Raw genomic sequence first — 127,660 nt, 5'->3', positions numbered from 1 at the left:
TGCAGAGACTTGAGTTCTATGCTATGTACTTGCAACAGCCTGGGACAAGTCACTTGGCTTCTCTACCTTGCAAAAAGCTAGGCTTGATCTCACAGTGACCTAGCTACACTGCACTAACTCCCTGTGTGAGCACTCACATTAAGTGCAAGGAAGCTTACTCCACTGTGAAAGCACTTGTAGTTGCATCTCCTAGAACAGCGGTTCCCAAACTCTTGACAGATTGCACACCACCAATTTAAAATGATACAACCTTAAGTACCACCAGCAAATGTTTCAGTTCAACTTTTCAGTACCACCAGCAAATTTTTGTCATATAAAGTAATTATGATAAATCCGTTACCGCATGCCACTGACAAACTGTCTGCATACCACTGGTGGTACCCATACCACAGATTGGAAACTGCTGTCCTAGAATAAATGCTGGGAAAAATACAGGGGGTAGGGTGAGAGAAAGGAACCTCCTTTGTCTCATCTTCAGTAGCTGCATCCTTGGGGCTTTTGTCCAGGAAGCAGAGTCTTGGCATCTAGAGTCCCCTCACCCAGTTTACAGCTGACTTTCCAGTCTGCACTGGATAAAATGGATGGCAAACACTGCACTCTACTGGGAGCAAGAGGCCTGGGCTCCCACCTTTCCAGAGCAACATCCAACTTGATGAGCCATGTACTCTTCAGCTTGCTTTCTTCCTCCTGGCCCTGCATATCTCCCTCTCTTGGCTACCCAGGAGGCCAGCTATCGGGGCCAAAATATGGGAGAGTTCTCCCGCTCCTCCTCCCCACAAGAGAGGGAGAACTCTCCTATGCTTTGGCCCCATCTAACACCTGCTAGTTGTGGTGTTTTGTCCAGCTGCTAGCTGTGGTTTTGTGACTTGTCTGCATGCACTGAGTCACACACACATGCTTGCCATGTAGCAGGGTGTCCTTCCAGGGGTGGCCACAAAGCCCCTAGAGCAGGGGTGGGCAAAATGTGGCCCAGGGTCTGGATGCGGCCTGCCAGGCCATTCTATCTGGCCCTTGGGTCCCCTAAAAATTTAGAAAATTAATATTAATCTGCCCTGGGCTGCCTATCATGCGGCCCTCAATGGCTTGCCAAAACTCAGTAAGTGGCCCTCTGCCCAAAATAATTGCCTGCCCCTGCCCTAGAGCCTTTTCTGCCCTTGCCTACTCTGCTGTCATTGGATAGTCACCCCTTCTCTCACCTGCCACACCTTGCTGTAATTACTTTTATGAGGTTTCCCAGTCTGCTCTCACTAGTGACCGCTAGGCACATGTGGTCACTGTCTTAGGGGATAACTGCATGGCTCTAGTGTCCACCCCTGCACCACACCTTGGGCCTCACAGGTGTTATCACTCCTTGGTGTTCACCTGATCTCACCCAGTCTCTCTCTCTGGGCTCCTAGACCCTCTCTGATCCCACACACCCAGCCCCTCTCTGGACTGCAGACCTCCCACCAGGTCCCCAGGAACCTCCTCCATCCCTTAATTCCTTCCCAAAACTCCAGACTGCTGACCGTACTCTCCCTGCAGGGCATACATGCACTCCAGCTATGCTGAGCCGATGTTCCCTCAGCAGCCTCTGAGATCTTACTGCCAGCTCATCTCAGGGCTGGGGTTTATAGCCTTCCTAGGCCCAGCCTTCTCCTAATCAAGTGAGGCTTCCATTAGCCGTCCTCACCGCTGGCAGGCTGCTTGTCATCTTAAAGTGGCAGGTTCCCCAAGTGCCCTGCCACTGTCCGCACTTCATGGGCAATAGAATCACAAACTGTGTGCAAATGTCCAAACTGCCACTTATGTGGCTGGGTAAGTGCCATTTATGCCCACAAAGAATAATAGCATCCTTCCATCTGTGTGCACAAAGTATGTCCATCACAAACGTTCAAAATACCAAGGGTTCTCTTGAACGTAGCAACCCAGCAGGCTATCAAGGCAAAGGTATACCGGTCTTGGTAGCCAGCAGCACAGAAAGGTGGTTCTTAAGGTCCTGGTATGGGACATAGCTCAGCCCAGAATTTCTGGCTTCCCACCAGGAGCTCTTTGCCAGGCTTTATGTCAGGAGTCCAAGTGGGTAAAATGTCCCAGTGTAGAAATAGCCTGGGCTGTTGGTGTGGTTAAAGTACTGCTTGTGTGTACTGGCAATTTCTCAGGCTCTGGCTTCATCAAGGCAGGGACTGTCTCTGAGAGGATGTTTACACCCATGCAGACAGACACAGGCTAGCTCATGGACTGCCAACAGCAAGGGGCTGTGGCATAGAGCTCACCGCAAGCTGCAGAACCTGCCTCAGAAGCTAGCTGAATCCACAGCTCACACTGGCTGTACTGCTGTCACCATGTAAGCTATCTTATAGCTAGCTTGGGTCTGTCTGCATGACTGCAGTGAAGACATAGCCTGAGTGTGTGTAACGTTGTACCTGGAACAATATTGAATAGATTTCAGTCAAAGCCTTCAGATACCGGTGTAATAGACTGTCACTAGTGTAATAGTGTAACATCGGTGGGGAGGAGGGTCTGCAGCAGGGTCTGCAGCCCAGGGAGAGAGGGACACCTGGAAATGAGGAATTAAAGCAGCGCTATCTTTTGCACATACTGAAAGATATCTTCCCAGAACAGGCTACCAAGGGACATCACAATGTGTTTCGTTTTTCTGTGTTTTCTCCACTCCCTTGCACAAGGATTATGACAGGGGCTTTTCAGCTCTATACCAGAATAGTATGACTACTGCTATTAATGTTAATATTATTCAGAATAATAATTCCTATAACACATAACAGAATTTAATGAAAACTATGCATTTCTCTACACAGGTCTTTGTTCATTCAGTTTCATTTTTATTTCATTTTTTTAGAAGCATCATAGAGAGGCACATTTCTTTATTTAATGAAAAATCAAAGCTTGCAAAGTTTGAGTTATTTCTGACACATAATTGGTAAAGCTACAAACATTATTAATACAATATACTTCTAGAGAGATCTGATTTGGGCTACACAGCTCAGACAAGAAAGCAATAAAACAGTGAGGTACAATTCACACTTGATTGCTCACACTAAAGTCAGCTTTGTCTTAAGGTCTCTTCCTTCCCTTTTTTCTCCCCAGGTGGTGAGAAAGAGCAAATTCTCAGCCTGTCTAATTGGGCGCACACATGCATACTCACAGGCACACACACAATCATAACTTCTTTCACCCACACACTCACGCATGGCAAATCACCTTTTTATTTCAAACACACACTCATTTCTTTCACACACAGTCCCTAACCCTCTCACATACACAAAATCTCCATCTTTTTCAAGTACGTACGAGTGCACATACCCACGCTCATTTTTTTGCCCGCACACACATACACACAGTTTCTCTCTCTCTCTCCCCCACAGCCCCCTCAACACACATAAACACACACAGTGCTCAGTTCCAGATCTGGCTCAGACACCAGCACATAAAGCATCTGAGCCAAGTGAACACATTTGGCTCTTAAAAGTCTTGCTTGAAAGGCCAAGTGTGGAACCAGGCCCTTTAGCTGGGAATTCACATGTGAGAAATGGACTCGTTCAGAATCTGTCTCTTGGTCCCATGACTATAACATGCATGATCCCAGCCCCTCGAGGGAGGTCCATTTGTATGTACCTAAGTCCTAAGTCTAAGGTGACTCTTAATTCCAGGGGCATGGCTCAGAAGAATGTTAGAGCACTGCAAAGCAGAACCAAATCCCATGTCTTTTCAAGGTACAAGTCAATTCATGTTCAATCTGCACTTCTAAATACTTTTCCCAGTACAAAATTTTCAAGGAATCCAGCATTATATAAGAGAAGCACATGGTACAGCCATATTCCCATTACACCACAGCCTGGCCCCACCTATTCCCTTAGGCTTATTTTCCAAATATAAGAGCTCTGGAAGGTCTCTCAAAGCAAAGGGTTTGATTCTCCCTATGTCACCCTACTTTTACAGTTAGGATATCTGCTACTTTCAGTGGATTCACTCGTGACTTACACCACAGTAAGGCAGAGGAGAGTTAGGACCAAAAAACAAGGGGCTTTCATCTACAAGGTGCTAAGCACCCTGAACTGCCATTTAGGCTGGTCAGTGCTGAAAGTGCTCAGCTCCCCATGGAACTACCTAGCACAGGGGTGGGCAATTATTTCAGGCGGAGGGCCGCTTACTGAGTTTTGGCAAGCCATTGAGGGCCGCATGACAGGCAGCCAAGGGCAGATAAATATTAATTTTCTAGATTTTTTAGGGGCCCTGCAGGCTGGATAGAATGGCCTGGTGGGCTGCGTTCGGCCCACGGGTCGCATTTTGTCCACCCATGACTTAGCACCTTAGCAACCTATAGGTTGGGATTATCCAGTGAAATAAAACTAGAGAGGATGTGATCCAAGATCCACTGACATGCATGGAAAAAAAACCCTGTTGACTTCCACAGGCTTTGGTGAAGTTCATGGGTTTTTTTGAAGCATCATACTGGCTCACAGTTTCTAATGCTAAATCAGGCTTTCTATCTCACACAGTTCTTCCTTACATCTCCTGTAGCTCTAAGATGATAACAATGGGAAAAGCAACAGCAAATGAATAGTTTCAAGTGACTGCTTGTGGTCAGTAGGTCTTCCTGGCTACTTACCAGCACCTGGGCTGCTGGGAAAAATTCTAAATTCATGTGCATGAGTGTGAACCCAGACCATCCTACCCATGTCAGGAAAGGGGACTCCAGTTTTGCATGGGTGTAAGTGTGGAATATAGTTCAGCCCCTTGTGCTTAAACTTGGGAATGTTTCAGTTAAAACTAAATTGTAATTAAAAAAATAAGACTATTATACGTATATGCATCTGAAAGACAATGACATTGATGTGCTGGACATCAGTCTGTGACGAACATCCTTTAAAAAGCCTTTCTTGGCTGTCCTATGTTGCCTGTTTCCCCACACACAGGCCCCTGATATTCCTTTGTAAAGCAAAGGCACAATCTACATATCTTTAAATACACTCATTAAATAAATTACAAACACCTCTTACCACTAGCGCAAAATATACAGGTCATTTCATCCACTCCCTTTTTCATTTGTTTTGTTTTAAACAAAATCTAACAGCAAAAGCCTCATAATTTCTTGTTTATATATCTATTGTTCTCATAATTTCCCGCATGCCAACCCACCCTCCTCCCCCACACCCAAACATTTCTTTTCCTCGTATTTACATATTCAATTCCCTGGGAAAGACACTGATCAGTTAACACAAACAAAAGGGAAAGAGACCAGATCTTTGGTTTGTGTGAACTAGCATCGAGCCCTTTGATGCCAATGGAATGATGCTAATTTATGCCAGTTGAGGACTGGCCCCAGATCTATATTCCACACTAACTAAATCAATCAATCAAACAAACCAGTGTGCATGGGGTTAAACCTGGGGCAGTTACCAGCCTGAGGGCCTGATACAGCACTGCACTAGTCTGATCCTATCAGTGGAGGTGCACAAGGCAAAAAGCAGTGAGGCAAAGAGCAGTGCCGTTTTGCTTCAGGCTCTTTGTATATTGGAGGGCTTGAATCTGGAGAGCTGGGGAAAGAACTGAGCCTAGGCAGAGCTGGACACAGGCATGGGCAAACTGGGAGGCTGCCTGGGGCCCGGACAGAAAGGGGGCCCAAAAATGGTCATTTTTTTCTGTTGTCTGATTATTATCTCTGGCGAAAGGGGACCCAATACTAAAAGTTTGCCTGGGGCTGCCAGAAGTCTAGGTATGGTACTGAGCCTCAGGCTAGGTCCTTCAATGTGCTGAGCACAACAGACCTGGCAGAAGGATTTCAGCCTTACTCAGGATGTCCCACAAACCCTGCTCAAGCCAGTAGAAAGCAAAAGCGGCCTCTGTACAAATGGAAGACGAGCACCAGTGCCTGGTTATAAATTGAATACAGCCTGAGTGTAAGCAAATGCAAGCCCAGCTGCATTCAGTGGCTGCCCCACTTGCTTATACTATAACTCACTTGGCCCTAGGTAAGAGATGCTGCATTGCATCAGAGCCATGTCCCAAGAGACACCCTCCCCACCTCAAGCAGGATCTGAACACAACTTGATAGCATAGCAGCCTGGGCCAGGCCAGGGAGTCTGCCTCAGTCTGGAGATGGCACTCCCTTTTCAGCACCTGTGGGAGTATTAAGAGGGGGAGTGGGAGGAAGCTGGAGCATGTGAGTAGACCAGAAGCTTACCCAGCCCTATGCTGATGGCAAAGGGGGTTGTTAGCCTATCTAGTGAGAATGGTCCTGTCTGAGCAGAGACCTCACGCTACTGAGCACCAAAGTTAGCTTGGGAGAAGGCTTGGACAGAAAGTCAGGGAGAATGCACTCTAGTCACAGGCTCCTGGGTTCATCTTGCCTGACTCCCCCCTCCCATTGCTATGCAGAAGGCTGAAAGTGGGACCCAGCTTCCCTGGGTGGGCTGGGGGTTGTTTAGTCCTAAGCTGCTGTTGTGACAGCCTGGGTGTTGTTCTCCCTAAACTATGTCTAGCCCATAGGCACCAGGATTATCTGTGGAACGGGTGACTGCCACTGCAAAGCTGCCACTAGGACCTCTTGAAGGATCTTCTCTACATCTTTGCTCACCTTCTCGTTGGTCTTTTCTGAAGCGTCCATCTTCTGCTGGGTGGGAGAAATGCTGACCCATGCTTTCTGGTCCTCATGCTGTGAGATGTCTCATCTTTGGTTTGGTTTATGCACTCCAGTGCCAGGGGCTACAAATCACTCTGCTGTTGGGAGGAAGATTTCTGACAAAAGAGCTCATTGCTCCCAGGGACTGGGCCAAAGGGAGCTCCAGATCATGTGTGTACAGATGCATACATGCATGTTCCAGGCAAGGAGGCAAGCCTCCTTCCTCACAGCACTGGAGCGTGAGAACATCAGAAGACTACAAGCCACAGGAAGGAAACAAGAAGAGATACACATTCTTAGGTTATCTAGCTGCAGAGCTAACACTAATAGGAGTCCAGAGATCAGGCGTTGGGTTCTCATTTCAACCAGTCTAATGCAGCTATGTCCTCAAAATCTTAGCGTATGTTTTTACAAGCCTATAACATCTGGAGCCAATCTAAAGAGTGTGGTATAGTTATGTGGATTCCTTGGAATCCTCATGTATGTGCCTATGCACATGTGTGTATGCAGGATGCCATGAGGGAAGGTATGGGCAGCATACACACATATACACGCACAGACACAAATGATCAATCCTGTGAAGCCAGGCTCTGGGCATTCTGTGGAAAGCCCAGTGAAGGAAAAGAGCCCATTGTTCCTCATCTGGAGGACACATGTGGATTGGGGGCTTAGATGGGCATCTGCACTTCATCGTACACATCCTGGCCCTCTATCTCATCGAAGGTCACCACAGCATCATCTGCATCCAGCTGGAAGGGAATGGAGAGATGGTGAGGGTTGTTCTGGGATGACAGGGGCAGCTGAGGGAACTAGGCTGCTTGGGGCTATTTTTTGCCCCTCTCTGCAGGGCTGCTGTCTTCCTCAGGTAGGGCAGTGAGACACCCCCTCCAGATGTTGGCTAGTTTGAGTAGAAGATCAAGTGTTGTCCTAAAAGGAGGGTTGGGAATAGGCTGTTCCATCTCTGAGGTGGCCCCCCTTCTGCCACCTTTCCCCCATACCTTGCCATGGTGTAGGGTCATAGATGCATAGAGAAGTAGGGCAGGAAGGGACCTCTGGAGGTCATCTAGTCCCACCCCTACCAGAAGCAGGATCATCCCTATCCAAACCATCCCATACAAATCCATTGATTAACCTATTACTAAAACTACACAGTCAGCCCTGACACAACCACAAGGAATAATACCCTAACCTGCCACAGGTAAAGGTAGGGGGATGACCATGGCCAAAGTCCTGCTACTGCAAGGGTTGGTAAAATATACTTACACACTTGAGTTCAATATCCTGGAAGATCCTGGGGAGCAGGAAGCGACGCAGAGGCACAGTCAGGATGAGGACAAAGGGCAAGGCCAGGGAGCCCTTGCTGGACTTCACTGCCCACAGGACAGCCAGGCATATGATCTGGCTGAAGGTGAACAAGTGCATCCGCCAAGTCCTTACCTGTAAGACATAAGGAGGGAGAGATTCAGGGCCACCCTGATGGTGTCTGCCTATCCTGCTGCCCCATGACAGCCTCCTGTGGGTATATGCTTCATGGTGCAGAGCTGCAGCCAGCCTGGTGCCCCAGACCAAACAAGCCTTGAGAGTGCATATACCCAGTGCCCCCCTCTCCCCTGCTTTTGCTGCAGATCCTTGAGTTCTGCCATAGAGAGGAGCAGGAGGTCTGTCAGCTACTCCCCAAGCCTGAGTTCTGTGCAGGAGCTGGGCTGCTCTGCGGCATCTCTAGCCTGGGCCTAGAGAAAGGCTAGAGAGAGGGCCTGTGAGGGACAGATCCAGGCAGTGGCACTCCATGCCATAACTACCCTCCTGGCAGTACCCTTACCAGGCCCCAAGAAGGCAAGGATGGCCTTTTCTCTTTCAGGGGATGTGATAGGGAGAAGCCTTGTCACTGCTCTGTGTTGGGTCCCAGCTGCCTCAGGCCTGGATCTGCCTGAGCACTGCTCCCACAATATTAGACTTTGGTGTGAGCATGGCAGGACAGGTCAGCCACACCATGGAAAAGCAAAGAGGCTGGCAGATGTCTGCCCATCACACTCAGGACCTCTCCACCCATCAGGCCCTTTGGAGAGTGTGTTGGGCTCTATGGCCCCTACTAGTCCAGGACTGAGAGTCACAATCCCTGAGGAGCATGTGCTCAGTCTGCCATGGTACAGAGAGGCTAATAGGGGCCACCTAGCCCTGAGACCCTTCCGGGAGATTTCCCCATAACCACATAGAAGGCACCTCTGTGTTACATCCAGTGGTGAGCTCTGTGTTGGAGAGGGCAGGGTTTTGGGGTGTCCTCCCCTCTTCTTGCACACACAGCACCTGAAAGTGCCTATCTAGGTTCAGTCAAGGGAAACTCAGCCAGGGCAAGGAGGGGGCAGTGCCCTCACCCTTTTGGCATAGGGCTCATCTGGGTGGTACTTGGGTGGCTTCAGAAATAGCAGAATGCGGTCGAAGAGCTGGATCCCATACAGGGAGGTCACCCCCATGTAGAGGAATATCCCGAAGAGCACAGCCAGTGGGATCAGTTTCAGGATGGGCTCCATGAAGATGGAGACACCTGCAGGGCAATAACAAGAGGCAACCATGTGAAAACAGAGTGGCCTTGACCCAGCATCCTGGCTGGAGGGCTGGGTTGGGCAAGAAGGACAGCAGCTCGGAGGCCAGAGCCTACAGATCCCCAGCATTACACTGCAGACTGCGGAGTTTTCAACAGTCCCATTTCTCCTGGTGAAAGGTCCCAGCTGACTTCTGCTTAGCCACAAAGCAGGCAGCCCTCCTACACACTTTCCCTGTCCTCTCCTGCTTAGAAAGCTGTCTCCATAGCCAGCCCATCCATGGCTGCTTGCTAAGAGAAAGGCCATCAGTGAATGTAACTCTGGGAACACAAAGCCTGGTTTTGCACAAAGGCCTATTTGAAATCAGTTGAGCAGGCACTACTACTGAACACACTGCTTTCACAGGCTGGATTTGGATTAGTGACCCCCGCACCCCTCCCCATAACTTCCCTGCCCCTTGAGGAGAAGTTCACCCTAAGGAAGGGGTAGGCAATTATTTTGTCTGGAGGGCCACTTAGGGAGTTTTAGTGAGCTGTTGCAGGCCAAGTCAGTACACCCCCTTCCCCTCCCTCCACTTTCACAGTTCACCAAAAATCCCTAAGAGGCCCTCACACATGGCCAGGTGGCTGGAATGGGGCTGCAGGCAGGCAGGCAGGGAGCTGCATCCAGGGGCAGGATCAGCAGGTGGAGCCAGGACCAGGGCTGGGATCTGGACTACAGAGTGAGGACAGCACGGGCCAGGGCATAGGCATGATCTGCTCCCTGCATGCCCCTGCAACTGCCACCAGTTCTGCAGGCAGAGGCATGCAGGGAGTGGATCACAGCTTTGTCCCAGGGCCCAGGCCTGCACTGTCACTGTTCAGAGATCCCGGGGGCTCCATGGAGACTGGCCAGGACCCATGTGGGCAGGGTATGCAGCCAGGCAGATAGGATGGGGATGCAGGCAGGGATGGACAGGTGGCTGGGACCAAGATCATGGCGCAGTGACAGTTCAGGACTGGGGCTAGGGCCAGAGCCTGGGGCAGAGCCATGATCTGCTCCTCACATACCGCTGCCCACAGAATTGGTGCCTGTTGTAGGGCAGTGTGGGCAGTGGATCGTGGCTCTGCCCCAGGCCCCAGCCTTGCATTGACACCACCCCATGACCCTGATCCCAGCCCTTTGTGCCCATCCCACTCCCAGACATAGATCCCCTCCCGCCCGCATCTCTATCTCAGCTGCCTGGCCAGGCACCCTGCCCACACAGTCTCACCCCTGGTGGTGGGTGTGGGGCAGACAGACCAGGGTGACCAGGTAGCAGGGCTGAGTCCAGCACCGGCAGCCAAAAGGAGCTGGTACAGGAGCTGCTGAGAAATGGAGTCCAGCCTCTGTGCCGTCCTACCACCACTGCATGCTTAAGGGCAGCAGGGCTGGCTGCACGTGCTGCAGCCCATGCTGACCCCCATGGCTGGGCCAGGCAGCCCAGACAAAATACCTTGGTGGGCTGGATCTGGACCATGGGTTGGATTTTGCCTACCCCTGCCCTAAAGCCTTTCTTAGGATGTGGCTTCTGGGACTGTACCATCATGAGATCATGGGTAGGACTCACCTACAAGAATGGCTGCCAGGAGCCCAGTGATCCTCTGCTCCTTGACCTCCTGGACTTGGACCTTCTCCCCTGGATAAGTGCTCTTGGTCATCACAGTCAGGGCATTGGCATGAGTGATGGTCCTCACTGTAGTGGCAGAGAGCCAGGGCATGCCAAAGAGTGGTACTATGCCTCCCATGCCAACAATCAGGAGCAGGTCCAGGTGGAAGCCCGAACCCTTCACCAGCTTCCTCTCGGGCTTGCTCACAATCAACCTGGGGGAGGCAGGCAAGGATGAAACAGCTTCATGTAGTGTCCAGGAAATTACTTGTATCCCTCCTTCCACCCAGCCAGTTGCCCTGTTCTGATGGCTTCAGAGCAGGGCAATGTCAATAGAAGGCAGCCCTTCCATGACTCAGCCCTGCAGTGTCCACAGCCCCATGAACTTGACAGCTCCACACATTCCTACCCCTCCATCTCTTCCCCCCTTCCTTATTTTTATCCCCTCCTGCATTCCTTTCCATCTGCTTTAGCCTGCCCCCCAGCTGGGCTTCTGTTACCCTTTTTCTCAGCTCTCTCCTACAATTGTCAGACCCCTCTCTCCCTTCTTCTACACCCCACCCCAAGCCAACACTCCTCTCTTTCTCACGTTGTGATTTGTGTCTCCAGGAAAATCAGGATGAAGACCAGGAGAGCAGGGACAAAAGCAGCAAACATCATCCAGATTGGGAAATCACGTTGTGGTCCCAGTGGATGAATAATCCAGCCCTGATCACTGGAATTGGAGCTCTGTAAATTTTTAGGAACACTCAGTTTCTGGAAGAGAGAAGAGACTGAGAGTGAATGGTCCAATCAGCTGGGACTTGATTTGTGCATTGGCAGAGGGCAAGGACTGGGCATATGAAAAAGGGGCTAAACACAGAAAGGGTGTGCCAGGGGAGTGAAGAGAGGCCAGCAGCTTGGGGTACCAAGAGCTAGGATCCTTTGTCCTTCTATAGGGATATGAAGATGTTCATTCATGATCCTCCTCCCATAAACCACGCCCAAGAAAGTTGCCAAGCTGTTATACACAAAAATGTGGTGCAGTGCAGTGAAGCAACTCACCTATGGTCCATCCAACTGCATGGAAAGTTGGATGCAGACCTGGGAATAGAATAGTCCCTGCTCTCCACACTGGGCAATCCTGCCTTCCCAGGCACAGGGCAGAACCCAGGACTCCAGCTGCCAGTCTCCTCTAATCATTAGAATAGGACCAGGAATTGGTGCTCTGCATGTTTGGACCTTGCCAGTCCTAGTTCTTACCACTAGACCAGGCTCTTCACAGGACCAGAACCCAGGAGTCCTGATGCCCATTCTCTCCTCTGCTCATTAGATTGCACACCGTCTAAGGTCAGTGACATTTGAAAAGTTTGGGATGTAGAGGTGAAAAGAGCGCCGACCCTCACACAGGAGCAGAGCACTGCAGCCCTGTCCACAAGCATGCACTTGTACATCAATCCCAAGCTCCTTTGCTCTGCTCACTTACCTGCGTGTACGTGCCCTCAATGAAGAAGTCTATCAACACCATGGTGAAAATGGCAATGGGCACCCCGAAGTCTCCAATCACACGCCGGATCTACAGAGATACAACAGCATGTCATTCAAACAGCATACTCGTCATCATCACCAATGGAGAGGTGGAAATTGCATATGGAAGCCTTTTGCCTCTAGGGGGTGCCATATCCAAATAGTCTGAGGATGGGACATGGAAGGATGAAGCCATTCCCCCTTGGGCAACAAGGTTCTGGTATAGGGCATCAGTAACCTTCCAAGAGTGCCTGCTTCTCTAGTGGCTGCTGGGCAATCCTGGGGGAGATGGTGCCAGTGCAGATCTCAGTCCCCTTCTCAGCAGGCAGGAGCCTGTATTTGTAAGCCAACATCCGATGGGCTTCCATGTTTGCTTCAGAAATGGTGAGAGCTGAATGGGACCTGGGCAAGGACTCAGGGGAGATGGGTTCAAACTGGAACCCTAGAGCTCACCATGGAAATCACACCAGAGGCTGAAGGAAGGTGGCCTCCTCACTGCCAGCCAAGGGTGCCTGCCTGGGATGCCCTCAGGAGGGCCCTGGCATGACAGCAAGAAGCACAGCCTCACCCTGTTTGCCCAGTGGCATCACTGCAGCAGGGAGTGACAGGAAGATTTCAGTGCTTTGAGTATCACAGTTGGCCCCAGAGGGCTGTACCCACCTGCAGGGCCCCATGGGTGGTGGGCTCACCTTGCCTGGCAAGAAGCTGCTATTTTTGAATTTGCGCAGGAAGTAGGCAATGAAGAAGGTGCCAGCCATGAGGACCAGGGAGAGCAGAGCTGTGTTGGGCTGTAGGATGCGTTTGGAGTTTATAGAACTGGTCTTGTTGTAACTCTCTCTCAAAGGGTGTTCCCTGAAAATCTGGGGAGAGAGCAGATATCAGACAGGCAGGACAGAGAGGGGCTGTGATTTAACCCAGCTAGCTGACCCTCTTCCCTGCTCAGCAAGGCTGAGAGGAAAGGCAAAGGGTTAAATACAGTTGTTTGGAGTGACAGTGCCCCCCATGGCTGGGCTAAGTCCATCCCAGAGTGTACTCCTCAGGGGAACAGACATAGGCAGATGTTGCTTAGGAACTTCCCCATACAAGCAATAGTCCTGGTGGCAGGTGCTGCCCCACAGCTTATGCCCCCCACCCCCAACCCCTCCATAGTTGGCTGCCTCAAGATTTTGCCCCACCTCTCTGAAAATCCCTCTCTGCTGGTGCCGCCTATGAGATACTGTTCCTTTGCGAGGGAATGCTACCCTCCCTCCCTTGGGAACATCCCAGGGAAGGGGACCCCCAGGCCCCAGCATCTGTGGAGCATCTAGGACAGGGAGGGGGCTGAGAAGGGGCAGGAGTGGGCTGATTTCAGAGGCAGGTGGAGAGGACTGGCCCAGTCCTGGGGAGTCAGACTGGCTTGAGCAATGAGGGGAACTGAAATCCAAAAGGAAGGGAGAGGAAGCAAGGGGAAAGAGTCCCGGCTCTCATTGTCCCCATGAGAAGGAGATGGGAGGAAAGGGGAGGCCATCAACACCTGGAGCAGGGAGCACAGGTGGCAATGGGGCTGTGAACAGAGAGGGGGCACGGATGGGCCTTCCGGTTGCCAAACCCTCCCACTGTTCCTCCACTTTGTGGGATGTCCATCACACAGACCAGGATAGGCAAAAGAGCCAAGAGACAAGCACAGGCTGGGCCCTGCTAGGTTTATTGCTGCCACTGGGACCCCATGATATCCCCCCAGTAAAGATTTGAGAGCAAGCTGAGCTCTCTGGCCAGGCCTGTCACCCTGCTCTGGCCAGGCCTGTCACCCTGCTCACCCTGCCCTTCTCTGGGTTTCATGCTTGTATCAGTGGCCTCTCCTGGACACCGCCTGTATTTACCCAGCAACCAAAGGCTGGATTTGATTTGAGAGAGGACACTGGATTGACTGGGTGGGATTTTCCAAACATGCCTGGAGGAGTCAGGCCCCAAATCATGCTGCAAACTTCCCTGGGCCACCTGAAAATCCCAATTCTGACATACACCTGGAGTTGCTAGGAGATGAGGTGACTGGCTCCATTGCTTGGGCCAGTTACTGGGCACCCTAAGTGCCTGGAGAATGGGGCACAGAGGGTGGCCTGCCTTGTCCTACTGTGGAGCTTCCGAGCTGTGGAATACACACATGTGATTTCTTTGCTTCTTGGCCTTTTGGCTAAGATCAAGTGGTGGCATCCGAATCCCAAGGCTTCCGGGCTTGGGTCTGCATATAAGATGCCTGCCAATGGATTTGGGAGCATTGTAAATCCCAGGGTGAGAGACTGGGATGGAAGATGCTCACCAGTTGTAGCATCATACATGGTGTTTAGAATAATTGAATTCTGTCTGCTTAATCGATATGGGGTTTTGAACCATTGAGCTCTGCTCAACTGATATGATTTGGAACTGATTTGGCTGATTTGACCTGGAATGCAAAATATATTAAGAAAAAGAAAGTGTCTTTGCATCTTGGGCCCACACGTCCCTGCATGTCTCTTACTGTAGTGCTGGTCTGGCAGGAGCCAGCCTGCTGGGGTGTGGGTGGGTCATGGGAACGTGGGGGGAATGTCAGCGACTGGCAGCTTGGGAGGAAGTGAAAGGAGTGTTATTTTTAGGATCAATATCCTCCTTGTGCCTTTTGAAACAAAGGAGCAGTTGACTGCTATGTGTGCGTCCATCTGTGTGTGTATGTGTGCGTGCGTTCATGTAAGTGCGTATGTGCATGTGTGCGCATGCATGCATATGTGCATATGTGTTGTGTGGGCCCATGTGTTTCGTGTGTATGTAGCTGTGCCCCTCTGAGTATCTGGAACTTGTGGGTGACTTGCATATTTCTCTGTGTGCATGTGTGTATGTGCCTCTGTGTGTGTGAACTTGCTTAGGTTATTTGCATATTTCTGTGTGCAGGCATATGTATACATGTATGTATGTATGCTTGCTTGAGTGTCTTGCATATTTCTGTGTGTGTATGTGCCTCTGTGTGTGTATGCTTGCTTGAGTGTCTTGCATATTTCTGTGTGTGTATGTGCCTCTGTGTGTGTATGGTTGCTTGTGTGACTTGTATATTTCTCTGTATGTGAGTGCATGTGTATGAGTGTTGATGGGGTGACTTGGGTGTTCCTTTGTGTGGGTGTGATTTTTCTTTGTGTCTATATATGCAAATCTGAAAAGACCTTCCTTTCTGGGACTCAGACTCCAGTAGTATACATCCCCAGGAGTGACAACCACCAGAAACTCGCCCTTTTTCTTTTCATGTTTCCCACCATCACCCCATTTGCCTGAACAGGCCAGAATCTTAGCCCCATCAGCAACTCAGAATCAGCAAAATGCCTGAAAATGTGCTGCACAGGGATTGGGAGGGTCCTGGATATTCAAGCATTGGGTGTTCACTGGGTCCCCATTAGCACCTGGGCAAGGACTGGGATCTCCCACAACATAAACTGGAGACTGAGGCTAGGATTTATACATATCCACTGGAAACAGCCACCCTGGATAAAGACAAGACACAGAATGGAGAATGCCTGAGGAGGGAAAGTGTTGTATGGAATTGGCTCCATCTCCATCTCTCCCCAGTTCTTCTCTTTCTCTGTCTCTCCTTTCTGTTTCTATGGAAACTGTGTTTTTGTGATCTCACTTCCTGTGACTAAACTATTTTTCTTATTTTTTTTACAGGTCAGTAAAATGTCAGGGAGCTGCTGGATTGCACATAGAGCTTGCTGAGCCCGCAGTGTGGAAGTGGTCCAAATTCGAAGACCACTTAATGTGTGGGGGGTCATGAATTAATTGTAATCAGGTAACATAGGTTTAAATATGACGTATATGTCTATACAGTGTTGTAAAGCATGCCTGTTATACCACTTATACATTTGAAGAAAATGCATTATTTTCTTAGTTTAGATAAATACACACGGCACATACTAATGCCAGCCAACTGCATGCAGCCTCCAAATTTCACCCTACCATACATCTTTATGTCACACTTATAGGCAATGTAGACACAATATGCCATCTGCATGCCCATTATTCATATGTGTTTTGCACACACATGCACACAGTCTACAAACATGCTACATATACACATCCACACAGTCATATTCAGGACTGTTATAGATCATGATATACACATGCAATCCTTTCATTTTCACACAAACAAGTGCACCCAAACTCAATACACATCATGAGTAACCATGCCCAGCAACATAACCGTGCACACACAGCTACATTGTCTTTACACAATCATGTGCTCACACATGTAGGTATCTCCATCCAGAATCAAACACATGCAACTGTACACACTCCCTCTATCTCCTATATGCAAAGTTACACACTCAACCACATGCATGTGCAAAACACATAAACACCTGACATCACATATCACTGCTGCACAAGCCCATTCCTACCCATATGGACACTCCCACACCTGAACTAAATACGCATGTCCTGTTGCAAGTGTAATCCCAACTTCATACACAGGCACATGCGTGTGCAATGCATGCAACCATACCCTCAGCCCCCTACCCTGCACACACACATACACTATTGCAAGCATATTTTCTTATGATCTCCCGCATGCATTTGCACTCCACACACACCAACACAAATAGCTAAGAGGAAGAACTGTGCCTAGCTCTGGAAGAGGAGCTGGAAGGAAAAGACAGCCGCACTCTGCAGACCAGCCTGCCATCAGACCAGAGAAAGACACTGTGGACAAACAGACAACGGGACTCAATGCCTCAGTGACGTATGTAGCACCACCCTGGAAGATCATGCAACTAGTGCGAGGCCTGTCACCTTGGCAACCTTGGGCTAGCTTGCCATGGCAATTACATCTCATTGAACTGAACTGAAGAGCAGTCTTCATGCTCGGCCCCCATCCTGGTTACCTTGACAAGCTTGGAGAAGGTCTCAAAGATGAAGATGAAGGAGATGAGGAAGGAGAAGATCTCCTGGGTGTAACGTGAGATGTAGCGCACCAGGATGCTGCCCTCACAAGCTACCATCACCACCACCAGGATGATAAGCCAGAAGCCGATCCAAACGCGGCCTACGGTGTACGGCAGACTTTGTGTCTTACAGAACTGTGGGTGAGAGAGGGAGGTGAGCCTCTCGTGATCCATCCCTGCCCCACACACAGCTCCCTCAGCTGTCACTTGTGGAGCTGGAGTGTGAGCAAATGATGGGACCCAGACCCAGCAAACACTCCTTAGTAAGCCCCAATACATCTTTTCCCCCTGCATCCAGTCTGGTACCCTGCAATTCCTCCTGGAAAAGAGCCCTGGTTTGTCTTCCTTCCCAACGGGAGGGGATGCTGTGACCCAGCGCAGGTAGGCTCCTGCCTGGCACCATGGCAAAGGGCAGAGCTTTGCTGTCTCACATACATGGGCTCGTGGCTCAGGTGGCTGGATGAAAGGTGTCAAGGGGTGCTGTGTCAGCACAGGCCTAACAGAGGGAGAGGACAGTGGCTCCTGTTGGTGGGGATATCTCTCTGCCCTGGGAGGATGAGATAATGCCCAGGCAGGAAGACCTGGTGCAAAGCTGGGAGATGGAAACCACAGAGCTCCCACTCCCTGAGTCCTGGTTTCCTGTAGAGTCTCTGCCCCCAAGAATACACCATGAAAATAGCATTTTTTCTGGCAGTGAGACCTCCTGGTGGGAAAAGCGAGGCTTTCCTTACCCTCCTGTGGAAAGGGTCAAGCTGCCATTTGTGTTGGGTTGAAGCTTATGCAATGGTAGAGGCAGAGTCACCTACCTGATAAAAAGCTTCTTCAAAGACCAGCAGAGGACCTGAGAAGCCAACCACCAACAGGGGCTGGGCACCAAGGAGGCAGAAAATAAAGCTCTGCACAGCTGTGGAGATCAGGACTCCTGGGACATTTATTTCAGAATTTGTTTTCTCATCTGGAAACAAAAGCACTGGTCAGCAGGAAGGGGCAGGGCCCCTATGAGCCTGGTGTCATGTTGACCCACCATAGAGTACCCTTTGGAGGGGCCTGGCACCGCCTTATGGTGCCCACCTCACCCAGATCCTGGAGAAGCCCACTGGGACCCAGAGTTTCCCAGGGGATAGGGTCCTCAGATATTCAGACTCACTGGGGTGTCTGTACAGAAGGGGAAAGAGAAGAAAGGTGCCTGTGGGCAGCCTACAGTCAAACTTACCCAGCAGGCCCCCAAAGGTGATAGCAGGCGAGAGTGCAGCAAAGTAAATGAAAATAACAGCAGCCAAACACTGTGGGTTGAGGGCATCTGTGATATCGCTGAGGTATTTGGGGTAGCGGCGCTTGATGTCATTCACCAGGCCCCCAAACGGCCGGCCAGTCCGAATCAGGAGATTTTTGTCATCAGTGAGGCCCTTGGCTTTGAGGTCTATATCTGCAGGGAGACAAGAGCATCAGTGGCCAGGCTGGAGTGGGCAGGGGTAGGTGGTAATGTTAGGAGGGTTCTGCCTTAAAAGTATTTATGGGTCAGTCACCCACAAAGATGAGTATTAGATAGGATGACCTTCTCCAGAGCAGGGAATCCCCCTCTGGCCAGGGCTGAGGGGGGATTTCAGTCCTTGTCTCCATTCCAAATAGCTCCTGGACTGAAGGGAGGGATCCAGAGGGATTACCAAGGGATCCAGAGTGGACAGATGGGCAGAAGTCCCAGAAGTAGCTGCAGGGTTCACAGTAAGCGCTATTACAGTCATTTGCCATGAGGTGGCAGGGGAGCTGGTAATAACCTATTTGCCTTTAGCAAATGGATAACATAGGGCAATAATGGACACTCCAATGCCTGAGTGGTGTAACTTCCACCTGTGTAGTTTAACCCCTTGACTTCTCCTGGGGTAATTCTACACTGGAGTCAAGTAAGTTACAGGGCTGCATACTGTGTGTCTATTCTTTTACCTGTACCCATATTAAGGCTGCTTATACCACAGTAAATGTCTCTCAAGTCCAAGTTCCTTGGCTAGCAGCGGGGCTCAAGTTCCCATATTCACTCATGGTAAGGCTCCCCCACCAAGCCTCCAGACTGGACCCGGAGGAGCCAACCCTGTCTCGGGGAGGCAAGAGAATGCAGTGCTCATGCCTGCTCAGCCTTGGGCTTCTTACTCTGCTCCTCTATTGGCCTTGCTCCCATAGCACTACACTGGGGGGAATGAGGTAAAGGTCCCCCTCAGCCTCAGCACCCACCTACAGCCCTACCAAGGGAGTCCTGCCATGACCTGGCAGGGACAGAGCAGGAAGGTTTCAGCCCCTAGAGCGCCCTCCACTGTCCTACTCCAGCAAGGAGGGAGCAAGGCCTTGGGAGTTAACCTCACAAAGATTTCTCCAGAGCCCACATGTACCCCCCAGCTGTGCCGTACCCACGTCCTTTTCAATCTCCAGCTCTGGCTTCTTCTCCACTGGCAGGTACCTCTTCTTCAGCAGTTCCCTCTGCAGAGGCACCAGATCCTTAAGAAGTTGCTCGTTCTGGATCTCAGAGGGTGGCAGGACAATGCTGCACTGCAGGAACTCCTCCACTCCCTTTATCAGGTCCTGGCGCTCCTGTGCCAGGTAGGCGTCCCGATGAAACACCTGATGGGGGAGGGCACAGGTCAGGAGGGCACTGAGACAGTGGATGGGGGCACTGACACACAAGATGTCACATCATGAGTGCTGGATAGTCTGCCAGGACCTGCACCTACCTGGGTCATTACACCCGCCCCCTTCCTAGGGCCCTGATCCAAAACTTAGTGAAGCTGATAGAAAAAACCCCACTGACTCCACTAAGCTTTGGGTCAGACCCTTAGAATCTGGCTGGAAGAGACAGGAGACAGGGCTTTCCCCCTTTCCCCAGCTCTGCAGGGTTCTCCCTCCCCTCAGTCCACTTCACTCTGCAGCTTCTCCAATAGCAGGGAAGCTGCCATCCTTCACATGTGTGTGAAACTGTGGGCTCCAGAGCCATGCCATACTGGAGAGATGGATGGTGGGTGTAGGGCAGTGATATCCCATTCTTTGTGGAGATGAGGTTGCTTATCTGGGGCTAGCAGGGGAAGGAACTTACTGCCAGGGGTACTCTGGCCTCACATACCATTTCAGACATCATGGTGGAGATAGCCCGCCCAATTTCATGGTAGCTGGTATGTGGGGATTCAGGCCCCAGAACCATGAAGAGGAACCTCACAGGGAGAGGCACTTCCAAGGCTGAGTCCAGCTCCACAGCTTCCTTGAGGCGTACAAAGGCCAAGGTGGGGTGGTCTAGGAAGGTGGCACATCCTGGAGAGAGGATGGGATGGGAGGGGGCATCACTGGCAGGGCTCAGCATGGAGACAGAGGAAGAAGTGGCTGGCAGGCAGGACAGATGCCAAGAAGTGGCACAAGGCTGAGGAGAGCAGGGGAGGGAGCGAAATGGATAGGGAAAAGCAGCGTGACAAGGAACAAGGGAAGAGAGAGAGAGACAGAGCGAAGTGAACAAGTTGGCCACTCAGGTCTACCAAGCCAGACATTCAAGCAAAACAGTGTTTTTGCTGGGCACAAGCAGAGCTGCCCAGATGCACAAGACAGTGAAAGCCAGAGCATGAATCTCACTCCCTGCTCCACCCACTCCAGGGCACCACATGCCATCTGCTGAAAATGGCACTCCTCTTCTCCAGCTCTGCCTGGCTTTGGCAGGCCCAGGTACAGAGCTCCAAGCCATTCTGTTCCAGAGCAGCCTTCTCTCAGGTGGCCTCCACTGTCATCTCAACCACCTCCATGGCAGGGAGGATGAAAGGTAAGAGGCAGCCAGTGCTGTGCTGGACCCTGCCCCCAAGGGACTCTCACTCACCCACAAGAACTAATGTGGCCTCAGCATCCTCTGGGATCCCCTCCTGGAGCTGCGTCCTGTGATTGTCTCCACTGGCAGATGTGCTGGGCTTTTCCTGTGTGGGAGCAATTTCAGGGGCTCAGAGAGTTTTCGGATCACTTTGATCCACCTCCCAGCTCTGTCCCTGATGCCTTCAGCAATCATTGAGGACATTGGCAACAGCAGGATGTGTTGACTACAGCCCTTCATCCTGTGAAAGCTTTCCCTCCCTGCCCCATAGAAAGATGGTTCTCCTGAATGAGGGTCCCACCCTGAGAAGACAAGCTAGAAAGGCAGAACCCCTCTCAGTCTTACCCTGTCCAGGAACAGAGCAAGAATGGAGATTGGGAGGACTTTGGGATAGGAGCCACCTTCTTGTTCTGCATTTGTACAGGCTGTACTTCACACCCTGGAGCTCATGGGGGGCTATCACAGTACAAATATAACAAATCAAAGGTAGCTTTGTGTGGGCAGAATGGCACCCAGCCTGCTCCCCTCATCATGGAGAGCCATTGGCGCAGCCTCCTAGGATACAGGCATGTCACTGACAGCAGTTCTCTCAATAGGGCTGCTCTTCTCAGCAGTTCCTGTTATGCAGACCCTATCCTTGCCATGCCCCTGGCAATCATGCCCAGCTGAGCTAACACCAGGGCTGAGAGTGATCCTTTGAGATAGCCTTACTCCAGAAAGTGCAGTCAGTGCCTGCAGAAGTGGACATTGTAGGATCCTGAAGATTTCAGGCTAGAGGTGCACAATAGCCTTGGTTCTTCAGGGTGGTGTATGTGTGTGTGTATGTGTGTGTATTTATACCCTCACAAGCAACTCTCCCTGTATTCCCCTACCCTGTCGGAGTCAAGCCAGTGCTTGTGACTTTCTTGCCTGTTCTGGGATGGTGAATGTCTCCATCTCAATCTGCTCTTGTTTTTGCATTAGGGGTTGAGATGGCTCAATGTCCTTTGAGCCAGGTCGCTGCAGTCGGCCTGGGGATAGGGTCCTTAGAGATTCAGACTCACTGGGGTGTCTGCACAGAAGGGGAAAGAAAAAAGGCATTACTGCCCTGGCAGATGAGGATATTTATTCCCCTCCTATGCCATAATCAATCAATCAATCAATCAATCAATCAATCAATCAGATAATAGTAGTAATGGTGATGATGTGTTTTGTTGCCAAAAAATCCCCAGCACTTTGTAAATATCTTTCAAGGTCTGGCCCCAAAGGATTTGCTTCCCCTCAGCAATGCAGCCACCTCAGGGATGGGACATGGTGGTGACACTGCAATGCAGCAAAGAAAGCAGCAGAAGTCCATGGGAGCCAGGGTATAAAGTGGTTAAGCAAGGCCCAACCCTCCATCTCACACCCTGCATTGCTGTTGGCATCAATGCAAATGGGAATGTGGATGTTTCACCCTGCACATTGCATGGGGGTCAGTGCCCCTCAACTCCCCAGCTTCACAGCTGACAGAATGGACTGATCGAGATTAGAACAGGCTGAATGCCAGAGTTCAATGTCCCCCTATCCTAAGTCATGCTCTTCCCAGCCCCACTGCCAAGAGGTCCAGGCTGAAGCACAGATCCCAATGTCCTCTCTAGAGAACTCTGGGCAGCAGTAGCCCCAGTACCTGCGCTTGAGAAGCAGGGCTCTCAGGACCTCCTCCCTGTCCTGGAGCTTCAGCCGACCTTCATAGATCATTTGGTCTATCAGCTTGTTGGTAATGCCTGCCAGGCTCCTCTCATCCAGGTCAAGGAGGATGGTACCTGGGCAAGATGGGGAGAGGTTCCTGGGACTGGTCTATGACTGCCTCTCATGACACCCACACCCTCCAGCACCCTGAGATACCCCTCTCTTGCTTCATTCCTTTCCTCTGACTCTGCTCCTATGTCCCTCTGCTTTGTGGGCAAGCGTCCACACTGCCATGCCCTGGGACTGTGGTGCTGTTGCCATTTTGCCCTGGTAGCACTATGCCTTGATCATGCTGGGACAGGGAGCCGGAGCACTGAGCTCTCTGTATCTCTCCTCCTGGGGCTCTGTTTTCTTCTTTCACCCCATGTTCTTCCTTTTTCCATCCCACTCCTCTCACTCTCTCTCATAGGTCTCAGACACACCAAGCCATTGCATCCCTTGGTCTTTGTACCTGCAAGACATTAAACCATGCTGGTTCTACTACAGGGAAACCCTGGACTGATGAGGGTAGGAAGTTTCTGGATTATTCCAGTCATCCATGATGGGAGACTGCATTTGCCTTGGATACAGGTGGTACTGGCTCCTGCTGGAGATGGGTCTTGCTAATGGTCTGACTGGATGCAGTATTACTTTCAAAGAGCCAAATTCCCTGCTGGCATAAGTGGCAAAAGGACAGACCACTGCTTGTTGACTCCAGTTGTAACTATTGCTTGGATGGAGCCATAGATTTGGCTTGTGCTCCTTCAGCCATGCCGGCTACACACTATCTCTCCTGGCCTGGTTTCTGATACCCTATTCCTCTCCTGACGGATGGCTCCCTCACCATCCCTGGACTCCCCTTCCTTCCCAGCCCTGTTGCATCTCACCTTTCTTGAAGGCCCTGTGCACCTCCAGCAGGCTGTGGAAGGTCAAGAATGAGAGATGCGGCCTCCCCCATTGTCCTTCCTCCTTAAAGTCCTCCTCCAGCTTGATCCAATGGCCAGCCTCCATCCAGCACAGCTCCTTGTTTCTGTCCATGACCAGTTCTTGCAACTCCACATATGCCTGGGAGAAGAGAGGATGGGATACAGCCATTAGGAAACAGGACTAGGTTACCTGGGGTGGGCTGCCAAAGCAGTGGCAATAGTTTCTAGTGTAGTGGTGCCTGCCTGAGATTTTGGAGACCCTAAAACAACCATTCTGAGAGGGGGGGAGGTGCTGCTTTCTGCCTCCCAGTAAGGAGCTGAGTCTTTGCCAAATTGAGAAGCCACTCAAAGGAGACCATGCATGTGTTCAACAAGTGAACACATGTTCTGGGAGCTCTTCAGGCAGGGCTCAGGTGTCCCATTCCCCTTGCAGGGGTGTAGGTTGTAGCCGTGAACTCAGTCCCCTTTTGGGGGGCTTTACCGAGACCTACACATGTTACCACTCCCCATGGCCTGCCCTGCCCTTCAGAAAGGAGGCTGGAAAGGAATGAAGTGAAAGAGGGGTAGCTCAGGGTACTGGAGGGTGTGGTTGTCATGGAAGGCAGTCACAGAATAGCCCCAGGGACCTCTCCCCATCGTACCTAGATACCAATGTGTCCCACACCCCCCTTCCCTGCCTAGATACCAATGTGTCCCACACCCCCCTTCCCTGCCTCAGCTAAAATGAGCAACACACATGGCTGCCAGCACTGTTGAGCACTGCAGCCTGGTGCAGATCTGGGATCCCCCCTGCATCTGCTCCCTCTCCTCCCCATGTGGCAGCAGGAGCAAAATCAAACCCAGCAGGGGAAGAAACTTTTCAGGGGCCCAGGAAGGAATCAAGCACTGAATTCCCAGAGATCCCACTGGGCTGTGAGTGCCCAACTAGAAATCTCCCTAAAATCTTCAGGTTGAGCAACTGGATCCAGGGGATGCAACTACTGGAGAGATCTGTCCCTCTTCCTGCCCAGGAGATCCAAGAGCTCTCAAGCAGCAGCAAGGCCTCAACATACCAGCATGGGCAGGGGAAGCTACCCCCACATGCCAATAGACAGCAAGTCATGCAGTGTGGGGCCCATTCCCTACCTATGTGCTAGGAAGCACACAGAGCTCCCTGCTCACCTAAGCTGAGCCACCCAAGCCCCCTGAGTTTATGTACCAAGGTGATTGATATCCCTGCACCCCTAAAAACAGGCCCTTCCCACTGAATCCACAGCAAACCAATGTGCAGGGCTGACACCCCCAGGAACATGACTAACAGGGAGTCATGTTAATCCAGCGTGAGAGAGATTTGCTTACTCAGCAGGCAGCTTGGACATGCCCCAACTTCCTCTCAAACCAGAAATGAGGGAGAAGATTCCATCACTTGATCTGATCCTTTCTGGGATAGAAATGATGAGACAGCAATAGCCTGCCATCCAGATTGGTTTAGACAAGCGACACATGGAAATTCAGTCATGGGTGTGAAAGGGCAAATGGGTGAGGCTGTGGTGGAGATTCTGAATGAGATGGCAAAATTAAGGGGATAAAAGCCAAGACCAGTATATGCATGTGTTGCTCAGGCCTTGCTGCCAATGTCACAGGTATTTGAGGCCTAGACTAGATTCATTCAGCTGTTAGACCTGGCAGCAAAGGTGCAAGAGGGCCCTATTTAGAATAACCTTCCCAGCTCCCGGGAATTTTTTTTCAGCTCATCCAGCTGGCTGCATGCTGGCACTGGGCACTGGTGACTGGGGGTGTCCTCCCAGCATGCCGGAAAATTTGTCCTTTATTTAGGCAGCTAACTGGGAGCTGAGCATGTTGGAAGTCCAGCACCTTTGGACAGTGGTGGCTGGAGCAAGGGACAGCCAATCTTCTATTTAGATTTAGCTCATTTTCAGGGTTTGAATTACAGAGGAGCTTGGAGGGCCTAAGCCCCCACATAAGAGATGGGACCCCCCCCCAGGCCAGTCAACATCCCTTCTCCCCCTCCGCCCCCCCGCAAAAGCCCAAAGCCCATGTGTCACAGCACACAGCCCCCATCCCATCCCATGCCTCTCTAAGCAGCCCAGGCGGTGGTGGCAGCAGCTCCTTCTGGCTGCCACTGCTACTGACCCCAGCCACTTGGTACTGGTGGGGACCTGTGTGCACAGCCCTGACCCCAGCCAATTTTTTTTTTGCAGACCCCCAAGAGTTGAAGTGTAATTTGAACCCTGCCCATCTTACAAAGTGTGTGGGGGCGGGGGGGGGGGCGATGGAGGAGGAGAGAGCACTCTTTAGCCATAGAAACTGCCTTTGGGAGCCCTGCTAAGGGCCTATCCACAGTGAGGTCTGGTGGCAAGCCAGTCCCAAAGAGTTAATTAGGCCTCAAGGGAATAAGGATTTAGATTTAAAATCAATTGCCACTGAAGAGGAACCCACTTCATTCAAAAGCTTGTCTAAGTCTATTCCAACCATGCAGTTGGTCCAATAAAAGATGTCACCCACAACAATCCTTGCCACTGGATGCTGCTTCAGTGATGCATCCCACCTTGGGTAAGGCAGAGCTAACACTCCTTGGGTGAAGCAAAGGTGAAGATCAGGTGCTTATTTCCATTTGAGTGTCAGAAGCAGATCTGACCAGACCAGGAGGACAGCTCTGAGCTGGGGGAGGGGTTCCCCACCGTTGTGCACCATCTCCCCTTTCTGCCCCTCTCCCTCGGGTCTGGCACAAACTCTCTCAACCAGATCATGAACTAATATAAATCAAGGGAACCCCACAGGTGTCTATGGGGCTGCCCCCACATCCACTGAATGGGAATCAGATCCTGTCTTTAGCCGTTTGCAGTTAGTATGTGACTCTGTTGTGGGGTCAGGCTCAGAGAGGATCACACAAAAGTGCTGGTCTATTCCCTGCATCTGAGCATCAGCATTGCTGCATTTGTTCCTCTGAGTCCCTAAGACCCTGTTGATATCTCTTCTCCTTAATGGAAGAATTTGAAGTAGTGGTTTCAATAGTGGTTTCACTGGATGAGAAGGGGATGCTTTAAGAGGCTGCTGGGTATGGACTGACCCTATGATTCCCTCTGGCTTTCAGGCTCCCCAGCTGACTGATCCAGCCTGGACTGCCCTTAGTTATGGCCTGAAGCCTGCTGTCCTGGCAGGAGAGCTGAGCACACTCAATACTAGCCAGGACCCTTCTAGAGCTTGGAGATGGATCAGAACCACTGGGCTTTGCCAAATTGGCCCAGAGATTAAAGAAAAAACTGAAGAGAGAAGGGAGTGAACTCTGTGGAAAACTGAAGAAAGAAGGGAGTGAATTGCACCCCAACTCCCCCCTCCTTCAAGTGGTAATATTAGACAAGCCTAGACTTGAACCCACTGCAGACTGAGCATAGAGCCCCATCACCTGCACCCATGGGTGGATCTAGGATTTTGTAAAGGGAGGTACAAATGATATGCTGCATCATCACATATAGCATGACACATTTTTCTCCAGTTAAAGAAAAACTACAGGCTTTAATAATAAGCTTTGGGCCTATTGCTATATGTTCGGTTTAGGATCAAAGCAAAAACAAATATAACTTTATGGAAAAGTTCACTGATTTGCTAGCTTATATATTAAGTTTAAAAAGCACAACACACTAGGCAAAAATTTTCAAAATAGACTCATAGAATCACAGAAAATTAGGGTTGGAAAAGACCTCAGAAAGTCATTTAGTCCAACCCTGAAAATAGTCAAAAGATATTGTTTCATTAATACTGCAGTCATTATAGTTAAATATAAATGTTTTATTCAATTTGATAAAACAAAATCTAGCCTCCTTGAAAATCTTAACAATGTCTCCAGTACTTCACTGTCAGTCATTTCTACACCTGAATTAAGGTTTTTAGCTTAAATTAAAAACAGTTTGTAGAGCTGTGAAATGGAACAGAGACATTACTAGGAATGGCTAACAGACAGGCAAATAGAAGAAAGAAAGGATACTTTGTAGAAGAAAGGATACTTTGAATAGTAGAACATTGGGTGCCTATACACATGCTCTAAAGCATTATAATTAGAACAATTAATTAAGTCTGCTCCATGTTCTAATTAGAACGCTCTAGCATCATCGCAGCATTACATACATAAGCCCCCCAAAAATGGCTGTTGTTGAATTAATTTTATGTCCTGTGGCCATTTTTAACTGTGCAGGGACTTAATACACATGATACTATGGCATTTTAGTTACAACAGTTCTCTGGAAACCACTCTAATTAAAATGCCTGCCCCCCAGCATGTGTCCAGGCACCTATTAAGTCCATTAACAAGGAAGGGGGGTCATTAACACCTATGGAATGGAGAGAGATTAACAGGAACCAGGTAGATCATAATGAGCCTTGAAATCAATTGACTCCTTCAGTGCTGCCTGACTAGAAATGCTGTTGCCCTTACCAGGCAGTTGGCTTTAAAGTTTGGGTACAGCAGGAATCAAAGGGAGGTGCAACTGCACAACTGCCCCCCCCCCCCCCCGGATCTGCCCCTGCCTACACCCACTGAGCAAACAGACCAGCTCAGGCAGCCAGCCAGTTGGGGACACAGTCCATGGTACTGGTTAGAGGGAGCTATGCCCTCTTCTAGTTGGTTATCTGCAGCTCCAGGCACACCAGGGCAGTTCAGACCAGTCTGAAAGTGCCTCGATAACTGGAATGGAGCCACCTCAGCTGTACAAGACAAGGGACTCATATGGTCAATGACAGGCTGAGTGACAGCTGGAAAAGCAGCTTGACCACAACAGCTCTGGGTGTGTTTATAAATCAAACGAGCCCTTCTGCCAAGAACACCTTGATGCGTCAGTTGTCCCCAAGCAGAGATCACCGTCCTTCTCATAGCCACCCCACCATTCCCCATGACTCCTTAAAATATAGCCCAGGAGTCAGAGCTAGAGAGAAGGAATGCCATTCCCTTGGTGCCAGCATAAGAGAAGGGCATAAACCCCAGCCTGAGGGGTTGGAGGGGGCCATGGCCCAGCATTTTAAGCAGTATCTCTCCACCAGCCCCCAGCATGGCTGGGCACTTACCTCATGGGTCTTCCAGCTGGAGGTGGTCAGGCGGGTGCCCTTGTTGCTCTCTGATGGTTTGTGGTTCCCATCTAATGAGGAGGAACCTGTGTATAAACAAGTTGCCCGCCAGTCAAGCCCCGGACCTCTTGTCAGCACTGGTGAAGCTTCAGGGGCCCAGCCATGCCCAGCCCATCTCCACTCCGTGGGGCTGGCACAATACCAGAGCCATGGGGGGCAGGTTATATCCCCTGCCTTCTGCTTCTCCTGTGAAGGCCTGATGCGCTCTAGGCCTCTGGGTTACAGCCTGGTCTATACTGAGGTTCTGGGAGGAAAGAGGTAAAGACAGCTCCTTCCAGCATGGAGCAGAGGGTCTCAGGGGCTCAGTGGCTTTGGAGAAGGGGCAGCACTTTCCAGAACAGAGAGGATTCCCTGGATGGAAAAGGATGTTTTAATGGCCACCACTGGAGCCCTCTGTCTTTTCTGTGTCTCTCCCCATAGACTATGCAAGCTCTCTCATCTGGCTCCTCCTGACCCCACAGTCCCTACCCCCCAACCCCACTCTGCATAGAAGCTGGCACCAACTGCTCTCTGCCAGAAGGGATGACTGGTGTCCCCAGCACTGGAGCAGACTTGCATCATTTCTCAAGTGTTCCTGACTTTGGAGATGGTCTCCAGGTACTGTAGGGAGGGGCTTTTACCCATCTGCACCTTCAGAGGCACTGGCAGCTCCCAGTGACAGGCTGGAGTTGTGCCCCACTATGCTGGCCTCAGTGCTTCCTCCTGCTGAGTGTGTGGGATGGTGCTGCCACTTTTTCACTGGGGTTGGGCCAGTCAAACATTAGATCTAGTCAGAAGACTAGTAGGTCTCTTTGTCATAGCAGCCAGCCACCAGGAACCCTTTGGTGCTGACCCACCTATGATGGATGTCCAGGAAAAGCTCCCCCAACACACATATGAAGGGGCTAGACCCAGGATTTGGCAAAGGGGATGTGGGAGCATCCATCCACACTACAAGTGTGGCTGCACACCCATTCCCAGCCTGCTCCCAACCCACCACACCATGGGAACCTCTGGGGACTTTTCAAAGTTTCCAAAGTATGTAAGAATACCCCCAACCCTCCCTCCATGTTCAAAGACATGTGCCCTCCCCTCCCCTCTCCTCCTCCCCTGCCTGCCACTGCTGCATTCCCCACTCTCCCAGGGCCAGGGGAAGCTTCAATGCCACTCCTGCCTGCTCCAGCCAGTCTGTGTAGGGATTGAATTCAGCTGGGAACAGCAGGGCAGCAGCAGTGGTGGGTGGGGGTGTTGGTTCCCCAACACTGCCCGGTCCCCAGGGAGCAGGCATGGGGAGGGGAAACCCCCACCCATTCCTGCTGATGTTCCCAGCTGAGCCCAGCCCCTGTGCAGCCTAGCTGGAGTGGACAGGAGCAGCTTTAAAGCTTCTTCTGCCTCTGGAACAGCAGGGAAAGCAGGCAGCAGGTAAGGGAGGAAGGGAGGGGAGGAGACATGCCTTTGAGCATGGAGGGGAGGGATGGGGGATCCTTACATGCTTTCAGACATTAAAAAAGCCCCCAGAGGTTCCCACATCCCATGGTCCAGATTGAAAGGGCGGGTGGGTGCAGCCATGTCACTGCACCCCCTCTGGATCCACCCCTACATACACATGTCCCCTGCTCCCCAGTGCTCTAACTTGCTGCTTGGGAGATGCGACCAGTATAACTACAACCTGCACAGACAGGGGGATGGGAATGGTCCAGCAGGATATAACTTATCCCCTCCAGCTAGCTCACTTCCATATGTCCCATGCAATAGGACACTCTACTACTCCCTTTGGCAGACAGTCTCAGGACCCTAGGAGCGCCTTGTCAACCAGAGCCTCCCAAGCCCACGTTTCCCTCAGCTCAGTTCCATTCCTGTAAGATCCTCCTGATGCTGCTCCTCCCTCCATACCTCTCTGCCATCCCTGACTGTATGGCAACCATTCTCACCTGCCCCTTAGGCACAGTCTGGTCACAGCTGACGTGAGGGCAAGGACTTGCAGACAAACTAGTCGATCCCACCTACCTGACAGCTCAGAGCACCCAGTGACAGCTCAGAGCACCCAGTGCCGATGTCCAGGTGGCGAGCAAGGACAGGTTTCTAGCACTTCCATTCTATAAACCCCCGCCCACCTCTTGCTCAGCTGGGACGCCCGGCCGTCCCGCCCCCAAATTCCTGCCCCAAGTGGCTCTTGTGTTCATAGTAAATTGAAAAGCACTTTGATTTGCTGACAGTAAACACAGGCCCCTCCTGGCCATGGGACCAGCCCTCAGGCATGGATTGAAGTGGTTCATTCTCAGAGGGAGCTGACCATTTTGGGGAGATGTATAGGACTGGGACCTGCTGACAGAGGTATGGGTCCCATAGTTACCCCCCATGCTTCCACTCTGGTCAAGAGCCATGTTCCCTTTCAACATCCCTTCCCCCAGCAACCAGTAGGGGATGCTGCAGAGCCAGGCCCCTGCGCTGCACACACCACAGCTGAGCCCTGTTGTTTTCAGTGAAAAAAAACCTGAGTTCAGGTCTTGGCTTGGACCCCCATGTGGAGTAAATCCCATGCACTAGTCCAGCCCTGCAGGACAGCTGCTGAGGCATGCTGGATGGAGGTACACCCTACCCATGCTCAACCTTTATATCCGCCTCTCCCACTGATAGATGCTGTTCTCATAGGGGCAGGGATGTGGATGATGCTCTAAACTGGAAGGAAGCTCATAACTCCCGGGTCCCCCCACACATGCCACGGTGGGTTCACACTGGTGCACATCATCTCCAGCCCAGGGGCAGAAGGGTGAAGAGTGAGAGCTAACGACTATATGAGGACCCAGGAAAACCCCTTGCTTGTATAGTGCCATGTAGGGGTAGCTTTGCTGCTGTACCAACAGGGATACCGGCAGTGCCCCAGCTGCTTTTTGTGGTGCCCGCAGTGTGTGTGGCATTCCAAAGCCCTGGCACAGCAATGCTGTGGCTCTCAGGATGAATGTCCCACAGTCACCAGCTTAGAGTGCACACACCTTCCCTGAGAGAGAGACACACATTGCCCGGACTCTCACGTCACCATGCACTCACCCAGAATGGGCCAGAACACACACACACACACACACACACACACACACACACCCGGCACAGAGGCACACCCTCACCCAGCTCACACTGTTACACTCCTCCAGGCTTCCAAATTCAGGGCAGACCCAGGCAGGTCCCCACACACGGAGCCAATCAGTGCACAGCGACCCACAATCAATCTTACGCATTGTTGCTCTTAACAATGCTCACATAAACCGAGAAACCAGTCACCCCTAGAGCCGCCTTCTGCCAGCTGCTGACAGTAACAGGTCAGCCCCAAGTGGCTTCTGTCTTCACTCCAAACAAACCCTTTATTTAGCATCAATAACTGGGCAGTTATGCTGAAATGAGCAGCAATATCCTGCGGGGTCATTGCCTTGCCAACATCAATACACAGGTCATGACGTCAGTCTCTAGAGGCATATGAATGCTTTGCAAGACCAGCTCCAAGGGAGGAGGGGGAAGGGGGGTGCTGGGAAGCTTGGAAAACCCTGCCCCAAGGAACAGTGCCCATGGGTGGGGAGAGTGCCAGGCTGAGCATATTGGTACCACATGTGCCCCTTCCAAGACCAAAATGCCTGCTGATTGTCAATGGCAAGTTGGGCCATTGAGTCTTCTCTTCCCTTCCAAGCTCTTCACTTCTTTGGAAAGACAGGGGAAGGATTAGGGAGTCCACAGGTGAAACTGGTTGAAGATGCCTTTGTCCTGAGAGATGCACCCATGGCACAAAGCCTGGCATCAACCCTGGACTTTCCCAGCATTTGTGGGAAACTCTAACCTGGGCTTATGCTCTGGCCTGTCTCAGTGTGAGGAGAGTTGTGGGGAAAGGGGGCAGCAACTAAGTTCAGATCTGGATCTAGATCTACTTCCCGATGTCCCCCACATCCTCTCTGCACAGCAAGGACAGTAGGTCAAACCCCAGGTCATTGTGACAGGCTCTGGCCCATAGTTAGATCTACATTGATCTCACCCCTCACCCCACCAGGCCTTTCCAGAGCAGCTCCCACCCGTCTCCTGCCCTGTTGGGTCACTCACTCTGCCCATTGCCATCACGTCTCTGATATTCTCCTGCCTTGCCCAGGGGCCCCAACTCCATTCTCCTCCTCTTATTCAGGTCATAAGCTGTTTTGTGACCGGACAAGTACTGGCTGAAAGACACACACCATGGGAAGATGTAGTTAGCACCCATCATGTCAGTAAAGCAGCTCAGGGTCAGGCCAGTGGGGGCTGAGAGCTCTGGTTGGGGGTGGGGGGGGTGAGGGGGGGAATGGCAATGTGATCATAATATGCCTGTTCCTTGTTCCCAGAGCAAGGCCCAGGGTGGGAATGCCCAGGGTGGCAACTCTGCAGATGCACGGTTGGTGAGGTAGAGGGACATCTTCCCTGGCTTTGGCTCTTCCACAGAGAACCCTCCGCTACCAGGCTTAGCAAGGGGGCCAAGGGCTGAATGGTCTGCAGAGACTGAGCTCTGGGGGCCACCTCAGTGGTGCTGCCCAGAGGCTACCCAGAGGAGCTGGTCTTTAGTCCAGGCCTGTGTGAGTGACAAGGCTTGCTGACCTGAGTGACAGGGGTCAGATCAGGACTTGCATCCTTAGGTTCACAATTTGGTCCCTTGCCCCGACCGCTAATAGCAAGTGAAGAGAAGCAGCTTTTCCCCAGGCAACTGGGACTCACCGGAAGGGATTCCACACCCTCCTCTTGCCAGGGCGTGAGGTGCTGTCCTGCAAACCCACTTGGCCTCTGTCTCCTACATAAAACAGGCTGCAGCATTTATCTGAGACCACCCCACACAGTGAACACAGCCCCCAGACAGGATCCTACCCATACTCTAAGGCAGGTCAAGTCCATGTTTCTGGACTGATGGCAGACCCTCTCCCAGGCCCTGCTGGCACTGCTACCCTGCCCCCACCCTGAGCTGCACCCACATCTAATCAACCTCATGGCATCACAACTCCCACCCAAACTGCTCTGCACTGGTGAATAACAAGAAGCTCTGGTGCTGACTTCCTTGTGGACAAGCAGGTGCCCGCTGTGGAATTCAACCACTGTTTGCATTTCAGCTGGTTCCAAATGGTGCTAGTGCAGGAAAAAGCAGGAGATGAATGCATGCACACACATACATCTTCTCCCACAGGGCCCCACTTAGTGGAATAGGGCATAACACAGCAGCCATCCAGTGAGCAGGCCCAGGGTGGATCTGCTACCTGAGTTCAGGTGAAATGGGATGGGGCGGGGGCTTGCAGGGTTTGCTTTTTTTAATCCAACCATGTGTGTGAGTCCTAAGCATTAGCACTGCTTTGCCCTTCCCCTACAATATCCCCAAAGCCCTGCCCACACCCACATTCTCCCCAAGCCCAGACGTGACACATATACCGTGCTTTTACCACCCCCACACTACTACCACTACACACACACACACACACACACACACACACACACACTCCCCTCAGGCCCAAACATACACATAAACAGCCTTCTCCATATCCAGGCTGCTACATACCCAGACACATACATACATGTACTCCACATATGCCTGTCTCACACACCCAGAAAAAATAGGTACCAGCCCACACCCATTTGTGCAACACATTGGCACACATACATACTCAAGGGAACTTCCACAGCCCTGGTGTGGGGCCACATGAATCAGGGCTGGGGCAGGGTGAAGATGGTGCTCCTCACTGCATGATTTAGGCACGTCCCTAGCTCAGTGATTGACTTCAGGAGGGTTTGTCCTGATTTTGGGGCTTCCAGATTCAAGGGGCTTCCTCTGGGGTTCAGAATCCAGGACAATGGTGAAGGGGGAGGACTTGGCTCTCTCCTTGGGAAAGGGCCAGGCTGCAGAGAGTCTGTGCTTTGTAGCTACTGCTAAAGTGCTCTAGCTGCTTGTGCTCTTAGCTCTACAGATCCTTGTTCCAATCCCCACTGTATTGGCCAGACTGTCCCCCTTGTGCACTGCTGTGCCTAGTCCCTGCTTTCTCCCTTTCCCGACATCTTCAGAATGGCAGGCTTTTTACAGTGTCAGACATCTGAATGCACCTTAAAATGTAGCCCAGGGGTCAGAGCACCAAACTAGCTGCCAAAATAGGCCTCTGCTGTAAGTTGGTCTCTGACAATGGCTTGCTTGGTAAACTTGGTCACACCATTCCACTGTTCTCCCTCTGTCCATAAAGAACTACTTTACTTTCTTGCTTCTCTCAGGAGAGTGCTGAGAGTTGATCATGCTTGATGCTGGAAGTCACATCTTTTCTCCTTGGTTCTCCTTCTCTTCCCTCTCTTTGTGTTGCTTGCTCAGACTTCCTAACTGTATGTACAGCACCTAGTGTAGGGATACCCTGAATGAAGCCTTTTGATGACACTGGCATGGAAATGAAAAGAGCAATGGAGAAGGGCTTTGAAGGTGGAACATATGGCCCTCAGTATAGGATGCTCAAAATGGGTGCTGCATAAGCCACCAGAAGATGGCAATGTTGAAACCAGACAAATACACTACCTTTAACATTATGACTCAGGGGTGTCAACAATGCTGCCTGCAAAGAAAGCCATGCCCCTAGAGGAGTTAGGAATTTGGGGTCAGGAGGCATGAGGATCACCACTAAAATGCAGGGTCTAGAGCCCTGCTGGGGATGTGGGTAGGCAACAGGGGGCAGGCAACAGCTACATTGGCCCCTGCAGCTCCTTCACACTGCTCACCCTGCCACCACTCACCCCCCAATATAATTTGTATTGGTTTCATGCATGGCATGGACATAAATTCCATTGGGCTCCAGAGCAGACAGTTGTTCAGCTTGTCCAGGGTTGCTGCATGTGCCTCACCAGTACATGGCAGGGTGCAGGGATTACCTTGCTTGCCTTGAGCAAACAGCTAGCTGCCCCAGGATAAGCTGTGAACAAATGATGCTCACACTGGTGCAACTTGTAGTTTTACCAGAATAATTCTACATCAGCTCAGAGTCGGTAAAACTGGTACAGGGCTGTATATCATCTTTGTTATCCTGGTGTAAAGGCTGATTACACCAGAATAAACATGTCATGTGCCCAGACCTTTTGCTGATACTTGGCTTTGGCTATATGTGTAAATGTGGGGAAGCTGGCACTGAGCACTGCTGCTGCCTGGCACCATGGCTGCTTCTGGGACACTCCCCCATCACAGCCTGGCACCCAAGGGATGATCCCAAGAAAGTAGCTGGAGAGCTAGAGATAATGGAAGCTCGGGACTGCCCAGTTATCATTGGGTGAGCACCACTGAGTTTAAAGCCACAAAGCATTAGACCTCGTTTATCACTGTTGCTTTCAGAGTTATTTAGCTTCTGAGATTATAGCACATTAAAAAGCACATAAACACTGCTCAAATGAGTAAACAGGACTGCATGAATTGCACCCCTGTGCCAAAGGAACTTCACAGATATTTATAGGCCAAAGAAACTGTTGAGAGATGAGTCAAGTTATTTGAACAAAGCCTAGGGCATTGATTCCTTGGAACTGGCTTGGATGCACCAGCTGAAACAATATTATCCATTAAAAAGGAATCCATGTGCCTCAGGCTTCTTTCTCTTTAGCTTGTCACAGCACATATACCTTAGTGGTGGAGTTTTAATCATTCAAATGCTCTGCCCTTCTTACTTCACCTTAGGACCTTGACTTGTTTTAGAGGTGTTAAGGGATTAAATTATGTGAGGTTCCAAAGGATCTTTATCCTTGCCAAGAGAATGCAGCCACCTTTGAGGGAGAGGGGGGAACTGAGCAGCTGCTTAATTCTGCACAACAGTTTAGGACAGGAAGTGACAAAAACCCCTGAGTTCAACGGAAATAACAATATGAAATGTAGACAAGGGATTGTAACCACCCAATGAACACAGGGCTACAAGCCTCCTGCTCTTCACATTACTGCTTATGGTTTGTATGTGAGAAGAAAGCACCTTGGGCTACTGGACAGGGTGCTGAATTGGGATTCTGGGGGCATTCGTGATCACAAAGGGACAGGAGTCTCTGCCCTAGCAGCTTACTGGACTATTCTCTCAGAAGTGAATCAGACCCCATCTACTGAAGAATCATCTCCTCCTGCAGGCTCCATCCACAGCATCACCCAGCCTGACCCTGCACAGAGCTCACTGCTGCTCAGAAATCCAGAAAGGCTCATCATTCCAGGCACATACAAGATCCACATTCCCCCAGTCCTATACTTGAGTATCCCTAAGGGGCCAACTGCCTTGTGTGCCACTGAAGCAGTGGAGTGCCACTTCTACTTTACCTCATAGATTGACTTGTCCGAGGTCACCCAATAAACTCATGGCTGTTCTGGTGACTGAACTCAGCCTCCTAAATCCCAGTGCAGTGCCCTGTCCTCTAGCCCATGGCATCCCTCTCTCCCCCACTCACACCACCCTCATCTACCATGACATTCTTCTGGCATGATCCGTCATTGATCACTGAATTTCTTGCTCCTCTGTGAATGCCCCCATTGCAGTGGGTTATTTCTGCCACCCTATCCCATCACATCCAGCCGCGCATTTCCTGTGCAGACGCATACATGGGGTATTATCTCCAGCTCATCTGGAAGAACCTTGCACAGGCAGAGCTAAACTATTGCTGTAGGTGTAGCCCTTTATTCTGCATTATTTACATGTATCCTGTCTGGATATCCTGTGCACAGAGGCACCTTGTTGCACATCCAGAACATGGGTATACCAGTGTTTACCATAGCACCTGGGCGGAGTCCCAGGAGCCCAGGGTTTTCCTGCCCTAGAAGCTCCCTCCAGCCTGGCATCCAGGCTCCAGCAGTGGACAGGAAGTCATGATAACCCTTCCTAATGTGCCTGATGAATGGTAGATCATAGAGGACCCAGACAGCGTGCCCTGCCCTCTCCATGCCCTACTACAAGCCTCAGTACTCAATACTTCTAGCACTACTACAAGCCTAGAAGCTCCTATCCTACTCCCCTCCCTCCCGCCCCCCCCCCCCCGTGCCCAAACACCCCCCTGTTAACCCTTAATGAGCCTGATGCATAGGGCTACTCACTGTCTTGCTCGCCCAGTGCAACATCTGATAGCTTCTGCTCAGGATCTTCATAGTTCTCCAGGTCCAGATTCTCCCTCATAGCAGCTTCATAGTCCTCCTAAGGAGAGACAGGAGAGCATCTTTCAGAGTTACACCTCCCTGCTGTGCAGTGTGGCTTGGGCAGATCATCCCAGTGCACTAGCCCTACAGCAGAGCTTGGAGTCTGGTCTTCCCAACTCTTCTGGGTATACAGATGTTCCCATGAGCCAGCCCTTGGAGAGGGAGCCAGCAGGCTCTGAATGCTGCTTTTGGTAGGGACACCAGCATAGGGTAGGGAAGGTATCTGTATAGTGATTCCCCTGGTGGGACTGCTACAGAGGGTAAGTTGAGCCACCAGGTTAAATCTCTGTGGGCAACTGCAGCACACTGTGAAGTAGGGTGTCTACAGAGTGAGTTCCTATGGGTGGCTGTAGCACACTATGAAGTGGGGCACCCCTATGGTAGGTCACTATGGGCAGTTGTAGCACACTATGAAGTGGGATGTCTGTACAGCGTTTCCTCTAATGATGTGTGACTGTAGCACCCTATAAAGTGGAAGATAGCCAATGTGGTCCCCATCTTTAAGAAAGGGAGGAGGGAGGACTTGGGCAACTATAGGCCCGTCAGTCTTACCTCAATCCTGGGGAAACTCTTTGAGAAGGTCATCAAGGAGCACATCTGTGATGGGCTGGCATCAGGGATGATGCTCAAGGGCAACCAGCACGGTTTTATTAGGGGCAGGTCATGTCAGACCAACCTGATTGCCTTTTACGATCAGGTCACAAAAGCACTGGATGCAGGTGTCACCATGGATGTAGTCTTTCTGGACTTCAGCAAGGCCTTTGACACTGTTGACCACTCCATTCTCATTAAAAAACTAGGCAACTGTGGCATTGATGCCTACACAGTCAGATGGCTTGCTAATTGGCTGAAGGGTCATGCTCAGAGGGTGGTGGTGGACGGGTCATATTCGACCTGGGGGAAGTGGGCAGCGGAGTCCCCCAGGTCTCGGTCCTCGGGCCCGCACTGTTCAATTTCTTTATCAGCGATTTGGAGGACGGGGTGAAAAGCAACCTGTTCAAATTTGCTGATGATACCAAAATTTGGGGTGAGGTGGGCATGCTAGTAGGGAGGGAAAGACTGCAGAAAGACCTGGATTGGTTGCAAAGGTGGGCTAACAAAAACAGGATGCGTTTCAATACTGACAAGTGCAGGGTGCTGCACTTGGGCAGTAGTAACCAGCAACACACTTATAAGATGGGAAACTCCCTTGAGAGCACGGAGGCAGAAAGGGATCTTGGAGTCATCATTGACTCCAAGATGAACATGGGCCGATAACGCGAGGTCACGGTCGGCAAGGCTAATCAGACCCTATCGTGCATCCACAGGTGCATCTCAAGTAGGGCCAAGGAGGTGATCCTCCCCCTCTACGTGACACTGGTCAGGCCACAGCTGGAGTACTGTGTCCAGTTCTGGACACCCCACTTCAAGAGGGATGTGGACAACATTGAGAGGGTCCAGAGGAGGGCCACCCACATGATCCAGGGACAGCAGGGCAGACCCCACAACAAGAAGCTACGGGACCTGAACCTGTTCAGCCTTCACAAGAGAAGACTGAGGGGGGACCTGGTGACCGTCTATAAACTCACTAGGGGGGACCAGAAGGGTTTGGGGGAGACCTTGTTTCCCCTAGCACCCCCCTGGGATAACAAGGAATAACGGCCACAAGTTGTTGGAGAGTAGGTTTAGATTAGACATCTGTAAGAACTACTTCACAGTTAGGGCGGCTAGGATCTGGAACCAACTTCCAAGGGAAGTGGTGCTGGCTCCTACCCTGGGGGTCTTTAAGAAGCGGCTCGATGCCTACCTGGCTGGGGTCACTCGAGCCCAGTTTCCCTCCTGCCCAGGCAGGGGGTCGGACTTGAAGATCTACAAGGTCCCTTCCTACCCGACTTCTATGATTCTATAATTCTATGAAAGTGTCCTGTCTCCACAGTAGCACTCTATGGAAGTGGAATCTGTACAGTATTCCCCAGTGACAGGTGATTGTCACAGTGTAAAGCATGGTGTCTGCACAGTGATCCTTGAAGGAGAGCCAGGCAGTAACATCCTGGCTGAATCGAGCAGGAACCAGGCTGGGCTGGTCGCCCCTACCTTATCTGGAGTGTCCATGGTTGGTTGGCTCTTGGTCACTCTTTCTGTGACTCTCACTCTCCAGCTGTCAGCCCGCAGGCAACATAACCCAATCGGCCAAAAGCTCTGGAAAGGCAAAGAGAGGAGAACCATGTTAGGCAGCCAAGAGCAGGCTAGGAATGACCTGGCCCACACCAGGATCCCTGTGCCCATCCAAGAGCAGGGTGCTGGCATGGTGCAAACCTGCCCCCACCCTGAGAGACAGCAGCACCCTGCCTTCCATTGCCAAAATACGGCAGAGCCCTGCTTCCACCCTAAGACCTAGCAGTGCCCAGACCTCACCCCAAGACACAGCTGCCCCCGGATCTACATGCCCCTGCACAGGACCCCAAGGTATGTGCAAGGTAGTGGAGTCCAAGCCTTGCCTGTAGGCTCAGGGCTGGTTTGTAGAGGGCATGTGCTTGCATCATTCAGCTCCTGGCCTAGTGGCAAGCTCCTGGTTAACTTTGGGCAAGCTCCCATCACCTGGTACTACCCAACGCTTCACAGCCAGCACTTTGGGACAAGGGGCCTGCCTCTGCCTACTGGGGACATGGGGATTTCATTGCTTCTTTCTCTACCTTGTTGAGTTGGGCTGGGAGCTCTGAAGTGGGAACAGTCTCCCATCCCATGTATGTCCAGGTCTTGCCATAGTGAATGGATCTTAGCCAAAGCCTTACACACTATTCTAGCACTCCTCATTCATCAGGGCTGGCAGTGGGTGCTTCAGGAACTGCTCCAGCTCCCTGGTGACATCTGTCCCTTGCTGCCAGCTCCCACCCACATGCAGATGGTGTTTCAGATTGTGAGAGAAGACTTGAGGGTTTTCTGGTATTTCCATCCAAGCTTCCTAGGCCACTGGAAATGATGCCTTTTGAATGCAGCCAGGAATGCATTTCAGGGGGTGTCACAAGTTCCCCCTCCTCACATGTGCACACTCTTGGATATTCTTGCTGAACACAGGCTCCATGTAGGAGCTGGAGGGCACCATATTCTCACCAGTGCTGGAGAGTTCCCTATGCAAAGAACAATGTCTCAGGTACTAACAGAGATGCTGAGGCACTTCAGTGATTCACTGGGGATCCCACAGTAGGTCCTAAGCATGCTTGGGAAACCCATCTTGGGGCTAGGGACAGGCCAAAGGGCACCGAGGTAGCTAGGTTGAACCTGCTTTAAACTGGTCTCTGAAATGCACTATATTTACAGTCAGACTGGGGCTGGCTCTGCACAGAGGCACTGATGAAAGGAGTAGTCTACAGTGGGACATTCCCTAGAGGAGACACTGCAGCATAGCTATTCTGGATTAGTTCCCTAAGCGGACACATTCATTCTGGAATAGGAGTGCCTCCATGAGAGGGTTACCTAGGAGAGATGTTTACTTCAAGTTTGCACTTTCCCTGATTGGGGAATATCTGTCCCAAGCAGACAAGCCTCCAACTTGAGGTGGAGTCTGAGCCCAGCTTACTGGCCAACTGCTGGTGGATGTGCTGGTGTCAGTTTAAACCTGGCTTATTCTAGTTTAGCCTAACTCAATTAGTGACAGGCTTAAACTAAGTCAAAATAAGCCTTCTGCTCCCCAAAATGGGTTTGCATAACTGTAACAGGGAACCAGAGACTCCCATTACTTTACAGGAGTAGCAGCAGCAGAGATCCCCAGGTGGGGGGTAAGATTCCCATTAGGGCCTGGCTGCAGGGACTAGGCAGCCAAGGAACCACACACTAGAGGGTTAATCTGGCCCTGGTTGTAAGCTGCCCAGAAGCTAGCCATCAGGCTCTATTTGGAAACCCCTATGGGTGGCTGGGGAGCAATATAAGCCCAGGGCCTGAGCCAGAGCAGGGAGTCTGGGAGAAGAGCTCCTGAGCAGGATGGCCACAAGACCGGGACTGCCTGGAATTTGAGCTGCCCTGGGGACTGCAAGTAAGACACTCACAGTTTGCAGGGAGTAGGACCCAGTATGGGGTCAATTTAGTTACAGACAGTGGGCTTACATTTTTGTTTAAACTTCAGGTTGGTGAACTGGATGTGGTTACAGGGGGAGATGAGGAGGCCACAGAGGGGTGCTGAGGGGTGCACCTAGACCTGAGCTAGAATGGGGTACCTGAGGGGTGCATCAAGGTTTAAAGCCACAGGGGTTCCTGAGCAACACAGCATGTTTTAAGCCTTGCCAAGGGGATGGGCTTAAGACACTGACTGGTGGAAGCTGGAGAGAGAGCCAGGAAAAGTGAGAGCTGTGGTCTGATGCTGTGAGGTTGAGGGCCAGAGCCCAAGAGGGGAGAAACCAGGGCCAGGGGTCCAAAGCCCATGAAAGGGTGACACAGGGCTGGAGCCAAGAAGCCAGGTCCAGCACAGTGGGGAGGGGAGGAGGCCAGGAGGGCCAAGACCCCCAAAGGGCGAAGGGGCCTAAGGAAGCCTGACATGAGACAATAACTGGTAACATCTGTGAGTAGGGTTTCCAGCTCTTTTTTAATTTATTCTGGGAAGTTTCCAGAATGCCAACGTGCCCACGACACACAACACAAACATGCCCACACACCTGTGTATATCTGTTACAGATTACAGTGCATAGACTTTACATCAGGAAGGCAAATACACATTACAGTCTCCTGGAGACTTATCTAATTCCTGGAGGGTTGGCAACTCTATCTGTGAGGCATGGTCATGGCTGTAAGGGCAGAAGGAGCCCATAAATAGTCCTTAAAGCAATGGGTGCCCTGGGGCACAGATGGGCCAGGGGAGCCCCCTTAATGCTTGAGGGGCAGGACTGGGACCAGTGGGGTCTGAGAGGGAGCTGATGGCTGGAGGATGGATGAGGGCTCACTCTGGGACCCTAGGGCAGTCTTCCTTTTTTCAAATCAACTAAGTACATCAAGGTATGGCAGGTAAGAGAAGAGGGAGGGTGCCCAGGGACTCTGAGTAGAGCAGGAGCCACATAGCTACCAGGGGGTGTTATGGCTGTCCCTGTGGGGCTTGAACCTGCTACAATTACTTAATTTAAATAGTTTTTTTAAGTGATTTACTTAAATCTGAGGCAACATTGATGAGTTGGTGAGATGTTAGGGTCCAGCCCATGCCAGCAAGGCAATCTGGGTACCTTGAATAGTGTTTGTATTCAAATACAGATCCTTCATTCCCTCCTGGATCTTTACATAAGAGAAAAGCCAGGGCAGGGGGTCCAAACTTCTCTTGAAGTTCTGGGGCCCATCAATTCAAACCCAAAACTAGCAGCAAGCCTTAAGACTTGTCTCTTTGGTGGGTTGGCCTGGAACCCTAGATCCAGGGTATGCACAGCTCCCTCAAACTACAAGACTTCACAGCCCAAATCCACCTCTGATTTTGCATCTGGGCACACAGTGATTCCAGCTCAGGTGGTTTACAAAGTCTTAGCCAGCTGGTGGGTTCCCAGGCAGCAGTATTCAGTGCTGGCCTGTTTCTAAGCATTGTCTGGGGTGTCTGTTACCCTGAAAAAGCAAAATGACTTTGGAGCTGAGTGTTGGTTTCCTGCAAAATAACAGCTAAGCTAAAGGTAGTGTACTAGGTTTCCTGTCTAAATGCAGCTGCATCTGGCTTGAGGAACAAGCATTAGGGTTGCACATACTATGCAACACCCTGCTGGTGACCAGGGATTGCACTTCAGACCTTCAGCACCAAACCCACAGCCCTTCATATCCACAGCTAAAATGAAAGCTGCCTGAGGGCAGTTTGTGATAGTAACTGAAGTTGGTCACTAGAGGGCAACACCCACATGCAAACCCTTACCCTCCACTTGCCCACAGTCCCTAGAGTGGGTCTAGGACAGGAACAGATCTCAGGAGTCCTGGATCTCCTCTCCATCCTCAAGACTCCTGCCTTCCTTGTGAGATGAGTCCAGGCCATCTGCAAGGCTATCAGGGCTTGGTCCTGGAGCCCTTGCACCTGGAATGGCTTAAGGAACTGGGCTGTCAGGTTGAATTGATGCTGTGTGTTACTAGCTTATGAGACTCCTGGCTTGCTCCTACCTCTCTAAGCCACCAAGCAGTATAGGGGGCATGATGTGGTGGTGATCCTATCCTGAGGCCTTGCTTGGCTTCCAGTCCTGAGTTTTCAGTGCCTTCCTGGCACTGTGAGGCAGCCAGCCACAGAGCTCAGGGCCTCCTTGAGCCCCTGCACAGCTGTGTCTGGTCTTGGAAGCCCTGATTGTGAGGTTAAAAGATGGCTCTGGGTCCACATTTGGTCTTCCATGTGCTGGTTTTGTCTACCAGCCACTAGGAAGGAATTGTTTAGGGTGGGGGTAAGGGTGTAGGAGATGGAGGTCCCTGTCACAGGGTGATGCAGACAACTGGCAAACTCACTGCTGTCTCACAGGGGATGGGGAATATCCAGGGCAGAGACACTGGTGGAAATGCAGTGTAGACCTGTCCATTCTGTGGGAGTGTGGGAGGGGAGCAGTGGGGTAAAGGGGGTTTCTGGGTCTTGACCTGATAACACTGGCTGCACCAGGAGAGATACAGTGTGTTCCCTGGCAGCTGCCCAGCTCATAGGAGCTCATGCTGTGATATGGAGTCTGCCCTTGGCAGACCCTGCAGGAGCACCATGCCCAGAAAGCAAATGTCATATGGCTCAAGTATTCAGGCTGGGAACTTCAGGAGGCTGCAAGGAGTGATGCTCAGTTGGTGGCATTTTGCCAGTTATGCCAGCCTGAGCCTATTTGGTGCAAGGGGGTGCTGAGTCCTGGGAGGAGAGACATGGACACTGGACTCAGGAGTCATTATCGCTCTGCTTCTGGCTCTCTCACCCCATATCCCCTTTGTTGGGTACAAGATTCTTCTTTCCTTTCCCACACCCTTTTATGTGGCAGGGCCATGCCTTGTAGAACAGCTGTCACGCTCCATCCCACAGCCAGCTGCATTTCCATGGTGAGCAGAGCAAGCCCCATTCACAAAGTGCTGTGAAGTAGAAGGCATCCAATAGAAGGGAACCATTATGCACAGCTGAGATCCAGTCCTTCCTGCACAGTTACCTGGGGTTAGCTGCTCAGCAGGGAGAGGTGGGGCTGGTATTGCATCAGCTGTGTTCTGCTCCCAGCTGATAATACAGGTCCTGATCCCTCTGAGCTATCAACCCCCACTTGCAACTCCCTGCTGGGGGAAAGCATGCACCCTCGATTACTGCATATGCCTCTGTTAGCCCTGTGGGGGCCCAGCTTGGGAACCCCAAAAGACAAGCAGTGCAAGAGATCGTAGTTGGGTCTAGCTGAGCAGAGACAGACACCCAGGGGCTCTGCAAGGAAAGAGCAGAGGGTGCAATAGGACAGAGAAGAGCAAGGGAGAGGGGAGTTTGGGATGGGAGCTGCCTCTGTCCCTCAGGAACATTGAGGTTCTGGGATTGAGTGACAAGTGGCTGTCAATCATCTCCTCTCCAAATCCCTGCTCTCCCCCTCCCCTCACTGTGCTCCTTCAAGGAACTCAAGATGTCACTGTGGACAGACAATATAGAGTCCATATCTTGCTGCCACAATAGAGCAGTGAGACAGTGTACAGGATCTCTGCCCCTTTCTGCCACACTATAGAGCAGTGACCCACAGTATAGAATTGCATACCTCATGTCGCAGTATAGAGCAGTGACCCACAACATGGAGTCTATACTCCCCTATTCCACACTATAGCAGTGAGCCACTATAAAACATCTATACTCCCCTATGCTGCCTTATATAGCAGTGAGCCACACTATAGTACCTATACACCCCTATGCCACAGTATTTAGCAATGCGAGCAACATTACAGAATCCATACCCCTTTCTGCCATAATATATAACACAGTGTCCTCCAGACCAGAGTCTATGCCCCCTCGGTGCCATGACATGCTGTAGTATACAGTTTATCAGCCTCTGCCATTCTGGCAGCCCTCAAGCAATAGTAGTTGAACAATAAATGAGATACATCAAGACTGACCCTTTCCCTCCTCCCCAGGCCTGCACAGGGTTGAATAGGCTCCCATATAACCAGATGTCCATTCCTTGTACAAGAAGCATTTCAGCACTTGCCCCAGATCTGAGTATCAAAGCCAGAGCCATATGCTGATGCTCCCATGTGAGCCAGCTCTACTCATCTCGGAGCTAAGGCTGGAGGTCAGGAGCTCGCCACTTTGCCTGCTACCTAGCTTCTACCTTTAAAGGGAGACAGAGGTGTTGGGTTCCCCCTTTCTGCTGCCATAGGCTCCAGGCCCCATCCTGGAGCCTGCCACTCCAGAGAGAAACCAGCATGCCCATCAACCAGCAGTGATCCTGGCATATGTCCATCCAGCCTACCAGCAGGACAACTTAGTCTGCTCCTTTGGCTCACATCTCCTCTATTCTTCCATGAGAGCAATGGGGCTCCCAATAGCCCCATTCACACATGCTCCTGGGATCAGTCTACCATACTCTGCACATACTACAGAACAGATGCTGGCTCTGGTTACCCAGGCATAGCTCCCACATCTCCAGGGATGTAGAGAGCCAGTCCACCCAAATGCTGGTGCCCAAGTGATACACTAAGAGAGCACAAGATGCAAAAGAGAAGCCTGTGTGCATCTGAATGCCAGCTCTGTTGGAAGCCAGCTGGGGTCAGGGTGGGCTCTAGGCTGCCTCATCCCTGGTATGGTGGGCACCTCCTTAGTGGCACTCAATGCCAGATAGCACCACTGTGCCTCAAACCCATCAACCTTCCAGGACACTTGGATATAATGTGTTCATGTCCCTCCTTCCCCCAACCCTCAAGTGAATGCACCCCTCTTGCCCCCCTCCCATCTCCCCTTTCGATCACCTTCCCCAAACAGCAGCCCCTGACAGATGGCAGAAGTAGCAGACTGACCTGGTACCAGGGGAGGTTCTGAGAAGGCTTCGGGGCCTCCTGGCTGGCTACCCTGCCTGGAGCCTCTGCTCAGCTGTGCTGGCCTGCTGCTGCACTGAGGGTAGGCAGACCTGGGAGCTACTCAGGGCAGCTTCAAAGCCCTGAGTCACGGTCACCTCCCTAATCTCCTTGCCCCACCAGCTCTGTGCTCCTCTCCTGCCCCATCTAGATTCACCCCAGCCAAAGCCCAGTAAACAGGGATATCTGGGGAGACCATCTTGCAGAAGGCAAGCTCTCCCTCCCTGCCATGGTCTCTCCTTTGCACCTTCCCTAACCTTCTGCCCTTGGCTCCTGCAGGCTCCTGTGCCAGCTGCTTCACCAGTTTTTGCCAATTAGACTTGATGCCCCTTTTTTTTCTCTCAAGAGTGACTGTCCCAGCTTACGACATCTTGTTTATAAATCACTGGGGATTCCCTTTGGGGAAAGCCCTGAGGGCTGGGAACCCTCTCTGAATTTTGTTCATTTAAAAAAAAGCCTGTGGTTCTAACAAGGGTTTGCCTCTGGTTGGTGGCATGCAATGCTTTTCACAGAATCCTAGAACAGCAGGGTTGGAAGGGACCCCTGGAAGTCATCTAGCGCAAGCCCCTGCCTGAGGCAGGATCATCCCTATCCAACCCATCCCATACAAATCCTTGCCTAACCTATTACTAAAACTGCAGTCTACTTTGTCACGCAACTACGAGGCTTTTGGAGCAAGATGGAAGTTCCCACTGAATCTCACTATAGGGAGGTCTGTGTTTCCAAGACAGATCTGTCCATCTGTCCCTTGGGAATCAGTGAGAAACAAGTGTTCATCCTTGGGACCTATTGGGTTCAGATTGAGCCTTACCCAAAGCCAACAACAGTAAAAGGCAACACCGCCATTGGCTTCGCTGGCCTGCAGATCAGGTTCCAGGTGCCACCTGCTGGGTGCATAAGAAGTAGGTGTGTCTGACCTGGACAAACCTGCTATGCTACCACAAGTTCTAGGCACATCAAGGTAGACCAGGCTTGAGGTGCATCCTCCTGGCAGGCAGGTTCTATTGCAACATGTCACTGCAGCCTGGGCTCTGCCCACTGCCCATTTCTCCCTGAAGCCATATGTCCAGAATCCGAGCGCTCATTTCTCCTAGCTATGTTTTCTTTACAGCCCACGTGAGTGTGAGATTCTGTGAGTAACTGATGTGCAATAGGCCAAGCTGCCAGCTATTCCACCAGGCAGTCACGTGTGCTTCATTACCAAATCTGTGGCACACTGAAATGTAGGGGCAGAGCGACGTGCACTGAATGTCAAATGGAAACAAGGCAAGGGATGTACTGCTGATTGCAAAGTTTATTTGCATATTCAGTTCAGCAAAAGCCCATGCAGCTGATCTTCCAACTTGCAGAGTCAGGGTCCCGCACCACAGACTGTAGGTCCCTCTTGCTGCAAAGAGCCTTAGAGAATTCTGAATGGCAGGTGCATTGTGTTGGAAAGCACGCAGGCTGCTCAGCAGCACAGCAGGTGTGTGCTGCCTGGGTCTGCCCAAGCGCTCATTAAGACAGCAGATGTGTGTCACCTGGTCGTGACCAGAATGCTCAACAGTTCAGCAAATGTGCCCTACCTGACTTATCCAGCATGCTCAGCAGGTGCATGGAAGCTGGACCACCCCAAATGCTCTGCAGTATGGAGGTGTGGAGTACCAGAGCTTAGCAAGGATGAAAAGAAGCACTGCAGGGCTGTTTATTGGGCCAAAAGATCATGGGCTTTAGCCCATCACAAAGTACTATAAGCCTCCCTTAATAAGGGAGGCCACTAGGGACACATCAACTAATTCCAGTGGACAAATAAAGAGAAAACAGGAAGGGGAGTGAGGTCATAGATTACTAACAAGAGATGCAGAAGGGAACACAGAGAGGTGCCCACTGCCCCTCGAGTGAGTTGAGGGAGCCTGTGGACGCTGGCCAGTGAAACTCCACCTGGAGACAAGAGCAGTGACAGGAAAAGAGCCACACACTCACCTGGGTTCCCCCTGGCCAGAGCCTCCTTCCTGGTCTTGTATGTAGCCAACTTGTCCCGGCCAGAAATAGGTAGACTAGGAGGCCTTGGGGCTCTGTGGGGCCACAGACAGGGAGTGCATAACAAAAAAGGTGCCGGGAGAAGTGCAGCCAGAACCTCACCAGGAGGTTCTGGAGGAGGTAGAAGAGGGGCTGCAACCTGGCACACTCAAGGTAGACATGCACCAGGGTCTCCCTCTGTTGGCAAAAAGAGCAGTTGTCAATGGTGTCTGGCATCAACCAGCTAACCAGAGAAGTGGCACTGTATGGGCACCTCACCAAACACCAGGGGAACCCGTCGCCCTGTTTTGACCAGTTTGCGTTCTGCATCAGGAGCGCCCTGTGGAAGACCAGGAACTTCCTGTTGTACAGGACGTAGAGGTGGTAGGCTGTGTGAAAATGGCTCTGAGCAAACTCCAGACCTACTACTAGAAATTGGTATTGGAGGATGGAGAGGATGCAGCCAAAGCCACCTGGCACAGAGGCATGTGGCACAGGACCTTCCAACTTCCCCTGAGTGGAGAAGGGGGCGGTGACAGTGAGGAAGAGGAAGAGACAAGTGGAACTGAGGCCAGCGACAGCAACAGCAGCAGCAGCAGCGGGTCCTCCAGCAGGAGCTGGAGCAACAGTGACATGGACAGCAGGTGAGCTGAGTATGTGACCCCACAAGCAGGCTGGGGATGAAAGGAAAGGGCTGCTTCATCTGAGAGACCAGAAGTTGCTTTTGTGTGTAGCGCACAATGTGGATATTGTAACAGGTTCGGGTGGCCAGCGGGCCTTTATATAGGCTTGTGGGTGTGTTTTTTGTAGCCGGTTAAGGTTTTCTTTGTGGAGCGATACTCAAAGTGTACATATATATAACACCTTATATATATATATAGACATGTATATTTTACCAAAAAAAAAAGAGATGTCAGTGGTGTCCATAAAGCACGCCAGATACACATGCATGGTGATGGCTCCATGGAGGAGCTGCCAGCTTTGGTCCCCAGTGACTTGTGGGATCAAGGTGGAATACAGACTTATCCAGTGGGGACCCACACCCTCACTCTTGCTTAGGTTGTCCTGCCATTTGTTAGTGTGGTGGGACACAAGGATGGGATAATGGATTGTGCAGAGCATGAGCATGTAGAGTTGGTGGTGGTGGGCTGTTCGGAGGCAGACCGGGTTGGTATCCCCCAGCCTGCTGAGATGATGGGGTAAGGAGCACTATGGGACCTGCTGAGGCAGAGGCACCACAACTAGCTCTGGAGGGCTGGGGGATACCAGTAGGTGGGGACAGTTCTCATGCAGGACCTGTTTGATATAGGTGAGGGCAGTGAGCGGCAGGGAAGCCTTTACCTCCTGGAGTAAGCGGCAGGGATTACACAGCATGGGCAGCTCCATGCACTGGGGCAGTACAGAGGGATCCACCCACCCCTGCCTGGCATAGTCCAGGAGGTCCCGATATGAGAGGTGCTGGCCAGGACCATCCTCTGATGCATCCAGGGCACCTCCATCACTGGCCGCACCAGCTGCAGGTTTTTTAGCAGGGGCTCAGTGAGCAGGTCAGTGCCCTGGGTGACCATCTCTGGGGACTTGTGCTAAAAAGCACAAGTGGGTGTTTTACCTGGCCCTATCCAGAAGGCTCCCGGACTGCCTGTGAACAGAAGGTGCTTGTCATGGCTGCTCCTGGGCATGGGATGTCTGTCATGGCTTTTTCCTTCTCTCCCCTCATGCACTGTAAGTGTGAGCCTTGTCCCTAAAGGTGATGGAGTTACAGCTACTTATACCATATCAGGCTTGGGACCCAGATATGGTATAAGTAGGGCCCAGATAGTCAAGGCACATGCCTAGGCAGTCACAGGTCCCTAGTGAAGTTAACCCACATACTGGGACCCCTCCAGGACCCTGTTACACAGGGAGACCAAGGTGTGTTCCTAGCTGCAGCACTGGTTTACTAGGAGGCCTCAGTCTGACTCTTCTTAGTAGGATCCTGGCCAGGAAAGCAGGCTTGTGTCTCCATTTCCTGCATTGCAAAGGGAGAGAAACTGGGGAGACTTGGTGCTGGGAGCCCTGGGAAGCCACCTGCTTTCCTGCCTGAGCAGTAGGCTGCTGATGAGTCCTGCCACACAGACAGCTCCAGGGCTGGTCTCCTAGGCTTTGTGTCACAGAGCCAGGAACATCCTTTTCCAGGCTCTCTAACTCAGTCATGGGGACCCTGGAGGCTCTGAACACCCAGGTGGAGCCAGACCTCTGGGGATCCTGGGCTCCCCGCTCTGGGGCCAAGACTCTCAGGAGACGGGCAGCTGGTGGTTCCATTTTATTCTGGAAAAATGGGCACTGGTGGAGAGGAAGGACTTGGCATTCCTCCCTACAAGAACCACCAGCTTTTCTGGCTCCTGTCCCAAGCTGGATTGAAAAGGGCTTTTTTAACAGACTGGATTTCCCAGGGAAGAAAAATTCCAAGTTTAAAGTAGCTCTGGACCATTGCCCATGGCTGGTATGCAGTCCATGCCTGGACCTGAGGGCCCAGATGGCAGTAAAGGGCAGGGCCAACCTAGGGGGGTGCAGGGCCCAGGGCAAATCAGCCTGTTTGGGGCCCCCATAACACCGCGTGGGGCTGATGGGACCCCCGCAAAGGCAGGGCATGGACTGGGGTCTCCCCTGCACCCAGGGGGTGTCTCCATGCTGGCAGCCCTAGGCAAACTTTCAGTATCGGGCCCACCTTTGCCAGAGATAATGATCATAATAATCAGACAATGGGGGAAAAAATTACCATTTTCGGGCACCCAGGCAGCTGCCCGGTTCACCCATGCCTGTGTCCAGGTCTGCAGCCCTGGTAAGGGGGACAAGGAGAGCATGACTTGGTATAGCATCCTCCTCCTACAGACAACTGGCTGACTGGACAAGTGTCTCAACTGTTGGCTTGGGAGCCAAGACTCCTGTTGTCCCACTCCCAGCTCAGCCTTGGGGAAATTGCTTCTCTGCTGTCTTAATTTCTCCACCTGCAGGGGTGGGGGATATAACTTCCCTGCCTTTGGAAAGCCCAAGGAGGTGTGGGAGTGAAAGCAGAGTAGGACATAAGCATCAGTGTCTCATAGGCATATCCAACCTCATTCTAACAACCCCCAATTCAACAACCCAACAGCTGGGATTGATCATTTTATTATGATGATGCTGCAAATTATAGCAAACAGCTTCTTTTGGTGAATGTTTCTCCTGGTCCCCTGGGGGCTCATTGGACTGTCCTGCATGTTCCACAGACTGTCCAGACCACACTAGGGTGGGAAAGGGGCGGCAGGGAAAAGATATTTCAGCCCCAGGGGATTGGCAGCAGTTGAAAGAAAATCAAACCTTTGTGGTTAAGTGCCATTATTTTGCCTAGATTGGTTTTATTTTAAGCTTATGTGGATGGCCTGTGTTTGCAAGGCATGTACCACATGATATAAAGCACCGGCCTGCTCCCCGCTGGAGCCTTGTGCCAAGACCCAGAAGCTGTGATCCTCTTGTTCTATCTTTTGCAGACAGCAGTATGAGCCAGGACTGATAAGGAGCCTTCTCTGCAGCTTGGAAGGGGCCAGGGAGGCCTTGTGGGCTTTGTAAAGGCGGGAGGGGGAGGGTTGTGCATGCACTCATGCGTGCGTGCACGTGTGTCTGACGAGTGCAGGGGTGAATTGGGCGACTTGTGTGAATAGGGCATGCCATACATATATGGCTTGTGTTTATGAGACTGTGATGTGGAGTGTGTCTAGCAGTGAATCTGTGAGTGAGTATGTGCAATGGCACACACATGTCCGTGTGTTGCTTGCTGAGGGAGAGTGCACTCAGAGGAGAGATTTTTTGAGGAGCAGGCATGCAGGGTGCACACATGAGTCGGTGTGGGTGTTGCAGCATGGTGTGTGTGTGAGTGAGCAGGATCAAGTGGGAATGCTTGTGGCTGGGCTGCAGAGTGATGGACTGGGAGCTAGAGCTGGGGGCAGTTTGCAGCCTCTCTGGAGCTCTGTAAGTGAGGGAGGGTTCCACAGCCTGAGCTCCCAGCACTCGCCTCCCTCCCGCACACGCCTGGTCCTCTCTGCACACAGATACTTTCAAAAGAAAACATGCACCCAGATAGAGGAGGTGGAGGAGCCACACACCCACCTGCCCCTTCCTGTGCTGCTCCCCTCCCCACCCTGCTTATTGCCTTTCTTCCCTCCAGCCCTTCAATCCCGGCTTCTTGAATTTACAGACAAATGGCCTAAAAAATACCTAGAAATACTGAACCCAAATGTAAAAATACCAAGACCCTCTCCACATCCCTCCGCAAGTTTAGTTAGCAGGGCAGCAGCCATTAAAACCCAAAAACTGTGTTTGCTTGAATGAGTTTCCTTCACATGGACAGCATCTGTGTTTCAGTTTCTTCAGCCACGCTGTCTGCAGCAGGCCGCACACCCAACATCTCATGTGATATGTCACATAACACAAGGCATGGACCTCAAAGAGGCTGGAGATCAGGGTCCCGGGGGGCTTATGAGGCAAAAAAAATTCGGAGACAATGTTGAAAACTCTCCAAAATTCTTGGCACAGGTGCTTGGACCAAGGAAAAGCCATAGACATACCGAAGTGGCTAGGTTAAGAAAAACCACCTGAAGGAGCCCCAAAATACTGAGTTTGGGGAAAAATACAGAGAAGTGGAACACTTCTTCCTTCTGTCCCCATTGCTTCTCCATCCCAGTCCCCCTTCCCACTCTGCCCCCAACCTGCCTTCCCCTGACTCTCATTTCCAATTGCCTGTCAGCCCCCTGTCAGTCCATTTGATTCCCATTTCTCCCGCTTTTACCATTGTGAGCCACTGACATCAGAAACAAGGAGGCAACAAGCCAGACCCTGTTCTGAGCTACATGGAGGTGAACCCAGAGTAATACCTTGAATCCAAGAGAGCCACTGCACATTCACACAGACCTGACAACAGTGCCATGGCAAGGAATTTTGGCACCTGGGGCAAAGCCTGCAGTGGCAGCCCGCCCTTGCCCTGTGCACAGATCTGGGGGGCACATGCCCCCCTTATGCTTGCTCACGAGTGCACACAGCAGCAGGAGCCACGCTCCCCCCATCCCCATGCACCCCCAGACAAGCCATTCACGGCTCTGTCCCACTCCCCAACCCAGCTGGGCAGCACCTATTGGTGCTCTTTGCTTTGATGCCTGGGCAGTCACCCCACTCACCCCCCCCCCCTTTGTTAGGGCACTGTTTGGCAATACCGATGGCAAAGGAACTGGCTGCCAGCCCATGCCCACTGCCGGAGCCCCTTGAACGTGGGTCACATGGCACATTAGGGTCTAGCCATCTTTTGGGTCCTGTGCTGCCAGAGCCAAGACTTTGAGTGTGGTTGTGTCTGTGCTAGAGGGCAGGGGGGCCAAAGGAGGGAGATTTGAGTTAGTGGCCCACAAACTGAGGAGCTGGGGTGGGGGGAAAGGAGTGGAGGACAGGAGGACAGACACCTAGTGAGAGGGAGAGGAAAAGCACCTTTACTGAGCAGGACAGAGGGAGTACCAAGCCTGGCTGCTGCAGAGGAAGGGTACAATATTATGAACACAGTTATCTAGGGCCCCGCCAGACCACATGATTTCTTCCCATGATGGTATATAGAGTGAGAAAAGCTCTAAGCCCACAAAGGGTTAAGCAAAGGCAAACCCCAGATGCAAGGGGGGGGGGGTTTGGGAAAGGGGAGTTATGCTCTGTGCCTAATAGGAGTGTGATTGAGCTCACTGCTGCCTCTGGTGCCTCCAAGCATGGTGCTTTCTCCTCACTGTGTAGCTCTTCCTGATGGCAGCAGCAACCGTATGAGAGAGAAAACCACCCGGGAGAGCTTTGTCCACCCTCCAAGGTTCCTTATAGTTCAATGCAGTCTCCCCTCCCCAGTGGCAGCCTCCCCCCACTCCCATAGGAGGAACTGGCTGGGGGTCACCTCACTCTGCTCAGGACACTCTGGACAGCACAAAAAGATTAGGGCTCCCCACCCCTGGTCAGAACTGCCTGTGCCATAGGGCTCTCAGCCTGGTCTCCAGTGATGAGTGGGGGCATCTGCAGGGAAAGCTCCATGTGGGCAAGGCCTTGGAGAGGGGGGCCAAGGGCAGCAGGATGGGCCTGCAGCTACTGGGTCCCTGTCTGATACAAACACCATGCACTGAGGCAACCAATCCTGGTTCCTTACTAGGTTAACCTGGCTCTATTACAGGGTGCAACAGTGCTGCCAGATCTCACCATTTGATCATGAGCCTTTGTTTTGGGGGTCTTAAAGCCCCTAGCTCTTGAAGTAATGGGATAATGTGAGCATCTCTGGTGTTGTTTGAAGAGCTTCTGATGAAGTGAGCTTCAGCTCATGAAAACTTGTACTATATATAAAATCTATTTTGGTTAGTGTATAAGGTACAAAGCAACCCTGCCATCTGTTTGAAAAGAAAATAGTCCATTTCCAGAGCCTGTGGCTGCAGAGAGGAGCCTGGAAATAAGACTCCTAAAGTCTTTACTGCCAAGAGGCCTTTTTTTTGGTCTTAATTGAAAATTATCTCCTGATTTCCAAATGCTCAGGGCCAGGAGGGCTGGTGGTCAAGATCAGTGCCTTGCAGCCACATCACCACTTCACTGCAGTGGAGACTCCAGTAGGCAGGAAACAAAGACAGCCAAGAGACAGATGGACAGACAGAGGGGCCAGGAAAGAGGAGTCCTTCCTCCCTGCTCAGCAGATGGCTGAGATGGGTGCACAGACACACTGATGGCCCCTTTGAGCCAAGCTGCCTGCTCCACTGCTGGCATTGGAGGCTTCATTGGAAAATCTAGGAAAAGAGGAAACATAGAAACCAGCTATCAGTATGTGAGGGCCAGAGCCACTGAGGCAGAGGGAGCAAGGGAATGTGATATGGGCATAGAGGAAAAGAGGTAGCAGAGGCTTGATGAGATGGAAGAGGGACAGGCAAAATGGGATGGGCTTAACCACTCCCTCAGCCGGAGGGAAGGTATGGGCTCCCAGGGCAATGCTGTGGTCAAGGGGCTGATGTGGTCCTAGCTGGGCAGTCTTAAGCCAGGAGTCTCCCTCATTGCTATCTTTAGCTCAGTGCAGCCCCTATGTCGTCCTGCATCCCAGCTTGGTGGCATCTGCTCAGGAAGGACATTGATGAGCTGAGGAGAGGCTCATAGAAGAGCTATGGGAATGAATGAAGGGCGGGAAAGTCTTCCCATTGATGAGGAGCTCTAGGGACCTGGAATGGCTTATTGTGGGGAGGCAAAGGAGTGACTGGATGACAGCCTAGATGGAGGGACAGCACTTTGCTGAAGGGCGCCTCTGTCTAGCAGTGGGAGGGAGAACAAGGTCCAGGACCAGGAGTGGAGGCTGGATGTGTTCAGCTCAGCAGCAAGGTGTGAATTTGGGGCCGCAAGGGCAGCTAACTGCTGGAACAATGTGCCGTGGCAGTGGGGGATTCTGCATTGTGGGTGACTCGGAAGTCAAGGTGGGGTGTTCGGCTGAGAGCTCTGCTCTTGTTTGAACAGGGCTCAGTTCAGGGGGTCCCTCAGCCTGTGTCACATGGAGGGTCAGAGGGCTGTTGTCTGTGCCCTTGGTCACTCAGGGCAAGTGTGTGCCAGGGGCCTGATCCCGTGGGCTTTCCACAGGGGCGTTGAGAGTCCTAAGCTTTTGGCAGGTCCAGGGCCTGGCTTGGGATTGAAAGGAGCCGGTGAGAGAGGGTGCAGGCTGTCTTGGGAAAATGCAGCCAGGAAGGAGGTCTGTGCTGCCTGAGGGGAAAGAGCTCTGACAAGTCAGTGTTGACTTCTGTTCCTTCAAAAATCATTCCCACCCCCCCACACACACCTAGGCGATGGAGACATTTTGTAGCACCAGTGAGATGTTCCCTAACCCATTCACACCTCTCATCCAAGGAGGCTAAGGCATTTGAATGGACTGTGTCTCAACCACACTCAGTCACATTTCAGCTTGGCAGAGGGGGAAACTGAGGCACAACTTGACTGAGGCCACAGGGCAAGTCAGTGGCAGGGCTGGGAACACAACACAGAAGCCCTGTGTGTCAGGCTCCTGCTTTAACTACTAGACAACACTCTCCTCCTGAAGGCAGGTGTGGAGCCCAGGAGTCCTGTCACCTGCCCTGATCAGCAAGCCACATTCCCCACGTTCTCCCAGGCCCCTTGTGCAGGCAGGCAGCCGGTGTACAAAGCAGCTGCCAAGTCCTCCGCCCTGTGGCCTGAAGAGCCAATCTGATCTCCAAGCTACGTCAGGGGCTTGGGGCCAGACCAAGCTTGACCAATAAAGCCCTTTCTGGTCTTTTGAAAAAGAGTCCTGCTTGCAGGATACTGGCTGGCCTAGCCACCAAGCTGCAGGGGGTGGGCAGAGCAGGTGCGGGTCTGGCTGCCTGCTCCTGTAGATATACACAGCCAGGCCTGCATGATTAGCATATCTACTGGGGAGAGCCCAGGGCCCCCCTCATTATCATCAAGCTCCAAACTCACCACACCCGTCCCAGGCGCACAGCTGCCATGGGCCTTGGCAGCTCGTACAAAGAACTGGGAGCCCTCCTGAGTATTTCTAGTGAGGTTTACTAGCCATTAACCCCTGGTGGGCCATGCTGTCCACTCATTCAGGGCCCTGCAATTAAGGCTTTGGTTCAGGAGAGCATTCATGGGCATGGAAATCCTACATGAGGGATGTATAGTCTAGGTCCAGCCTTGCTGCAGACTCCCTGTGTGACCTTGGGCAAGTTACTTAGCATCTCTGTGCCTGCAGTTCCTAGTGGTCCTCCAGATGGTACAGATCTGCCCATGGGGTGCCCTGATGTCCCTCTCACCTTTCTGAGGCGCATGGAGACCATGGGTTTGCTCAAACCATGCCCATAAAACAGCAGCATTAATGTTCTTCTGGATTACTGCAATATTTAATTGCTTTCTAAACAGTTATTGTTCTCACAAGGCTCCTGATGAGGCCCAGAGTGACTGAGCCCAAAATTACCTGCTGGTTTGGGTGCCCAGTTGGAGGCACCTTGGGCTGGGATTTTCCAGATGGTTCATGATCACACAGCACTGTGTAGGACCAAATCCCAGCACCCACAGGCTTCTGTTACAGCAGTAAGCACCCAGTACTTCTGCTAATCAGACCCACAGGGTTCACATTGGGCACCAGGAAAATGAGGCATGCACAATTCATGCTTGCTTCTGAGAAGTCTGGTTTAGGTGACTTTTTTTTGGGTAAAAGTATATGTCTTTACACACACACACACACACACACACACACACACACACACACACACCTTATGGTCACTGATCATTGCTTCCTTAACCCACAAAGAAAAACTTGCCCAGGATCACATGGGAATTCTGGCAGAGCCTTGCATAGGATCCAATTTTTCCTCTCCACCGCCTCCACAGACACCCTCCTGTCTCCTCCTGTGAGACCCTGCCTCATCCAGTCCACACCTTTCAGCTTCTTCAGGTGAGGCAGGGTTCCTCAACACAACACCCATCCTACACAGTCTTGATTTTTTTTCTTCAGAGCTGGTCTGTCCCAGGTTCTTAATCATACAGGGGTCCAGGGGAAAAAATAGCATATCGCCATGTAATTAAAGACTGCAACATAATGCATATGCACAGGGGGGCTGCATTAAGGTTGCACAAGCAGCCTTACTGCTGGGATTTCCTCATGTTGGAATGCTAGTGTGTGTGTGCATGTGTCTGTATGCACACACACAGGCAGGCACAGGCACATCATTTCCAAAGTTTTGAAAAAACAAGCTCATAAAACAGCAGCTCCATCCTATGGCATCGTACTGAGACCCATCTGGGTCACCAGCAGAGCTGGAATCTTTAGCTCTATGGCACAAACTTGTGCCACATAAGCTAAGAGGGTAACTGTTAGCAGTAGTGCATAAGAACATAAAAACTGCTGTTAACTGGGTTAGGCCATAGGTCCATCTTGCCTGGCCCCCTGCTCACAGTGGCAGAGAGCAGATACTGAAGGGGAGAGCGGGTTTTCATCCTCCATGTGGACCAAGGGGATGGGACCTTTTACTTGTACGTCTCAGATAATCACTGACAGCAGAGGTGTGGCAAGACTCAGGAATTTTGGCTGCTATTGCAGGCTCTGGATGGGAGTAGTCTCCAGTGGCCATGGACTCTTCTGCCCATCCCCCTCCAGCTTGATCTTTTCTGCCCCATTCCCTCCAATCTGCCCCCATCCTAGTCCGGTTTTTACCTCCTCTCTGGCTCCTTGTCCCCCACTCTAAGGCAATCCCAGTCCCCAGGCCTCAGGCTTCCCATGTGAGGCCCAGTCTCCCTGCCTGGTCAGTTCCAGTTCTTCCCTGTACCTTGGCTCCTCCTTAGATTTCTCTCCATCTTAACTCCACATCTCCTTGCTCACTCCTTTCCCACTCTCCCCTACAAGCTCCTCACCTGATCTCACTCCCCCCACCTCCAACAACCACATCACAATTTTCCACATCCCTATCCCTGGCCCCCTACCCCAGGCTCTTTATCCAGACCCTCCCAGTCCCTCCACCACATCATCATCAGTGTCCCCTCCACCCCACCTGCACCCTTGTCACTAGTCCTCCCACTCCCAGTCTGGCTCTTGTGCACTCCGCCTTCACCAAAGCAGTTTCTCTCTCCCTGCTGCCTGGCCTCTACCTAGGGGCAAAGAGAGAATAGAAGAAATAGGCTCTCCATTCATGGTTCTACTGTGACTGTCTAGTCCCAGCCCACAGCAGCCCTGCAACTGCAGGGAATTACCTGTTTGATGATCACTGACAGGGACATGCTGGGTGAGGATGTATCGCCTAGGGATTTTAGCAGCAAAGCTCTAGTAAGTCTCTATTGAGCATGTGCCAACTCTGCTATTTCACAGGTTTACAGCTTAGCCACGTTGATACAGATGTTCAGGAGGAAGGTAAAAGGCCCTTGACAAAAGGCATCTCTTCCAACAAAGCCCATGTCCCTTGCCTGAACTATGGGATGGCTACAGTATTTCAGGGAACAGGGACAAAACACAGCTTTGTCAGGACATGCCAACAAACCCCCAAACTTGATGCTTAGGGACCAAGCATCAGCTCAGCCCTCCAGCAGGCTCATGAAAGAAGGCAGAGGAGATTGTCAAGAAAAGGGGCTTCACAAGGGAAAGGCCTTGTACCAGTGGCCCCTGATTGGATCCACTTGCCTATGTAAGGCTTCATGTTCCCTAGGGAAGCTGTTTGTACAGCAAGGTTCTTGCTGTCCTTGGGCTGCTCTGCTGCTTCCCTGTCTTTGCACCTAACTCTAGATCTGACCACTTGTTGCTGACCCTGCTCAGACTTCAACCTCTGCCTCTCCCTCATGTCTCAGATTGCTGGGACTCAGCCCTCACAGATATCTGACTTGGCTTGCTCCCTAGCTTTGCTCTGTCTAGCATTTCAGCCCTAGCTCAGACTCTGACCCTCTGGCTTTGACCCCAGCTACCCCTCAGACCTCAGCTAACAGCTTGTGCAAACCACCAGCCAGACCACCTACATCTCACAGTATGTGACAGTTTGTTTGTACCCTACCTGGACAAAGGAACTGATACCCATAGGATGGATCCTGCAGATCAGCCCCTGCTGCCAGACCCTCTTCAAATGGGAGCTAACAGCTCTTCAGAAACAGCTAACCCAGTTGGAGCAGGCAAATCATGCCTTGCGGGGCCAAGCTAGCCAGCTAGCTGCAGAAAACTAGGACCTGGGATCTGTTGTCCCAGGTAGATGACGACCACTGGCATTTACAAAACCATGTATGGCAGCTGCAAATGACTCCTTCCAGGGACATTCACCAGACCCGCATCTAGTGACCCTGCTGCCCCTCCCCGTCCAATTTGATGGAGACCATCAGTGTTTCTGGGGCTTTGTGAATTGGTGCCACCTCTTGTTTCTGACATGCCTTCATATGCATGCCAGTGATCAAGCCAAGATGGCCTTAGTTACAGTATTAGTCTATTAACAGAGGATGGCCTGGATTGGGCCTCCCTGATATTAGAGAAGAGCAGCTTGATACTGAGGGACTTGGGGGGGAAGGGGGGACATTCCTTGGAACATGTCTACAATATTTGATTACTCCCATCAGGCCTCCATAGTGAAAACAGCCCTGAGGAAACTCTGTCAAGGTTCAGGCACAGTTGTATCCCACACTTTTGCTGTTATGCAGCTGATGCAGACAGGAATGAAGCCATCCAGCTATGCCAGTCCCAGGGGGAGCTTTGAGAACAAGTCAAGAATGAGTTGGCCGATGTAGAGACACCCTCCGGCCTAAGTGCCTTGATGGACTTGGTCATCTGAATTGACAACAGGCTATAGGAGTTTTAAGAGAAGAAAGGGTTACTGCATTTGGCTATGCAGCCCCACACCCCATGCTGTGCCACCTGCTCTGAGCCCATGCAGAAGGAGGAGATTCACTGAAGATTCATCCCTAAGGAGTGGGAATGGTGCTGCTAGCACCACTGATGCTTTTAGTGTGGTAAACCTGGGCATACCATTGCCTCCTGTCCAGTCCATAACCTGGGGTGTTCGGGAAACACCAAGGCCCAGGCTTACTGAGTGGGCAGGCCTGGGATCCACCTACCACCTCTCCACGTCAAGGTTTAGCAGGGCCCATTCACTGCTTCACTGTCAAGACCTTCAGCTGCAATTGGTCATATGACCGTATCTTCTGGGCCAGTAACACGAGACAGTCCCTCTGGGGGTGGACATCCAAGGGCATTGGGAAATACTGAGCTTCAGGATAAACCATTCCCTACATGTTTCCTCTAATTCTGGGGATACCCTGGCTAACTGCACAGCCCCTTTGTGCAATAGAAATCACAGGAGATCAGTTTTTATCTTTGATTACTGCCAGAGATGCTGCTGGAGGGTCTGGGAACCTGTTGCTCAGCCTGCCCCCCCACCCTTCTCTCCGCCCCCACCCCCAAGAGTATTTGGTGCTTTGATGCTGAGGGTAGAGCTGCCCTCTGAGAGGGCAATAGATCATCCCTCCATGTATAGGGACTATGCTGATTGTTTTTGAAGAAAAGAATGCAGACACCCTTCTCATGCACCAGGACTATGACTGTCTTATTGATCTCCAGCCAAGGGCAAAGATACCCTTAGGGCAAATATATGCCATGTCTGAACTGGAGCTAGCTGCCCTATGTGAGTATCTCCAGGGCTTTATTAGGAAATCCACCTTGCTTGCTGGGGCATCGGTCCTGTTTGTGATAAAGACAGACAGGAGTCTACGCCTCTGTGTTGCTTACCGGGCACTCAGCCAAATTACTGTCCTGAAGAGATATCCCCTGCCCTTTATTCTGAAACTATTGGACTGCCTGAGAGCAGCTCGTTTCTCTACCAAATTGGACCACAGTATGGCCACTTCAACTATCTGGTTATGCCATTCAGTCTGACCAATGTCCTGGCAATGTTTCAGCATCTGATCAAGGATGTATTGTGAGATCTACTTGACCAATTTGTGGTAGCCTACCTCAATGATACCCCGATTTTTCTCAGAGAACCCAGAACAACACACCCAGCATGTCCACATGGTCCTAGAAAGACTACGCCAACAAAGATTATATGACAAACTGGAGAAATGCACATTTGATCGGAACACCATTGAGTTTCTGAGATTTGTGCTGACTCTGTACAGCATCAAGCTGAACCCCAAGAAGGTGAAGGCAGTCTGAAGTTGAGCACCCCCATGTTCAGTCTGGGATATGCAATTATTCCTGGGATTTGCAAACTTTTACAGGAAGTTCCTCCCAAATTTGCACAGTTGGTGGCATCCCTCACCAAGCTACTCTGGCATGACTTTCTACTGGTTGACAGAAGCCCAAAGTACCTTTGAGCAGTTGAAAGAAGCCTTTTTATCACTTGGCATCCTGCTGCTCCTGGTGGTCTTACTTGAAGACCATGGTCTGGAACTTCATAACCTCCGACAAGCTCAAATGTCTCCAAAAGAAACCCTGTGGGTTACTCCAGTCCCTGGAAACACCCCCACCAACCCTGGGCTGATGTCTCCATGGGCTTTATAGTAGAGTTGCCCAAAACTGATGGGTTTACCTCCATGCTGATGGTAGTAGACCATTTTACAAAAATGCCACACATCATTCCCTGCAGGGGGTTGCTTGCCACCAGAGAGACAGCACAGCTCTGGGTCACCCACATAATCTGTCTCCATGGACTCCATGAACAGGTAATATCAGAGCCCTTGGGCCTACTCAGGGTACAGTCCCATCTGCCATCTGCATATCACTCCCAATCCAACATATGGAAAGAGTCAATCAAATTCTGGAGCAGTACCTTTGGTGCTATGGCAGTTACCACCAGGATTACTAGTCTTCCTTGCTCTACCTGGCAGTTTGCTTACAACAACGCTGACCATGTTTCTACTAGCCAAAGTCCATTTTTTTGCGGATTATAGTTTCCATCCTCAGCTCTACTTGAGTACCCACAAGGTCTTCCAACTCTGCAGCATCCAAATGGGCACAACACATTAATGGGATACAAGAGGATTTGAAGAAGCAAGTAACCCAAGCCAAAGAAAACTATAAACAATTTGCTGACCACTAGCTTCAGCTGGGCTTGACCTATGCCATAGGCCAGAAAGTATGGTTATCCACCTAGCACATACACACAGACAGACCCTCCTGCAAATCGGAACATCAGTTTCTCAGTCTGTACCCAATAGTTCACCAGATTAACCCTGTCATCTACAAACTGAAGTTGCCCTGATCCCTCAAAATTCACCAAGTACTCAATACATCCTTGCTGAAGCCATATATAGAAACCTCCCTTCTGCTTAAGACCTGCCAGCTGCCAGCCCCTGTTCACATGCAGGGGAATAAGGAATACATAGTTCAGAACATCTTGGATTAAAAATTCAAACATGGCCAGCTACAGTTCTTGGTGGACTGGGAAGAGTATGGTTTGGAAGACCTGGAAAGAGTATGGTTTGGCACCCAGGAGCCAATAGAGGCTGTACATGCCCCAGCACTACTCCAGGCTTTCCATGAGAAGAACCCAGGAGTACCATGGTCAGCCTGACTGGAAGTCAAGTATAAGGGGTAGAGATAATGTCAGGACCCAGTCCCAAACCCCCAAACCTGGGGCTTAGGAACCAAGCACCAGTTCAGCCTTCTACCAGGACACTGCTCATCGCAGAAGGAAGAGTGGCAAGGAAAGGGGCCTCACTGGGGAAAGGCCTTCTATCACTGGCCCCTGCTTAGCTCAGGCTTCTTGACTGCATCCTCCCACCTATATCAGGCTTCCTGTTTCCTGGGGCAGCTGCCTGGACAAAAAAAGCTCCTGCCCTCCTTGGACCATTCTGCTGTTTCCCTGCATTTGCACCCTGACCACCCATTGCTGACCCTGCTCAGACTTCAATCTCCACCTCTGCTTCATGTCTCAGATGGTTGGAACTTGGCTCTCACAGGTATCTAACTTGGCTTGCTCCCTGACCTTGTTTGTCTAGCATTTTGGCTCTGGCTCAGACTCTGACCCTCTAGCTTTGGTCCCAGCTACCCCTCAAACCTCAGGTAATGGCTTGAGCAAGCAACAAGCCAGAACACCTACACTTGGGGTGTGAGAAGTTTCCCTTGATCTCATTCTCAGCTGGCATTTGGAGGCTGAAGTCCTGTAAACAACAAAAAATCATGCTGAGGCAAACCCCCAGCATGGAACACTTCTGCTTCAAAGGTTAAAGTTTGGCCAAGTTATATGAGACCAAAGAGAGTAGCTTATGATGGGGAGCATTGGACAACTCGAGTAATAGGAGATATTGTGAGCCCCACTGCTGAGTCTGATGCGTCTGAGTGAGGTTTTGCTCTTGCACATACATGTGTGTACACACAGTCCCACACTACCAAAGCTTACTGTGCCCTTTGATTTTTATTAACTGAATAGCTGTATTCCAGCTATATACTGATAGCCGAATTCCAGGCAGAGATTACCCTGCCCCCTCAGCCCTTCTGGCTTCCCCCAATGATCCTTGTTTGTGCTTGCTTGCCTAACCAGTAAAAGCTCCTGGAAATATGACTCTATCCATTTGTCCTTACTTCACATTAGTTCCACTCTGAACCCTGAGCTGCCATGGGGCAAAAATCCCCTTGGAGTCAAATAGCATCAGAACCAGGCCCTCTACACAGCACCAGCTCCATCCACACTGTGCCCCTGGTGAGAGGGAGGTGAAAGCCTCTGGGTTTTTAGTGCTATTTTGGCACTTAGAGGACCCAGCTTAGGACAAACTAAGCTTCATTGTGCTCGGGGCTGTACAGACATGTATGCACATGTGCACGCATGCACAAGTGCAGGATCACAAAGATTCTGCCCTGAAGGTCTTGCAATCTAAAGAGCAGAGAAAGGACCATTCTCCTTCTTTCGCAGGGGGAAACTGAGGTGCAAAGAGAGACGGTGACTATCCCTTTTTCCCATAAGGAATTTGGGTCCAGGTCCCTTAGTGCTTGGCAGCAATGCCTCATCCTTCAGTCTAGAAGGCTTTGGTAACTGAAGGCACACATCCCATAATCTAATGCTAAAAGTAAGAGCATGTGTAGTATCCACGCTGTGAAGAAATGGCCCTGGGGCACAGGGGGCACTGTCTCCTGCTCTTTGATGTGCTGCATGTGAGACGATTTTCTGAGCAAGAGGCTGCATCAGCTGACACAGCCAAGGTGGAGTGCCTCCAGCACCACAGCCACAGTGCTGCCTGTGCTGTGCTGTGCAGAGCCAGAGGGCTCGTGCAGTCTTTGTCAGGTTGAAAGTACATTTCTGATTTAAATTAAATCTGCATTCAGTCACCCCAGAAGCACAAATGGGAAGGAGCCCGTGAGATTTTTTTACTCCAGCAACAAAAATGTGGTTCAGTGCATGGAGTTTTTGACTCATTTAATCACTCAGGCCAGGGGAAAAATCTTGCCTGGCTCTCTAGAATCCTGACTTCTCATCCAAATCCCCCAGGAGCCAAACTTGATATGAATCTGAGCTGACACAATCCCTGCTCCTAACCCTCTCTCTCAAGGCCCCGGCCTGGGATGGAGCCCTGCAACACAGAGACACCCCCACAGAGAGTTCTGCTTGGGGAACAAAAATGTCTCTCCATTCCTTGAAAGACCGTCCCCTGGCAGAGCGCATCCTGTTCCCGTGAGAGGCACAGGGACCAACTGCCTCCCCGATCTCCTCTTCTTTGCTCCATCCCCACCACTGCTGGCTTCTGCCCTTCCCTAGCCCTGCCTGTGGGCTGTCAATTCCTGCGAGCACGTCACCGGTGGAGGGCTGGCCTCCCCACAGGAGGAGGGGAAGGGATTTGTTCAGCATCAGCACCAGCACCAGGGAGAGCTCCCTTTTTTTGTATTTCTACCCCCCCCTTTTTTTTTTTTAAATTTAATTCACACCATCAGCTGGGGAAGAGTGTGGAGGGGGCTGGAGCAGATCTTAGGGGGGAGGTGGGGGAGAGAGAAAGACAACATTTTACAGTGATCAGATTTGTTTGTGGGGGGGAGCAATTTTGTATTTTGGGTGCAGGGGCGGGGAGGAGTGGGGGCAGGGAGAAATTGGCTGGAGGTTCTGGATCGCCCCTGCTCTGGATGGAATCGAGTTGTATCCAGTCTGCCATGGCTCTGGGGCTCTCCTCCAAGAAAGCATCTTCCAGGAACATTGCAGTGGAAAGGAAGAATCTCATCACCGTCTGCAGGTTGGGGCTGGCTGCATCTTTTGCTCAGGGTGTCTGGGAAGGAGGGAGCGGGGACCTATACTCCCTGGACATCCTAAGATCGAGATGGGTGGGGGGAATGAGACAGAGTGGAAAAAAAGGTGAGGTGGAAGCATGGAATGGGGCAGGACATGGGGGTGGGGGGATGGAAGAGATGGATGTGGAGGAAATGTGATGGAACTGAGGGCTGGGAGGGGGTGAGATAGAGGGATGTTTTGGATCCTGCCAGCTGTGCCTTCAAGGCAGGGATATTTTTTGTGGGGACCTGCATTTTGCGGGGAGGGTGACAGCCGGAAACCTGAACAGCAGGATTGCAGGGAGGGGCTGGGGAGAATGGAGATGAATGGAAGGGGCTGCAGGGGAGGCTGGCTGAGGATTGCCCTGCTGCACTCAGAAGGGAGGCCAGTGCCATCACAGCAAGCATCGCCCTACTGTTGATTGCTAGCACCCAGGCTGTGGGGATGGGGGTGATGCAGGGGGCAGGGTGGGTGGGGGTTGTGGAAGGGGGACACTGGCAGGGTGCATAATGCTGTGCATGAGACTAATGAACAGAGTCCCAGGGTGCTCTGGCAACACAAATAAATAACAGCAATACTGATGACATCATTAATTATTGTGGCTGGGAGCAGTGGAAGAAGGTGACGGAGGAGGGAAATAGCTTATGGAGGGGATAGAGGCTGCAGGGGAGGGGCTTTTCCTGTTTTTGCTCCCTCCACCCCCCAACACCCACCCATCCAGTTCACCCTGGAGCTGAGTGGGAGGGGGACTTTGCTAAGGAACAGAGCAGAGACCCAGGCTGCCCAGGTGTGGGGACCAGGAAATGACGTCATGGCAGGCCTGGCTCAAGCATGTTGTTGGGTGGGGGCAGGGGTTGTCATAGCAACATCCTTACCAGGCAGACACCCCCCCTCCCCCCCAACACACACACACACACACATTGAGTGCAAGGTGCGGTGCTGCAAGGACCGGGGGGGGAGGGGGGGGTTCCTTGTGCCTGGTTGCTGCTTGCTGGGTGGGAATAAAGAAATCATTGTGGCACAGAGTAGACATATCCATGGAGCAGGGCTGTACCAGGACAGATTCGGCCCTCAGTGACACTGTGATGTGGTCTGGCCTCAACATGAGGGGCTGAGGAGGCTCGTGGTGGAGGGAGCGCTAAACCGGCTTTGCTGGTGGTGTGTATGCCAGGTGGGGTGTGTGCCAGGCCTGGGGAAGCTGGCTTGAGGACTGGACTTAGCTCTCTGTGACCCTTAGACGTGGACCGGCCTTGGCTCCTGGCAACCTAGCATGCAGGCCAGACCTTGCATTTGGTGGCATGGCACGTGGGCCAGACTCCATTCTCGGTGACACCGCAGCATGGACTGGACTCTCGGCCATGCCAGGGTACAATGGCATTGCCCCAGGAAGGCATTATTGCAAAGGTCCCATGTTTGTAATGGGGCTGAGACCCATACACCCTTTATGCAGGGGGCAAGGCATGATTTTCTCCCCTCAGGATCTCCCAGATGCCCCTCCTAGCCAGTGCACATTACTGAGAGGGAGATAGCGAAGGCCAGAAGGCCAGAAGCTCCAGCGTGACCCCCTCCAATGCTTCCATTCACCCCCACCCCAGCAATCCTCACCCTGTAGGAATTAGCAGAGGGAGCCCCATGCTAGGCAAGTTTGTGGACATTGACATGGACAGTTTGTTGGCTGAGACTGGCTCCAATGGAATTGTTACACCAGAGGCCTTTCCAGACTGGAGAGACTGGAAGAGACTGGGAAGGACCCACAGCCGAGCTTGGCATGTGGTCTGCAATCCAAGCAGCCCTTCATTTCAGCGGGAGCTGTGTACTATAGGAATGGCCCGTATTCAGTACCATTGATGCTGGTGGTGCTACAGGAAAGAGGGGTGCCCACACCCCAGGTAACATGGAGAAGCCCCAAACACACCTCCTCAGTGAAGGAGAGGTGCAAGGCACTGAATCAGGCAAAGCCCTGAGTATTGAAGCCTTCATATTGATCTTCCTCTTCCCTTGCAGAAGGGATGGCTCTTCCTGTGCCTTGCCTCATGGAAAACTTGGTGCCTGGTCCCATCAGATTGTGCAGGAAGAGAGCGGAGAGACCCCAGCCAGAGAATGAAGGAGGAGGACAGCTGCAATGTGCATGTTCAAAGTGTCTGCCTGCCCTCTCAGGTGCTTGTCTGCTCCCCACTATTTGGGTAGCGAGCACTTCACATCCTTTGATGTGTTCAGCTTTACAGCTCTCCTGCAGAGCAGGCCTGAGACACTATTCCCATTCTACAAATGGCAAACTGAAACAGAGAAAAGCTAAGGTGACTCACTCCAGGCCTTGGGACCCCACTCCCAAAAGATGTGTGGCTTGGGGCAGAGGATGCTGAAAGCAGGACACATGAGAGCTACTTGGAGTGTTTCTGAGCATTTCTGAGCATGCTCTTGTCCTTAAACAAGAAGGGCCAGTAAGAGTGGAGATGCTATGAAATGGAAAATACTCCAGGGCCTAAAGAGCAGGTATCTACCTCTGAGACATACTCACTGTATGAGCACCTTGTGAACCTAGGGCTGAGCAGATCACTAGACCCCACTACCAAAAGATGTGTGGCTTGGGGCAGAGGATGCTGAAAGCAGGACAAATGAGAGCTGCTTGGGATGCCCAGACGCTCAAATGCACAGACACTCAGCTGCACCACTTGGGAGCATGCCAGAGTGGACATGCCCATCACTGTGTTGGAGTGTTTCTGAGCGTGCTCTTTTCCTTGAACAAGGAAGGGTCAGTAAGAGTGGAGATACTATGAACTGAGCAAAGCTTTGGCTGGTCCTCTTGGGGGAACAACATGCTTTGCTGGGAAAGAGGACCCACAATGCTGTTCATGTAGCACCGTCCTGATCTTCTGTGCAGTGTTTTCAACTGAGCCCTGGATCCTGTTCCCAGCTCTGGCACTGGACTGTTGTGAGACTTTGGGCAAAAAACTAACCCTTGGCTTCATTAGTTTTGATTGCAAACTCATTGCAGATGGGAGATGAACTGTCTCTTACCTTGGGCCTGTGCAGTACCTAGCACAATGTGAACTAAATTCCACCAAGAGAGTCCTTGCTGTACTGTCTTCTTGTCAGCAAAGAGAGAGCTCCTCCTACCCAGAGTCCCACAGTGGAGCTTTGTGCATAGCATGGTGCCCCTGACTGACAGGGAAAGGAAACAAACCCTGGATCTTATATTTTTAATGGGCAAATGCACCATCAGATAATGGATTGTGATTCCTTTGTGTTTTCCAAGAATGACTTCAGTGCCGCCACTTTGCAAAAGGCTTGGTAAATCTCATCTCCTTCCCAGCAGCAATGAACAGCTAGAGTCAAAAGCATGAACACCTACAGTCAATACCTGCTCATTACTCAGGCTATGAAAGGGCTACTCCCTGGCATCAAGCTCTTCTGCAATCTGTGGGGCATTGGGATGATATCACTGCCTGAGTCATGGTTACGTGTCACTGTATTCCTTGGTCCTGGGTTCCAGAGCTCCAAATCAGCAAAATGCTTCAAGCACTGATCTCAAGGTATGGAAAAGATGGATGGTGCTAGGCTGGAACTAAGGATTATTCAGGACTGAGGCTGGAACTCAAGAGAGCTAAACTCAGAGACATGTGCCCTGTGGGACCCTAAATCATAGAAGCATAGATAATTGGAGTTGGAAGGGGCCTCAGGAGGTCATCTAGTCCAACCCCCTGCTCAAAGCAGGACCATCCCCAAATATATCAGCCTGGCCAAGGCTTTTTGTATAGCCAGGTCTTAAAAATCTCCAAGGATGGAGATTTCACAACCTCTCTGTGTAACCTGTTCCAATGTTTTACTACCCTCCTAGTGAGAAAGTTTTTCCTAATATCTAACCTAAGCTTCCCATGCTGCAACTGAAGACCATTGCTCCTTGTTCTGCCAGAACTGAGAACAGTCTAGCTCCATCCTCTTGGAAACCACACTTCAAGTAGTTGAAGGCTGTTATTAAATACCCCCCTCAGTCTTCTCTTCTCTAGACTAAATAAGCCTACTTCCCTCAGCCTTTCTTTAGAAGTCATGTGCACCAGCCCCCTAACCATTTTCATTGCCCGCTGCTAGATAACTTGTCCACATCCTTTCTGTAGCGGGGGCCCAAAACTGGATACAGTACTCCACATGTAGCCTCACCAGTGCTGCACAGAGGGGAAGAATCACTTCCCCCGATCTGCTGGCAACACTCCTACTAACGCAGCCCAGTATGCTGTTAGCCTTCTTTGTAACAAGGGCAAAGTCATAATCAGTTTATTGTCCACTGTAACCCCCAGGTCCTTTTCTGCAGTGCTGCTGCCCGGCCAGTCAGCCCCCAGCTTGTACTGGCGGATGGGATTGTTCCGTCCTAAGTGTAGGTCCTTGTTGAACCTCATGAAATCTCTTTTGGTCCAATCTTCCAATTTGTTGAGGTCTCTCTGAATCCTAGCCCTACACTCCAGTATATCTACTACTCCCCTCAGCTTGGTGTCATCTGCAAACTTGCTTCCATCCCATCTTCCAGGTCATTGCTGAAGGTACTGAGCAAAACCAGCCCCAGGACCAACCCCTGGGGTACTCCACTGGATACTGGCTGCCAACTAGACAATGAGCCATCAACTACTACCCTCTGGGCCTGATGATCCAGCCACCTTACAGACCATTCATCTAACCCATACTTCTTTAGCTTGCTTGAAGGAATGTTGTGGGAGATCATATCAAAAGCCTTGCTAAAGTCAAGGTATATCATGTCCACTGCTCTGCCTGCATCCACAGGGCCAGATATCTCATCTAGAAGGCAATCAGGTTGGTGACCTGCCCTTGGTGCATCCATGCTGATTGTGCCTAATCACCTTCTCCTCCATGTGCTTAGAAATGGATTCCTTGAGGATCTGCTCCATGATTTTTCCAGGGACTGAGGTGACCCTGACATTCCCACCTGGATCTTGAGGCTGAGGTCAATTAAAACTAAATGTATGTTCAGATGCTTGGCTAAGAGGGCACTGGAGGTAAGCATGCATTGGACCTCAGTGTACACTGAGTGATATGCTGAGTTAGCCCCAAATCACAAGTTTTTATCACTTGTGTGAAATGAGGCTTTGATTTTGCCCACCAGGAGCCATCTGCCTGTATCAGACCCAGTGTCCTGTCTCAGACAGTTGGTCCCAGCTGCTTTGGAGAAAGGTACAAGAAAGTCCCTAGTGCACAGGTGCCAAATAACGCAGCCTCATAAGGGTCTCAGTCTAACCTCCAATGGTTAGAGATGGGTTCAGGGCCTCCTGGTCTCATTAACAGTTGTAACTCTGGTCTTCTAGTTAGCCAGAGAAGCACTTGGTCCCTCTTGAAATCTTGCTAAATTTCCTGGGGCAGCGAGTCCTACTGATGAATCATGAGTTCAGGGGCAACCAGTGGGAGGAAGGAAAGAAATATATCTCTTTTTTCAGGTTTGGAATTTATCTCATGATCTCTTCTTTCTGAGACAGCAAGAACAAAAGCCCTAGCCCTGCCTTTTCCAGGGTGCTCCTTATTTTATATGTGCATTGCTACATTTCCTCTGATTTCTTCCCTCCTGAGAGAAGGTAAATCCCGACATTCCCTAGTGCCTCCTGGGTGCCCTGCTATGATCCCTCCATGCAGCAGATGGAGTGCCCAGTGCTACACACGGCCTCTACTCAATCCCCAATCTTACCTGCATGGTCATTCTTCTCATATTAATCTCCCTTCCATTTCTAATGCATCCCAATATTACACTTACTTTTTAGGGTGTGTCTGCACTTGGAGCCATCTCCACTGATGGCCAGACTGACCCCTGCACTGGGATGATGGAGATAAATTAAATTCCTGCAGATCTGGTTGGGCTTGGGCAATTCTTTTGCATCTGACAACTCTGAGCTTCACCTGTCAATATGCTACCTACTCCATCTACCAAGATTAGGTCACCCTGAAGCCTTCCCACCCTTCTCTGGACCTGACTGGCCTAAATGCTGATGTCCTCTGCAGGTACTGGTAATCAGTGCTCCACTCCTCACTTCCAGATTATTAATGCGGTCCTCAACAGGGGATCCAGCAGGGCATCCTGAGATTCCTGCTGTCTGACCTTGGCTGTAATGGAAATCATCTATTCCTGTCCTGCGTCCTGCCTCCTAGCGGATTCTGATCCATAATAATGCTCTGTCTCTCACCATGTGACAACTCTATCTCTTTAAAAGCTGATAGGGGTCTTGCAGAAAGCCTTTCCAAAAGTCCAGCTAAATCAGGTCAAATACTTCTCCTTTATGGGCATGCTCAAAGGATTCTAAGAGATTAATCAGATGTGGTTTTCCTGTGCAGAAGCCCTGGTGGCTAGCTGCAGCCAGGCCTTTACACTTTACTCCTGCAAGATACTCCATTGGTTTCAATAGGTGTTCTCACACACCTCCCACAAAGCACCCAGCCTCCACCTCTGATATTGCAAGTCGATCCTAGCACTAGCTCCCTCCTTCTGACTGCATGGTGCCCCACTGACTCTCCCAGGTGTAGGGATCTGCTTCCAGACCTCCATTAGCTGTGCAGGAGTAGCTGGCTGTTATTCTCATGAGGGACATAAAATCACAGCACTCTGATGATGACATGACAGTTACATAATTACAGGGTGCTACCAGTCACTTAACATTGCTTCCAGCTGCTGGGGGATGTGGCATGTTATTTTGCTGCTTTGAATTGTTTCAGATTTTCAATCTCTATACCCTCCAGGCCCTGGCCCCATCTTTGGGAGATGATTAGAGCAGGAGAGAAATGGGCTTTATCATCTGACAGCTCTCATTCCCCTGCTTCACCTGTGGCGGCTTAGGGTATTCTTGGTGCCTTTGACCATGTGCCATGTAGTTGTGTGACAGGGCTGACTGTGTAGTTTTAGCAATAGGTTAAACCGAGGCTGTTCAGCTTCCAAGTGGCTGGGGGTTGGCTTCTGGCATGGGCCAGCTCAGCAAGGGCTGCACACCTCAGGGGCTGCACTAGTACAAGCCACAGGCGTCCAGGCCTCACTCTCTCCTGCTGCACCATGTGGGTTGGTAGCCCCTGCTTCATCCCCCTTACTGCACTGTGCCACCTGACCCTCCTGGGCTGGAGCAGGAAGCAAAAGTTTAAGGAAGGAGGGGACCCCAGCTGCAGCAGCTATCAGAATGATAAGAGGAGTGGCAGCTGGGTAAAGCCTGGGGGTGCACATTATCCCTTTGCGATCGGTTGGACAGCCCTGGGTTAGATGAGCACTTGTATGGGATGATTTGGATAGGGATGATCCTGCCTTGAGCAGAGGGTTGGACTAGATGACCTCCGGAAGTCCCTTCCAGAATGAATTTTCTATGCATGTATGATCTCAGGTCTGTGGTTTCCTGTGGTACCTGGGTCACAGCAGCAGCCTCCTGCTATGAGGTTGAACAGGCTGAGATGAAAAGCTTCCTTGTCAAATCCAGTCAGCTGTTCTATTTCCACTCACCCCCTCTCCACTTCCCTACCCAAATATATTTCAGCTGCCTGATGTCTTCACTCTGGGCAGGGGGTGGGGAGAGGCAAACCTTTCTGGTCTAGCAAGTGGCTTCCTGAGTAGGCTCCCTGTGAGATGAAAGCACAGGCTGCCTTCTGAAAAGCACAAAGACAAGAGGGTCAGCAAAGGGTAGGGTGGTTTAGGAAGAACTGCTGTACAGTTAAAGCCCTAGACTAAGTTACAAGAAACCTGAATTCAATGCTTGGCTCTGCTACTGACTCCCCATGTGCCCTTGGTCAAGTCCTTATGCTTTTCTCACAGGGATTAAGAATACTTCCACCTTCCTGAAGCAGGGACTGTGCATGTACAGTGCCTAGAGATGAGGGCCCCCACAGCACTACAGGATGCTTCTATAACATAGCTAACAATCTTCCATGTGAAAGGAGAGGGTAGCCTCACTGGCCCTTTACAAAAGCCTCTGTTTCATGTGAATTGAGTGGCCCGTTGTAATGTATCACACGCTTTGCCTTTGAAACTCTTGCTGTGTGAGATCTCTGGGTGAACTAAACCCAGGGCCTCTGCTTTTAAAAGCTTAGACATGCAAGCGGGTGAGTGTTGCACCTGTGAGAGCAGCTAAAACAAATGCAGTAATAGCAACACTATAGCCAGCTGTGCGACAGCCCGTTTCAACCTGGAGAGCCCACAGTGCTTTAAAGCTTCATAAGCATGTTTGACTACTTTGACTGTCCTTCTTTGCAAATAGATAAACTGAGGCACAAAGAGATGTAAGAAATTTGCCCACAGCCACACAGGGAGCCAGGACAAGCTGGAAATAGAACCCCAGAGTCTCGGTCTGAGTCTCTGATTCCCAAAGCACATTTTCCCATGTCTGCAAGCAGAACCCACACCCCGAATTCCAGTTTCCTACTCTCATCACCAGTCCACGCTCCCTTCCCAGAGATAAAGAAAGAACCCAGGTGTCCTGAATTCGGAGCTGATAGGGCAGAAGCTCTAGCGCCATTGCCTCTCTCCCGTGCTGGGCCTGTGCCTAAAACAGCAGGTCAGCCAGTCGTCTCTCCCTTGCAAAATCATTTTGATTCAGAGCTTAATTGGCAACTGTCTGGACAAAACCCAGCTCGGGGCTTGAAATGTCAGTGACTTCATCTAAAACCAAACTCCCCAGCTCCTCCCTCCTCCTGCCCCAGGGGGATGTGGTCATGATTCCACTTGCTCTCTGCTGACAAACAGGGCTCTGAACAGGCTGCAGGACAGCTGGGTGCGTAGGTGTCTGAAGAGCTGCCTGGAAACAGCAGATGCCAGTGTGTGGGGAGCATGGAGAAGCAGCGAAGAGAGGAGGCAGGAGAGCCTGTGCTGGCAAAGCCATGTTTCTAATCACTGGCTTCCATTTTGTGAGTGCCCAGGAAGACCAGGGAGCTAACATGACCCCAGTCACCCACAGGAATACAAGCAGAACTTGTCTGTTAAAACAAAAGCACCTGTATTCACTTCCACGCACTGGGAGGGAGTGTGATTTAGTGATGAGGATAGGGGAGGAGGCTGCAGAACTCCTGGCTTCCATTTCTTTGTCCCACTGCTTCTGATTGCAGTGCCTCAGTTTCCCTGTCTGTCTTTCCATTTAGTGATGAGGATAAGGGAACTCCTGGCTTCCATTTCTTTGTCCCACTGCTTCCCACTGCAGTGCCTGAAATGTTTCCCTGTCTGTGAATTAAGGCTCTTCGTATAGGCCCACCTCAGTCTGCAGTTTCATTCTCTAATGACCATGAAGAACTTTGCTTACCAGCTTGGGAGGCTGTCATATCTGCACACAGATGACATTTGTTCCTTGGTCTCTATGATACAGTGCATGGTAGATTTCTTCCTGCAAGGGAATCTCAGCACAGACTCCACGGTGCTTATGACCATGATGGGCATGTGAGGAGGAGGGGGTGTGGGGCCGGTGACTCTCAGAGAGTATGTAACCTCATGAAGACTGTGAATCACTAGGACAGCTATGGCAGTGGGTAGGGACAGGTCCGCATTGTGCTAGGCACTGGACAAGCACGCTATGAGAGCCAGCACTTGTCCTACAGGGGCAGAAGGAGACACAGGGGTAGCTCGCTCTCAGAACACTTTCCCCCAGTAGGGTGCCATGGAGGTGAGCCTTACTGTGTCCATTATACAGAATGGGAACTTGATTTACTTAAGGTCATGCAGGAAGCCATGGCAGAGCCAGAGCCAAACCCTAGCCTCCTGTATCCCAATCCAGTGATGCACTAACTGCCTGCCTGCCTGCCCAGCCAAAGGCCATTTGGCAGGCTTGGACAGGCAACCTGGATCTCCTGTGACCAGGTGCATATGCCCAACTACACAGCTGCTCCTCCCTGCCACCCCTCAGTCAGGGCGCCCCCAGTAGGCAGAGCTCTTCTGTCTCCCACTCCCTCCTTGGTCTCTCCCCTGCTCTGTGCCCCTGGCTGTAATGTTGATCTTCCTCCTTAGGTTTTCTGTGAAAACCCTTCTGGAGAAATACACCACAGAGCCCATTGACGACTCATCAGAAGAGTTTGTCAACTTTGCTGCCATCCTTGAGCAGATTCTGAGTCACCGCTTTAAAGGTACTAGCGGTGCCGTGGCACGGGTGCCGGGTGGGGTTCTGTTCATGGCATGCATGTGCTTGGCGTTCTGTGTATGTATGCACACATCTACGGGAGACATGCATGTGTATCTACACTTGCCGTACTCCTGAGTCTGCATATGGGCACGTGTACCTGTGCATGTATATGTGCGTGCAGACATGTACACCTATTGAATGCATGGAAGGACATGCATGCATGTGTGTATAGCTGTTGAATGCATGTCTGTGTGCAGTTACTGTGCAGGCAGATGCTGCCAAGGGTGCCCATGGTCTTCAGCATGGCTGAGGTGTAAGGCAGGCACATTGGACTCTCCTCACTGGAGCCCCTGCATGTTTGCCCACTCTGACGCAGGTCCTGTCAGCTGGTTCAGCTCCGATGGGCAGCGCGGCTTCTGGGATTACATCCGCCTGGCCTGCAGCAAGGTTCCCAACAACTGCGTCAGTAGCATCGAGAACATGGAGAACATCAGCACTTCCAGGGCTAAGGTCAGGAAGGGCCCCAGGGCATGCAGCTCCCCACCCCCTGTCTAACCCAGCAACCCAGGCAGGTCCTGTAAGGGGAGGAGGGAGCCAGTAGGCACCAAGGGGACAGAGAGTCAGTGCAGGGGGAGGGGAGGTGCAAAGGCCCCTACCAGCCCTAGCAGACAGGAAACAAAAGTCATCATGGCTTTCCCCCTGGCCCCAGAAACTCTCAGGTATGTGACTGAAGGGAGTGAGGGGCAGGGCTTTGCCTCCAAAAGCTGCCCATAAAGCAAAACATTTCAAGAGTGACAGCTAGTCTGGAAGCTCTTGGTCCCTGCCACAGGGGCCCCTGAGTTTCCCCACAGTCCAAGGGAGATGGTGCCTAGACACTATGGCAACAGACACCCTGGGGTAAGACAGGCAAGTAGATGGATATGGAAGCTGAAGCCGTTCCCAGCGCCCGGGAGCGAGCGTTCCACTGTCTGCGCCCGTGGCTTCTCTGTTGCAGGGCCGGGCCTGGATCCGCGTGGCACTGATGGAGAAACGAATGTCAGAGTACATTGCCACAGCCCTGCGGGACACCAGAACCACCAGGTGAGCAGGATGGACTACAGGGGTCACTTCCATCTACCACAGATCACAAGCGGGTGGCAGGGGTAGCTTTTTGTAGAGACTACAAATCCCATCATACCATGCTCTGTAGATTCTGCTTGTGTGGTCCAGCCTTTGGAGTGAAGGAGGCTCCCCTTCCCCCTTCTTATTCCCTCCCTGCCACAGCCCACACATGCCCTGAATGGGGCATGTGTGCTCATGAAAATGTTCAATGCCTGTGAGTGGCTTACCCACCTGTGTGGCACGCGGCTCTCTGGGAGCACTAGACAGCACATCACACTGCAGCACCTTGTACGTTTGCAGTAGATTTCTCCAGTTAAGAGGATGAGCATGTACAAGCATGCATTTGGGTGTGGCTGTGTGTAAGAGTGCAAACATGTGTGAGAGTGCATGTGTACACACATGCATTTGTGTGAGCATTCATGTGTGCATAAGGGTGTAAACATATGTATACCAGAGTATGCATAAAAGTTCAGACGTGCATGTATGTCAGTGTACATGTAAGCCCCTAGTAACAGTGCGGGTGCCTGTAAGCATGTATAGGTGTCTGTAAGCATGTATGTGTGCAAGCATGCATGCATGTGTGTGCAAGCATGTGTGTATGAGTGCATGTGTTCATGTGAAACTCCTTGGGGCAGTATGCTTGTGCATCTCATGGAAAGGCTGCACACTTGCATTTGTATGTGTGTGAGTGTGAATATACCCCTGAGACCAGGTGGGGGCAGGGATCCCAGTGCATGGTTGTGTCCTGGTGGAAATCTGTCTCATGTTGATGTGGGAGGCATGTATCCCTCCTTCCCCTTCCCTGCAGCACTCACAGCACCTGTCCCTCCCCACAGACGGTTTTATGATGATGGGGCCATCATGCTGCGGGAGGAGTCCACGGTGCTCACTGGGATGCTCATCGGACTCAGTGCCATTGACTTCAGGTAGGAGTAAAGGCTTTCCCCTGGTCCCATGTTCCTGGCAGTACCATTGAAGAACCTGCTGTGCCAATAGCTGCTGCTGAAAGCTGGGGTTCTGGATACCCAGAGTAACTGAGAAGAAGGCAGGGACAGGGCACATGTCTCACAGCTAAGTCCAAGGAGTCAGATCCCCCCCACTGGCCCCAGGCTCTCAGTGACTCTCTGCCTGGTCTCTTTGCCCAGCTAGCCCCAGTTCTCCCCTTGCACTCTGGCTTCTCATCACACCTGTGTACCTGAACTCCTTCCCAAACATTTCACTGATTCCCAGTCTCCTTGCCCAGTTAGTCCCAGCCTCCTCATCTCCCAGTCTCTGTCTCTGTCTCCCTACCTCAGCTCTCAGCCCAAGGGTCCCTCTTCCCCCACTCTCCAGACCCAGCCACTTTCATTCCCACCAGCTCCCTGTCCCACTTTACTTGTTTTCCCCTTCCCCCACCAATTCTGCTCCCCAGTGCTTTCATATCAGCCATTATCCTCTGGCAAGCTACCAGACAAGGATGGAGTGGAGGCCCTGAGAGCACAGAGAGCCTGGCTCCCTGTTTTATGGCCAGATGCTTGAACCCAAAGCCGCCATTGGAAGGAAAGTCCTGCACAGCCCCCAGCTGGAGTATGCAGGGTGGGGATGAGATTTCTGGATGACTAAACTGCTGCTGTCCCAGAAATCTCTATTGGGTCTATGTGATGGTGTTTTCTCAAGGGTGAAACATGGGTAGATTTTTATGGGGAGGGCCTAAGGGGCATTCCTGGAAATGGCCGAGCCCCTTCAGGCTGAAGTTGCCCAAGAGAAAAGAAAAGCAAGGAGCTTGTGGCAGACACTTCGAGCAGAGGGGATTCCAGCCTGGCCATTAAAGTTTTGCCAAGTTGGAAATGACTGAAAACAGGCTAGTAATTGGATCATAGGATCACAGGAAAGCAGGGCTGGAAGGGACCTTATGAGGCCATCTAGTTCAGCCCCCTGCTTAGCGCAGGGTCCTCCCAGAATAAACCATCCCACCTAAGTATCTAACCTTCTCTTGAAAACTTCCAGGGATGGAGACTCCACAACTCCTGTAGGTAGCCTGTTCCAATGCCTGACCACCGTCTAGTCAAAAAGTTCTTCCTAAACTTTCACTTGGGCCCCCTTCATCTGCATCTGCCCCATCTATAACAAGAAAATCAGCCTTGTTCCTTACATGGTCTCAGCCCCACAGCCAAGAGCTCTGCCCAGCCCCCTACCCTGGGCTAGCTGCTATGAAATGAGGAAATGCTACATGTGTGAGGACCACCCATGCCAGTATACCCATCAGAGGCATGCTCCAGCACCCCCACAGCCACTGATTTCACACAGTCTGATACAGTGCCTCCAGCTGGGAGAGGCTGGATTGCAATAGTCAGTGCTAGTGCTCATAAAGCAGGGGCGGGCAAAATGCGCCCCGAGGGCTGGATGTGGCCTGCCAGGCCATTCTATCTGGCCCACAGGGCCCCTGAAAAAATTTAGAAAATTAATATTTATCTGCCCTGGGCTGCCTGTCATGCAGCCCTTGATGGCTTGCCAAAACTCAGTAAGCGGCCCTCTGCCCAAAATAATTGCCCGCCCCTCTCATAAAGGCTCCTGCACTGCTCCTCTTATTGGTAAAGGCTGGGACTGCAGGAGCAGGGGGTTCTCCGGCTGCCTTCAGGCCTGCTCCTTCCCCTTGGCAGGTGGGGTTAGGGGTAGAGTTAGATCCGTAGCAAAATGTTCCCAGCTCACAGCTGGCAGCTCTGGGGCCTGGGTAATCAATCCATTTTCCTTGAATCTCCTTTTCACCTTGTTTCTTTCAGTTTCTGCCTGAAGGGGGAAGTAATGGATGGAAAAAGCCCCGTGGTCATTGACTATACCCCGTACCTGAAGTTTACACAGAGGTAACCCACAACTCACTGGGACCTGAGGATTCAGTATGTGTCATCCGCAGTCTGCTTGTGGGAGGCAGTGCCTAGGAGCTCAGCACCCTCAGGCTTTGGGGTTCAGTACCTAGTAACCGGACCCTTACTGGGTGTGTCAAGCCACACCGAGAGAGGCAGCCCCTGCCTTCAAGTGCTTGCTGCTGAAACAGACAGGGGCAGGAAGGGGTTTGCCCATACCATGCCAGTGGCAGAGCGTAGGTAGGAGGGCTCCAGAGCGCCAGGCAGAGACCATTGCCCACCAGAACATGCTGCTCATCACGGGACAGGCTGGGCAGCAGCAGCAGCTTCTCCCTCTCATGGATTCCTCGTCTCTGTGATATTTCACAATGGCTGGCATGCTACAGCCCTTGGCATCATTATGTATTGAGACTGTGCTCCATGGAGGAAGGTAGGGTAGCTCAGGCTTTGCCCATGGGTTCAAGTTCCAGCTCTATCACTAGGTGACCTTGAGAAGTCACTTTACCCTTCCATGGGCCTCAGCTTTCCCTCCTGTAAAATGAAGGCAGTGGTACTGACTTCCTTTGTGCAGCATTGGTGGTAAAAGCTGGGAGCTATTGTTCCTGCCTGACACGTTCAGCTGGGCAAGCCCCAAAATGCAGCAAGGAGGCTGTACAGTGATGTAGCTGCATTGTGCAGTAACCCCTCTATAAGATTATTCTTTCCAACCCTGGGGGCCTGGCCACTCTTCTTCCTGCTGAGAATTCTGGGTATTGTAGTCCAGTTTGGGGTACAAAGGCATGATGTCTCTTGCATTAGCCTGGCAGGCCAAAGGCTCTGTGCACCTGTTCTTACACGGTTGCCACATATGTGCCCACAAGTTGAGGAGGGGCTGAGCATGACATAGGGGTTGCAAATACTGACAAGGACAGTGAAATAATCCCAAGGATAGGGCTGCAGAGTAGAAAAACCTGAGCTAGTATATCTCAGGCAGATATCATTTGAGACTGATACTGAGGGGCAGATGGAAACAGGAGCTTACAGCAAGCACTAAGTGAATACAAGGTATGCAAACCAGACACCATTTAGCTACACAATGGTAGCAATGAAGTGAGCTCCTGGTGCAGGGGCTGCTTGCTGCAGTGTGTTTATACAGCACCTACCACAACCTAGCTGCAGTCTGTGCTGGCCTCAGGCACCAGGCTAATAAACTAGGCTGTTACTACAGTAGAGCTGACAGACCCTTGAGAGGGAAGATGGGGGAGCTGACACCTTCCGTATACAGTGCCTAGCTCTGTGCACTCCAAGACCAGAGGCATCCACTTATTAAAACCACTGCTGCCGTGAGACAGGTTGAAAGGGCTGATTGGAAAGAGCACTCAAGATCTTGTACACACAGGCAGAGCAGACAGGGCCCTAGTTTATACAGGTCTTAATGCAGAACAGGGCCTCAGGCTGTCTCTGGCCCTGCCGGGATCAGATCGTCTACCCACTGTGGTACCCAACCCCAATGAATCAGGGACACACTACTGTGTCCTGGGTATCTTTGCCTCTCTGCTCCCCAGGCTCCATTTCAGGCAGGTGCTATCTCCTCCCTCTGAGTCCCTCTTCTTCTGGTAGCTACGACTACCTAAGCGATGAGGAGGACCGCAGGAGCATGGAAAGCAGCACAAGCGAGGAGAGCTCTCCTGACCACCCCTACCTGCCACTGGTCACGGATGATGACAGCTGGTACAACAAGTGGCGGAAGATGGAGCAGAAGTTCCGTATTGTGTATGCACAGAAGGTACCTGGGCATCTGGGCTGGGCAGGGGGCCTCACTGGGCTGAGGGGGGGCAGTTTTGGGGTGAATTCCCCCTTCATAATACTCAGGCCCACATACTCAGTGTTCACCCCCTGCACCGCAATGAGAGCTCCGAAGATATGGACCCCTATCCTATGCATTCCTCTGCCCTCCTGTGGCACTTCTGCCTGGGCAGAACTGGCCATGGTGGAGGGGCAGGCAGCCATGTATTTCTTGTGCCCTGCCACCCTCCAAGGCCGAGCATCTCATTGGCAGCCCTTAGGTTCCTGGTTGTGCTGCCCTGTGAGCCAAACTACATCTAACAGCACCAGGCACCCTGCTGGCCCCATGTTCCCTTCCCTCTCCCCTGCTTCAGCCTTTCCAGGCCTGGCACATGGGGGTACAGCCCCCAGTCCCTGGGGAACAAGAGGTTTTGTCCCATATAGGCCATGGTCTTCACCCTCTTCTTTGGATGCCCCTACTGGGGTGCTCCTGAATGTGTCCTCTGTGTGCCTGTTCCCTGGCATGGCTGGGCCAGGCCATGCATCCAGGCATGAGCAGCTTGCTGCAGCCAGTGTGAGGGATCTTGGGGCATCACATCCTGCTGGCACCAAGCCCTTCCAGACAGGGTGAGTGGAATTAGCCAGTCCCTGGAGGGCTGAGCTCTGTCTATACCCAGGGGTACCTGGAAGAACTGGTGCGTCTCAGGGAGTCCCAGCTGAAGGACCTAGAAGCAGAGAACAAGCGTCTGCAGATGAGGCTGGAGGAGGTGAAGGTGCAAAACCACCAGGAGAAGAGGGAGCTGGAGGGCATCATCTTGGAACTGCAGGAGCAGCTGTGAGTCCAGCCAACATCCCTCCCTGCCCACCCCTAGCTCACTGCCCCACACCAAGGGAGCTTTCTCCCCAGAGCCCAATGGCCTATATTCAGGTTGCACCTTCCTATGCCCTCTACCTCATCCCACCACAGGCTCTTTGTATCCCTCTCCTTCAACCTGTCCTGTCCAAAGCAGAGCAGTTATGATCCCCTCACAGTCCCAGAGCCCCTGTGCCCCACCCTAGGGGGCTGCCTGTGGTTCCTGATGAGTTAATTCCTCCCCATACTGTGACTGGGTCCTGCTGGGGGGAAGAAGGTGGGAGGACCCTCCTGCCCATGTCCTGCACTGCCTGGCTGCATGAACCCCTCCCTCACCAGCCTTCCCTTTTCCTGCCCTGCCTCCAGGACGGGCCTGATCCCCTGCGAGAATGCACAACTGGTCCAGCTCTCCAAGGAGATGATCACGCCCTTGGTGAACCAGTGGCCCTCGTTGGGAACCCTCAACGGAAATGACCGTGGGTCAGACACCAAGCTGTACAGAAGGTAAATCCTTGGGGAGGAGGCCTGGATCCACCCAGAGTCTGAGCCAGGGCAGGGAGCCCTTTAGATCAGCAGGATGTGGTGCCCAGGGAGGCAGAGGCCTAAAGGCAGACATAGCCTGGAGCCTCCTACAAAGCCCCTGGACTCCCACCAGGCAGCTGCCCTGGCCCTCCCAAGCTGGAAGGTGAAGCAGGAGTCTTGTGTGCAGGAGCATCCAGATAGCAGGCCATGGGAGATCTGGCTGTGAGGAGCTAAGAGATGGGAGATGCACAAGAAAAGGGAACACATGGTCTCTGGAGCCCTCCAGGTCTCAGGGCAAGCATCTGTTCAGGCTGATTTAGATTTACCTGCCCCGCATGGTCCTGACAACAGTGTGAAACCTCATGGGTAGGGGCGGGGGGGGAGCAGGTTGGGTATAGGGCCCAGAGACAGCAGCTCTAGGTCCTGCTAGCACAGGAAAGAATCAGCTTCCCAGGTGAGGGGCAGGTTGGCTTGCTCCAGGGTCCCTCCCCTTGAGGGAGCCCTCCAAGGCTGGACACCCAGGGGACAGGTGCCTTCTGAACATGATAGAGTCCTGGGTTGCTAGGCCAGAAGGGACCATTCCCAGCATCCAGACTAACCTCCTGCCTACCAGGGGCAGAGATTTCCCAGTCATTGCTGCATGAAGCCTGCAGTTGGGGGTGGAGTTAGAGTTAGCCAGTCTCCATTTAGGGACTTCAGGTGATGGGAATTCACTGCACCTCTGCTAAGGCATTCCAGCCATTAACTACCCTTTTAAAAAGGTGTGTGATGGGTAGATGGGTGTTTGGGCTTACATGGTGCACTAGATAGGTAGGTAGGCAGATAAGCAGCTGGGTAGATGGGTTGATACAGATATTGTAGAAGGTACCCAGCTCCCAGTACATCTTTCCTCTGAGACTGAAGGGGTCATCACCCCCACTGTCACCCCCACTCCCACTTGTTTCCCTGCCCTTCACCATGTCTGGCCAGCCGTTTGCTGCAGGGGAAGAGGAGGGAAGGGCTGGGTAATCACAAATTGCTGTAGCAACCTCACCCTCCAGCTATAAGTGGTTCTTATCTGGTGGGGAAGATACCACAATGATGGTTTCAGCCCAGGTGGTTTTACTGACCTAGTAGGGGAGACCCTCTTCTTCTCAGCCTTGAATGACTTGGTGAAGTTGAGAGTAGAGATCTGTCCCTTGCACTGCAGGCAGGCCCCCCCTGTGAGAGTCTGCTAAAGCCTCCCAGTTGGAGGATCTCAGCTACACAATTTATGGTGATGGGGAATTGCTCTTGAGCTTTCCCTCGAGCTTACTCCTACAGCCTTTTGGCTAGGGACAAGTGAGACTTGTGGGGCATCCAAACTCCAAGGCCTCTGGGCTTGGGGCTTGCACATAGGACGCCTGCCATGGATTTGGGAGTATCTGAAGTCCCAAGCTGAAGAGTATGGGAGGGAGGATACTTGTCAGAGGTAGCATCTCAGACTTTAACAATTGAGGGATTGCTAGAATTTGGAATTGATTTGGCTGATCTGGCCCAAGATATAGAATTAAAAAAAAAAAAAGTGGTTCCATGCCTCCTCAGTAACAGAGTCTCTGGGTATGGCCCATCTACACTGAGGTGAAGTTAAACCTGCAAGCAGCTCCCTTTGCAGTCTGTGGGATGACACAGGTTTAACTTTACACATGTACTTAAGTGCTGCTTGGATTGGTGCCCACGTGTGGGTTGCACCATTGATCCCTGCAGCTGTGCAACACCTGGTTGTGCTGGGGCCCCTCTGCTAGTGAACTGAAACTCCCCAAGCAATTCTCTCAGCACAGAGGAGCCTGAAGGAATTCCCACTGACAGTGGGTATTTGCCAGTAGCAGGCCAAGTACGTGGGGTCTGAACATCAACCCACAGATCTAAACATCACAAGGGGTTGGTCCTTGCTGTGCCATGATTAACGAAGTGTTGTCTCCCACAGGCACAGCTTCATGAGCACAGACCAGCTGTCAGCAGAGATCAGCCTGAGCTCCGACTCCCAGAGGCTGGGGGAAGGCAAACGTGAAGGAGAGCCCTGGGGGCCACTGGGTGAGACCCTGGGGACACTGGGCTGGAAGGCAGTGATTGCCTGTGAGACACGTGAGTGGGACTGAGGTTGCAGCCAGGGCCGGCCCACCCTATGCTGCAGAACCTGTGGCCACGGGAGGCCCCGCAGCCAAGGGGTCCCCTTCGGCTGCTTGCCACCCATCACATCCCTGCCGCTGCCACTGGCTTCTTTGCATCAGGGGGCCCCAAAACTCTATTGTGCAGGGGGCCCCCCAAAATTGTGGGCCCGCCCTGGTTGCAGCACCTGTCAGTGGGGGGGGGAGCCTGAGAAGGGCTTGGAGAATCTCAGGGGCAAACCCAGGCTTAGAACCTGGAACGTCTGGCTCCCCGTCGCCTGCTCTAACCACCCACCCACACCCTAAAATGATGGGCCAGGGTGTCGCTGTAACGCTGCACGCTTTCTGGCTGGAGGGCATTACAATGCAGTCTAGCAGTTAGACTGGAGGATGGGAAACAGGACTCCTGGGGTCTGCTCCTACCTCTTGGTGGGAGTGAGGTCTAATGATCAGAGCTAAGGACTGGCTGTCAGGACTCCTGGGTTCCCAGCTCCCCCACTGACAACTGTGGGTGGCTCACTTTGTCCAGCCTCCTGGTCTGGGGGGTCGCCAGCAGCTGCCTTGAGTTGAGGGTTCCCTGCTCTGACTTGCACTCTGTTGCTTCCCCTTTGCCCTCCAGGGAAGGACCCCACGCCATCCATGCTGGGGCTCTGCGGCTCCCTGGCCTCCCTCCCGAGCTGCAAGTCCCTGGCCAGCCTGAAATCCAATGAATGCCTGGTGAGCGACAGCAATGAAGCCAGCCCTACCCACAGCCCCAGCTGAGAGGCCGTGCGGCGCTGGGGAGTGGAGGCTGCTGGAAGGAGGCGAGCTGAGGAAACCCCGCCATCTCATGCTGAGGGGACTGACGCCACAGCCACCAGGACCTTACTGCCCCTGTGGGGGCCGCCCCCAGCTGAACCACTGCATTTTCATGGACACAGGCCCATTCCTCATGAGGGACGTGTCGCCCAGGGCAGAACCTCATCCACTCGTACAGTCGGACAGATGCCCGAGCGCTTTGCAAACGTGCTGTATATACTGCAATGGCTTCACCAGACTGCTGAAAGGCAGCCACCTCTGGGGTGGAACGAGGCAGCTGTTTAAGTGCTGTGTTGCACAGCTATCCAAGCATGAGAAGGGGCGCAGGGTCCTGCATCTGACTGAACGGGGTGGGGGTCAAAACATAACTTGCCTCCTCCCCCCTTAGGGATTTGTCCCTCATGGCGAGCACTCACTCTGCTGGGCGGGAGGGATGGGGGTGGGATACTGGCTGCTGGAGTCACAGGCTCCCTCTGTTATAATGCCCCCATCCCAGGAACTTGGTTGTTGCTGCTGCTGAACCCTCCTTCCAGGACATTGCATGGCCTCCGCCACACGCATATTAGGGCTGGGATGTGCAGCCTAGGCTGGGGGAGCTGTCAGAGACTCCCACCTGCTCCCCCACAGCCCCCCATCATGGTCTTCATCTCTTGCTGCCTCTGACCACCAGCCTCACCAGCCAGGGAGTCTGTTCCTTCCTGCTTGGGTTTTGCTCGCCCTCTAGTGCCTGGCTGGCAGCACCGCCCTGCTGGGTGACAGGGTCCCAGCCGCTCCCCCTTTCAGGCCCCCTGTGCAGGAGCCTGCTGCTTCCCCCCGTCCTTCGCTGCTCAATCCCCCCACACAGCCATGCCGTGCAAGCGCTGATGGGGAGAATGCCCCCCCACCCAACATCCCCTGCCATATTTTTCTTTTTTTAGCCCCAGCTGCTGGGGAAGCCCTGTCATGGAAACAATAAATGCAGAGACATGAGCTGGTGTGATGCCGCGTGGGGAGGAGCTGGACGTCACCCACCGCTGAGTGTTGCAAAAGCCCCGCTGAGGAGCCCCAGCTCTCGCAGACCGAGACCATAGCTCCAGCTGCAGCAGTGCACACGTTTCAGCCCCTGCTGTTAGCCACAATGGCAGCCATGGCAGGGTTGCAGGCCCTAAGCCTGTGAGCCTCCTCATGGCAGAGCTGACCAGGGCTCCCATAGGCAACCCCGGAACCAGGGGATCATGGGGTTTTCAAAACTAAAAACATAAAAGTCACAGAAGTCAATGGCTAAGGGATCAGGAGTGGCACTGTATTGGGGGGGGGTACCCCACACTTCCTAGCCTGTAATCAGGTCTGGGCTCTTGTACCTTCATGTACCAAGAGCTCATTGGGGCAATGAGGAACCTTGGCTCCCCTACTCCTACTCCCAGTCCTATCCCAAGATGGGCCTGTGCTGCTGCTGCTTTCAGAAGCCCGGCTAATTGCCCCAGGGCTGGACTCCCCACACAAACACTGCCCACAAGCCATTTGGGTTTGCATGCCCCAGGGAATTCAAGCTCTGGGAGGAGGGGGTGGTCTCATTTGAAATCAGCCATACACTCAGGCAACATGGAAGGATGTGGATTGCTGCGGCCTGCAGTTCAGGCCCTTCACAGCCCACCCTGCCTAGTACTGGATGGTCTCCACACTTGCTTCTCAAAGTACTGTGTGGTCACATCTGGTCAAGTTCTCATGGTAAGACCTTAGCCAGGCCTTGCTGAGACCAGGCCTGTAGAATACCCCATATGCTTTGGTGATGCCCGGTCGCCTTTCTTAGCTTGGCCCCAGCCCCAGCTGAAACAACAGGCATGCTTTTGCAGGCCCATGCATCATTCTCACAAGCTCTCAAAGGCAAGGAACCGTAGCCCCATGGTACCATTGCAGTGCTGGGAACCACTTGGATTCTCTTCTAGGTCATCCCAAGCTCCAAGGCTCCACCTCTTCTGGGGCAGGTGTCACCTTTAAACTTCAAACCAAGATACAAAAACAGCTGTGGCATGCACTAACACATGGCATTCACATGCTGTCTGATGCCCAGGGGATGTGTATTTCAGGCCAGATTGTCAGTGGGCTCTTTCAAGCCTCATGTGGCTTCTGGGCTACAGGCTAGCCTCTGCTGTAGGGTCCAGGCACCCCAACATGTACACTGTGATGCTGACAAGGCTCTCTTAGGAGGAAGCTGTCCTACAGATACCCTAGCTCTCCTGCCCCTATGGAGAGAAATGATGGTACAGTACACCTGAAATCTCAAGGTTGGTGCAGTATCCGAGGTTCCTCCATGGCGATCCTGGAAGTCAAATGGGGTGAAGCAGGGGCCAAAAGATGACCCATGAGACTCTAGGGCTGCTCACATTGCCAGGCAGCCACGCTCTGAAGCCGAGTGATTGATGACTGCCCCAACATCAATGAAGCATTCCTATGGCAGTAGGAAAACACAAGACACCTGGGGCAAGAGAAAACCAGTCCACTTACTAGCTGGAGCTCATCATCAGAGAACAAGAGCAATGGGCTGCTGGCCCCTGCTCTCAGGATCATCTTCCCAGGGTCCAACTCCACCAGCAGCCTGGGCATGACATGGCTTTGCTGGTACTCTCTAATCTGGCCAAGCTGGGGGAAGCAGGTACCCACACAGACAGCACTGGGGAAAGGGAGGGACTTAATTTAGTAGAGGACAAGCCCCACCTCCAGCAGGACAAAGCAGAATCCCTTCCCCTCCCAACTATCAGGCAGCAAGCACCATTCGCTTCCATGGGGGCTGAGAACACTACATGTAGAGAAGGTGGTGTTTGTAACCTTGCAAAGAAGAATTTTTCCAGCTATTTTAGTTGGTCTAATAAAAGATGCCAGATTTACCCAAAGAACCTTGTCTGCCAGTGTAGAGAGAGGCACCAAAGAGCAAATGAGGGGCTCCTCCCCTAGCTGGTACACAACTCAGCAGGACAGATGCTGAGCCAGGGGGAAGGGCCAGCAGGGAGGGAGCGTTCTAGGTGCCAAGCTGGTCACCCTTAACTAGCTCAGACACAAAAATGACATCTGACACTCTGCATCCCCCTCCCCTTTCCCCCAACAAACACACTTCTGAATTTTCTTACACTACACTTTTCTGGGTGCCCTGGTGAAAGGGAAGAACTATTCCCACATCCCACCCTACAGGCTTTGCAGAGAGATTCTGTGAGGTATAGTGAAGGAGGATCAGGCCTGAAGCCCTCTGCATAAGACATGGACAAAGGCCAGGACCCCTATTGGGAATGGCACCCTGCACCCATAGAATCAAGGTCAGCAGTAGTAGATTAACCAATTAGTCACTGTCCTGCAAGCCTGTAGACACCCAGGCTACACATAGCAGCAGAGCAGGGAAAGCAGCTGCTGACTACATGGGATCAGTTCAACCCCTTGATATTGGTCAATAGCAGTTGCTGAGTCAGACCTTGGAGCCCTTTAGGTGCCCAAGCCCAGCAGAACTTGTCACACTGAGAACACCCCAAGGAGCGAAGTGTGTATGTGGGAGAAGGGATCAACTGTTCTAAATCCCAAATAAAAATTTATTTAAGAAAATAAGAGCAAACTCCCCCACCCTCCAAGTGCCCCTGCACGCCAGGCATGAGCAGTGGGAAGGAAAGTGGCTACTAGTCCAGCTACCGGCCCTAGAGCTGTTCCAGGGTGGGCTGAGGTCTATTATTCTTAGGCGTACCACACCTGTAGTATCCATTACAGCAGTCCCCTATACAGCAGTGGGGCAGACAGGGTTGAGGAAATCCTGAGTGGAAGAAGCTGTTGTGTTACGTGCAGAGGAGACTGGCCTGGAGCCCAGGAGGGGGCTGTCACGTGTAATGTGATGTTTCCATCCTGGAAGGATGGGGCAGCAACAGAAGCAAGCGTAGAGTGAAGATAGGGAAAGGGGCTGTGCGTACAGGACATGAAATGGGTTTCATCCCAAGGTGAGGGCCAAACCCAGTGTTTGATACAGATCCCATGAGTCACAGGCATAGCCATCTCCTGGCTGCTATGCCCTTGTTGCTTTAAAGTCTTTGTACACAAAAGGCCCTTGGTCCATGGCAAAGCAGGCAACCCTGGCAGCAGTCCATGCCCTGCCAGGAAGGAGCCCCTGCCCAAAACATGTGTGGTTAGGCCACCCCCAGCTGGGCAGGGAGGCAGCTTTCAGCAGCTAATGAGTCCACTTCTCCCAGAGCAGCTTTGTCCTGCCCCATCCAGGGGACACAACAAGTGGAGCTGGCTGGAGCAGGATGGCCTTGTGCTATCACAGCAAGTGAAGGCAGCTTCAAGTGGCCTAACCAGCATGCAGGCCAACCAGGAGGAGGTGAGGGCAAGGGGAGGGGACAGGCAGGGCAGAAAGGTATATGCCAGAGGCAAATGGCAATCTTACCGGCTCTAGGCCTGGAAAACATCAAGTGCCCTATACTGCTAGTACATGGCCTCCAGCCCACCCCCAAGGGAGGCAAAGAGGAAAACCTCTCAAGCAAAGCATGAGGGCAGAATGAGGCCAAAAGGCACTTGGACTTGACATATCCCAGTGCAGAGTGCCTGGGATGGGGAGTCCTGGCTGGGAGGGAGGTCACACCAGGCACTATGCAGTGAGAGAGAACTACCCCTAGCAACAACCAAGAGGAACTGAAAGGCCCAGGAGCCAGCAGCCCCATCTATGCTGTGCCTTCCCACCTGCTGGCCCTCAAGGTACGCCCCCTCCTGCCTCAGAGAGGCACAGGCCACTGTGCCTGCCCCCACAGCACAGAGCAGGCTGTTGAGAGGTTGTGCCATGGGGGCTGTGCCCAGGTGCTGCCTCAGCCTGGGTGCTCACAGGCTGCTGAGCTGCTGCTCCTGGTTCAGCTTCTGGAAGAAGGTCTTGCCAAACTCATACGTGCTGATCATTATGGCGCAGGCAGGAGCCACTTTGACGACACGGGGCAGGAAGCCTGAAGGAGGCAGGAAGAGTCGTATTAATCTCTTCCTGTTCTAGCTGTAGGACCATGATCAGCTTACATCCCCCCGCCAGCACTCTTTGAATGCCACCCCCCCTCAGAGCATGCTTGTCATCTCAAAGAATCATAGAGAAGCAGGGCTGGAAGGGACCTCCACAGGTCATCTGGTCCAACCCCCGGCCCAAAGCAGGATCATCCCTATCCAAACTATCCTATACAAGTCATAATCTAAACTCTACATAAGACTACCATCAACTCTGACACAACACAGACCTAACACCCCAACCTGCCACTGGTAAAGCAAGGTGACCATGGCAACCAGTGTCCTGCTTCTGTAACAGGTTGTTAATATAAGCTCAAGAGATCCCAGGTAGTCCCAGATCTCCCTGCAGTCCTCACTGCCTGCCTGCCTGCCTGCCCGCCCCCCCCCCCTCCCCCCGGCCCACCTTTTGAGGGCACAAGCTCTTACCTGCAAAAAGCCCACGGATACCAGACTCAGCTTGAATCCTCCTCATAAGCAGAAAGGTGGAGGAGGACTTGGAGGCAGCCACTGTGGAGCCAAGGCAGAACAGAGTTACAAGGGCAAGGGGAGGGTAGTGCTCACTCTAGCCAGGGCATGCTCAGCCACAAAGTAACACTCTACCCCAGGCAGTGTGAACACTGAGGAAGAAGCCTTCCTCCCAGGACAGGACAATGCAGATGGGCTCCCCACTGCTTGGAACTGAATCCTTCAGCATGTGGAGACCACTAGGATGTCCCAAGGCTGGTATCCTCAGCGCGTCTCTCACCTCTGAGCTTCTCTGCATCTCCCAGCTCAATCTGCCGCTGGGTCTTCACCACATCAAAGGGCAGCGTCAGCACTGCAGCCACCTGCCAGAAGGGGACAAGCTGCCTATCATACCCAAGCCACAGCTGGGGAACCTGGGGCCTACCATGCCACTCCCCAGAGACATGACCTGACCTTCATCATATGACTGGGAACTCCAGCTCCCAGTCCCTCAGCCCTGCTCTTCCCATCCCCCCATAGGCTCCTTGCCTTGTCCCCCGCCTCTCTTAGTATATATAATATCCAATGAACCCCTTTCTTTGGGCCTCACTCAGACCCTGCTCTTTGAGGCAGGGATGAGCTTCACTGAGTCTTGCACAGGAAGGAGACGAAGGCACCCAATGGACATTGGTCTATACAGCCCCAGCTTGCTTGAATCCAGACAAAAAATAAATAAATCAGCAACTACCTGCTTCTGCCACTGTTCCAATCCTTCCAGGATGGAAATGTCTCACCCCAAACACACAACACCTGTTTGATTCTTTCCTTGTTTTAAACACCCCCCTGCTCTGTGCTGGGGCCTAGGGTTCCTTCAAAGGCAGGCACCACTGGATGGATCTACAGATTCCATACTCACAGTCCCAGAAACAGCCCCAGAGGTGAAGCTGATCATGAAAGTGGCTTTGTCAAGTTGGGACCGGTTGCAGAGCCATTCCTTCACCAGCTCATAGTTAAACCAGTAGAGAGCTGAGAGAGAGAGCAGTGCCAAAGTTAGAAGGTCCTGAGGCTTGGCTCTACGGACAGGAGACTTAACTTGTCAGTCCCTGATCAAATACAGTAGGAGCCATTCCCCCCCACCGCCCTTATTGGAAGCAAGCCTAGAGAAGGGAGGGGAGTTCCAGTCCCATGGCCTGAGGAATCCTGGGCTTCTGCTGACACCAGCAGTCAGCAGCTCAACTATTACCAATGGGAGACGACTGCCTTCCCTGGCACAAACAGAGCTGGAACCGAGCTGAAATGCAGCCAGCTTGTAACAGGAAGCAAGCGAGAGGACTGGGCCACTGGACTGGCTCTGAAAATTCACACCACTGTTTGCTATCAACTTCTCCCTGGACAAAGCAGGTAAAAGATGCAGAGGGAAGAATAGCAACCCACTACAGCATGATCTGACAGTGCCAGCGTGACACTGTATTCTCTGCGGACAGCAGGAGGGAAATTCCTGTCCTGGGGAAAACCTGCCACTTTCACCCTGGTCTAAAATGTCTGGCTGCTTGATGCCTTGAGTCAGCAATCACAAATATATGAGACCTGCCCTCTGCAGGGTGACAATGCTCAACAGTCCTAGTGCCTGGCAGGAGCATCCTAGCCACAACTAGTACCCAGCCTGGATAAGTTCCTGTACCTGGGTGATGTCAACCTACCAAGGGCATAACCTGTCCTTTCCAGGGGATATATGCACAGCCTATTGTACTGCCTCCAGAAAGTCCTTCCCCTGCCAGTGCCCACCCCATGCTTGGCACCTTCACCAGGCAAATAAGCCCTGGTTCAGCACTGATGCCCACATCACAAGGCATCAATCTTACTGATGTGAGGTAGGACTCCCAAATCACTGCCATATCTTCAGGGCCTTTAGTGAATTTATCCTCACAGCTCCTGGGCAGATTTATCCCCATTGCACAGGCAAGGAATTGAGGCATACAGCACCCAAATAATATGCTCAAGATCACACAGGGAGGCTGTGGCAGGGCAGGGACTTGAAACCTGAGCCTCCCAAAGCCCACCTGATCACTCACAAGTAGACTGCCCTTCCTCTTGGAATAGAATCAGAAAAGTAGGGTTGGAAAGGACTTGAGATGTCACCTAGTCCAAACCCCTACTCAAAGCAGGACCATCCCTAACTAAAGAGGAGATTGCTTCCCTATTGCAGTGCCCCATGACACTGGAGTCCATGGATTAAACCTCCCCTCCCCCGTGATACCAATTGCAGAGGCTCCTGGAGCACCCACGTCCCACACCCCCTTGTCAGTGCAGCTATACCTGAGAAAGGAACATCCCGCAAGACTGTAGGCCCCCAGCCTCTCCAGAGAGACAGCCAGCCATCCTGGGCAACTGCTGACTGGATACAGATGCACAGCTCACGGTAACTCAGCTGTCGGGACTGCATCTTGGTCCGAATCAGCTCCAAGGGGCTGATCACCGTCACAGCGCCCACTGAGCGAGGGAGGGAGGAGAGGGGTGAGACCGGCACAGTTGTAGACAAGCCAATGGTGCCATAACACTGTGGAGTAGGGTGCATGGGCCACCCCTGAACACAGACAGCAGGAAGGTACCCGCCATTCTGCAGAGATGAAAAGGAACTATAGAACCGGCACAAGGAGAACAGGTCTGGCAGCAGCTCTGCATGCAGCAACGTGCCCTCAAGGTCACACGGGGAATCAGTGCAAGAGTTGGGAACTGAATCTGAGAAGTCTTAGAACACTGTAGCCCACCCCACAGGGCCCTGTAAGGAGGAAGTGGAGATTCTACTGGAGCAGGGATTTTCTACTGGAGGGAGCACCCAGGCACTGGGACCCCTGGAGCTGACAGCAAAGGAAGAGAGCAATACTCACGCCTGGAAAGAGCGCCAGCCACCAGAGGAATGTGGTGCCCCTGGTTGCCCATCAGGGAGTGCAGGTAATCCCGCAGCTGGTCATAGGTGGTGAAGTAGATCACAGTGGCAGGTACTGCCATCACCCTGCCAAGGAGAGGGTGCTGCTAGCATCACGTCTGGCTTGTGTTGCCCTCCATGCCCACAGCAGGAAATCAGAAGACTTCTGGCACAGTTACCTTCCCCCTCAAACAACCCAGTTGCACCCTGACACTATCCCCTTTCCCTTTCTCATCAAAAAGTCAGCCTGGAAGGGCCCTCAGAAGGTCATCTACTCCAACCCTCTGCCTGAGGCAGGATCATCCCTATCCAAACTAATCTCATACAAATGCTTGTCTAACCTATTCCTAAAATTACATAAGCAATCCTGTCGCACAATTATAAGGTACATGGCCCAAAGAAACCAAGAACACCCTAAACTGCTACAGATAAAGCAGGGCAGAAGGATTGTCAGCATCCCACCACTGCAAGGGCTGTCAAAAACACTGACGATATGTAAGGAAGAGAGCCAATCCCACCACTAGAGGAAAACAAAACCCCTCAAGCATCTGACCATGGGGTAAAATTCTTTTCTGACCCCAAATGTGCCAACTGGTCTGGCCCTCAGCAGGGGAGAAAGACCCTCTAACTTTTAAGGAGCACCCTGTGTGTGTAAAGGCTATAGACTTTCTGACACAGCTTGCAAGACCTGAGAGTCAGACCAGACAGAGAAGGGAATAGAAAGCAAAAGGAGAGGAAACAGCCTCTGACTCTAAGGAGCTTGGACAGTTTGGTGCTGGAAGACCATCTTCTGCACGCCACAGCAGTCAGCGGCTACATGTGGTGGCTCCTGGCCTTTCAGACTAGTGCTCGCACCCTGGGAGCCAAGGCCAGGAATGCAAGCTCTGGCATTAGTGCCCCCCAGGAGGCTGCATTCTCCCACGCTCGGGGAACTCAAAGGTTGAGGTGGGCAATGATGGTATTGCTTATGCATATTGCCATTGCTTATGCAGGTGCCCAGACTCACAGCGTGGGAGGCAGGCCACTCCATAAAGACCTGATGCCCTCGTAGCGTGTGATCTTCACAAAGGCATCCTGAAACAAAGAGAAGAGTGTGAAGGTTTGGGGTAGGGAGAGGGGGCTTTTCCAGTACTAGGGGAGCCCCACAGCCCAAAGGACACCTAACCCAGAGTCCAGGCTGGGGCTGAATTGCACCCAAGCTCTGCTCTTTCTGGGAAAAGGAGATAACAAAGATAGAACAGCTTCTTTGAGCTAAGGCATCCTCAATAGCTGTGGTCAGACCCCAAAGGCCACTCTAAATGGAGCCCCTGCAAAACCCCAAATCCTATGAGATGTCCAAGTCTCAGGCCCCAATTCTGTAATTAACGCTCTCCTCCTCAGGGAGTTCTCAGCTTCTGTAGAGCGGGTATGTCTGCAGGGACAGGACAGCCCTTTGCCCCACCACATCCAACCACCCCTACCCTGCCAAGCAGCCACCATATCCCACCCCAAGGCACCCAAATGGCAGCACATGGTTGGGCTGTCAAACCAGTCCCAAGTGGGCCACAGCACCAGCCTGAGAGTGCTAAGAAGAGGCGTACCAGGGTGCCAGTGAAGCGGGTGGGGGCCTTGTACCAGGCCATGCAGCTGTTACCATTCTGGCACACGTAGAGATGGTCCATGAGCCCATTGCAGTAAAGGAAGCATTTCCCTGTGGGATGAATAAGGGGGCAAGGAGAGAGAAATGGCAATTGTAGTAAGATGGAGACAGGTCAACTTACCAATACCACACACACCCAACTGCCCTTCGCCATCACATGGCCCCTCCCTGCAGATTCTTCCCTCTCCTTCTGCGGGACCCTCAGCAGAAGGGCTGCTACTCCTCACAGTAACTGGGACTCAGGCTGGTGCAGGGCAGGGTGAGTTCAGGCCTGGACTGAGCTTATGAGGGGTTGGGCTGGGACTTGCCCCATTGTGGTACGGGGTGTAAAGGCACTGTAGGAGCAACGCAGTGAGACGGGAATGGTGACCTCTGAGAAACTACCCAACCCCACCACACTCCTCAACATTTCTACAGCATGCTTGCCCTGAAGCATTTCCTGTTCCATCAGCCTGCACTAACTGCTGGAGCTGGCAGGAGGCCACCTGCCTATACAAGTCAACATCAGCCCTGGCGCCTAAGGGAAACTCAGGGTAAGGCTCACCCAGCTCCCCTCCCCCTGCACCCACACAAAACCTAGAGCCCACAATTCCAGACCTGAAAGGCCATGAACCCCTTCTAAATTCCCTACCTAGCCTGGTGGCTTTTGGAGACTCAGACACATAGATACAGCAGCCCTCTGGTCTACAGACCCCGGAACAGACCTTGCAGCAAGTCTAGCAGCTCCATGCATGTGCATGTGTGCAGAGAAATCATTCCAGCCCAGCAGACAGGAAGGCTGTAGTGGGGCGTGGGAGCCGCATACTGGGAAGCTGCCAGGCAGGCAAGCAGGCAAACCCCTAGCCAAGCACACTCCTTCCCATTGCCAAGATGGCACCACCCAATCCCAGAGGTCAGCCCTGCCCTCCCCACACAGGGAAAGGAGCTTCAGGCAATGGGACAGGCTTGGCTGGGGTCCAAGCAGGCTTTCAGGCAACCAGAAGAGACACAGAGGACAAAGACAGAGGTGCCCACATGCTCCTGCTGTGGAACTGGCTACGATTTAACCCCTGCAGAGGGCTGAGGGACAAGCAGGCCACAGAGGGCTGGAGATCAAAGATCCTGGTAACTCTATAGTAGGGAACTGCTGCTCCTGCCCTACACTACTTTACACTCCCTGCCCCACCCTTTCACTGCCTTCCTCTGACACCCCCCTCTGCAACTAGGGATGTTTGGGGAGAGGCAGGCAAGGGCCTGCTCTCCAGAGTTACTGGGCAGGGGAAGCTCTTTTCAAGCAAGCTGATGGCAGATATGCCTACTCCTATTGCCAGAGTCCCTGCTCACTGTAGCTATGCTAGGAGGGGCTGGTGATAGAGTGAAAGAAACCATAGGGCAGGTAAAACTTTAAGAACCCAACACACCCATAACCAGACAGGAGAACTCCAGACAGTGAGAACCATTCCTCCACTGACTCTCCCTTGCCCATGAGGCAGGTCAGAAAGAGGCAGAGGTAAAGAAACTGACCCAAGGCCACACAGTGAGTCAGTGGCAGAACTGGGAATAGAAGCCAGGCCTGTGGCTCCCAGTCCCCTGCTTCAAACACTAGACCACCCCTGGCCCTCCACTATCGATTGGGACCTGGGATCCCAGTCCCAAAGGGATCAGAGTTTCCACCCCCACCACTGCCATGCTCTGGAGACAGCAGCTGTGGCAGATGGCTTCCAGCTCTAAGGGGAGAGCCTGCCCACAAGAGCAGCCCCACAACGCTGCAGTAAGAGGGCAAAAGGGAAATACCCAGAGATACTCACATTTGGACTGGTGAACACTCCATGGCCCAGACTCTACTGACAACACTGAAACACACAACAGGGACACATTTAGAAACAGGCCTAGGTGTGCCGTGGTGAACCCCTTCTGAGTGATAGCACCCAGTCCCTAGGTGCCTGGCCTGGGAACAAGGGGAACACGGGCATCCCCATGCCCTACTGTCAGTAGAGCAAGGTATCACCCTAAGACAAGACATTTGGACAGGTACAAGACAGACATTACAGAACAAAGCTGGCACTGAGAGCCAGGAACATTGCTGGTGGGGCCCCGTCTCCTGTGGCAGGGAGAAGTTCTCTCTGCAAAGGGCAGAGCCTATTCCACAGGCTCTGAGCCAAGCAGTTGCAAGCATTCAGTCTGCAGCATAGCTTTGGTTGACAAGTTACCCAACTCCAGCTCCAGACAGGTTCCAAGAGCTAAAGTATCCCATTCCTGTAAGGGTTACCTGCTACCTGTTTAGCCTCCTCCACCTGAACTTCCCAAAGTTAAACAGAGACAGCCAACCTCTATTTTTATAGATGGGGAAACTGAGCACAAGGAGAAGAAACAACTCACCCGTGAGTCACATGGAGAGCCAGTGGCTGAGATACAAACAGAACCCAGGAGTCTCATTTCTCAGTCCCTGATCTGATTATTACAGGAGGGATTTTGCTAATCAGGTTAGAACCAGGGCATAGTCCATGTAGGTATAGGCCAAGTATGGCTTCCTATTTAAAATGGAGCAAGGAGCTTCAAGGCCAGAGGCTGAGAGAAGGGCTCCCTGCATTCCCCTTTCAACACACATCCTCTAAATGTTCTGTGAGTTCACAAATGCTCCTGGAGAGGTTAGAGTTGGCTCAGAGGTGGGTAGTGACTAGCACAGAGCAGCCATGCACAGCAGAGACCAACACAAGCTAAAGCAAAGGATGTGCTCCCTCCTGCCTGGGAGAACGAGCCTTTGAAGGGAGGGAAGAGCCTAGATGAGCCCAGCTTGGTGCCACCACTGAGGAGCCTGCAGAGCACATGCAGTCACTGAAGGGAGATTTCAAAGCCCTTCTTCTGTCCCAGGAGGCTCCCTTTCTGCCACAGTAATCCTCCCTCCTCTGCTGACAATGTTGAAACACACAACAGGGACATACTTAGCGACAGGCCACCAAAGGGAGAGCAGTCAGGGCCAAATGTGTTGGCAGCTATTTGTATTGTGGAATAAGACCTTGAGGGCTAGGGTATGATTTCATAGGGCAGGGACAGGCCACGGCTGTATCAGCAGAGAGCTGGGGTCTGGCAACCACTGGGCTGAAGCAGCAACCACTGGAGAGACTGTCTTAATCCCAATCAGCAAGCTTTGTGCCCACTGCACACTAGCACAGGACACCCTAGCCCACTTCATAGATTCATAGATGTTAGGGTCAGAAGGGACCTCAATAGATCATCGAGTCCGACCCCCTGCATAGGCAGGAAAGAGTGCTGGGTCTAGATGACCCCAGCTAGATACTCGTCTAACCTCCTCTTGAAGACCCCCAGGGTAGGGGAGAGCACCACCTCCCTTGGGAGCCCATTCCAGACCTTGGCCACTCGAACTGTGAAGAAGTTCCTCCTAATGTCCAATCTAAATCTGCTCTCTGCTAGCTTATGGCCATTATTTCTTGTAACCCCCAGGCGCGCCTTGGTGAATAAAACCTCACCAATTCCCTTCTGTGCCCCCGTGATGAACTTATAGGCAGCCACAAGGTCGCCTCTCAACCTTCTCTTGCGGAGGCTGAAAAGGTCCAGTTTCTCTAGTCTTTCGTCATAGGGCTTGGTCTGCAGGCCCTTAACCATATGAGTGGCCCTTCTCTGGACCCTCTCCAGGTTATCCGCATCCCTCTTGAACTGTGGCGCCCAGAATTGCACGCAGTACTCCAACTGTGGTCTGACCAGCGCCCGATAGAGGGGAAGTATCACCTCCTTGGACCTATTCGTCATGCATCTGCTGATGCACGATAAAGTGACATTGGCTTTTCTGATGGCTTCGTCACACTGCCGGCTCATGTTCATCTTGGAGTCCACTAGGACTCCAAGATCCCTTTCCACGTCCGTGCCACCCAACAGGTCATTCCCTAGGCTGTAGGTGTGCCGGACATTTTTCCTCCCTAGGTGCAGCATTTTGCATTTCTCCTTGTTGAACTGCATACTGTTGTTTTCTGCCCACTTGTCTAACCTGTCCAGGTCTGCTTGCAGCTGTTCCCTGCCCTCCGGCGTGTCCACTTCTCCCCATAGCTTTGTGTCATCCGCAAACTTGGACAGAGTACACTTCACGCCCTCGTCCAAGTCGCTGATGAAGACATTAAAGAGTATCGGTCCAAGGACCGAGCCCTGCGGGACCTCACTGCCCACACTCTTCCAGGTCGAAGCCGACCCATCCACCATGACTCTCTGGGTGCGACCCTCTAGCCAATTCGCCACCCACCGGACTGTGTAGTCATCCAAGTCACAGCCTCTTAACTTGTTCACCAGTATGGGGTGGGATACCGTATCGAAGGCCTTCCTGAAGTCCAAGTATACGACATCCACCCCTCCTCCTGTGTCCAGGCGTTTCGTAACCTGGTCATAAAAAGAGACTAGATTGGTCAGGCACGATCTGCCTGCCACGAACCCGTGCTGGTTTCCCCTCAGCATAATTTGTCCTGCCGGGCTCTCGCATATGTGAGCCTTGATAATTTTTTCAAAGACTTTGTCAAGGATAGAGGTGAGACTGACTGGTCTATAGTTGCCCGGGTCCTCCTTCCTCCCCTTCTTGAAAATGGGGACCACACTGGCCCTTCTCCAGTCCTCCAGGACTTGGCCTGTGCACCACGAGCGTTTGAATATTCCTGCCAGTGGCTCTGCAATGATGTCGGCCAGTGCCTTCAGCACCCTCGAATGGAGCTCATCCGGGCCTGCCGACTTAAAGGCATCCAGTTCTTCCAAGTGACTCTGCACCATCTCAGGGTCTACGCATGGAAGTCTGGTGCCTTGCTGCTGCCTCTCTACAATCCCAGTGAGAGACTTGTCCTGCCCCTCACTTAGGAAAACTGAGGCAAAGAACTCGTTGAGGAGTTCAGCCTTGTCCCCCCTGTCCGTCACCAATTGTTTCTGCCCATTTAGCAGGGGTCCTATTCCTCCCTGGGCCTTCCTTTTACTCCCTATATATCTAAAAAACAATTTCTTCTTGTCCTTTACTTGGGATGCCATCCTCAGCTCCATGGTAGCTTTGGCTCATCTAACTGCCTCCCTACAAGCACGAGCAGAGGAGGTATATTCGTCTTTGGTGATCTCTCGTTTCCACTTTTTGTGTGCTCCCCTTTTGGCCCTTAGGCTGCCCTGGATTTCTGCTGTCAGCCAGGGAAGCCTCCTGGCCCCTTTCCCTCTTTTACCCCGCACAGGGATTGTCTCGCTTTGTGCCCGAAGGATCGTTTCCTTAAGGCACAGCCACCCTTCTTGGGCTCCCATCAATTCAAAACTCCTACTCTGCAATGCGTCCTTGACTAATCGCCTGAGTTCATTTAAATCAGCTTTCCTAAAGTCTAGTACTTTCACCCTACTAGTTACCTTACCCACTCGACATCTTATGGTGAATTCTATTATTAGGTGATCACTGTCCCCCAGATGGCTACCAATCTGTAGGTCCCCTACCATGTCATCCCCCGTTGCCAATACCAGATCCAGTATGGCATTCCCCCTAGTGGGATCATGTACCTCCTGTGTCAGGTGGAGGTCCTGTACACAGGTTAGAAACCTGCGTGAGCAGTGGGACTTTGCCATCTGTGTCTCCCAGCAGATGTCCGGGTAGTTTAGGTCCCCCATGACTACCGCCTCTTTAGCTTTTATGGCCTCTGAGAGCTGCCTCAGGAGCCCCGCATCTATTTCTTCCCCTTGATGTGGGAGTCTGTAGCAGACCCCTACCACCAAATCCCTTTCTCCTTGCCCCCCCATGTAGCCTAACCCACAATCCTTCTACTTCCTCATCCTTGGATTCCCCAGAGCTCCACACACAACTCGATTTCACTGGCACTGAAGCCCTTCAAACCTTTTTCCCCTCCAGGTCCAAAGGGGAGAGATGACCATCCCATGCAAGAGGATGAACTCCAGCTTCATACATAGGGTGCTGACAGTTGCGTTGCTGATACCAGCCAGCCAGCTGCACTGACCTGGCATGGGGGGACCATGACAGCACTGAACCTTCTGAGAAGCCTCTTTCCTAGGCTCACAACAGGTAGGAGAAGGTGTTAAAAATGGGGATGTAGTCTGCTGGTGCTACTCCAGACCCCACATCTCCATCATATTCTCTTTCAGCCTCAGAACCAAGGGTCCTGAGACATCACTGGTCTCCTGCCTAGAGATAGCCCTGGATCAGATTTAGAAGCCAGAGCCCCAGTCTAGCACCACTATCAGGAATAACCCAAGATGCAAAGAATCAGACTGGCCCATCAGGAGCCAAACACGTGTCCCTGCTAGTAATTCTGCTCTTCCTTACAGCCCTGAGGACCTGAGGAGGTTGGGGTCACTGATCAAACCAGGGAAGAAACACAGCCTACATCTGTGCAACAGCATCCCATAGCTCCATGCTGGAGGGGGCGTGGCTCAGAGACAACCCACCTTCTTGAGCTGCAGAGAAATGGGAAGCTGCTGCCTATGGCAGCAAGTTACCTTTGGAGAAGGGTGTCCTTTGGGCTTGCAATCGGATCTTCACCACGTCCAGGGGGGTCACTGGAACAATACAAGCCAGCTGGTCATGTGCACCTCAGACATGCAGCACAATATTACAACCCAAGCAAGATATAGTGCTTCTTAGATGAACCAGAAAAATGCCTTTTAGTGCAGACTCCCTCCCAGTCTCCTGTTCTCCCTCCCCATAGAGAAATTTAGAAAAGGGATTCATACTGCCAGGGAAGCCAAGGAGAAGGGAAGGGAAGCTGCTTGGCCAAGTTCACAGAGAGTCAATGGCAGAACCGAGGGAAAAACCCAGGAGTCCCACACCAGTCACTGCTGCTCTAACCACAAGGCCCCACACTCCCCACTGAGCTAGAAACAGCAGCCAACTGTTTCTCATGTCTCCCTATGGTATCTGTTTTTTTGCTCTGCTGTTCCCAAAGTGAAGTCCCTGACCAAATTCACTGGTAGCCATTCATTTGTACTGGGGGAAAAAAGATCACAAGGGCTGGAGGGGATACCAGGGGGTAGGGAGAGGCTAGGGCTGTATCAGTAGACAGCTGAATCTGGCAGTCACTGACCTGAAGCAGCAGCCCCTGGAGAGATTGTCCTAAAACTCCCGAGCTGTGAGTTTCCATGCCCCCTGCATATGCAAACCAGCCCTGGCATACTCCTTCCTCACCCTTTGCACTCACACACCAAAAATCATTGTTCTCAGGCAGGCACACACACTGACCTCAAGATATACCTTACCCATGTTCATACATGCATCCATACTGTGAACTTGCACATGGCCACCCCACAGGCATCTTGCTCAGCTACATACAGGTCAAATCCTTACCAAAGAGAGATGTGAGGAGGGCCCCAGTCCCAGACGCCAGCATCTGCTGTAAGGGTGTGATGCCCCTGCCAAGGCTCACTGACGGGTTCTCAGCCATCATGCTACCTGCCTGTAACAAACAGGACATAGGTCAGTTATAGGGACTGCTTTCTCCATCTTTGAGGCCTTCAGTTCATGATGTCTGTTCAATCAGGCAAGTCACAAGAAGAGAAAACATATCAGGGACAGGTGGCAACCCCAGGAATCCCAACAAGCAGGCACTAGTTCACAGCACGCTAGATACCAGGCTCCACTTGTTTCCTGGCCTGGGAGATATGAACACTGCTGCTTTCCTAATGTTAAATGCAGAGAGTCCTCCTGCTGCTGTCCAGATGCCTCCATGTGCCTGCCTGGGTGCCCACCCCCCAGCTGCCAGTAGTTATCCGCACACGGCAGAAGGGGAGGGGCTCTCTTGGCTATGCTGCTCGCAGAGAGCAGGCAGGGCAGCTACACTCAGCACCGATAAAACCCTTCCAGCAGAGCAGCTGAAAACAGGCCTAATCAGAGCAATGACCTTAGCAAGGCAGTGTGAGGCGCTGCCCTAGAGGGGATCTAGTAAGGGCTATGGGAGGCAGAGAGTAAGGTGACGTGCATAGTGCTCTCCCACACCCCTGGTAGCACCAGATCCAGAAGGAAAGAATCCCCCCTCTCTGATGCAGGGAGAAAGCTGCACATGCTGCAGGAAGGAAGGGCTAGGTGCAATCAAGAGAAGCAAGGCTCAAAGGCCAGGAAGGTGATTAATGAGGTATGCCCTAAGAGGCAGCTCTCCTCAGGTCCAGGACAAAGAGTTTTCCTGCACACTCCATTCACACTTGTTCACCTTAATCCAAACTGCAGCTCTGAGCACTCTGCAATTTCAAAGCACCCTCCAAGCCTTTAGCCAATCCCACCCAATGCCCCCATCCATAGAAGGGGGTCAGTAGCACACTGCTTCTAGAGGACAGGCAAGAAAGACAAGGAGGGGAAGCAACATGCCCCAGACCACACAGGAAGCTAATATCAGGCCAAGAACAGAACCTAGGAGTCCTGGTTCACAGCCTTGTGCTTAAACCATGCTTCCCTCACTGTAGCTCAGCATTGAACTTCTCGGGACCCCCTGATGTCCATGCACTTGTTTGGAAACACAGCACAGTAGATTTGGCCAGTACTTCTGGACTCTCAACTTTGATCACCTCCTATAAAAGGGAAATGTGCTCATATGTACTTAACCTCTTGATTTCTAGTTGTTTCCAGGGCTTCTCCTAGAGCTACATGTAGATTCAGTTCCTTGTAACCAGCTTTCACATGCTCCAAGAGTAAATCCAAACATACCCTGGTCCTGCACTCTGGTTTTACTAGAAGTTCAAATTCTGATTTCAGAGCACAAATTTCAGCTGTTTCTAGGGCTTCCTAGTTGGGTCCCAGCCCCTATTACCCTGGGATCATCAACAAGCTCGCTGCAGCTCCTAGACTACGCATGCACTGGGGAACCTTAAAAAGGAAATCCTATTGGTAGCAACAGCAAAGCAGCAGCTTCCAGCATCTCTGTAGTTACATCAGCCAAACAGGCTGGTGGTGGAGGTGGGAGTTGCTTTGTGCAGAAAGCAGAGCTTCCAGGGCATACTATGTGACTGGAAATGTTTCAGCAAGGTGCAAGTCCTGGATAATGAGATTATTCTACCAAGGAGCCTGGACTCCCTCAGAGCAAGGTCATAGTGTCTGCCTTTCCATTACAGATGCCACAAACACTGCAGAAGTCCATGCCTCAGGCTCTGAAGGACTAAACAGCATAAGTAACATACTCAGCTCAGATGCATCAATGCCTTAGAACAGTGGTTGATCAGGCCCTGCGTGCTGGGATCAGGCCCTATGTTGGTCCTGCACGCCTGATCCAGCATGCAGGGCCATGTTATCCACCCCACAGGGTTCTCCACGGGACCAGAAATTTGACAGCAAGGAAGTACTGCTCCCCTACCACCACATTTTTGGACCCGTGGGGTGCCGTGGGCTGGATGCCAGAGGCCTGCCAGAGCTGGCCCACAGGGCAGAGGCTAAACACCCTAGAACAGAGGTCTGCGACCTCAGACCTGCAAAGAGATTGGATCCAGCTCACAGTGGCAGGGATCAGTGGCATGTGATGAGGTGACACCTTCTGCACCACAAATTCTTCTGCTGTGTGCTGCTGGACTCTGCCCACATTATCCAGCATTCCTACTCTATGCTAAGGGGTCCTCTGTCACCCTGCTCCCACCTTCTGCTGCCAAATTCATGACTCCCCATCACTATTGGTGATAAAAATTAGCAGAAGTCAGCGGCAAGAGTAAATGGAACAAGGAGCAGGGAGGGCTAGGGTGCTGGGGTGGGGATCACTGCTGCAGGCAGTTTGCAAGAGGCAGCTCACCATTCTCAAAGATTGCCGACATCTGCCCTAAAGTTTTCTCACGGCCCCTGGGAAGACCACCGGAGATGGCTCCCTTGCTCCTATGTACACCAACAGACCATGACAGGCTTCCTTCCTTCCAAATAGTACAATGCCTTGTGCAAGTCGGAGCAAACCCCAATGCCTAACTACCTAAACACTAGGTATTTACCCACCCTACATGGCCCTCCACACACATAAGAGAGCAGAGCAGCAGGCCCAAAGACAAGACTTCCCCAGGACTTTCTGAACAGAGGTAGGCTTCTCCGATAGCTTGAGTAATCTCCAGCAACTGATCCTATGAAATCAGCTCTTCCTCATATCCAGCCTCCTGTTTCTCTCCCCACAGCTCTGACCCACCGCTGGTTATGATAGATCTAATTTAGAAAAAGACCTGCAGTGAGTATTAGTCAGGCCAGCTGTTTGATACTGGAGGGCACAGATGTGCTTGTAAATGCTGGTGCACAATCAGTGCAAAAAGCAGCTCTGTACTGCTAAGTGTGATATGGCTGGGATTTTTAAAGACAGTTGGGGAAGAGAGGGCACAAGGCTAGAATTGACCCCTTCTCATGCATCTTCTAACTTTGCATGTCACCTCTGCTGATAGTACTAACACACAGCCAAAGCCTCACTGCCATGAGCTCTGCAGTAGTCAGCTCAGCAGAGAGCAGGCCAATCAGCAAAGACAGTCAGCTCCCTTCCCACTGCAGCATCTTGGTTGCTAGCAAGGAAGCCAGTAGCAGGAAGAGCCCGGCTAGATTCTCAGCTTCCGAGAGACAATGAAGAGGAAACCCAAGATTAGCTGCCTTAACAGAGCGGCTGTCAGAGAGGCCCACAGACCATCACCTGCAATCCACAATGAGCTTCCTACCGCAACCGGGAAAATAAAAAACAGCCCCACCATCCTATGCACTGCCCCTGAAGATTTAAGCAGAGCAGCCCAAGGTTGCAGAAGTTGTCATCCATTTCCAGAGGGTGTTGAGTGCTTGCCAAATACAACAGGAGACCCAGGTGCAGAAGGGCTCACAACAGAGGACAGGGGAAGGAGCACCATTTACAAGTGATATCTTGCAAAGACCTAGGCTGTGGGGTTTTTCTGACTTGCGTGTTATTGCCCGACAACACCGGTGTGGCCCCCACTGGCTTCGGCAAGCTTTTGGGCTGGAATTTAAAATAGATTCCTGGCATCAGAGTCTATTTACACCAAGCAAAGAGAGGGAGGCTGGGGGTGGGGGGAAAGTGGCGTTAATGCATTTGTGCTCCCCACTGGCTTGGGAGATCCAGAAGGCCTAGTGCTCAGTCTGGCCCTCCCGGGCTACCGAGGGGTGGAAAGGCCCTGCCGCCAGCCTTGCCTCCGTGTCCTGGGGCAGCAGGGAGGGGGCAGACACCCGTGGTTGCGCAACTGGGGGCAGCGCGTGCCCGCGGAAGAGCTCGCCAGAGCCTCTGCCGCAGCAGCTGTGCTCATGCTCCTCGGCCAGCGGCGCAGACCAGGGGTAGCCCCGCCGCACCAGGCCAAGGTCAAACTGGGGGTCGCTCCGGCTCCTGCGGGAGGGCAGCCCACCCGGGCCACGGCCAGGCTGGCCCGCCGCAGCATGAGCCCCAGGGGCCGCCGCCGCCTCCCGGGGTCCGGGCGGCAGGCCGAGCCCCCGCCCTCCGGGGGAAACTGAGGCACGGAGCGGGGAGGCGCTGAGCGCTGCGGGAACGGCCACAAACCCAGGCCCGGGCCCCGCGGGCTCGTCCCCTAGTCCCCGCATCCCAGGAGTCCGGGCCCCCCGCGCCGCGCCCCGCCGACCTGCGCGCAGGCCCGCGCCGCTCCTCCGCCCGCCGACAGGCGCCGTTAGGGAGGGAGGTGCCTACGCCTTTAAGGAGCCCCATGCGCGGTGCCAGGAGCCCGGCGCCGGCCCCTGCCTTGCCGCTGCGCCGCGGACACGTGGGAGAGCGGGCCGCAGCGCCGCTTCCGCACCGCCGGCACGGGAAGGGGCGGGGGCTCGGCCAAGCCACGCCCCTCGGGCGGAGCTTGCGTGTGCAGCGCCGGGCGGGACTTGCACACGAGCGTGCCCCGGCCGGAGTCACACGCATGCACGCTCAGTGTACCAGACAGAGGGATGCGCACGCCTGCGCCGCACACAGACACACCACGGCCTGCCGGAGAGGGAGGGAGGGATTCGTGTGGGCCCCACTGCGTGGGAAGGCGGCTGGCCCGCTCCCGAGGAGAAGGCCGGGTGCTCACGGAAGAGGGCTCCGCCTGGCCTGCTGAGAGCCACTGCTTCATAGGTGCCCGGCTCAGGGACAGCCCCTGGCGAGCCCTTTGCTCAGCACCCGATGAGGAGGCAGCAAAACCAAGCCCCTGTGATCTGCCTGTAAGGTCCCAAGAGCCTACGCATGCCGTCCCTGCCTGAGGGCCATGTCAGGAAGTCTCATCTGGTTACCCCTGCGCACTGTCCACCCAGCTCGGGCCTGTTTGTTGTGCCATTGTAATGGTAGGCCTAGGTCCCCTCAGGAGACAAAAGAAGACAAAACCTCTAGCATAGGGTGAGGGCAGAGCTCCAGCTGAGTGTGTTGGAGTTCATGGGGCCCGATCCCACATGAAGTAGCAGTCTTGGCTACAGGGTGCAAGCCAGCAAGGGTGCCAGAGGCTTCGTATGTAAAAGGCCAGGGATGGTGAGGTGCCAAAGGGTAGCATTCACAGAAGAGGGCTTGAAGCTGTGGTGCTGTAGTTCTTAACCTTTTTAGGCTCAAGGCACCTCTTGTGAGACTGAAGGCATCCAGTGGAAAATGCCACCTTGTAGCTTTCACTCATTTCTTGACTACAGAAAAATAATTCTGTTGCAATTGCAAACAACTCATAAAGACCACAAGTCAGAACGTTTCTGACACTTATAGATTCCTATTTGAAATCTCTGGGTTTACCTTGTGAATTGCATGCAAATGTTTGTGCCCCTAACAGTGCTAATATTGTGCAGCATCCCACTGCACCCTTCAAAGGATCTCATGACACCCAAGGATGCTGCAGCTCCCTGGTTGAGAATCATTGCCACAGTGTAAGGAGATGGGGAACAGCACCAGAAGCTGTAGGAGCAGGGAGGTGAGTTGCTAATGCTTGGGTTTCCAGAGAAGTGTGGTAACTGAAGGTTTAGTGGCTATGGGGATGGGGTGCTCATGGTGGGTGGGGTAGCATGTCAGAGATAGGCTAAAGTGGGTGGCATGTTTCCAAGGTGGGGTGCTAGGCTGCTGGGGCTGTAAGAGGAGACAACATGATGCCCCATCTTTTAGATGGCTCCCCTTACTACTTCTGCAGAGTTTACATTTCTTATTACTGACCAAGGTCTCATATTCCTACTCCAAAAGGGAGGCAAATCTTATTTTCCAAATACAGTAACTGAGAGGCTGCACTTCAGACAGGTTCTCAAGATGACCGACCAGAGTCTCACTAGTCAGTCCCTACCTTTCAGAGTGAACATGCTGACTGTGTGAGTCCAGCCAGTAACCACTGAATGGCGGTCTTGTTTCCTTCTTAAGTTATTGCAGGGAGTTTGGAATTACTGAACCAATTTTGCATCGCAAAGCATATTAAGAAGTGAATGTGGACGTTATGCCAATACATGATCAGTACAGCAAGGTGCAGACTAGGTTTGACGAATTCTGAAAACAACATGCGGGAGATTTTGCTGGCTGATTCCAAGTGAAGGATCCTGTGAGAGCTCTCATGTGATCTCAGCTTTGAAGGTGAACTTTGTTCCCTGATGGAACAACAGGAGCCCTTGCGAGCACAGGTGACTGGTAGGTGAGGACACAGGGGGGCACATGCCCCCCCCCCCCCCAAGATTGGCCCCCGACTCAGCATCGCTCAAGACAGGGCAGTTTTTCCTGCTGAGTGGGCTGGCAGCATGTTGTGGGGGGCAGGGGGGGAGGTGGAAAGAAGTATAGGAATGGATATGGGGCTTTTGGCCCACTCAAATTGTGCCTCCCTCCCCCCCCCCCGACTCAGGAAGCACCAGTCACCCCTGCTTGCGAGGGACTAAATGTGATAGAGCAATTTTCTTTTTCCTGTAGGTGAAGCAGGTTGGGGCAGAGTAGTGTAGCCTCTTTTTTTAGCTCTCTTCCCACTATAGCCAGAGGAGTAATCTACTTGTTAGAACACAAGGAGAGCTGGGACTAAAGGTCTGGGTAATTAAAAATGCATCTAAACTGAGGTCAAGATTTGACCATAGCATGGGTGGACATACCCTTGCTGGGTTTAAACTAGCTAACTTGCATTCCAAGAACAGCCTAGCCATAGCAGCACAGAGCACAGCAAGAGCTGCGAAGCCTGTAAAAGAAATGGTACAGAATCTAGTGCTTAGGCCATGTGGCTATCAGTATTTGAGCTCCTTTGAAGCTAACTTGGGTGTGTCTGAATGAGCTGTAGCCCCACCTTTCACTGCAGGGTAGACAGGCCCTGCCCTCAGTTAGCAGACTGGGATCACCTGCTTTCAGGGAGCAGAAGGGAGACTAGGAATCTATCTCTGACAAACATCCTTCTATTTGATGGTAGACTTCAGAGGGAAAGAAGGTGATAGCCTATTAAGGCTTTTTAAAGATAAATGGCAGTGCATGCTGGGAAAGTGGATGAAGCTGGAGTTCTTAAAATACAGACTGTCTTCTTTGTGTAGCTGAAGATAAGGAAATGTAAAAGAGGAGCATGGAACAATGAGATAGCTAAAGAAATTATAGGGGGAAAGAGGTGTTTACTACTATGCTTTCTGCTAGTTACTGTGCTGTGGATGCTCTTTCAATATATGCTGTTTTTTTGCTTTGAAGATTTGAGTGTCTGTTTTCTTACTGTTGTATAATATATAATACAGGGGTTGACAGCCTGTGGCCCATGGAGCCATGGTTTTGGCAGCATTTGGGGGGGTGCTTTACCTATGCTGCACTGCAGTCAGCTGCCTGGGCTTTGACAGAGGGGGAGCTCTACCCATGCTATGGGCTGCAGTTGGGTGATGTGGGCTCCAGTGGACGGGGACTTTTGGTGTGCTATGCTGCAGCTGAGCGATAGGCTGAACCAGTGACAGCAGCCGAGTCCTAATGCCTGCCTGTTTTCAACCCAAGCTGGGTCATCCTGGCCTCCCTGCTTGAAAATTTTGCCAATCCCAGTTCTGATTTTAAGGAAAATCAGAGGGTGCTGACAAGTGACATTTTGTCATGAGATTGGCTCCTTAAAAGAGCTCTACATCTGTGCCCTGACAGATGGCACAGCAAATTAACCCTCATATGATGAAGGTTCAGATGAAGGCAGTCCAAAGCAGAGCACCTTCATTAACTTCTGATGCAGCCCAGCCCCACCCTAGTGCAGTCTGCTCCAGTCCACCTCCCCCTCCCCCCAGCACAGGCTGGACAAACCCCAACCTGCAGCTCCCCGCCTCCTATCCTGCAGACAGTCTGGGATGGGGAAGGGGGGTGGCCGGGACTAGGGGAGAGAGGCTGCAGAGAGGCAGGTACCTCCTGGGTTGGCTCCAAAGCGGAGCTCGATTCCCCACCTAACAGTGAACATCTATGAAACGCCATTAGTTACAGCAGGAAGATGCATGTCTGTCAGCGCCCTCTGTTCAGAGAATGATACAGCATGGTTTAGTTCAGGGGTGGGCAAAATGCAGCCCATGGGCCAGATGCGACCCCGCAGGCCATTTTATCTGGCCCGTGGGGCCCCTTAAAAATTTAGAAAAGTAATATCTGCCCGTGGCTGCCTGTCATGTGGCCCTCGATGGCTTGCCAAAACTCAGTAAGCGGCCCTCTGCCTGAAATAATTGCTCACCCTGGCTTTGTGACTAAAACAGCAGTAGAAGTCAGGACACCTGGGTTTCCTTCTGGGTTTGAAGAGGGGAGAATGATTTACTGATCAAAGTGGTAAAAATTGGTTCTCTGATAAATGGTGCTTAGTATATTGGCAATGAGTGCTTGGTCTTGTTTTTTGACTCTGTCTGTTAAGGGTCCAGGTAACCTCCTGAGCAGAGCCATCCCTAGGGTATGGTGAATTAGGGTGATCGCCCTGGGCCCCGTGCTTATGGGGGGGCCCGCAGAGCTGGGCGGAGCGGCCGCTGCCCCTCCCGCAGGGCCCACCTGGAGCTGGTGGCTCATCTCCACGCCACAGAAGAACCACAGAGACCCCCCTCCTTTTTGCAGGGGTACCATGGACCCGCGCGGTGTTCAGGGGGCCCCTGAACAGGCTGATTTGCCCCAGGCCCTGCACCCCACTAGGGTCGGCTTTGCTCCTGGGAGCCCCTTTCTACTCCGCTTCTAGAGCTTTGTGAGAACCTCTTCAATCTGCTTGAGTGTCCACCTCATTTTACATAGTGTGGGATTCTTCTTTCCCTTCAAGTATGGGTATGTTGAAGTCCTTCTCTCTTTAGAGAGAGAAGGACTTGGCTGACCAGAGAAATCCAGAGCAGCCTACAGGCCAAAAGGGGAGCACATAAAAAGTGGAAACAGGGAGAGATCACCAAAGAGGAGTATACCTCCTCTGCTCATGCTTGTAGGGAGGCAGTTAGACAGGCCAAAGCTACCATGGAGCTGAGGATGGCATCCCAAGTAAAGGATAACAAGAAATTGTTTTTTAGATATATAGGGAGTAAAAGGAAGGCCCAGGGAGGAATAGGACCCCTGCTAAATGGGCAGAAACAATTGGTGACGGACAGGGGGGACAAGGCTGAACTCCTCAATGAGTTCTTTGCCTCAGTGTTCCTAAGAGAGGGGCAAGACAAGTCTCTCACTGGGATTGTAGAGAGGCAGCAGCAAGGCGCCAGACTACCATGTGTAGACCCTGAGATGGTGCAGAGTCACTTGGAAGAACTGGATGCCTTTAAGTCGGCAGGCCCAGATGAGCTTCATCCGAGGGTACTGAAGGCACTGGCTGATGTCATTGCGCAGCCACTGGCGGGAATATTTGAACGCTTGTGGCGCACGGGCCAAGTCCCGGAGGACTGGAAAAGGGCCAATGTGGTCCCCATTTTCAAGAAGGGGAGGAAGGAGGACCCGGGCAATTATAGGCCAGTCAGTCTCACCTCCATCCTTGGCAAAGTCTTTGAAAAAATTATCAAGGCTCACATTTGCGAGAGCCCAGCAGGACAAATTATGCTGAGGGGAAACCAGCACGGGTTTGTAGCAGGCAGATTATGCCTGACTAATCTAGTCTCTTTTTATGACCAGGTTACGAAACGCCTGGACACAGGAGGAGGGGTAGATGTCGTATACTTAGACTTCAGGAAGGCCTTCGATACAGTATCCCACCCCATACTGGTGAGCAAGTTAAGAAGCTGTGACTTGGATGACTACACAGTCCGGTGGGTGGCGAATTGGCTGGAGGGTCGCACCCAGAGAGTCGTGGTGGATGGGTCGGCTTCGACCTGGAAGGGTGTGGGCAGTGGGGTCCCGCAGGGCTCGGTCCTTGGACCGATACTCTTTAATGTCTTCATCAGCAACTTGGACGAGGGCGTGAAGTGTACTCTGTCCAAGTTTGCGGATGACACAAAGCTATGGGGAGAAGTGGACACGCCAGAGGGCAAGGAACAGCTGCAAGCAGACCTGGATAGGTTGGACAAGTGGGCAGAAAACAACAGAATGCAGTTCAACAAGGAGAAATGCAAAGTGCTGCACCTAGGGAGGAAAAATGTCCAGCATGCCTACTGCCTAGGAAATGACCTGCTGGGTGGCACGGAAGTGGAAAGGGATCTTGTAGTCCTAGTGGACTCCAAGATGAACATGAGTCGGCAGTGTGACGAAACCATTAGAAATGCTAATGGCACTTTATCGTGCATCAGCAGATGCATGACAAATAGATCCAAAGAGGTGATACTTCCCCTCTATCGGGCGCTGGACAGATCGCAGTTGGAGTACTGCGTGCAATTCTGGGCACCGCACTTCAAGAGGGATGCGAATAACCTGGAGAGGGTCCAGAGAAGGGCCACTCGTATGGTTAAGGGCTTGCAGTCCAAGCCCTACGAGGAGAGACTAGAGAACCTGGACCTTTTCAGCCTCCGCAAGAGAAGGTTGAGAGGCGACCTTGCGGCTGCCTATAAGTTCATCACGGGGGCACAGAAGGGAATTGGTGAGGTTTTATTCATCAAGGCGCCCCCGGGAGTTACAAGAAATAATGACCACAAGCTAGCAGAGAGCAGATTTAGACTGGACATTAGGAGGAACTTCTTCACAGTTCGAGTGGCCAAGGTCTGGAATGGGCTCCCAAGGGAGGTGGTGCTCTCCTCTACCCTGGGGGTCTTCAAGAGGAGGTTGGATATGCATCTAGCTGGGGTCATCTAGACCCAGCACTCTTTCCTGCCTATGCAGGGGGTCGGACTCGATGATCTATTGAGGTCCCTTCTGACTCTAACATCTAACATTAGATAGACCTATTTTGCAAAGGCTCAGCCCTTCCTACTGTATATAGGAAATCCAGTGACTGTAGCAGTTCTCCATTGTCATATTGAATGAAATAGTTTGAATGTTTGTAATGGTTGCCCATTAGCCAGTTTCGGGAAGAAGATAAGATTTATCTCCTTATCTAGGTCATTGTTTTGGACTACGTGCGGAAGATCCAGACTTTGCTCAAAGTTTTAACTCTTGAATTTTATCTTTAGAGGTCTTTAACAAAGAGAACCTAACAATGACCCTTAACCAAATATCCCGAGTTCCAAGAAATCAAACCCTAGAGCCTTTTGACAAGATTGGAAAGAAAAGGTCGCTTGCAATGATATGGAAGTTCCCCAAAGTAATTAAAATGATCAGCAAAAGAAACTAATTACCAAGCAAAAGAATTGTAAAGTAAGATCCGAGCCCAAATTTGGGAGTAGTGACAGGTTTGGGTAGGAGGAGCCCAGGACGGCAACTCACTCAATAAAAACTGTAACCTACTGTCCCAATTTGGAGGTGACTATACTTGCAGAACAACGAAGGAAGAATCGCAAGTGTAGGCTGGATCAGACTGATCACCTGAACCACCCTCTCCGTGAACACGAATCTCTTAGTTCACGCTGAAGCCGTGGAGCACCCGAAAGGGACTGAAGGAAGGGGACTTAATCCTATCACTGCTGAGACCAGCCCATTGAATCGTATTGCTGAGGCGAGCCTATTGAACTGTACTACTGAGGCCAACCCATTAAACTGTACTACTGAGGAATGAAACCATATTTAGGTGTTTGGCTCCTTGGAATTCTAGGATTGTAAGTATATTATGAAAAATAATAGTATTGATTCAAATTTAACTTTTAGTTGTAATTGTAGTTGTTTTTGTAATACTCATTCTTATAGCATTGTTTGGGAAGGAAGTGCATTCGGAGCATTGTTTCTGATATATGTAATTATTGTGTTCTTAATGTTTGTGGTATTTCTTAAAGCTAAGCAGTGTTATATGCGTAGCAAAGAATTTTAAAATAAAATTGTGTTGTATGAATTAAGTGTGTAATCATTGTGAAATCGTGCAATCAACTAACTACTCCCCCAGACAGTGCATCAAAACAAATCAGTAAATTGTGTGGGATCTTCTCTATTCCATAACCCACTAGAGACATCCATGTCAAGAGTTGTGCTCCTAGAAATGGACTCATTCTTGCCAATGGCTTAGTCTAGATCACTAGTTCTCAACTTTGTTAGAGACTCAAGGCACCCACTGGCAAACGTCAGTTCCTAATTACCACTCATATTTTGACTATGGAAAAATACTAGAGGAATTCTTCTGTTGCAAAGAACTCAGAAATCTCATAGCAGATCACAATATTCTTGACACTGTGGATTCCTATTTGAAATCTCTGGGTTTATTTTGTTGATCAAGTTAGCATGCCTAATTGTGTTAACATGGCCACAGTACTCTGGTTTAGAATCACTGGTAAAGAGAGACATAGACCTATTGCTTTCTCTCTCCAGCCTCCCCTACCCTCTGAGGATAATGAGAGAAATATCCTGTGTTAGTTCCCCTGATTGTCCTGATGCTGTTGGGGTGGGAAGGTGGAGAGGAATGCAGAGTGTCTGAATTAGAGTAAGTGCTCTGTTGAGACCATTGCTCTGTCTTAATCTAATTACTACCATAGCAATCAATTAAGTTGTGGAGATTGGTGAGCAAACTCCAGTAATTGAAGCTATTTTTGAGCTTGAGGGTAGAGAAAGTGATTGCTTGTATGTACTTGGGATCTAATGTATCATGATTGGCTGGGCCTGGAAGTGTTTTGATTTACAGAAACCTTAAGGCCTAGTTTCCTCACTGATGTTTGGCAGGAGGATTCACTTGGGGTGAGAGGTGGACATATTCATTGATCCCTTGGTCTCATGCTGTTTTTGTTTGTGGTACCCAAGGCTGAGCACAACTTTAAAGTTTAGCCTCCCATTTCCACTCAGTTTCACAACCTTGGGGTGCTCCTGGATTCTCAGGTTGCAGCAGTAGCTTGGACTGTCTTTCATCTCTCCTAGGTGTAAACCATTCTTTCAAATTGAGGTCTAGCCACCACCTTTCATGCTTTTCAAACTTTGAAGTAGAGTGCATTGCAGTGGTCCATGTGGCACCCCTTGAGAACTGTCTGGAAGCTGTGGCTGGTGCAGAATACAGTGGCCCACCTTCTGTTAGGGGTGGGTTGCCAGGAGCATGCTACTTCAGTGCTCCAGAGTCTGCACTAGCTCCGAATAGTTTTCCAGGTGCAATTCAAGGTGCTAGTCTTGATCTATAAAGCCCTAAGTGGCCTGGGTCTTAGGTATCTAAGGGACTGTGATCCTTAAGCCCAACTGAGAACAACCTCTTGCAAGTACAATCAGTGCGCTGCGTTCACTTGGGCAGAACACAGAATTTTGCACTTGGTGTAAAATTGTTCTCGGTGGTTGCTTCTTGGCTCTGAAGCGCCCTTCTGCTTGAGGCTGCCAGAGTCTGAGCCTGGACATGTTTTAAAAACACTGAACACCTTTTCTAGTTTTTTTGGGCAGGCTTTTAGCAGGTGGAATTAAGCTTGGGTATTCTTTGGGGAATTGTTTTATTTTATCTGTTTTAAGACTCTTTATTGTAAGCTGCCCTGAGCTCTTTTGGGGAGCCTAGCATAGACATCAAATGAATAAATAATAAATTAAATATCCATGAACCACATCCCTTGGTTCTTAGACTCAAGGTTAGGATTCTGTGGGGCCTGCTAAGAGAGGGGGGAAGAAAAGGCTTCACCACAAAGGAGCAGGGGAATGGAGAGCTACATGCCCCTCACTCTGTCTGAGAATTTGTCTTGAGCCTAACCAAAGTACCTTCTCCTGCCTTGGGTAGGCCTCTACTAAAGGGTGGAGAAGTTGGTTGTTTTGGTCCTTGGCTCTGTGGTTGAGGTTGCAAATGAATAAGACTCTAGTGCCTCTACTGTGCATTTTTTGGAATGTGGAGTGAGACAGCATCAGCTGAGAATTACTGTCTATATGACCTAGGCTCACACTGCAATTTTGGTGAAAGGTCCTGCCTCTTATCCCATTATCTGAGTTAGCCGAGCCCTATGTTCCTTGGCATGGTACCAACATCTGGGAACCAGCCATGTTTATGTGCCCTCTGCATTAGGCAAGGGGCTGAAACACTTGTCAGGGTTAGAGGTGCACCAATAGAGATTTTAGGGGCTGATACCTATAGCCGATTTTTAAGGAGGCATATCAGCCAATACCAATCTGATTTCCAATACAGCAACTGCATCCAGCTGGTAAGTCTGTTGTGGTGGAAGGTGGGGGGGAGGGAGGGAAAGGGTGTGGGGGGGGGCAGATCAAGACCCCTGCTGTGAGGGAGGAGTGGGGCTGGGGCAGGCACTGCGGCTTGTCTGGGGGTGCGGGGAGGGAGGTGGGGTGGCTCCCACTGCTGCATGCACCCTGGGAGGGCAGGGTGTGCCCCTGGATCTGTGCGGGGCAGGGCAGGGCGGGCTGCAGCTATGGGCTTGGGCTGGTGCTGCACGGGGCTCTTCCTGGTGGGGGCTGGGCCAGGCTGTGCTTGGGGCGGGCAGCAGCAGCACTGGAAGCGGGGCTACAGGGGGTGGGCTGCAGCCACCCCAAAATTCACCTCCCCATTGCCCCCCCTCCCAGCGCTGCTGCTGCCCACGAGTGCAGCCCCAGTCTAGCCCTTAGTCCCCCCTCCCCCCCCCAACATACACATACACACACACACACACACACCAGGAAGAGCCCAGCACAGCCCCAGCCCCACTCTGCAGTGGCAGCCCACCCCATCACACACACCCCCGTGCCCTCCTGGGGTGCATGCAGCAGTGGGAGCCAAACCCTTTCCGTCCCCATGCCCCCTGAATGAGCTATAGCTCCATCCCACACCCTTCCCCACCCCTGCTGGGCAGCGCATGCCCCTGCCCCAGCCCTACTCCCTCCTCCCTCACCACACAGGAGTGTTGATCTGCCTCTCCACATCCCTTCCCTCTTCCCTCCCCTTCCACCACAACAGACTTACCAGCTGCACGCAGCTCTCCATGCTGCTGGGCTGTGCTCCTTGCCGCCTACGTGCTGTGCTGCAGCTGTGCGCGTGCATGGGCATTTATGTGCCAAATTATCTGCCACATCAGGCCAATTTCTGATACAGTCAATTTTCTTTATATCAGTGCCGATCCAATATTGGACCTATGTATCAGTTCATCTCTAGTCAGGGTAGTTTCCCTCTGAACTCAGATAGAGAAATAAATGGAAAAAACCCATAGAGTTAGCTTTGAACAGGAGAGTCTCTAGGTTTGCACTCCAGGGCTCCCCAAATGCCAACATAACACACAATCTGTAGCCAGTAGGAAATTTTCAATAAAACACCCCAAATTGGAGATGGTGTACTGTATGCTATTCAAAAGATCCAGCATCAGGTTTAAGCCATGTCACTCTGAGCGCGTTTACACAAAATGTTTACTGAGCAGTTGACTACTTAACTGTACAGTAAATGTCTATTGAGTAGATGTGATATCTTTTATTAGACCAGCTGAGTCTAATAAAAGATACCACATCTACTCAAAGAATCTTGCCTGCCTATGTCCTTAGACCAACATGGATAAAACCAAAAACCCAGTAAATGTCTCAGCATCTATGCTAATTACATTAAGCTAATAAACTCCACAGAAGGATAGTACTTGTAAATACTTGTACTTACAACTACTACCCTACTATGGAGTTTTTTCGTGTGCAGCAGTGCACATATAGACACTGACCTGGCTGTCTGGGGCAGGCGGGTTCTTCAGTGCAGGGGCTGCCTGCCAGCTAGTCCCATGCTGAAGCACCCTTGTGCCCCAGCCAACCCCTCTGCAGCCCTCCCCCTGGAGCCCCCTGCCAGCTGGGGCTGCTCTGACCCAGCTCTGTGTGCTGCAATCCGGGCACATGTATAAACCATGCACCCAGGAGCTTTCCAGAAACAATCAGCTATGGAGCAATAAGTTCCACAGTTTACTGCTGTGCACTAATGGCACATGTAGATACACCCTCCTTGAAGGATGCTAACCCCCCTGTCAAAACCACTTTGATTTCAGGACATCCAATCTCCCTTAAGCCTCAGTTACAGGTAAAAAGTAGGGCAGGGTGGCACCTTGGAGACTAACTTATTCAGAGAGGCATCTTCTTATCTTCACTGTCTAGTCTCCCTAGAATTAAATGTTATTTTCTCCCTAGAATTAATGTTATTTTCTTTTAGTGCACACTGTTGGCATATCGGTATTCTCTCTGATTCACACCTGCTCTCTTGTAATTTTTTCCCCAAAATACTTCACGTGGAACATAAAATAACAATGTGGCAAGGTTTACCCACTTGCCCACTGTGGCTGTGGTAGCTCTTGGACTATATAGAGCAACTTCTTTTTCAACTGGTAAGATGCATTATTCTCCAAGGTGTCTTCATTGGTATACCTTTGCTCAAGTAAAGGACACATCTGCCTCTGAGTACCTCTGTTGGTAGATGGCTAACCATCACGTGCACATCTTTAAAGCAGTGGCAAGAAATGGGAGTGAATACTCAGAGTTGCATTACTGAACAATGACAGCAGATGGTGCCCAAAGCCATTCTAAGATCAGAATTTATATACTGAAGCATTTTGAAGCTGCATTACAAAATGTGGTTCTCAGAATGACTGGGTTATGTGATTGCTTGGTTTATAATTTTTTAGAGAGAAGCTGAACGCCTGTTCTGGAATTGTGCTCACTTAGAAATTACACCAAGGAAATACCTGAGTCCCTGTAACAGCTTTCTGTGACAGAAAACCAACCTGGAAGAGTCTGAAAATCTGTTACTAGTTGGGAAAGGGGCAGCAGTATTCAGCCAGAGGATCCTTTCAGTGACACAAGAAGTACTTGTTACAAGGTAAGCATGAGCAGCACGGAGTCCTTTGTTGTGCATCTTGTTCAGTAAATGGTTCTGGCCTATTTGAATTCTGGAGAGTGAAGGCCTCAGTCTAACCTCAACAAGTCCAGACTTTCCACAGTGCCCTGTGAATGGGTTTCAGCTCTGGAAGGGGTCACCTTTCTTGTGATGACAGGGACTGGAAGGCTTTTATCTCTCTATGGAGGTTGTTAATAAAGGAGACAAGTAAAATCAGCTGTGTTGGACAGCTTTCCACTTCCAAAAATCAACACTGGAAATTCAGCTGAGCTGCACAAACTCACTCTACATAGGCCACTGAACAGCACTGAGCATAGATGTTGGATACTGTCAACTTGAGCGAATGGAATCAAGGGGATTTTGTATACAAACCCAACTCATAATGCGTGCCTTTCATCCCTCTGTAGTACTGTGTCTAAGGTTTCAATTTTTTTCAGGCTTAGATGAACTAACTCTTACAACTGGGGAGATATTATCCTCAGTTAGGGTTGCCAACCCTCCAGGTTTGCCCTGGAGTCTCCAGAAATTAGATATAAATCTCCAGGAGATTGCTGAGAGTCACCTGGGAGATAAATGATAGGGCATTCATTAAAATAAATATTAAATGTTGAATCCAATTTATACAGTAGTCCAGTGGGTTTTTAAATATAATAGTCTTGTGCATTTGCTTTCCTGATGTAAAGTCTGTGCACCATAATCTGTAACTGATATACACAAGCATGTGGGCACATTCATGTTGTGTGCTGCGAGCACACTGGCATTCTGGAAACCTCCCAGAATAGATTAAAAAAGAGTTGCCAACCCTATCCCCCAGTGCATACGTCAGGAATCTGAAGCAGAGAGAGTCTGACAGGTTTGCCGAAGATCACACAATGAGTTAAGAGCAGATCCTGGAATCTTGTAACTCTCAAACCTGAAATCTAAGCACTTGACACTGCTTCCTCTACACATGCGAGCATTGCGTACTCTGGGATGCACTAGGCCGTGCACGACTGGTAAATACAACATTCAGTTTAAAAAAAGATGAGGGTCTCATTGAGACATAATTTCTGTTTCCAAATCACAGGCTCCTTATAGGCTCTATAGTGCTCTTCCCATATTACTCTTAGCAACATTTTACCTTTAAAAAAAAAAGTGAATTTTTTTGCAAGCTCAGTAAATGTATAAGACAGGGTGAGGGCATTACCTGGCCTCAGGTGCATGATTGGTTAACAGCAGTTCTGCTCCTTCTCCTTGCAGAGGTGCTCAAAAGTGGAGAGCAAAGCTGGCACGTCTCCTACTAAACAAGAGTCCTTGAGAAAAAGACCTTGCTGTGACTGTTTTCTGCTGAATCATTCTGCTTGCTCGCAGCCTGTAGTCTTGAACACGGACCAGATTATTTTTCCCCTGATTACACATTTGCAATCCCATTAATTTTGGCAGGGTTTGTATATGGGTTTTGTGTTCTCTTTGCCTTTCTGTGAATGAAATGCAGATTGATTTTATTGCTTAGAGAAATGTGTGCCTGCAGTACACATGCACATGGTTAATTTCAATTTAGCGTAAATTAAACCAGCTAAATTTGAACACCCTTTCTCAGAGCCTTGTGCTTTAAGCTTCAGAGCCAGCACCGGGTATATCTGGGATGGTGTGAATCCTAGCCTTCAGAGAAGGCCTGATCAACACCATGGTCATTTCTCAGCACTGTTAGTGCTGAGGTTGTACAACAGGGGGAGATTGTGAAAATTGCAATGAGGATATGGGGCTAGACTCTTGAAAGTGTTTGTTCTTACTGGGTCCCTTATGGTCTGGTTTCAAAGCATCATGAACTGAGCTCTTATGAAAATCTGGCCCATATAGCCTGCATGTGCTTTATTGGTTATGTCCTTTTAAATAATTTGGGTGGACACTGCCTCTGGGGTCCTGTGCTAAGGAAAGGCCTATTTTAGGCAGCCTCCCTCCACATGCTACATAGGTTTTGGAAATATGCAAGTTTCCCACATCAAATGATAACATGACATACATACAAGGACTTTGTCTCAGGTTAAAAATGATCTGCCACAAAAATGACAAATCTGCTACCAAGAAGTTGCTGTTTAAACTCCTTTGTCATGTTGGGACAAATTTACTGTCTGGCCTAATAGGGAGTCCCACAATCCCACTGTGCTCTGCCCCTCTACTCCCTGCACCCCCATCCCTTCAAGGGAAGATAGGGAGGGAGAGTAGCTGGCCCCCTGACTATTACAGCCTGTCCAGGGACAAGCTGTCGGGAATGTTTGCAGGCTGGCTGCCCCATCTCCATTGCCAGCTGGCGACGACTAGGATAGGGCTGCCTGAACAGCGTTTTGATTCCCAGGCTGCAAGTGGGCCCTGAAAAGTTCCCTGCATACCTGCAGCCTAGCTCAATAGCCAGTCAGAAGGGGTCCTGGATCTCAGGCTGCAAATGTGGGGAATTTTACAGAGTGAAGGGGCTCCCTGCAAGCAGGGGAGGCAGGGGCTAGTGGGGGTTGAGACCCTGATCAGACCTGCTACCATCAGGGACTTGGAGAAATCACTATCACCCTTACCACTGGCAGCACCGGGCATTTTAAAAGGATCCCAGGCAACCCAAGGACATTTGCCGGACAGCCTGATGACTTTCAGGCTGCCCGGGAGCTGGGTTCACTGACAGGCTCCCCTGAGGGTGGGGGGTGTTATGTAGCACCCTCCTATCGCTTTCTGGCTGGAGTGCCTGCCTTTGTTGCACTCCAGCTAGGGGGCTCTGAATGTGTGACTGCCCAAAGTGTTTTTCTTCTGGGTTTTTTGTAGCACTACCAAAAGAACATCTGGAGGCAGCCTTAAAGACTGTCAAGGGCAATAGCACATGGAAGCATTTCAGAACCATATATCCTGTTCCCCTTACTAGAAAGTATTATGGAATGGCTTATTCAGTTGCATAAGAATTCCTTTTTTAGATCTAGTATACAGAGTTGCACTGGTTTAATTTAAAGAATTATTTTTAAGCTAATTCAGTTAACCAAATGCAGAAATACAGTGTGGACACCCATATTTTGTTTTCAGATGGGTTTAAGCTAAATCCAAAAGCCTCCCCATCCTCCCCACAAATAGAAAGAAGGGTGTTGTAACACTCTTGACACTGGAGAGGCAACATCTCCTCTCCTGGCCGACAACTGGACCCTTCCTTGTTACCCCCCCCCCCCCCCCCCGCCTGCTCTTAGGGTTTGCGCACAGTGTTGTCTCACCTGCCACACCTTGATTTATGATTTCACAGGGGAGGCTGCCCCCAGGAGGCAGAAGTGGTTTTGGGTCCTTGTCTGTGCTGAGGCCTCCCTGGCCTTGGCCCACTCTAATCTAGCTGGGTTTTTCTGCCCGTGAACCAGGCCAGAGCTCCAGAGTTAACACTCATATGCTTATAAGAAATGTTTTTACCATCTTTAATTAAAAGTTGTAACAAACTGTTTTTTTTATGTAAAAGATGCCCCTGCCAGCAGCACAGCACTCCCTAATGTCATGTAAACATTATGGGTTGGTACCCAGGCAGGGTACTAACATACAGGTAATGACCCAGTCCAGTCTTTCTTAGCTTACTGGAACTGACAGTGGTCTTGCCTCTTGCAAAATGAGTCTTCACGAAATGACTTGCCTCTTGACACCAAGATGCCCTTGAGGAGAAAGAAGAATTAAGTTTCTCTTGTAGCAGACATGATCTGCCCTCCTTAGTGTTAATAACTCACCTTTACTGATTTCACTGTCACATCTTTATCTGAGAGAAAAAATAACAGGGCTTGTTTAAAATGAACAGACTGGGAGGAAAGAAAGTATTTATAACCTTCTCTGCCCTCTACACAAGCCTCCCCCCCACCCCTCCTTTTTTATTTGAGAGGGATTTTGTTCAACTTTGACACTTAGGTAGTTGTCTGGATACTTGCTTCTTAGGTTTTTCTTAGACTTACCCAGTTGGATATTACTTTCCTGTCAAAGGATGATTACTGAGATGTTCTTGGCTGGGATACTGTATGACCTGCAGAAAGGTGTGCAGAGGTATATGCTTCTTCCTTAAGTGTTAGAGAGCCTTGTTAACAGTGCTGGGGGAACTTCCACAGATTTAGAAAAGAAAAGACACTTCAAGGGATGAAGGGATCCTTTTGACCTGATCTTGTGCTGCCCATTTGAAAGTACATAATCTTCTAGATCCCCATCCTGTTCCTGATATCTGCCAAGACCCTGTGCATCTGCAGGGGTGTGAAGAGATGTCCTGCTTTTGGTAATGAAAAGAAGCGGATTTTTAGTCAAGCCACTCTCTTATTTTTTTCCAGTGAAAAAAGGCACTTCACTAAAATAATCTCCACTAAAGTAATTAAAAATATACCTTAGCCATGACGATGTTGGCTTATGCCTTTAAGAAAGCTGTCTTTGGAGGATTTATATATTATTCCCATTGGCCAGTGCCAGGAGATTTGTTGATTAACATGAGCTCATTCCACCAGGGGATCAGAGCACTCAAAAGCACTCCAGGACTTGCACTGTTCCAGCAATTCCTGGAATATCAATGCATCTTTTTCCAGCTGCATTATTGCTACAGCAGCAGTCCTGAGCTTTGTCAGATCTTCAGTCAAGCACTGAAAGCAGGTAGTGCATTTCTGGTGCTATTGTAGCAGTCTTTGGTAGATATGTGGACTAGTGTCAGAGGCTCATTGCATATCTGCTGGAGAAGTGATGCAGGTACCCTCCCTGGAGAGTCTCCTTATCTCTCCTGTGCCTGGTGAAGGGTGCGTGTGCCCGAAAGCTTGCAAATCAATAAAATAACTTGTTTGCAAATATCTAGTTGGTCTAATAAAAGATATCACCTCTTCCACGAGTTTTAATTCCTTTTGCCTCTAGACCAGTACGGCTACAACCTGGATACTTTATCTGACCATCAATGTTAAACAAATGACAGTTACGGGGGACATTCAGAACCATAGGTACCTACTCTGTGGGTGCTCCAGGGCTCAAACATCCATCAAAAAGATAAGCAGGTGCTCAGCACCCACAGAGCCATGCTTGCAGACATTAAAAAGAAAAAAGAAATGCGCTTTACTTGAAGAAGCAGTGCATTACTTCAACCTGGCTCTGCAGTGCCTGTAAAGATCAGGCACTTCAGTGGGGCTTTATGGCACTTTTAGCTAAAGCTAATTCAATCAGCTATTAGATAAAAGTGCCAAAAAGTCCCACTAAAGTGTCCAATCTTTGCAAATGCTGCAGAATTGGGTTGAAGTAAAACACTGCCTCTTCTGGGCGTGTTCAAGGCTCAGCATGGGAACGCGCTTAGTTTCAAGTGCTGGGGGTACAGGGGTGGGGGGCAGCAGTTGGTTATGTTTATGCCTGCAAGCATCCACTGGCAAAAAACAAAGTCGGACCCTATGTTCAGAACCATTTGTTTTTACAGAGCATTGACATGTGCAAAGGACTGTGGGCAGTCAGACGGGACCTGGAAAGCTGTCATCATCCCCCAACTGGTACCTGCTTGACCCAAGCAGTTATCCAATTTTGGTGTTTCTGCAGATTCACTCATTCATTCATTTGGTCAGAAGGAAAAATAGATAGTGAGGTCAGGTATCTTTGATGTAATCCTGCTTACATACAAAGAATGTCCATAAAGTGCTGTTCCTGTCGACAGAAAAATAATCTTTGCTATTTCTTTGCTTTTGGTCCCATGCCCCTTTCCAGCCAGCACTTAGCCACAGTGCTCTCTCTTTTTCAGCATATCGTATCATCTATGCTTCTGTAGCTGTGTCCTTGGCTTTCTTCTCTTTCTCTTGCAGAGCTTCACCAGTCAATGCCCAGGACCCCTGGCAGTCCCTAGGGAAACTGCTTGAGCCACATGGTTCTACTTCTTCTCAGGCCTTGCAGTGTACCTGTGTTTTAGGTAGTGTTCCTATTGTTCTGGCTATTTGGTTCCACTAAAAGAGCTCTATTGCTTTTTACTCATACCCTGAATGAAACGGGGTAGCTACACCCACCAGCTTCAAGAATATTTAGTCCATAACAACATCCTGGAGTTGCCTGCAGGCAACACTGTTACTCTATTTTCATAAGAATTGTTCCACTGTAAACTCTAATAGATGGAATACTATGGAGACATCAAAGAGGGCTGCCACACAAAACTCTGTGCTTTGTGGGCTCAGTCTTGTCTCCACTGCAGAATTGTAGATGCTAGAAAGGAAAAGAACTATTCAGTTATCTAGTCCATCTCCTAGCACAAATGCCCCAAAGGCAGATTTTAGTTCAGTCCCTACAGGGAAGAAAGCCTTAGATACAAGTTTGTGCAATTTGAAGGTCACGTACATGCATGTAGCTCCTCCTGGAGCCTTGCATAAGTATATTAAGGTGAATTTTTGTTTTAAGTAGTGCACTTACTTCATTGTTGTATTAGTTTAATACGGGCGTGTCTACACATTGCCCTACGGTGATGTTGTTACTGCACCGTGCTTTAGTACTTCCTTTTGGAAGTACCAAAGCTGGGCGCAGTAACCACCCATACTGTGCTGTACGTGTGGTGCACAGTTAATTTTAGCAGCTACTTTGCCATAGCAGCACACTGTAACAGGGAAGTGCGCCGCTACAGCTAAGTAGCTGCTGGTCATGTGTAGACACCCGTGGATACTACATCACCATAGCACATCTCTATGGTGATGTAGCATCACGTATAGACACACCCCATGTACGCAGAATTTATAATCTGAGGAGCAAAAGTGCTGGAAAGCCCTCACTACCTTTAAAGTGCTGATCTAGATCATGAGCAACATAGATCTGTAGTCCTGAGAAAGGGGTTTACAATAATTTTCATGTTAATGAATAGTGCTGGTTTAAGTCCTGGAGACTGACATTTTCTAGCCACAGCACAGGGTTGGAAGGATAATGGCAGGATGCATTTCCCCAGCATGGTCTTACC

General features: G+C 51.4%; 3 protein-coding genes across 10 annotated transcripts; 1 reads left to right on the top strand and 2 right to left on the bottom strand.

Annotated features, from left to right (window-relative positions):
• Nucleotides 1–2,799: 2,799 nt before the first annotated feature.
• Nucleotides 2,800–46,979, bottom strand: SLC4A1 (solute carrier family 4 member 1 (Diego blood group)). 2 transcript variants are annotated; one of them, XM_014609213.3, is made up of 22 exons: nucleotides 46,856–46,979; nucleotides 40,010–40,114; nucleotides 37,838–37,934; nucleotides 33,493–33,565; nucleotides 32,854–32,966; nucleotides 28,735–28,820; nucleotides 23,638–23,815; nucleotides 22,710–22,845; nucleotides 21,971–22,112; nucleotides 21,074–21,167; nucleotides 20,339–20,523; nucleotides 19,632–19,842; nucleotides 18,446–18,658; nucleotides 18,039–18,187; nucleotides 17,173–17,367; nucleotides 12,985–13,155; nucleotides 12,255–12,344; nucleotides 11,379–11,545; nucleotides 10,751–11,004; nucleotides 8,995–9,164; nucleotides 7,886–8,059; nucleotides 2,800–7,371 (listed from the first exon to the last, which is right to left on the bottom strand). In XM_014609213.3, the coding sequence occupies exons 2-22, from the start codon at nucleotides 40,025–40,027 to the stop codon at nucleotides 7,291–7,293; spliced, it is 2,997 nt and encodes a 998-aa protein (XP_014464699.2). In that variant the 5' UTR covers nucleotides 40,028–40,114; nucleotides 46,856–46,979; the 3' UTR covers nucleotides 2,800–7,290. The 2 variants fall into 2 exon arrangements, with proteins under 2 accessions (XP_014464699.2, XP_014464700.2); XM_014609214.3 differs by lacking the exons at nucleotides 32,854–32,966; nucleotides 33,493–33,565 and having other exon boundaries at nucleotides 46,856–46,977.
• Nucleotides 46,980–66,430: 19,451 nt separating this feature from the next.
• On the top strand, nucleotides 66,431–87,664 carry RUNDC3A (RUN domain containing 3A). Of its 2 annotated transcripts, XM_019501004.2 has the most exons (12): nucleotides 66,500–66,589; nucleotides 68,629–70,157; nucleotides 76,580–76,695; nucleotides 77,068–77,201; nucleotides 77,686–77,771; nucleotides 78,629–78,718; nucleotides 80,552–80,632; nucleotides 82,232–82,397; nucleotides 83,074–83,231; nucleotides 83,616–83,753; nucleotides 85,717–85,823; nucleotides 86,517–87,664. In XM_019501004.2, the coding sequence occupies exons 2-12, from the start codon at nucleotides 70,078–70,080 to the stop codon at nucleotides 86,657–86,659; spliced, it is 1,299 nt and encodes a 432-aa protein (XP_019356549.1). In that variant the 5' UTR covers nucleotides 66,500–66,589; nucleotides 68,629–70,077; the 3' UTR covers nucleotides 86,660–87,664. The 2 variants fall into 2 exon arrangements, with proteins under 2 accessions (XP_014464675.1, XP_019356549.1); XM_014609189.3 differs by lacking the exon at nucleotides 68,629–70,157 and having other exon boundaries at nucleotides 66,431–66,589.
• Nucleotides 87,665–90,228: 2,564 nt separating this feature from the next.
• On the bottom strand, nucleotides 90,229–122,015 carry SLC25A39 (solute carrier family 25 member 39). 6 transcript variants are annotated; one of them, XM_019501026.2, is made up of 12 exons: nucleotides 121,934–122,015; nucleotides 103,991–104,099; nucleotides 103,147–103,206; nucleotides 98,484–98,528; nucleotides 96,638–96,747; nucleotides 96,064–96,131; nucleotides 95,020–95,144; nucleotides 94,448–94,621; nucleotides 93,048–93,157; nucleotides 92,433–92,514; nucleotides 92,114–92,194; nucleotides 90,229–91,638 (listed from the first exon to the last, which is right to left on the bottom strand). In XM_019501026.2, exons 2-12 carry the CDS (start codon nucleotides 104,088–104,090, stop codon nucleotides 91,520–91,522), a joined length of 1,074 nt encoding a protein of 357 aa, XP_019356571.1. In that variant the 5' UTR covers nucleotides 104,091–104,099; nucleotides 121,934–122,015; the 3' UTR covers nucleotides 90,229–91,519. The 6 variants fall into 6 exon arrangements, with proteins under 6 accessions (XP_019356571.1, XP_019356554.1, XP_014464729.1 ...); XM_019501009.2 differs by lacking the exon at nucleotides 121,934–122,015 and adding an exon at nucleotides 108,285–108,398; XM_014609243.3 differs by lacking the exon at nucleotides 121,934–122,015 and adding an exon at nucleotides 108,220–108,327.
• Nucleotides 122,016–127,660: the final 5,645 nt, after the last annotated feature.

This window comes from Alligator mississippiensis, chromosome 4 (assembly GCF_030867095.1).
Source record: "Alligator mississippiensis isolate rAllMis1 chromosome 4, rAllMis1, whole genome shotgun sequence".
NCBI classification, from domain to species: Eukaryota; Metazoa; Chordata; order Crocodylia; family Alligatoridae; genus Alligator; species Alligator mississippiensis.
Note: the sequence above shows the minus strand (reverse complement) of the source record. Positions and strands in the feature narration are given on the sequence as shown.

Bases quoted from the DNA above. Each gene is read 5' to 3' on its own strand.
- SLC4A1 (XM_014609213.3), bottom strand. The intron at 18,188-18,445 runs GTAAGTTTGACT...TTTTGTTTCCAG, and splicing joins CACCTTTGGGGGCCTGCTGG to ATGAGAAAACAAATTCTGAA. The intron at 17,368-18,038 runs GTAGGTGACTCT...TCTCACCCACAG, and splicing joins TTGAAGAAGCTTTTTATCAG to TTCTGTAAGACACAAAGTCT.
- RUNDC3A (XM_014609189.3), top strand. From the start codon at position 66,483: ATGGAATCGAGTTGTATCCAGTCTGCCATGGCTCTGGGGCTCTCCTCC. The intron at 66,590-76,579 runs GTTGGGGCTGGC...CTTCCTCCTTAG, and splicing joins AATCTCATCACCGTCTGCAG to GTTTTCTGTGAAAACCCTTC. The intron at 76,696-77,067 runs GTACTAGCGGTG...ACTCTGACGCAG, and splicing joins TCTGAGTCACCGCTTTAAAG to GTCCTGTCAGCTGGTTCAGC.
- SLC25A39 (XM_019501009.2), bottom strand. The intron at 96,748-98,483 runs GTGAGTATCTCT...TTCATCCCACAG, and splicing joins GAGTGTTCACCAGTCCAAAT to GGAAATGCTTCCTTTACTGC. The intron at 96,132-96,637 runs GTACGCCTCTTC...TCTTTGTTTCAG, and splicing joins CCCGCTTCACTGGCACCCTG to GATGCCTTTGTGAAGATCAC.